The 121206-nt window shown below is 37.7% G+C and overlaps 1 protein-coding gene and 1 pseudogene across 1 annotated transcript; both read right to left on the bottom strand.

Annotated features, from left to right (window-relative positions):
• Positions 1-30581: 30581 nt before the first annotated feature.
• MIGA1 (mitoguardin 1) lies at positions 30582-118395 on the bottom strand. Its single transcript, XM_065881516.1, has 16 exons — positions 118153-118395; positions 115223-115336; positions 91944-92121; positions 90351-90487; positions 88431-88557; positions 85105-85238; positions 84250-84373; positions 55963-56063; positions 42795-42913; positions 42466-42538; positions 41339-41425; positions 39824-39922; positions 36730-36864; positions 35579-35632; positions 32539-32655; positions 30582-30800 (listed from the first exon to the last, which is right to left on the bottom strand). Exons 2-16 carry the CDS (start codon positions 115319-115321, stop codon positions 30582-30584), a joined length of 1803 nt encoding a protein of 600 aa, XP_065737588.1. The 5' UTR covers positions 115322-115336; positions 118153-118395.
• On the bottom strand, positions 109359-109791 carry LOC136131202 (2-iminobutanoate/2-iminopropanoate deaminase pseudogene; annotated as a pseudogene).
• Positions 118396-121206: the final 2811 nt, after the last annotated feature.

The raw sequence follows: 121206 nt of genomic DNA, 5'->3' as shown, positions 1-121206 counted from the left end.
TTTTTTTTTTTTTTTGCGGTACACGGGCCTCTCACTGTTGTGGCCTCTCCCGTTGCAGAGCACAGGCTCCGGACGCACAGGCTCAGCTGCCATGGCTCACGGGCCCAGCTGCTCCGCGGCATGTGGGATCTTCCTGGACTGGGGCACAAACCCACGTCCCCTGCATCGGCAGGCAGACTCTCAACACCTGCGCCACCAGGGAAGCCCTGATTTTTAACTATAGATTTTTCTTAGATGCCCTATTTCAGATGCAGTTCTTTTCTATTCCTATTGTGGTGGAGTAATTTCAGGAACGGATGTTGTATTTAATTTAATGCCTTTTCTATATCTATGAAGTAATCATATGATTTTAATTTTCATTATGGTGAATTCCATTAATTTTCAAATGTTAAATAGACTTCATTTTTTAATGTGTTTATTTATTATTATTGTTGCTATTTTATTTATTAATTTGGTTGCGCCCAATTATATATATTAATTAAATTAATTAATTATATATTAATTAATTTATCTTAGTTGCAGCAGGCGTGCTCCTTAGTTGAGGCTCTCAGGTTCCTTACTTGCGGCCGGTGGGCTACTTAGTTGCAGCTTGCAGGCTCCTCAGTTGCGGCTCGCCAGCTCCTTAACTGTGGCACGTGAACTCTTAGTTGCAGCAGGCATGTGGGATCTAGTTCCCCAACCAGGGATCGAACCTGGGTCCCTTGCATTGGGAGTGCAGAGTCTTAACCACTGCACCACCAGGGAAGTCCCTTAAATAGACTTTATATTCCTAGGGTAAATTTCATTTAGTCATGATGCATTATTCTTTCAACATACTGATAATTCAATTTGATAAAATTTTGTTAAGCACTTGTGCATCCATGTTTATAAGGCATATTAGTCTGCAGTTTTATTTTCTTGTAATGTCTGCTTTTGTTAACAGAGTAATACTGTTCTCATAGAATGAGTTGGGAAGTATTTCCTCTTCTTTAGTTTTCTGTAAGAGTTCATGCAGGCTTGGTATTATTTTTTCCTTAAATGTTTGCAAGAACTTCCCAGTGAAGCCATCTAGGGCCAAAGTTTTCTTTGTAGGAGGAGACAATATGATAGGAGTGGGTTGGACAAGATTCCATGTAATTATTAACAAATCCTAACTTTGGTTGTTTAGTGGGTCTGTGGGTGCTTATTACATTATTAACAATAATTACCTAATAAAAGGAGGTCATGCATGAATGAGAGTATCATTAACCAAGGTTTGAGTAATCTATGTGCCTGAGATAAAAATAACAAGCAGTTCTAGTTCTGTTGTCTTACCTGAGCCACTGTACCATATCTAGAGTTACCTATAAGATATTTCTTCTTGTATAACTAATAAAACCTAGCCTTCATTCTCATAGCTTCTCAAGCTTTCATTCTTCTTCTGTATCTCCTAAATTTTAATAGATTGTCATGATTTGTGAATGTTATTTTCAAATTTGCTGTTATATATTACTTGACTATTTTCACTGCCCCCATACTAATACAAGCCTTCATCACCTCACACTTTGATTACTACAATTTGATAATCAGACCTAGATCTAAATTCCAACTCTGCTGCTTCCTAGTTAGGATTAGATATCTCAAGAATAATACCTACCATTAGTGGGTATCAATAAGTTTGATGAATTTCATTACTCAGTCTCCCTCACCACAATTTACCCTTTTCAGTAAAAACCAACATTTCCCCTGCTAGTGAGCATATTAACATATTATTTGTGCAACTTAAAAGAGTAATACCACAGGGTATGATGAAAATTTGATCATCTCACATGGGATTATAGGGACTGATAATTTTAGCTGAATTAATTGGCCAGAGGGAATTTCAGGAAGCCTTTTTTTCCTGGTGAAATAAAAGAAAATTGTGTGGCTTGGTGACAGTGAAGAATTAGCCTGTCAAGAGTAATCCTGGAGAATACATGGATCAGCTAGCCCTCATCATCTAATTTTTTAAAAATCTTCAAATTATATCTTGACTTATTTATAGATTCAGAATAAAATGAGATTGATTTTTTAAAATTTAGTATGAGCAAAACCACTTAAAATGGTTTTTTAAATGTTATTTCAGGGACTTCCCTGGTGGTCCAGAGGCTAAGACTCTGCACTCCCAATGCAGGGGGCCTCGGTTTGATCCCTGGTCAGGGAACTAGATCCCACATGCCCGCAACTAAGAGTTTGCATGCCGCAACTAAAGATCCCGCAACCCACAACTAAAAAAGATCCCGCATACCGCAAGGAAGATCCTGCACGTGGCAACGAATATCCCATGTGCCGCAACTAAGACCTGGCACAGCCAAGTAAATAAATATTTTTGAAAAAAATTTTTTAAATGTCATTTCAGTATTCTGAGCTCTCTTTTTGAAAGTCTGTGAAAATTTGAATAGTACTAACTTTAACGTTTTTGGTTAAAGTACAAGCAAGTTATTCTTTGCCAAGAGTTCGCTCTGTTCTGCATTTTGAGGATAAAAAAATTGTAGCAAAATAAGTTTATTAGCTTTTTGCATCATAGGACTGTCTTTTAAGGTGTAGATTGAAAACCCATAGGACCCATATCTCTTGCATAGTTCTATGTTGAAGAAGAAAATTCAAAATCAACAGATAAATATTTGTAGGATTTATAAATAATTTTTAAAAGGCATGACTGCCTGGTAGAACAACAGCGTGTTTCCATTGCTAACTCAGTTGTCCTTCTGTGCTAAACCAGGTTAAAGGTATAAATTTGACTACATTTGGTTTATTAACTTCACAGGAAAGAACTCTGTGCCACAGTCATTGATGTATTGCCTTAACTAAACCCACTATCTCACTAATAATTCCTTTGATCACAATATGAATAATTTATGATAATAATCCTAGCTAGTATTTATTGAGCCTTTACTATGTGCTAGGTAATGTGCCAACTGGTTAATAAGCATTATTTCATTTATTTCCCACAATAACCCTTTAAAGTAAATACTATCATAAAACCCTCTCTCAAAAACCTTTCCAAGCTCAGTAATTTAAAATTTCTTAAAATATTAATATGAGAACAATGTCTCGGAGTTTATGTAATAGGATTTGAAGTCTTATGGAAATTGATACAAAAAACTGAGTCTCTGAAAAGTCAAGTAACTTGTCAAAGACCACACAACTAATGAGTGGTGGACATAGGATAGAAACAGGCAGTGTGACTACTGAGTCTGCATTCTTCCCCACTGTATTATGCTGATGCCAAGAAAGCAGCACAATTGTTTTGTATGGGAATACCAGCCAGCTTATAAGCTTTTACCTTCTTATGTAATCTACATAGCCTTTAATCCAATTATCTGAGAACCACAATTCCGAGCAGTAGAAACATGTTGGAAGCTAAAAAGACATTACTAACAGTATTCTCTACATTTAGTGAATTCGTAATATTTAGCTGGCAACTGGCAGCAGACCATGGTGCTGGGTAAGTGAGAAGCAGGTATTTTGCCTTATGTGAGCAGCACAGAGTTTTTATTTAAGTAGTTTATTTCCTTTTAAAGTGATACATGCTAGCAGTTATTCTCTTAGAATTACTTGGAGTTAAGCCAAACACACAGTGAGGTTATTAAAGGATTCCCAGGTATTGAATGAAATGCTGCTCTCTCAGCTGGTTGTGGTTTAGAATTCATTTAGTAAACTCATTCATGTATGATAAAGTTAGGGACTGTTTGGTCTCTGATTTTTAAAGTGCCTAAGTCAGCAACATGCAAGCAGCACTCCTATTGCTGTAACTAATGACAGTGAAGAATCCAGTAACAATATTCACATGTATGTGATTCTCTTGATTAAGAAACACAATGATATATCTCATCATTCTGCTAAACTGCCGAGAGCACAAAAGGCTTCTGAATCGCTAATGTAACAGAACATTATTTAACAATGTACTCCTAGGGTAACCAAATTCACTTTTATTTGTTTAGTGACTGTGAGAATTTTGGTTTTATGAAGGCTTTTTAAAGTATTAATTGACTTCAACGAAGTCATGACAAAGACTCTGTGAAACGTTTAAAAACTAGTTGAATGTCACACATTTTAGTGACTCTCAACACTAAACCATAAACCCATAGAAGAAATTCCTGTGAAAGGGAGTCACAGACGGTGAACTTTAGTCAAGGAATGGAGCCATAATGCACTCTAAACTGCAGCTGGAAATGTTTCCGTTTCCTTAAATCCTCTCCTTTCTGCCTCCTAGTACCCTCTCTCCATCCTAACTCCACAATGTCCTAAATACTCATGCCCTTCCTGCCAGAAGGGCACCATCACCCTGCCCAAACTACCTCCTTCTCTTCTAGCAGCCAACTAGGGACCATGCCGTGGACTAAGCTGCTCAATATGTATCAATAAATGATCATAATTACAGGTGGTGGAATGTGTATTATGAAATTAAAATTTCAGAACAAATGACATGTACAGGTTTGATCTTGTCATAACTTTTCATGACTTCTCTCATACAAAAATGTACAAACCTGTGTATTTTTAAATTTGATAAAAGATTCACACAAATATAATTTGAAATCTTCCAAAATATTCTCCTAGAACTTTTGCTGCTTAAGGACCTTTGTAGAATTTAGAATTATAAATATATCCTGATACTTTCTCAGTTAATTGTTGACGTTTCTAACACAATAGGACAATGATGGTAGGAATTCCCTGGCTGTCCAGTGGTTAGAACTCGGCGCTTTCACTGACCTGAGCTCGGGTTCGATCCCTGGTCAGGGAACTAAGATCCCGTAAGCCGTGCAGCATGGCCAAAACAAAAACAAAAACAAAAGACAATGACTATGGAAGAAGTACTGGAGTTAGAGCCAGAAAACTTGGATGAGGTCATTTATTAGATGTATGGTCCTGGGCAAGCCAGTTAACTTCTGTGAACTTCAGTTTTACATGTAAATTAGGCATAATAATACTTTTCTCATATTGTCAAATAAAATGGACAGTTCCTGCCTTCTGAACCTCTTTGCTACATCTGACACTCTCAGTCACTCCTTCATTCTTTTTTTTAAACCAAATTTATTTATTTATTTATTTATGTCTGTGTTGGGTCTTCATTGCTGCGCACAGGCTTTCCCTAGTTGTGGCGAGCGGGGGCTACTTTTCGTTGTGGTGCGCGGGCTTCTCACTGCGGTGGCTTCTCTTGTTGCGGAGCACGGGTTCTAGGTGAGCAGGCTTCAGTAGTTGTGGCTGGCGGGCTCAGCAGTTGTGGCTCGCGGGCTCTACACCGCTCAGTAGTTGTGGCGCACATGAGTTGCTCCGTGGCATGTGGGATCTTCCCGGACCAGGGCTCAAACCCATGTCCCCTGCATTGGCAGGCGGATTCTTAACCATTGCACCACCAGGGAAGCCCCATTCTATTTCTTAAATATTTATTTATCTTCTTTTGGCTGCGTCAGGTCTTAGTTGCGGTATGCGGGGTCTTCGTTGCAGCGTGTGGGATCTTTCGTTGCGATGCAGGCTGTTTGTTGTGGTGAACAGGTTTTTCTCTCTCTAGTTGTGGTGCGTGGGCTCCGGAGCGCATGGGCTATGTAGTTTGTGGCACGTGGGCTCTCTCACTGAGGTGTGCAAGCTCAGTAGTTGTGGCATGCGGGCTTAGTTGCCCCGTGGCATGCGGGATCTTAGTTCCCCGACCAGGGGTCAGGGATCGAACCCACGTCCCCCTGCATTGGAAGGCGGATTCTGTACCACTGGACCACCAGGGAAGTCCCACTCCTTCATTCTTGAAATCTGTCTCATGAGCCTTCACTTGGCTCATGACACCATTTCTCTCCCTGTTCATGTCTCTGACCATTCCTTCTCTGCTCCTCTGAGGGCTTCTTTGCCTCTCTACACTTCGTCAGTGTTGTCTGCCCAGTCGTTTCAGTCTTTGCCCTTTTCTTCTGACTCTACACTTTTTCTTCAGTGAGTTAATACACTTTCGTCGTTTAAATTACCTCTCTGGTCTCATCTCTCTCCATACCTCCCTCCATCACCCATACTGAAATACTGGCACACCTGAGCCCTCACACAGCTAGCTCCCCCAGCTTGATGTTCTACTCATTCTCTTAGCTAACTCCTACTCATCCTTTAGTTCTTAGATAAACTGTCACTTTTCTCCAGGAAGCCTTCCTTGCCTCCACGAGACTGGGTTAGGTGCTTTTCCTGTGTGTGTTTCTGTAGCACCCCCATGCTTACCCTAACTGTGGCATTTACCACAATGTATGGTAATAAAGGACTTTCTTGACCACCTCCTCTACCAGAAAGTAAGCTTTCTTAGAGTAGAGACTGTATTTTATACACCACTGTATCCATAGTATTTAGCATGTGCCTGGTACATCGAAGACATATATAATAATTGTTTACTGAATAAGTAAATCCTGCCAACTTCAAGAGGAAGCACTTTATAAACAGTTAAGGATTGTTGGGATATAATGTATGACTCTATGATTATCATTATGCCGGACTATAATATAAATAGAACACACCGTTCATTACAAAAATATTTATTAAGCATCTATTATGTGCCAGGCATTCTGCCAGACATTGAGAAATGCAGCACTGAATAGACAGGTGCTCTCCCTATTCTCACGTTATTAACAGTCTCTTGGCCAAAACTCTGAACAAAAGCCTTGGAACAGGATTTTTAATGGTTCAGTCTGCCTTGCTATCTGTAGACACCGGTATGGTTCTAACATCAACCGTACTTGATACAGAATTGAAAACCAGCACACACCATACCCCAAACTTCCCATTAGATGCCTAAGGTCAATGACTTCCATTCTCAGTCTACATTCTGCAATACTCTTAATTCCACCCAGACTTTCATCTGTACATCTGGTAGACTTTATGCTCCTTTCCCACAATACAGAGGATTGGTTCCTTTCTAGTGCCTAGCTCCATGCTTGTTAAATAATAAATTATAATTTTAAATAAATCCCAAAAGCCATCATGGAAAGGTTTTCAATATCCATGTAGTAATCATCAAAACCAGGAACTCTAAAAGATTCCATTCCTCTGACTCAACTTTTATTCCCTTAATAAACTGTCAATACTACATTTTAAAATATGCTATCGAACACTTAACAAAAGATTTTCAAATTAATGTTTTGGAAACAGATTCTCAAGTTCCAAATACCCATTCAATCTTTGATCATTTTATCAACTCCTCCCACTTTCATGCTTTTTACATATATTATTAGTCAACATTTCACCTACTAGTCTATAAACTCATGTGGAATTTGCTGCTTTATTTAGCACAGAGGTCCCAGGCCCTCCTTCAATTTCACATAATAATCCTTACTAGAAATACTCATATATATTTACTATTCATATGGATCATTATTTTGATTAATAAACTTACAAAATGAGAAGCTATAAAATTCAAAGTATTCACTTTAATAGTTTTCTCTCCTTCAGAATGCTGATAAACATTTCTGAATTATTAAAACTTTTCAATAGGTACCAGAATCCAATGTGGTGAGTACATAAAGTTACCTCAGTTGCTATAGGAAAGCTTTTTTAATGCAGTCTCTTCAAAGTTCTTAACTGGTACATATTATCAGAATAATGATTTTTTTATACTTCTTTATTGGAGCATAATTACTTTACAATGTTGTGTTAGCTTCTGCTGTACAAGAGTGAATCAGCTATACATATACATATATCCCCTCCCTCTTGGACTTCCCTCCCACCCTCCCTACCCCACCCCTCTAGGTCATCACAAAGCACCAGCTGATCTCCCTGTGCTATGTGGCTGCTTCCCACTAGCTACCTATTTTACATTTGGTAGTGTATATTTGTCAGTGCTACTCTCTCACTTCGTCCCAGCCTCCTCTTTCCCCACTGTGTCCTCAAGTCCGTTCTCTATGTCTGTGTCTTTATTCCTGCCCTGCCACTAGGTCCATCAGTACCATTTTTCTAGATACCATGCATATGTGTTAGCATACGGTATTTGTTTTTCTGACTTACTTCACTCTGTATGACAGACTCTAGGTCCATCCAACTCACTACAAATAACTCAATTTCCTTCCTTTTTATGGCTAATATTCCATTGTATATATGTGCCACATCTTCTTTATCCATTCATCTGTCGATGGACATTTAGGTTGCTTCCACATCCTGGCTATTGTAAATAGCGCTGCAATGAACACTGTGGTACTTGTATCTTTTTGAATTATGGTTTTCTCAGGGTATATGCCCAGTAGTGGGATTGCTGGGTCGTATGGTAGTTCTATTTTTAGTTTCTTAAGGAACCTCCATACTGTTCTCCACAGTGGCTGTATCAATTTACATTCCCACCAGCAGTGCAGGAGGATTCCCTTTTCTCCACACCCTCTCCAGCATTTATTGTTTCTAGATTTTTTGGTTATGGCCATTCTGACTGGCGTGAGGTGATACCTCATTGTGGTTTTGATTTGCATTTCTCTAATGATTAGTGATGCTGAGCATCTTTTCATGTGTTTGTTGGCAATCTGTATATCTTCTTTGGAGAAATGTCTATTAGGTCTTCTGCCCATTTTTGGATGGGGTTGTTTGTTTTTTTGATATTGAGCTGCATGTATATTTTGGAGATTAATCCTTTGTCAGTTGCTTCATTTGCAAATCAGAATAATGATTTTAAGTACACATTACATATTAGTAAAATGAGGTTTTCTTTTTCTTTCTTTTTTTTTTTTTTTCTTTTTTTTTTGCCTCACCACGTGGCATGGGGGATCTTAGCTCCCCAACACCAGGGATCGAAGCTGCAACCCTGCAGTGGAAGTGTGGAGTCTTAACCACTGGACTGCCAGGGAAGTCCCTAAAATGAGGTTTTAAAAGTTCGAGAGTAACTTCTAGCCATGATTCTTTTGATTTCTAATAAGGTAACAGCTTGCCATTCTTTCTACCTTCATCAACTCGGCTACTGCCTTCTCTACTGCTCTGTGCTCCTTAACTCTGGTCTATCACTCAGCTCTGAGAATATAAAATGCACAGGGCATCATGCACCAGAACCGAAATTCTTACCTGGGCTTGTTAGGCCCTTTTGCAGGTTCCCTTAGCCTCTCTGATTTACCTTGTCTTCTTCCATTCCTTCAACCTCCCACCTCGACAAATACATTCAATGCCCGTTTCCATCTCCAAGACAATTCTTAAGCCACTTCTTTCCCAATGAAGTATTTTTCCAAACTAACAATAAATAGAAATGGTGATTTTCTGCACTTCAACCTAAGCATGGATTTTTTTTCCTTCAGTCTCTGACATCTCAAAATGTGTTTAGATTTTCTAGATATATTAGATTTTCTAGTTGCTAGATGTATCTGGCATAAATTTAAATATTTTATATTAAACATCTTAGATGTATCAGTCTAATCTATCTTCTTTAATTTTTTATTATTTCACACATATATAAAATTAGAGCAACTCATATCATAGACCCCCATACACCCACCACAAAGCTTCAACAATTATCAGCTTTTTCCATTGTCTTCAACAATGCAAAGTCTGTTTCTTACAGGCTGCCCAATGCCTGTTTCAGCACAGCGCACAGCACTTTACAGACGCTTTAAGCCCTACTGCAATGGCACCCACCACATTCTAGGCACTGCGCAGGACCTCCTCCTAGCCCTCAGAATTATGCCCAGGATCAAACCCCGTAACTCTCGCCTTTTATTCTCTCTTGGGAAGACTTTAAAGTAACCACTCAAAGAAAATTGGCAAGTTCTCATTTGGTGAAGTCATTAATGAAATGAAGTTACATATATCAATAAAATGTAAGAATTTTTTTCTAGGGGCAGGACAGGAATAAAGACGCAGATGTAGAGAATGGACTTGAGGACATGGGGAGGGGGAAGGGTAAGCTGGGACAAAGTGAGAGAGTGGCATGGACATATATACACTACCAAATGTAAAACAGAGAGCTAGTGGGAAGCAGCCGCATAGCACAGGGAGATCAGCTTGGTGCTCTGTGACCACCTAGAGGGGTGGGATAGGGAGGGTTGGAGGGAGGGAGACGCAAGAGGGAGGGGATGTGGGGATATATGTATACGTACAGCTGATTCACTTTGTTATACAGCAGAAACTAACACATCATTGTAAAGCAATTATACTCCAATAAAGATGTTAAAAAAAAAAGTAGGAATTTTTTTAAAGTTACAGTACATTAGAGGAAAGATCTGGTGTCTCTATACTATTAAGGAGAAGGGTGGAAAATAACAACTGAATCCCTATTATGTACCATATACTAGGTGGTTTGAATGTTATTTCTTAAAGTCAGAGGTGATGAGTATGATAGAATTAAGAATAAATGGGAAATGAAGAAATTTGCTAAAATGAATAAATATGTATTTATTAATTAATTCAAGAAACATTTATTAAACATCTTTCTACAATGTGCTAGACAGTATAAGGCACTACATATACAAAGATGAATATAGAATAAAATACGTCTTTTCATGGAGCTCATAGACCACATGGGATGAAAGATAATTACCAAGAAAGTATAAAAAGGCATAATGTCTGAGCCTATTATTTATTATTATTATTATTTTTTTTTTTTTTGCGGTACGCGGGCCTGTCACTGCCGCGGCCTCTCCTGTCGCGGAGCACAGGCTCCGGACGCGCAGGCCCGGCGGCCACAGCTCACGGGTCCAGCCGCTCGGCGGCACGCAGGTCCTCCCGGACCGGGTCACGAACCTGCGTCCCCCGCATCGGCAGGCGGACCCCCAACCACTGCGCCACCAGGGAAGCCCCCTGAGCCTATTACTGAGGAGCCCAGAAAGCTTTTGTTTATATAGATTATATCTATAGATATATAATGTATTGAACATAAAACAGAATTTCCAAATATATACCTATTAAGTCATTTGAAATAACAAGCCCATTATACATAAACACATTTTATGAAAAAAACTACTTTCCAAAATAAAAGTAATTAGAAAAGTGACATTGTTTTACATTTTTGCATATCTCTTTAATATCTGGCTTAATAAAAGACAGGTATATTCTCATATCTGTTTCTGCATTCAAACTATCGTGATACATTGTTTTGACTGAAGTATATAAAGAAAACATGGCCTCATACAGATATGTTGTTAGAAAAGGAAGGACCTCATGGGTCCTTGAAGGGTCTTGGGGACTCCCAAGGATTCTAAAACCACATTTTGAGATTTCCTGAATTATAGGAAAGAACATTCTATCAAATCATGTCAGTTCTAATTCTAAAAATAAAGTAGTAGACTGAGCACTCCCTTACTGTATTTTAGAACACCAAATGAGGCTTAGTTTAACAACTTAATTCCTATACTCAGTAACATAAATGCCAAAGGATTTATATCTGGAATCTCACACACTTATCTTAATCTAGTATTAAGTAACTTTTCTTCTGTTTGGGCAGGCAGATGTAATGTCTTTAGCCACCTTAAGGGGGCAGCAGCAACACAACAATTAGGCCTCACTGTACTTTTCTAAGTGTCTAAGATGTCAAGCAAGCTAGTTGAATTGTTATCAAGAATAAGACAAAACACTGACCAAAGGATAAGGTTGAACATGTGGTTCATCAACAAAAGCTTGGTCATAATAAAAGTATGATGAAGGGATTTAATAATGCCATTCCAGCATATTAAGCATTCAATGTCTTCTTAAATGAAGACAAGTAGCCATCATAGGTTTCAGAGGGAATACTGCAATATTACTATAGCCTGTCCATGATTTATCAAGAATGCATTTTTTTTCAAACTTGACAGATTAGGTCTGTATTTACAAACACAGTATTTTTGTGAGGAGAATCTACTGTGTACCAGACATTATGCCTGGTGATGGTATACAAAATGTAGGTGACAGCCTTTGAAATCAATTAGCTTTGTTAGGAAAAAGAGATGGGACCACAACTAATTATAAAACAAAGTAATAAGTGCTATAACAGAGGATATACTGGGTTACAGAAATATGGAAAAGTCATGGAAAGACTATGGTGGGTTAAGGAGGGGGCTGGGGTGAGGGCAGATGACACAGAGAGAGATGGTGACATTTGATTTAGACCCTAAAGGATAAGTAGGATTTCGCAATGTAGAAAAGTAAGGGCATCCAGGCAAAAGAAGCAACACGAACAAAAACACCAAGGCCTGATAGCCCAGTACAAATTGGGGGAGCTATAAATTGTCCAGAGAATCTATGGTAAAACTGGAGAGACAGACTGGGCACAGAATAGGAAGATTCCTAAATGCCATATTTAGAAACAGTTTAGACTTGATCCTATAGTCAATGGGGAGCCAGCAAAGGATTTTTTTAAAGTAGAAATGTGACTTAATAAGATACGTATTCTAGAAAGAAAAAAGAAAGACGCAGTGTAGAAAACTGGAATAAAATGGGGAAAGACTACAGGGAGGACAAGTAGAATGATCTTGTCAACAGAAGATAAGGGCCTGAATTAAGATAGCAGCATTAGGAATGAAACGTTGGAAAAGACATTTTAGAAGTATAATTGACATGACATGGTGACCCATTCATTCATTTATTTAACAAGTGTTTATTAAGCTCCTACTACATGCCAGGAACTATCCTAGGCTGTGGAGAGATGAAAGTGAACAAAAAGACAAAGTCCCTTCTTCCAGGGAAGGGGGTTGTACTGGGGGCATTACTGCAAGAATTTTAACCAATTAGATTTGGAGGGTAGAGGTGAGGAGAGGAATACTGTCAAGAATTAGTTCAGGGACTTCCCTTGTGGTCTGGTGTTAAGGAGTCCGCCTTACAGTGCAGGGGACACGGATCCAATCCCTGGTCAGGGAATCGAGATCTCACATGCTGCGGAGCAACTAAGCCTGCGCGCCACAACTCCTGAGCTCGTGTGCCTCAGCTAGAGCCTGAGTGCTGCAAACTACAGAGCCCACGTGCTCTGGAGCCCACACTGCAACCAGAGAGAGAAAACCCACACACCACAACTAGAGAGAAGCCCGTGAGCCGCAAGGAAGATCCGCGTGCCATAGCTGGGACCCGATGCAGCAAAACAAATAAATAAATATTAAATCTTAAAAAAAATAAAAGAATTAGTTCAAGTTTCTTAGTTTGAGTGAACGGGTGGACAGGGTTACCATTAAAAGCATGTTTAAGGGATAAAAAATTAAGTTCAGTTTTGAACAGGTTTTACTACCGTCAGAATTACATTTGGGGTCTGGTTATACATGTACTAAGAACTATGGACTTTTAGAGCTCATTCGCTAAAGACCTTAAAGATCACTTAGTCCAACCCGTTCATTTACCATATGAAAAAATGGGAGGCTCAAAAAGATTCAGTGACCAATCCAAGGCTGAAAACTATTCAGCAGCAGAAGAAGGAACTAGACTCCAAGTTTCTTGACTTCTAGTCAACTACTCTTTCACTCCATCATTCTCCATTTTTACCTAAAAGTACACGAAATATATATATATGAATTGTATATATGTATACATACACAATATACTAATATTGGTATCAGCTGGCATAGCAATAATGAGATAACCTTCAGAAAGTCTTTGAAAATGACTTAATGGCCTGATAAAATATGTTTCAAAAATAGTGTATACTTTTGAGCTGTTATAGTTTCCAGGTTGAATATTAAGGTATAAAGCTCAAGCTGTGAAACAATATGTAAGTCTCACAGCGGAATATAATAGTAAGTGTAACAGACGGTCTTAAAATACGCATGCTAATGTTCCTGTTCTAGAATTTCATCGGACCTATGTTTGACCTCTAAATTTTCTAAATTTAATTACTTTACTTGACTTTTTTTGATATGCAATTAAAGTATTTCAAGATAGCAAATAATGCAGGAATCAAGAAAAGAATTTTAAATCGTAGCTGGCTATCATTTACAATAACTATTTCATTGTGTTAATGTATTATCTCTTTTCTCAAGGAGAACAGAACTGTCAAGAAAGTGACAGCTTTAAATCTGCATTTCATTAAACTCAAGTAAATTCTTTGTCTCAGCTTTTAAAAAGGTTTTAGACAGAACGCTTACCTATACACTAGAAGTAAATGTTAAAACCTACCTCTTTACAGTCTTTGGAACAAACAAAATTATTTTGAGCTTCATAAAATGTGAGCCTAAATTTTTTTTTAACTTATTTTAATTTATTTATTATTTTTGCCTGTGCTGGGTCTTCATTGCTGCACGTATGCTCTTTCTCTAGTTGCGGCAAGTGGGGGCTACTCTTGGTTGCAGTGCGCAGGCCTCTCATTGCAGTGGCTTCTCTTGTTGTGGAGCACGGGCTCTAGAGCACGTGGGTGGGCTTCAGTAGATGCGGCGCTTGGGCTCAGTAGTTGTGGCTCGTGTGCTCTAGAGTGCAGGCTCAGTAGTTGTGGCACATAGGCTTAGTTGCTCCGCGGCATGTGGGATCTTCCCGGACCAGGGCTCGAACCCGTGTCCCCTGCATTGGCAGGCGGATTCTTAACCACTGCACCAGCAGGGAAGCCCCTAAATTTTTATCATTTTGCACTTGTACAAGAAATATAAACTTAAATATTATGTAACCTTATTACATTTAATGAAGGTTGTAACCTTATACTCTAAAAATTATATTACAAAACATCATGAACCTCATCACAGCTCAAAAATATGAAACTAGATCCTATTTTACCTATTTAAAATAGTGAGTTCTTTTCTCCTACCAATATAGAATTCCTCATTTATAACCAAGAATCTTATTTTCAACCTGTCTTGACACGCTTCTGTATTAATATATAATACTTTGCACTCATATGACTGTGTGTAACGTTTTTAAAAGAGCATTCACCATACTGTGAGTCCCTGAAAGGTAAGAACTGTGTTCTAGTTGGTTCTTTATCTTTTGCGTCTCATATAACAACTAGGACACAGTACAAACTCGATTCATATTTGAGCTAGTGAACAAATAACAAAGAGGAGGAAAACTGTCTGATCCAAAATCAGCCCAAATGAAACTTATGAATGATATCTCTAAAAGGAGGGCTGATAATGAGGATGCACAAATGAATGAACAACAAACAAATAAATAAAATTATAGAAAGGAAAATAAAATGGAGTGAGTTTACTTATTAACCTAGATATCATGAAAAACCAGAAATTGGGCTTTCAGGATGTTGGCTTCCCAAGCAATTTCCAGAGGAGACTGGGCCTTCTCATCCCCTCTTCAAGTGGAAGATGGCCTTTCAATGAAGGACACAGCTGGGAATGGGAAGACCCAGGCCGCTGGCCCCAAACAAGTGGGTGGGACAGTGAGGTGGAAGAATAGTAGTTACCATCACTTGATGACCAATGTCTAAGGGTCGCAAAAACTCTCCTAAACACTTAAGATGGGGAAGGAGGAGGATTATTTAAGAGTTCCTAGGAAAGATTTCTTTCCCAGAGATATCTCCCCTATGCTTTCTAAAGCCCCACCAGTTAAAATATTTTTAGTTCTCAATACATGGTTCCTTTCAGCTCAATGGACACTAGCAATTAGTGTCAATGAAAGTTAACCTCTCCTTCCCATTCCCATGATCAGATTATTTAAGAGAAGGATTGCTAACCAAAATGTATCTTCAACATTTAACGTCCAGGTTCCTAATGCCAAGTCCAGCAGACTGCCCATCATATCATGGCTTCAGACTTGCCCTAATATTGATACTTAGATCGGGGGCCTGCATATTCAAGTGTCTATAGTCAGGTAATGTAAGTTCATGTTATGTAGTATAATTGACAGGTAATATAAATGAGTGATGACTAATTGTCAAACAGTAAGGGATGGTGGAGACTATGTCAAAAGAAGAGTGTGTACCCTATCTGAGGAGGGAGCCACTACTTAGTTCCAGCATATTCTTGCTATGCAGAAATGTGGACCCAGTTTTGCCAAGATCTTCCAATTTTTCAAGAGAGGCTGAAAATCCATATTTTAATATAAAATGTACTATTTTTAAGCATGTCTATGGCTGAAAGTGGCTTTTTGGCTCCCAATTTGTGGCCCTTGATCTAAATGAACAAGCATCATTGAGAAAATGCAAAGAGACAAAGGGGAGGCCTATTTTGGCCAGAAAGAGGGAGGCAGAATCAAAGGGGAGAAAAGGGCAGGAAAGAGGCACAGAAAGGAAGGTGGAAGTCAAATTTCACCAACCTCAAAACCTGGCCTAGGGACCCCAAACTATCTGTCTTCTAATCTGAGAACAAAAAGGAGGAGCTGAAGAAAGAAAAAAAAAAAAAAGAGGGGAAGGGAGAAAAAGAACCAACTCTTGAACACTTACTAGATGGCAGATGCTGTATCAGATGCTTTCACATATGCACTTTCATTGAGATATGGCAATGAGAGAAAAAACATCCTATGCATGGGGAAAAGAGGGAACTATATCAAAATACTAACCATTTATGTGTCAGATGATGAGAGCCCCCTTTCCAGTTCCCCACAATTTTAACCATAAATATAATATGGTTATATTAACTTTATAATAAAAAACAAATTTGATTGAAAGTTAAATAAATAAGTTGGATTTCTGGGTAAAAATCCACCCATCCTAAAGTGTAGAAAGTATACTACCATTAAGTCAAGCCAAACTATGCACTGAGCATTTAAATAGAAAAGAAAATATAACAACTCTAAGTGTATATAGATATGTAATCTTGCAATTATAAAACCAGAAGAAAGAGAACATGAAAGAAACTATACAGGTGATGTAGACCACAGACAGATTAAATAAGAACAGAGATATGTGAAATTGTTAAGAATGCTGTAGGTCATTCTCCTTAATTATAAAGTTGACTACTAAGATGTTTTGTGTGTGTGGCCTACAAACATACAATGTACTAAGTCCTCTCTTCTATAAAATCTTTCAGACATCTGCCCATCTGTTACATACTTTTCTACATTTACTACATTGTTTTCTTTCCTTTAGGCATGTATTTTTATTTAAACAATACTTTTATTTGCCTTTAGGGTGTTTCAAAGGTAACAGTAGGTTTTCTTTTTTTTTCCTAAATGAAGTAGTATCTCATTTCAGGCCACTTGGGTTCTAAGCAATCAAAATTCCCAATTAATCTCTTCCAAATATACATATCCAGTTTTCATTCTGTTCACAAATGAAACCCTAACCCAAATACCTCAAATGTAATTTCAGGGGAAAAATACTGTTCAGAAACCTAGATAATGCATTCCTTCGCTGATGCTAAATATAGTCATCTCAAGATGACATACATTTTGACAATGATCAGTCTTACATATCAAATTTTCAAAAATAGCACAGATTCCATTTTCAATGAGTAGGAAAAATTGCTATTCACTACATTTCAGCTTAAAATGGATTTAAAAGTGTGACTCTTTCATGAAAATGGAAATTACATCAATACTGTATCAATGTAAACTGGATTTAAAAGAATTTTGTTGTGGTTTTTGCTTAGGGCTCTTTAAGGGAGTCGTGGCAGACAAAATACAGAATTGCCCACATTTTTCTTTCAAGTATTCCCATCTAGAATATAAAATATCTTCAAAAATAGGGGGCTAATAGCTGTGAGAAAGAATCTGACTTAACTACATTAAGTAATCAAAGTTCATTTATACTAAATATACCTCCTCAAAAAAAAACCTGTCCCTCAGTTTGGTTGATAATGCACTTTTCCACCCTACCGGGCTTCAAAACTCAAAAGAATTTCAGAGACTTACGTGTATTCTGAGTTTTCTTGGGGCAACACTTTAACCTGTAAAAGGACTGGCGGAGAATAATGTGGTTCACTCAATGACGGGTGACTAAGATGGTATAAATACCTAAGTTTATATAATCATGCTACCCAACACATAGTTATGTTGTGACTCGAAGACCAATGGGCCCATACATGAATTCATTAACAAAATTAAGCTGGTGAATGATGATCCTGTTGCTTTGCTCATGGAACTAATTTCTTTCTTATTATGGCTTAACTTCTTTACCTGCCTCCAGCCCAAGGACAGACATTTTGTTAGGGCATATCCTTATGCTATTTTTATCTTCTTCTCATTCTATCCTCCCTCTCTGTCTCTCTCTCCCACTCTCTCTTCACCCCACCCGCCCTTCCAACCTCTTCGTTCGCATTATGGACCTTAAATTAAATAAATATGAAATGAAGATCTTGAAGCCATTGCGATAATCAACTAACCTCTCAACCAGGTTATTTTCTTTATAAACGCCATTAATAATAATTTTTTAGCATTTGTAGAGCTTTGCAGAGTTTACAAACAGTTGGAACGGCTCGGCGTTTTCAAAAAGCATACAGAGAAGGGAGGTCTCGAGAGGTGACTACATCATTCACTCCAACTTCCAGCTCTAGTTGCACAACTCCCAACATCCGACATAGGTTAGAATCACTAAAAACTAGTCTGGAGGGAGGGGGCAGATGATGGGCTGTTAAATCACATTTCAGTCCCCAGCCTCCACAGGGGCCGATCAGGAATGACTGCTCTTAAAAACAACAGGCACTGCCGGCGGAGACGGAGACCGCGCCGGGGGCACGTGGTGGGGGACGACACGGCACTTTACCTGCTGGGACCCCTGGGACAGAGCAAGAGGACCGGTACCCGCTCCACCGCCGTAGGGCTCACTACCTGCAGGACCGAGAAAGCTCCCGAAACTGCACAGACAGGGCGCAAGCCGAGCTGAAGCTGCGGAGCCGGGCAAGGAAATCGTGGCCAGGAGCCCGAGGCCGGTGACCACGGAAGGACAGCCAGGCCGACCCCGGTCCGCCCTCCGCCAAGCCCGCGGAAGCGGCTCCGAGGGCCGTTTCGCTCGCGCCGGCGGACCAGCGCGTCGCCACAGCTGGATGGAGCCGGGCCAGGAGCCGGGGCGCGCGTCCCCGCCGCCCCGGGGGAGCCAACGGCTCCGTCTCGGCCGCCCCCTCCCCACGTTCCCCCGACTCCTCTCACCCGCCTCGAGCCGGCGACACGCGAAGGTCCGGGGTGCGCGCTGGCAGGCTCTGGGCGCCGGGGTGTGGTCAGGGGTCCTGGCGCTCCGGCCGCCGCCGCTCCAGCCGCTACGAGCCCTCTGGCCGCCGCCGGCTCCAGCAGCAAGTTTCCATAAAAGTCCTGGTGTGCAGCCTGTTCCCGCATTCCAGGCGGGCCCAACGCCGGCTGCAGCTGTTCCAAAACACGAGGCCAGTTCCCCCAACCCCCCGCCTCCGCCGTGTGGCCCGGAGAGGGGTGGAGAGTCCAGGAGGAAGGCGGGTGAGGGGGGCGGTGGCTGCCAACTTTCCGCCGGGACCTGCGGGTCGCCCGGCTCTAGGTCCCTGCGCTGACCCCCTCCCCGCGGGTCCCTCTCCACCTCGCGGCGGGGTCCGGGGAAGGCAGGCTGCCTCCCTTGTGGGAAACGGGTGCTACCGGAATGGTGTTCTGAAACAGGCGGCGGCTGCCTCGCCGCGACCCGCAGCCGCTTTGCGCTGGGCCCGCTTCTCAGCTGCCCTACCGGTCCTGGTGTCTAAGAAGCCGAAGCACTGCCTTATCTTCTTCATCCAGAGCGTCGACCCTTGGCCAACCTTCCTTTTACTGTTGAGAACATAGGGCAGCAGACCGGGGACCACTTCATTTGTCTGTTGCTCTCCTTTTCTTGGTTCTGGTCTTCAACTCCAAAGAGAATGGCTGATAGAGAAAAGTGGAAGAAAGAGGGGGGAGGGGGCGGGGAGGAGGAGGCATAAAAATAAATAATATTTATATAATCTTCCAATTTTCCTTAATTGAAGGCAAATCATCTCTGGTCTTTCTAAACCTACATTAATGCATCTTGCGAATATTAGCACCACAGAACTTTTCAATCTGGACCACCAGACTGCCAATTAAATCCATCAGACAACCTACATTAAAACCTGAAATACTAATCCAGCGGTGACATTTTCCTCGTGGGGAGACCTTCAGTTCTGCACTGCATGCATAAACTGAATATAAATTTAATGAATGAGTGAATGAATTAACAAAATCGAACTAGCATCCACACAGATAAGCCAGGGACAACTACCTCCAATTTCCAGCCCTGGGCACAGTGGTGCTCAGGTTATATTTTCAGGGATTCTGAAAAGGCCTTCTCGTCTTAACTAAAACTTTCCTTCTCCATCCCATCCCCGTACGCTTTTTACTCGGGATGGAAATTCTTTTAAGAGGTATAAACCATTCATTCTTCAATTAGAGAAAAGTTCTAGATTGGTAATTAAGACAGCTATTTAAACTTACTCTAATACAGGTTAGCGTGGCCTGGATGATCTAGCTTGTTCCCTTGCACCCGTCAATACCATCACCCTAACCTCTTCAGTTCATGGAATTTTTCGTGGTCATTCTGGCTGCAGGGCCTTTGCATAAGCTGTTCCCTCTGCATGAAATTCTCTTTCCCTGGACTCTTCACCTACCTAACTTCAACATATGCTTTTGCTGTCTGCTTATATGTTGCTCTCTCAGAGAAGCCTTCCTTTTACCCCAATCTTTATCAGTCCCCCCATTATAAATTCTCACTCCACCCTTTTCTTTCTTACACTTACCAATTTATAATTAACACATTTATATTTATGACTTAAAGGAGTAGAAACTGTCTTAACTGATCCACTCAGATTCACCAGATACAATAAAGCTCTTTATTCTTCCTATAAACTCTGCTAGCTACCCACAGCATGCAAGGCCTACCTCTTCTCCCCTCAATTCATCATTCATTCATTCAACAAATATTCAGTTCTAGATACTTAGGATACAGCAGTCACAAAACAAATAAAAAGCCCTGCCATCATGGGACATACATTTTAGTGGAAGAGGGCAGCCGGTAAGCAAATAAACAACAAAGTGATATGCATTAGAGATAAACCAGAGCAGAAAAGTAGGGAATGATGGGAACGGAGTGGGAGAAAAATGGTCCAGAAGGAGGTGCAAAAGCCCCAGGAGGGATCCTATCTGACATGTTCTAGGAAGAGGAAGAAGGCTTCTGTGGGTGAAGCTGAGTAGGCAAAGGGTGAAATAATACTGAGTGGAGTGGGGCAGGAGACAGACTGTGAGAAACCTTTTTTACCTTGTAAGGACTTTGGCTTTTACTCGAGTAAGATGGGTGGCCACTGGTGGATTGTGAACAAAGCAGTGACATAATATGACATATTTTTAACATGTTCACTCTGGCCAATGTGCTGCAAACACACTAAATGAAGCAGGGAGACCAATTAGGAGGCTTCCAAAATAATCAGGATGAAAGGTAATGGGAGTTTGGACCAAGATGATAGTTCTGTAGGTAGTGAGAAATGCTTGGCGTATTTTTTTTCTTAGTACTTTTTAAAAAGTGGAACTGGTGTATAAGAATGCGAGAGATTTCTGTGCATTAATTTTGTATCCTGCTACTTTACCAAATTCATTGATTAGCTCTAGTAGTTTTCTGGTAGCATCTTTAGGATTCTCTATGTATAGCATGATGTCATCTGCAAACAGTGAAAGCTTTACTTTTCTTCTTTTCCGATTTGGATTCCTTTTATTTCTTTTTCTTCTCTGATTGCTGTAGCTAAAACTTCCAAAACTGTGTTCAATAAGAGTGGTGAGAGTGGGCAACCTTGTCTTGTTCCTGATCTTAGTGGAAATGGTTTCAGTTTTTCACCATTGAGGACGATGTTGGCTGTGGGTTTGTCATATATGGCCTTTATTATGTTGAGGAAAGTTCCCTCTATGCCTACTTTCTGCAGGTTTTATTTATTTATTTATTTTTTGGTACATGGGCCTCTCACTGCCATAACCTCTCCCACTGTGGAGCACAGGTTCCGGACGGCAGGCTCAGCGGCCATGGCTCACGGGCCCAGCTGCTCCGCAGCATGCAGGATCCTCCCGGACCGGGGCACGAACCTGTGTCCCCTGCATCGGCAGGCGGACCCTCAACCACCAGGGAAGCCCTCTGCAGGGTTTTTATCATAAATGGGTATTGAATTTTGTCAAAAGCTTTCTCTGCATCTACTGAGATGATCATATGGTTTTTCTCCTTCAATTTGTTAATATGGTGTATCACATTGATTGATTTCCGTATATTGAAGAATCCTTGCATTCCTGGAATAAACCCCATTTGATAATGGTGTATGATCCTTTTAATGTGCTGTTGGATTCTGTTTGCTAGCATTTTGTTGAGGAGTTTTGCATCTATGTTCATCAGTGACATTGGCCTGTAGTTTTCTTTCTTTGTGACATCTTTGTCTGGTTTTGGTATCAGGGTGATGGTGGCCTTGTAGAATGAGTTTGGGAGTGTTCCTCCCTCTGCTATATTTTGGAAGAGTTTGAGAAGGATAGGTGTTAGCTCTTCTCTAAATGTTTGATAGAATTCGCCTGTGAAGCCATCTGGTTTTGTTTGCTGGAAGAGTTTTAATCACAGTTTCAATTTCAGTGCTTGTGATTGGTCTGTTCATATTTTCTATTTCTTCCTGGTTCAGTCTCGGCAAGTTGTGCATTTCTAAGAATTTGTCCATTTCTTCCAGGTTGTCCATTTTATTGCCATAGAGCTGCTTGTAGTAGTCTCTCATGGCGTTCGTATACACTAGTGATGAAAAATCTGAAAGTGAAATTAAAAAAACACTCCCATTTACCACTGCAACAAAAAGAATAAAATATCTGGGAATAAACCTATCTAAGGAGACAAAAGACCGGTATGCAGAAAATTGTATGACATTGATGAAAGAAATTATAAAGATGATACAGATAGATGGAGAGATATACCATGTTCTTGGATTGGAAGAATCAACATAGTGAAAATGACTCTACTACCCAAAGCAATCTACAGATTCAATGCAATCCCTATCAAACTACCACTGGCATTTTTCACAGAACTAGAACAAAAAATTTCACAATTTGTATGGAAACACAAAATACCCCCAAATAGCCAAAGCAATCTTGAGAACGAAAAATGGAGCTGGAGGAATCAGGCTCCCTGACTTCAGACTATACTACAAAGCTACAGTAATCAAGACAGTATGGTACTGGCACAAAAACAGAAATATAGATCAATGGAACAGGATAGAAAGCCCAGAGATAAACCCATGCACATATGGTCACCTTATCTTTGATAAAGGAGGCAAGAATATACAGTGGAGAAAAGATAGCCTCTTCAATAAGTGGTGCTGGGAAAACCGGACAGGTACATGTAAAAGTATGAAATTAGAACACTCCCTAACACCATACACAAAAATAAACTCAAAATGGATTAAAGACCTCAATGTAAGGCCAGACACTATCAAACTCTTAGAGGAAAACATAGGCAGAACACTCTATGACATAAATCACAGCAAAATCATAGCAAGATCCTTTTTGACCCACCTCCTAGAGAAATGGAAATAAAAACAAAAATAAACAAATGGGACCTACTGAAACTTCAAAGCTTTTGCACAGCAAAGGAAACCATAAACAAGATCAAAAGACAACCCTCAGAATGGGAGAAAATATTTGCAAATGAAGCAACTGACAAAGGATTAATCTCCAAAATTTACAAGCAGCTCACGCAGCTCAATAACAAAAAAACAAACCCAATCCAAAAATGGGCAGAAGACCTAAATAGACATTTCTCCAAAGATGATACACAGATTGCCAACAAACACATGAAAGAATGCTCAACATCATTAATCATTAGAGAAATGCAAATCAAAACTACAATGAGATATCATCTCACACCGGTCCGAATGGCCATCATCAAAAAATCTACAAACAATAAATGCTGGAGAGGGTGTGGAGAAAAGGGAACACTTCTGCACTGCTGGTGGGAATGTAAATTGATACAGCCACTATGGAGAACACTATGGAGGTTCCTTAAAAAACTACAGATAGAACTACCATATGACCCAGCAATCCCATTACTGGGCATATACCCTGAGAAAACCATAATTCTAAAAGAGTCATGTACCAAAATGTTCATTGCAGCTCTATTTACAACAGCCAGGACATGGAAGCAACCTAAGTGTCTACCAACAGATAAATGGATAAAGAAGATGTGGCACATATATACAATGGAGTATTACTCAGCCATAAAAAGAAACGAAATTGAGTTATTTGTAGTGAGGTGGATGGCCCTAGAGTCTGTCATACAAAGTGAAGTAAGAAAGAGCAAAACAAATGCCGTATGCTAACACATATACACGGAATCTAAGAAAAAAAAAAGTCATGAAGAACCTAGGGGTAAGACAGGAATAAAGACACAGACCTACTAGAGAATGGACTTGAGGATATGGGGAAGGGGAAGGGTAAGCTGTGACAAAGTGAGAGAGTGGCATGGACATATATACACTACCAAACGTAAAATAGATAGCTAGTGGGAAGCAGCCGCATAGCACAGGGAGATCAGCTTGGTGCTTTGTGACCACCTAGAGGGGTGGGATAGGCAGGGTGGGAGGGAGGGAGACGAAGAGAGAAGAGATATGGGAACATGTGTATATGTATAACTGATTCACTTTGTTATAAAGCAGAAACTAACACACCATTGTAAAGCAATTTTACTCCAATAAAGATGTTAAAAAAAAAGTGGAACTGGTAGGATTTTGGTAACAGATTTAGTGTGAGATGTGAGGAAAAGAAGTTTTGGGCCTGAGGAACTGGAAAAATGTTTTCATTTACTGGGATGAGAAAGATGGGGAGGAGGTTTAGGCTGGTGTGGTCAGGAGATCCGTTTTGGACATGCTAAGTTTGAGAAGACGATTAGAAATCCAAGATTTGTCTATCTGTGTAAACATTCCTTGTATATTTATCATGAATCGATTAGATTTGTTCTCACTCTTGATTACATCAGTTGCATGTTACTGAAATTACACAAACATTACAAAAAGGAAGAAATACCAAAGCAAAACTAAACAGTTAATAGTTTTTATAAAAGCTAAGTCGAATGCTTTGAAGACGTAATAAAAGCAAATAGCTTATAAACATTACCATCAAGCTAGGTGTGGGGAAGACAAATGTAAGATTGGGTAGAAAATTATGAAAACCTAGGGGGATTTGGGACTCATTGCTTTTCATGTAACTTTTTCTCCTTTAAATAAGGGAAACTGGAAAACCCAGATGACGATTTTGAGGTATAGTTTCTACAACAAAGACATCTCAGAATACCCAGTAGATCCATACTCCCAGTAAAGGCCTTCACCCTCCCTCAAAAGATTGGTCCAAGAATGTGCACATATTCATTTAAAATTAAAATGTCTACATTATCTATATACAATTTATTATGATTCCCTGGTGTGATATCCAGTCACCAAGATAACCCCAAACGATCCCGCCTCCTAGTCTTTCCACCCTTGTGTAATCTCCTCCCACACTGTGTCAGGGTTGGTCTGTGTGACTAATAGAATATGGCACAAGTGATGGTATGTCCTGTTCAAGTCTAGGTTATAAAAGATACTGTGTCTTTTGCCTTGACATCTCTTGGATTACTCACTCTGGGGAAAGCCAGCTGCTGTATTTTAAAGATACTCAGGCAGCTCTGTTAAGAGGCCCACGTGGCAAGGACCTAAAGCCCCCTGACAACAGCCATGCGAGTGAGCAAATCTTGGAAGCAAATCTTCTAGCCCTAGTCAAACCCTCAGATGACTGCAGTCTCAGGACAGACCCTAAAACCCTGTACCACTAGAACCAGCCGTTCCTAAATTCCCAACCCTCAGAAACTATGGGAGATAATGTTCGTTGTTTAAAGCTGCTAAATTTGGGGATTTTTTTTACGCAGCAATAGATAACAAATGCACCCACTTTAACCTACTTTTAAAAAAATTATCCATCTGCTACCACATTAAGCACTCAGTCCTTTTTAAAGTCCCTGGGCCTATTCTCTCACAGTGTTATTAAATAAAAGAATTAGCAAAATTCTAGAAGTCACATATTTCAGGTGCTTTCAAATGTCGAAGTTCTTCTCTATATTTAAGTATTATGGTATTATTTCAGATAGCAAATTACAAAAGTTCTGTAATCTCCTATATATAAGTATACTTTGTGAAAGCCTTTTGTGACACACATAAGAGACAGTTAAAAGCAAAATGTTGAGGTGGTATCTGATATACCAGTTGCCTTGCTGAGGCTTTTAAGTACAGAATAAAAAGCATCATAGAAGGAAGGTTTCTTTTTTTTTTTTTTTTTCCTGTACTGGAATTCAGTCCTTTCCTGCCCAAACGATAAAGGTTACTTAGGGGTTTTTCACTGTTCAAAGGTAGAAAAAAAACAAAAAAAGAACCTCATCAGACAAAAGAGCTGAGCAGCCTGATCAAAGATGTCAGTAGCATGAGGAGAGAAAGAGATTAAAGGAGAAGTGGCAGGTTAAAGTATTACAGAATACAGAGTGTAGGAAGAAACACTACATAAAAAATAGAAGTCAAAAGCAAGAACAGTAGGAAAGACAGCTGGATAAACCAAGTGAGTTTATAACGATTTCCAGCAAAGCCCTACAAAGAGTGTAACAATAGGACACTGAGACTCTTGTAGAGGAGTATTTTAGACAAACATAAAAATTCGGAGTGACATGTTTAAAGGGCAAAATATTAAGTTCATGTAGCAGGGTCAACGAGGACGGCATGAGACAACAGGAGGATGGCAGATGACAAAGAAAACAGAAGATGAGACTGAGACATGGATCAGGTTTCCCATTCCATCTCCAACCCTATATCCTTGCTAGGAAAAAATTTCACCCATATTTGTATGGTTCGTTTATTAAGTAATATACTTAAGTTTATGTTTAGTTTAACAGTCTAAAAGTATAACTATACACATTTATCTATACTGTACAGGTTTATTCTAAAATAAACCTCTTCATTAAAAAGTCCCAAATCGAGAATACTGTTTTTATAACGAGGTAAACCCTTCTCACCATCCGGTATCTTCAGTGGTGCCCAGGCAGCATCCCTCTCCTTGACTAAATGTACCTGAACCAAGAAGTGGTGGGCAAGGGGCATGTCTGAATAGGGAAGGATGCACGTACATCAATAAGATAAATTTATATTGTGTTTGATGGCAATTTTAACCAAAACACTTTAAATTATTAATAAAAAACCACAAGTACTTTGCCTTTATTGATCACAAAACTGTTTTCTCTCCCAGTTAGTGCATAAAGAAAACATGCTTTTACACTTGATTTCAGTATTTCTGCAGCGTTCTGTATTCTCCATGCCTGTATATGTGGTCTTATGGAGACTGAAAGCTCCCATAAGGTAGGTAGGGTTTGCTGAGACAAGCGTGACCTTGCAAATATATATAAGCATTGTATAAAATATTCAATACATCAGCAAGATGTACCATCACTTTTTTATTTGGCAGAAGTAGAAATACAGCCATGTTACAGTGCTTATTTTGGCTAAAGAGCCAGTGCTATTTTTTTCTGCTACTGTAGTGTTTCACTTTTACATAAATTAATAAGTGCAGTCCTTACATATAGGAAATAGACACATTTACTGATATCAGCCAAGTAAAGCTAATACACGGTTGTTCTCAAACTAAGCAAAACAATAACATAATATAATCATTAGGAACAAAAAAAGGATGCCCTTATTTCCATTAATCACAGACTATACAAATTCTTAAGTCTCACATACAGAGGTATTTCTAAATTTGATTAATCCAAGCAAAAAAATATATATTTTTTAATTCAGCCTAATTCTTACAACCACTTTGAAATATATATTCCAAATAATTTCCTAATATGTGTTCATATTAAAATAAAAGCAAATTATGTTATGAACATAATTTAAACTTTCTAATTAGGAAAGGTCACAGAGAAGTATGTTAAATGTTACTTTGGCATTCCTATCTCACAGGTTTAAAGGAAAGATAAACTAAAGAATTCTTTTGTAATGCAAATAATCACTCCCTAGATAATCATTTAAGTGGAAAATATTACATCTTAAGGCAAGAAAAAGTTTGTAAATATTTTTTATGAAGTCAGTTAATTCAACAAATTAATAGAATCACAATAAATATATACAAATAAAAAAATTTTTTATGAGAAGGAAAAAGTTCTTTGGAGCTGACTATAACACTATGAAAAACTTGCCTTCTTTTTAAAAAGAATTTCATTTTGACATTTAATAAACATATCACAATCCTGCAAGAATAAATAACTAGACTTTTAGTTGAACAAAGATGTAGGGAAACCAAAATAGAAAAAAAAATCATCAAATATAAATCACCTGAACACTTATCTTTTTTCTTCCAGAAAACAGGAGGAAAAAAAATCCATTTTCTCATGATTAATTCAAGGTCCTCTTATAATTCACATAGGCAAGTAGATGGTAGAACTCACGGTGGCAAAGGCAATATTCTGATAATACTACCATGAAGAAGTGTTAAATAGGGTTTTATCCTAAAAGGCTCTGGACTAATTTACTTACTTTTATTTTTTAAAACTGCTTTTAACCCAATTTCAAGGCAAACTGAAATTGGAACATATGCCTCAAGTACTCTTCAGTGGTCAGAAACATTTTTAAGAGCTGTTTCTTTAGAAAGGTCAAGTTTCTTCCCTTATAATAGAGAGGGTTTTTTCTATACCTATTACCTTGAAAGTCTATTTGGTCATTCTTGTCTCTTAAGTCAAAGGCCACATAGAAAGCCTCTTACTAAGGTAGTAGCTTCTGAAATGACCAGAAACTAACCAACCTCAAGCACTGAATTTGAGGTTGATATGCTCTTAAATATGGGCAATTTCTTTTTTTTTTTAAGGTGAAGTGTAAAAGCAAAAACACCTTCTGGAAAGCCATTCATCTTACCTGATGAAATAAATTTCCCAGAGTTGATTCATGTACTAGCAGCATTATTAAATAGTGCAATTCTTCAAAACAGATTTCAAACAATATCCTCCTCAAATAAAAAAGTAATTAAGTTTACTTATAGCTTTGTTTATAAAACCACAGCTTAAAACATTCAGCCCCCTAAACAGGAAAATTAACATAAGCAATAACTATCTTGCTTATACAATGATGGGAATAGGTGTGTGCACACGTGTGTACGTGTGTGAATCATTCAAGGCCGGTGGTACCTCAACAAGAAACCAAAATACAGGATACAAATTAAAAAGTAAAATATTACATAATGCAATTTTTAGCTTTGATACCTCTAAAGATACTCCTCCATCAACAGTAAGAATTATGAACAGCCAAGTGTTAAATTAAGAATATATGTAATATGTGTAAGAAAAGTCAAGGAACTATATACTCAAAAAATATTAGAGCAATATTTCATATTGTTTAATGTTGTAACCTATACCTTATGGAACACAGTACATGCAAACAGCATAAAGGTTCTGAATGTCCTATTTTGTAACTAATATTACATAAATTTGGCACATATATAAACTCAAAACCTTAAAAGATTATGCTTCTTTCCCCACTTTTCATTTTCTGTTCATTCATCGGAAACTAGGCACTTTAAAAATGCATTTAAAAAAATATATTTTAGATCCTTCTGGATAACTCACTCCTAAAATGAATAAAGCCCACTTTAGGAGCAAAATCAACAAATCCAATCTATTGTTTTATTCAGACAGCCACTCTAAATAAGTGGCATATGATTTATACACAAAATTAATACAACTCTGAAAGTATCTAATATACTCTGAAGAACCTTATTCATATGAACAACCCACTTGTTCATACATCTATCATAAAGGACAGGAAACATACTTCCATACCATTAAAAAATATTTTGTTCTATATTCGGGGGAAAAACCTTCAAGAACTCCCTAAGATTCAAAGTATCAATGAATAACTTAAAAATATGGTTATAATATGACAAATTCTCAGTGTGCTAAGTTCTCTGTAGAAACAACTAAAAGCCAGTTTTGCATAAGGAGAAAGAAGAAATGATTTTACTGTATCAAGATTAATACCCTAGGATGTTGGGAGATGGTCTCAAAACTACATGGAAAAATTTTAATTGCCTGTCATAGTTAATAAGTGTTATATTTTTAATCAATATTCATTCAAGGGAAATGTTCTAATCTATACCAAGATAAAAGAAATTTCTTCAGTCTCTCTATTGTAACATAGGACCAACTGTAATATATTTTGGAAACTTCAGTAAATCTAATATAAACTTGTAAACTTCTCGGTGGCAATTCGTTTAAACGTTCTGTAACGATACTCGGCTATTACAATTTCTTTGATTCAAATACTTAAGCAAATGCACAAGCAATAACGTAAGCAGTACGTATTAAACACCACTACTGCCTAAATTTGATTAAACAACAAATAACTTTACAATTAAAAATACATTTTCAGGCAAAGTTAACTTTGTTGACACTAGGAGTAATATATTCTTGCATGTGTGGGCCATAAAAGTCTTGGCTAAAGTATATATATTCCAGGTGCAAAGCATAAAAACAAAGCTTCTGAGAATGAAACTGGACATTTCAGACAGCTTCAAGACAACAAGTCAATTAACTCCCAAGTACTGGTTTCAATTCAAGCAGTATTTCTGTAAAATATACATTTCACAAAGATTATTACCTAAAGATTAAAAAAAAAAGCACTTTGGATACACTACATGGGGATTCAATGACAGAACTTCTGTGTAAGTACAGTACAATCACTCATTCTTTACTAGGTTTTTTTTCCCTCCCTGAGTCCACATCCACCAATTCTGTGTAATATATGTTACAAAATCAATAGTTACCTTAAAATATTTCATAGCACACTGAAATTGTCTGATTTTTATGGTACTTATTGTACTTTGGCTTCTAATAGGCCACTGGGCATAACATGACTATGACTACTTATACAGCTACTTGTATGCCTCAGTGCGTCGGCTCCAAGATAGGCCATTAAAAGTTCAGTGCGGCGAATAAGCAACTGCATGAGGTCTTCAGCCAAAGTCTCTATACTGGAGTAGCGCACCTTCTCAAAATCAAAAATGTCTTTGAGAAAGAAAAGAACTTGATTCTGGAAAATGAACACAAAACAAATTGGCACTTATTAGACCAAAATTATATTAAAACTAAATAGTTACTAATATTGTAACAAACAATGAATTAGGGGTCAGTTCCACTACTAATTTCAAATCTCAATAGAAAAGGAACCTTGAACAAGTGATTAAACCTTTTTGGGGAGTCTCATTTTCTTTTTCTGTAAAATAAGGGATAATTACTACCTGTCATTTTTACTACTCAGGGCTGATGTAATGATTAAAAAAAAAAATCTCGGGAGGGTGGGAGGGAGATGCAAGAGGGAGGAGATATGGGGACATATGTTTATGTATAGCTGATGCACTTTGTTACACAGCACAAACTAACATACCATTGTAAAGCAATTATACTCCAATAAAGACGTTAAAAAAAAAATCTCTGGGAAATGCTGGTAAATACTAAAGCACTGTATAAACCTAAGGGGCTACTATTAGTCCTTTCCCAATAATTGAAGTTTTCATTGTTACCTATGGGCACTGGTACTACTTTAAGACAGGAAAGTAAACTATTTCCAATAATTATAACTTATAAATTTCAAATGTACCAAAAATGACTTGACATGTGACAAATAAAAGTAATTTCAGGTCTCAAATCAGTGGAAGATCGTGAAGAATATTTCACTTCAGTAACTTAATACTTATGCTGAAACCCATTTTAAGCAACTTGTATACTACTAAGTCAGTCTCGGGTTCTTATGCCAAGATGGAAAACAAAGTAATTCCAAAGAACAAAAAAACAGGAATATTTAACTTCTCTCCTACAGAAATCAACTGTTAAGAAGTACTAAGAAGGCACAGTTCATAGATTTCATTGGATTTTATATCTGGAAGGGTCGCTGGCAATCAACCTGTATGGACCCCTCATTTTATGAAGAGGAGGAGGACAAAGCATGATTTGCCCACAATCAGAGTGCTCATTAATGGCATACTTAATTCCCAGTCCAAACTTTTCCCTCTAAACACATACCTTACACTTGAGAGGTCAAGTAAATTAATCAAAAATTGAGTTTTCAATGACAGGAAAAAAAAAAAATGTCCTAAACCATTTACATAAATGTTACATTAACGGCACATAAACAAAATAATTTAATTTTTTAAGTTAAGGGTATAGAGTAACATCCAAAGTTTCAAACATCAAAAACTTTCAAATTCATACTTGATTATGTTTACTTTTATTTGCTCCTTGAAACTCAGCCTAAATTCAGGACTATTAAATAGTGAGACTTTTCTTGGCACTGTGCCAGGCAGAAATTTCTGCAACAAGCTGCAACTTGTGTTTTGGTAAATTTAAACTGCTGACTTTGGAATACAATTTTAAATTCCCACCTTATTTCTCACAGCTGGGATTTTATCATTCATATTACCTTTAACTAGAACTATTTCTAAATTGCCACATGTGCAATAAAGACAGATATTATTTGTTTTACAAATTTCAGAAGTGTCCAGGCATGCAGAACTGTCTATAGCAATTTGTTTAACATTGTAACACACATGAGAACATGTATACATTACAGAAGGAACTGATAAGGTGAATGGACTCGTTGAATCTTCTCCAGGATAAAACACCAAATCTATATAATACTATTTCACTGGCATGGGTGACTTTTATAATCTTACATTTAAATAATATTCTTCTACAAAACCAAAACCAAACAGAATAAAACTTTATCTGTTTTTCACTTTAGAAAAAAGAAATGATTCAATGACTGAACATACCTTAAAGAAGCAACATAAGTCATAGAGAGAATTTCTAGGACCCAAAAAACCCCAGGCTAGGACAGGGCTGATGTGCTCACAAATGGCATAAAAATGGGCAAAAAATCCATCTGGGATCTGTTACGAAGTAAAGGAGAATCAAGTTATTTTTACCTTCTTGCATTTGCTTGCTATCCATCATATGACCAGCTCTTTTTGAGGACAGACCAAGGGTCAATGATAAGCTAGCCTAATAAGACAGTTAATACACTTAACAAGTAACTGTTAGAGTCACAGAATGCTTTAAGTAGATTTCATATCCTAGCCAACAGGCTCACTTTGCTGAAAACATTATTTCTTAAAGGCATTTTTACCTCATAAAAAAGCAATCACAGTGCTGTAACCAAGCAATAACAAGAATGCTACAATGTTCCTTAGCACTATAATTTTTAGGATGAATGAGACCAACATGGTTTTAGCTAGTTCAGTAGAATTTAAGAAATTCTACTCAATCACTTAATTAGATTATCTGAAAAAGACTAAAATGAATTTTTAATTGATTAAGCACAAAAATATGCTTACTAGAATTCTAACTTTTAGTTAAGGAACCAGATATTATTGAAGCATTTAATTAGGCAATGCACCTTCTTGTGAAATAGTAATACATACAGTTGTGATTTAGGAAACTCTCTACGTTTATTAATAACTTTCTAAATTTCCTTTGTTAAATAACATCCTGTGAGATTTTGTCATACCATCTACTGGGGATAAGTATGCCTTAAGATCCTGTCTCTTGGAGGAGTTATCTTCTATTTTACAGGCTCCAAGACATCTTTTAAACCTCAAATTCAAAATATATTATAACAGCAGTTACTATTTAATGAGTACCCACCATATACCAGATAATATGCTAGGTTCTATTTAATTTAATAAAACGTTCCTGAAAAATTAGGTCATGTTAATATCATTTTAACATGTAAAAAGTGAGACTTCAGAGGGGTTAAAAAACCTATCCTGGGCTTCCCTGGTGGCGCAGTGGTTGAGAGTCCGCCTAACGATGCAGGGGACATGGGTTTGTGCCCCGGTCTGGGAGGATCCCACATGCCGTGGAGCAGCTGGGCCCGTGAGCCATGGCCGCTGGGCCTGCGCGTCCGGAGCCTGTGCTCCGTAACGGAAGAGGCCACAACAGTGAGAGGCCCGCGTACCGCAAAAAAAAAAAAAAAAAAAAAAAAAAACCTATCCTAACTCACATACAGCTAGTTAGTAAAGGCCAAAAAGTTATCACGGATACACGGACTGTAGTCTAAGAGATGTTCTGCATATATTAAAATTCTAAATCCCATACTTATATTAACTATATATATTAACTATAATAGGAATTCAGACAGGTATGAAGTTAGCATAGGCCGAAGTAGAAGAGTCATGCTTCACCAAGGAATAACGTGAACTGAAACAGTAGGTAAAATTTATTTAAGTAGACAGGATAGAGTACGACATTCCAGGATAGGAAATAGTTCCCCAAGACGTAAGATATGTAGCTATCTATGGATACAGGAAGAATATTAGTCCAAGGCATGAGATTTATACTAAGAAGTAAGAAATTAGGTTAGGTATAATGATAATAATATTACTATCATTATTATTATGGAAACCACTACTTATTAAACTCTTTTTTATATTTACTCTTAATTTTATGTTTTATCTCATTTCATCTTTACAGCAGCTCTATGAGGCAGGTATTAACTTCATTTTGCAAACAGGAAAACTGAAGGTCAGCTGACAGTAACTTGCCTATGATCATAATAGCTAGTGCGAAAATCAAACCTAAGTCTACAAGTCTGTTCCCCAGCCCTAAACCAGTGGTTCTCAGACGTTAGAGTTTCTAATCATTTGGGGAGCTTGCTAAAAACACAGGGCCTTTAGAATCATTTTTTATACAATTTTTAAAGGTTACATTCCATTTACAGTTATAACAAAATATTGGCTATATTCCCCATGTTGTACAATACAACCCTGTACAACATCTTTGAAACAAGAATTATGCAAATATATGGTTTCCAGAATTATTTTTAACAAGCACCTTCTGCAGATGCTGTGAGAACTACGCTCCAGAAACACTGCACTTGGCAATACTATCTCAAAGGTATAAGGCTCAGACTTAGAAATATGGACATGACAAAATACTGTAGGTCAGTGGACAAATGATAATAAAATAATAATAACCTACAGGTGCATAATGCACTGTGTCAAGCACTGTTCTAAGACACTACATTAATCCTCAAAAAACCCCATGAGGTGGAAACTATGCTCTTCTTTAGAGATGAGAAAACTAAGGCATAGAGAGGTCAAGACTTGCCTGAGGTCATAGCTGGTAGGCGGCATCTGAATTCAGGCAGCCTCACCCCAGAGTCCATCCTCCTTTACCACAGGAGTGTATGTGAGAGCAGTGTGTGGTGGGTGAGGTAGCCTAGAGGGTGCGGAGCGTGCGAGCAGGATATGACTTTGAGATGTTTTTTGGTAGGTGCTCTCAGTTGAATAAACCAGCTAATCAATCATCATTTCTCAACTGGATTACATGAAGTGGAATCCACTATGCTAAACAATTTTTTTTCTTTTTTTTTTTTTTTTTTTTGTGGTACGCGGGCCTCTCACTGTTGTGGCCTCTCCCGTTTCGGAGCACAGGCTCTGGACGCACAGGCTCAGCAGCCATGTCTCACGGGACCAGCCGCTCCGCGGCATGTGGGATCTTCCCGGACCGGGGCACGAACCCGTGTCCCCTGCATCGGCAGGCGGACTCTCAACCACTGCGCCACCAGGGAAGCCCTAAACAATTTTTTGAATCTTAAAATATCATTAAGTGAAAAAACAAACAAAAAAAGTCTATTAGCGCTGTTTGCAACTTTAAAAACAGAGAAGCCAACCCAGTGCCAAAAGATCACTCATCTAGCTTGAGGGACAGTGCTTATGAGCTGCCATCCCCCGCTGAACACTGACTCACAAGTTTCTTTGACAGGAGCTTCAAATTACTTTACAGAGAACTCCAAGACATAATGAATTTTACCTTCATCTGTTGCCTTTTCTGTTTCAACACTGACCAACAACTTGAAGCCACAGCCTAAACATATACAGAGGAAAAAAAGCAAGATTTAAATTTATAACTATATAAACTTTCCATTTAGAAAAGAGTGACTTTAATTAGAAATTCAAAGTTTAAAGATCTAAAATGTTTAAAACATTAACTAAAAAGAAATAGTCCATGCTCCTTCTATTGTTTGTAAATATCAATGAAAAGATGTTTATAAATTTTAAAATTAAATACAAAGCCACCAGAAGAGAAAGGGTGGACTCCGGTGACAAGGAACTTGGTAATTATAGTTCAAGTAATATTTTTTTCTTCAAGAATAGTAGTGCTGGAAATAGCTGTGAGTTGAACCAACATTCTTATTCAAATAAAGAACTAAGAAACATAACCATAATGACAGGGACAAAAACACCCAAGTGGATCCTGAAGGAATCTGACCCTACTCTGGCATGACCCCACTTCGATCAACGTCACTGTCCCAAATCAGTTACAGAAATGGAGACATGTATCTTTTATGGTTAAAACATACTTTGAAGGAAAAGTATTATAATATATATATATTTTTTCCTCCAAAAATATATATATCGTCTTTTCACTGAAATTGCTATATTTGTTTAGTCATACAGCCATTTCAGTTACAGATAATTTTTTGTTAGGCCTGAACTAGTTTGAAACCCAAGTGTTTTTTGAGATCTGAAGAAATACTGGGTCCTCCAGGTCAAGGCAGGGACTGACAGAAGAGCCAAAAGGAAAATTTCATCTTCAGATGTTATATATCATACACATCTGATCCCAATATCAAAGGATGAGCTCAGTTTCCATAACAGTTGTTCTACAGGCAGACACATATATATAAATCTTATTCATCTTCCTATTTTTTTAAAAAAATATATTTATTTATTTGGCTGCACTGGGTCTTAGTTGCAGCACGTGGGATCTTTTAGTTGCGGCGTGCGAACTCTTAGTTGCAGCATGCAGGATCTAGTTCCCTGACCAGGGATCGAACCTGGGCCCCCTGCGTTGGGAGTGCATTGTCTTAACTGTTGATCCACCAGGGAAGTCCCCATCTTCCCAATTCTGACTAATTTTCATCAAATTTAAATGGTTGAGAAAGGTAAACCACCACTTACGGTTTCTTTGAAGGAGGAGTTTAGCCAGCGATTATTTACTACGTTCTGTATGGATGTGGGTGGGTTTTCTAAATCTTCAAAGGAATCCATTAATATAAAATCCAAAACAACATCATAAAAATTTAGATTTTTCACCTGCATTAAATTATAAGTTAAAACAGAAATTATTACTACATAGAGCTGAAATGAAGTCTGAGCCAGGGCTTCATACTGATACATTACAACAGCAGTACATTTTTAGCTGAATCAGATTATATCTCTGACAGAAACAGAGGAAGAAGACAGACAACTATGAGAACAACTCACCACCAGAAATTATAATTCACATGACAGCTGTTCCCTCCTAGATCCTATCAGGTGAAATTAATCTCTCCCTCCACTCTATTCTAGGAGTTCTTTGTTCATGCTTTTATTGGGTTGGCCAGAAAGTTTGTTTGGGTTTTTCCATAAGATGTTAAGGAAAAACCCGAACGAACTTTTTGGCCCACCGAATATTATGGTATCCACAATGCTCATTCTGTTCCGTCATTTAGTTACTGGTATATCTGCCTGTCTTCCCCACCACATCATGAACCTCTCGCTCTTTCATTCATTCATGCAAATTGTATTGTACTACATGCTGTACCAGGTGCTGAGACTTCTACAGTAAGCAAACTATATGCTTAGAGGTTAGTGGGGAAAACAGCAATAAATAATTCCACAAATACACAATTAAAACTGTGATAAGCACAGTAAAGGAAAAAGTACACGGTACTATGAAAGCTTATGGTGGAGCTTCTAATCTAGACTGGATGTCAGTGAGGGCTTTTTTCAAGGAGTGAGGCAAGCCAAGTACATGAAATACCTTGTCAAAGACTTGAAGGTAAGAAAAAGCACAGTGATGTGGAGCCAAAGAGTATCACTGAAAGTGTGCCGCAGCTCTCTACAGCACGGGGGCGAGTGCCTAGAGACAGGAGGAAGGGCCAGCTCCTGCAGAGTTTATGGCCCAGGTTAATGACTTTGGATTTTATCCTCACAGTATTTTGGGGGGTAGTGGTGGAGGGGAGATGGATGATCAGATCTTCTTTTTTAATCTTCGGTAACTCATGAATCTATTTCATTTTTTTTCCAGTTTCAGTGAGACATAATTGACATACAGCACTGTAAAAGTTTAAGGTGTACAGTATAATGATTTGACTCACATACATCATGAAATGATTACCACAGTAAGTTTAGTGAACACCATCATCTCATACAGATACAACACGAAAGAATTAGGAAAAAAAACTGTTTTACTTGTGATGAAAACTCAGGATTTACTCTCTTAATGACTTTCATATTTATACAGCAGTGTTCATTATCTCTAGTGTGTTGTACATTACATCTGTAGTACTTATTTATCTTATAAGTGGAAGTTTGTACTTTTTGACCACCTTCATCCAATTCCCCTTCCCCTGACCCCCTGCCTCTGGTAGCCACAAATCTGATCTCCTTTTCTATGATTATGTTTGTTTGTTTGTTTTTGAAGTATAATTGACCTATACTATGTTAGTTCCTGGTATACAACACAGTGATTCAATGTTTCCATACATTCCAAAATCATCAACATGATAAGTCTAGTCTAGATATTACATAGTTATTGACTATATTCCCCACACAGTACATTTCATACCTGTGACTCACTTATTTTATACCTGAAAGTTTGTACCTCTTAAATCTCCCTCACCTATTTCTTCTCCTCCCTCCATCCCCCTCCCATCTGGCAATTACGTGTCTGTATCTATGACTCTATTTCTGTTAAGTTTGTTCATTTGTTTTGTTTTTTAGATTCCACATGTGAGTGAAATCATACAGTATTTGTCTTTCTCTGCCTGACTTATTTCACTCAGCATAATACCCTCTAGGTCCATCCATGTTGCCACAAATGACAAGATTTCATTTTGTTTTTATGGCTGAGTAATATTCAGATTTGTATTGTTCAAGACCGTTTTGGCAGAAATGTGGAGAGCAGAACAGAGAGGAGGAAGAGTGAACGCAAGGAGGGGAGGAGCAGGCAAGAAATTCGGGAATGCAAAACGCTGGGGTAGCCCAGGGAAAAACAACAGTTACTCAGACTACCACGGGGCCGGCAGCAACAGAGAAAAGTTGCAGAAACTGAAAGATATATAGGAGTTAAATTGACAAAACTTAGAGATGAATATGATAAAGTAGGCGAGGACCAGTGACGTGTAAAGGATGAGTCCCAGGTTTCGGGCCTGCGCAACTGAACGGATGCCAATTCCTTCACTGAGTGAGGGAACACCAGAGAAGGAAAGATCGTGCCTCCGTGTTTCTGCACCTACTGTCTTCTCTGCCTAGAAAGCCTTTCAGTCCCTTGCAAACTCATTCTTTTAGCTTCCATAACAACAAAATATTCCAGGCTCATCATGTGCTTTCTCTAACCCAGTGTAGAAATCAGCCATTTTTCCAAGAAGTCCTAGTTCCTTTTAGTGGAGAGTGGTACTTAGAAGTTAAAATCTGTGTGCTAGAAATAATTTCTTTTGAGGTGTTTCTGCTCCCAGACCCTCTCAGTGAATAGAGCTAGGAAGCTTATGTGTGTTTATGTATATGCAAACCTTTCTATTTATTTCCCTATCTACCTATCTATATTGTAAACTATGAATTCACACTGACAGCTCCAATTCCAATCCTAGCTTCTTTATACCTCCCTTCTCTGACAGTGAGCTATCTGGCTCTGATCATTCTTAATATACTTAATTGTTTGTTTGATCCTGTGTATGCAGCCAATTCCCTGGCCCCACTGAGCTGCCACCGTCCTACCTGAAACAATCCTTGCACAGGCTACCATTACCACCCTGCTGGGCCTGCTCACTGACTTCTGGATGGAAGAGAGGGAGAGAAGGAATGAAGGGCTTCCTAAAAAAATAGTATTTTCATCTGCTGCCTCAATGTATAAAGACTATGGTTGCTCTTGTTTCTGACTCTGTCATAGCCACCGTCACACAATTGGTTTTACTGTCATTTAACAAGGACAAGGAAACAGTGGCCTCAAATTATGTAAATATTCTGAGTAAATAACTAAGGGGGACAACTATTATAAAAAATTTGAACTTACTCCTCTAGCAGCAAGTTCCATTTCAGTACTATCCCAGTGATCAGTCTGCTCTAAAAAATAGATCATTTCATCAAAAACATCTTCAAACTTCTTCGGATTCTGTAGAAGAAAACACACTTTAATCCTAAGCCCGACTTTATAACAAGGCTCAAGCCTACAAAGTAAATAAGTTACTCTTCAAGTAAGTTTGTTAGATCTTCATTCTATTAGGTAACTGAATTAAAACGCACTTTCAAGGGATGCCATATTCATTTGATTTAATATTTTGTTAGTCCAACATTTTGCGGAAGCCAAGACTAAGAATGTAAGTAAAATGTCATATGCAAACTGCTTACTACTCAAATATGTGTGCTTATTTAGGTCAGTCCTTAAGATGAAAACTCAGTTACAGCAGATACTACACGATGCTTTTGATGCAGTTCTATTCCTTTTGGAGGAACTCTAGTTCAAATCAGTAGGTTTATCTGCCTTGGGAAGGCCAAGAAAGCAACATAAGATTTACACTGGGTTTATTGTCTTTCTAGTGGTAGCAATTTGATAGGCAGAACAAGCTACTGTGTTGTTTTAATTTTAATTTCTTTGACTATAATGCTATGGAACTTTTTCATATAATCATTAAACATTCTGTTTCTTGTTAAAAAAAAAAAGATTTACATTGGGAATTGCAAGTAGTTAATATCACCTTAAATTTATGTTGTATTTTTTAAAAATTTGCTTTCCCATTTATCCTTTATTTAATCATCGTAAGAACTCTCTGAAATAGGGTACTATAAATAAAATTCTATTCTACAAATGAGGGAACTGAGGTTCAAAGGGACTGGGTCTGAAAACCAGGTGTTCAAAGGGCTCAGAGAAAGTCTGGTTTTTGTTTCTTCCCTCATCATCTGGACACAACCTGCATAAAGGAAAGTGGTTCCTCACAGTCTTCATAAAGTTCTTGCCATTGCTTCTGCCTCTGTCAGTCCCATGAAGATGAGTAAGAGGCAGCTCAATTTGTATTTCCAGATTTCTGAGATCTATACTACTTCCTGGAACCTTCTTACTGAACAGGATTGAGGGACGTAAGAGAAGAGGTATTAGAAATAACAATAGTGGTGGCTGTAGTAGCAGATCTAACGATAATTCTTACCATGACATTCACAAGTTTTATGGCAAATTGAGAATAATTTATCAACTTGATCAAAACAGTGTGAACTTTATACAAAGAAAATAAATGAACCCAAGTAGAAATCAATGCTCTTTGGGCTATTTATTTACTTATTTTTTTGGCCATGCCACGCGGCATGAGGGATCTTAGTTCCCCAACCAGGGATCAAACCCATGCCCCCTGCAGTGGAAGCGTGGATTCTTCACCACTGGACTGCCAGAGAAGTCCCTGGGTTATTTATTTTCAATATGTGAACCTTTGTTACTATCTACAAAAACATTTTCTTCTATTAAAAATTTAATGCATCTTAATCTTCAGCTCAACTGAAATAACAACAATAAAAAAACCTGCCAACAAAACAAGTTTACCTTTCGTGCTTTTACAATTAACGCTGATAAAATTTTCCTCCCACTTTCAGCAAGGAATATCCTGTTGGCTGTTTCCGAAAGAATTACCTGAAAAATATCCATCCCCAAACAAAGAAAAAAGAGACCTATAATTAATTTGAATGGACATTTGACTTTATAGCATACCTATGCATAAATAACCCAAATACAGTCAATACATGGCATGTGACTCTATTTCAGCAGGCAGACCACAGAAAAGGTCCTAAGTTACTAAAATATAAATAGCTCTTGAGGGCTTCCGTGGTGGCGCAGTGGTTAAGAATCTGCCTGCCAATGCAGGGGACACGCGTTTGAGCCCTGGTCCGGGAAGATCCCACATGCCGCAGAGCAACTAGGCCCAAGCGCCACAGCTTACTGAGCCTGCACTCTAGAGCCCACGAGCCACAACTACAGAAGCAGCCCATACTCCGCAACAAGAGAAGCCACTGCAGTGAGAAGCCTGCGCACCGCAAAGAAGAGTAGCCCTTACTTGCCGCAACTAGAGAAAGCCCGTGCACGGCAACGAAGACCCAACGCAACCAAAAATAAATAAAACAAATAAAATTGTTTTAAAAAAGAAAAATACTTAAAAAATAGCTCTTGAACATATAATAAAAAAGATTAAAGGGAGATAAATATGAATTTAAATTCTGTTCAATTTCATATTAGAAAATCCAAAAAAAATATTATACAACTCCAAAACACAGAAAAATAAAGATAGTTTTGTTGTTAAATGACCTTATTTCATTTTAGGAAATCGATGATTTCACATCTGATTCAAATAAAAATATTCTAGAACACATGCTAATTGACAGTAAGAAAAAGGATCTATATTTTAAGCAGCAATTTATACACATACATCTTTAGCATCAAAATATTCTATTTTGACAAAATGTGGTAGACCCAGAAAGTTATAGCAGAGGATGACAAATGAAGACAAATGAAGGGAAACAGCAGGCAGGAAAAATAAACTTAGCAGACTTTTTATTTGCCAATAGGAATAAGGATAATAAAGAGCACAGGGCTGTCCTGTTTATATGCAGCTGGACTCTATGGCATGAGGGTGGGGATGAGTGGCTGGGTGAAGTCACTTACTGTTAAAAAAATACCTGAAAAGCCTGTCGAATACAGTGAAGTTTGGCAAGAAAATCACTGTCTCCTAGGCACTCCAACATTTCAGTTCTAAGTAATAAACAGGGGAGACAACTGTTAAAGTGCATTTAAGATCAAGCCTACTACAAATGTGGACTCGAACAAGGCTTAACCTTGGGACCTTAATAAAAAAACACATGTCTTTTCAGTACTGACAAAACATGTAAAAATAATTTTTTTTGAGCCTAAAAACATATTTTCCCCTATTCTAATAAATATTTTTAACAAATATCAGACAAACATAGCAATAGCATCTTAATATTTTTTATAAACATAAGCATGATACCTAAGCACTCTTGAGTAAATTTTTCCTTCTTCAACTAAATGCATGGCCTCTTCGTAAAAAGGGCAGTGGCAAAGAGACTCCAGACTGTAGATATGCTGTACTTCTTTGTGTTCTGCAAGCTAAGAATACAGTGGGTTAAAACAGACTACACTGATACGAGAAGAAAAACTATAAAAAATAGAAAATAGGATCTTGCTAATATTAAAATATACTCAATTTTATTAAAATGTGAAAATAATTCAGTAAGATTTTATAGCTAGTAAGATCTGAATTCATTTTATTTCAAAATTCAGTTGTAAAAAGAGTAAAACTTTATAACAAGCTTATAGTTAATTTTGAATACAGCTACAGTTTACCAACAAGAAAAACTGATGATGAAGCATTGAAAAAAAAAGAAGAGAATTTTATGATCCAAAGAATGCTTAAAAGTATTATAACTCATGATTGTAAATGAAGTAAAGTTGTCTACAAAAACACTGTAATAATCTCAATTTGGCTAATTCTAGGGAATTTTTTTTTATATGTAGCTTCGACTAACCTTTGTATAACTGAAGAATAGTCATGTACCTATGGCTAGCATAAAAACTCTACAAATGAAATTCCAGCATTCTGATAGTTCATTAAAAAAGAACAAATTTGTTGTACAGCAGAAACTAACACACATTGTAAAGCAATTATACTCCAATAAAGATGTGAAAAAGAAGAAAATGATGACAAAAAAGAAAAAACACTGCAAACACAATAGAGTTGCCAGCTAACAGGAAAACTCTGGAGTGATTTTATTTTTCAAAACCAGGTGATCCATTTAAATGGGACGCTGTAGAGGTTTTTTGTTTGCTTTTAATAACAGCTTTACTGAGAGATAATTCACATACCATAAAATTCACCCATTTAAGTGTACAATTCAGTGGCTTTTTAGTATATTCACGGGGTTGTACAATCAGCACCACTTTCCAATTTCAGAATATTTTTACTATGCCAACAAGAAACCCTCTGCCCATCAGCAGTCGCTCCCTATGTCCCTTTCTCTCTAGGTCCAGGGAACCAATAATCTTTCAGTGTCTATGGAATTTCCCACTCTGGAAACTTCACATAAATTGAATCAAGTAATACGCAGCATTTTGTGTTTGGCTTTTTTCACATAGCATAATGTTTCCAAGGTTCGTCTGTAACACAGCATATATCAGTATTTTATTCTTTTTTATGGCTGAATTGTAGGGATACACCACATTTTGTTTATCCTTTCCTCAACTGATAGACTTGTGGGTTGTTCCCACTTTTTGATAATCATGAATAAGAAAGACTGCTTTGAACATTTATGTACAAGTCTTTTATATTTTCAATTCCCTTGAGTATATACCTAAAAATGGAAGTGTCAGATGGTAACTCTATGTTTAACTTTTTGAGGAAACTGTTTTGCAAAGTGGCTGCACCATTTTCCATTCCCACTAGCAATGTATGATGATTTAAATCTTTTCACACCTCTGCCAACAATTGTTATTGGCCATCTTTTTTTATTATAGCCACCCTAGTGGGCGTGAAGTGGTTTAAATTTCTCTAATGACTAATGATGTGGAACATCTTTTATCTCCTTATTGGCCCTTGTATATCTTCTTTGGAAAAATGTCTGTTCAAATCCTAGGCCCATTTTTAAATTGGGTTATTTGTCTATTTATTTTTGGGTTGTAATGGTTCTTTATATATTCTGGATATAAGACCTTTATCAGATACATGATTTTCAAATATTTTCTCCCGTTCTACTGTCTTTTCACTTTCTTGGTGTCCTTTTTTTTTTTTTTTTTTTTTTTTTTTTTCTGTACGCGGGCCTCTCACTGTTGTGGCCTCTCCCGTTGTGGAGCAACAGGCTCCGGACGCGCAGGCTCAGCGGCCATGGCTCACGGGCCCAGCCGCTCCACGGCATGTGGGATCTTCCTGGACTGGGGCACGAACCTGTGTCCCCTGCATCGGCAGGCGGACTCTCAACCACTGCGCCACCAGGGAAGCCCCTCTTGGTGTCCTTTAAAGCACAAAAGTTTCTACTTTTGATAAATGCCAATTAATTGTTTGTTTTCTTTTGTCCGCCTTAACTTTTTCTTTTGTACAGAGCATCAAGGCTGGCCAGAGGTGAGAGGTTAGGGACTTCTAAGGTCTTTCCTGGACACATGCATAGCCCTGCACACGCTTATGGCCTTCTAGATTCTCAGAAATACACTGGAGCTTTTCAAAGCTCCCTATAAACATCTCATTGCCCAATTTTTCCTTTTAAAAATTGGGCAATGAGGCAGCTCCAGTGTTAAACAATTACCATTGATATTTTTCAACAAAGGCTCTAGGGATAGAAATTTTGCACAGAGCAAGCTCAAGGTCAGGTCAAATAAAGACAAGTCCTGAGAATGGAGCTTTGCAAGGAGCTGCCATACAAGCCAAATAGTGATGATTCTCTAGTGATGGGACTTTTGGGAAGCTCCGAAGCCATTAAGTTTCTTCCAGTGGCTGCTGAGCCCCTGATTTTCACAGTTACCATAGACAGTTATAAACCTGTTGGTTTTCAAGACTACTGTGGAGAGAGGGCTAGAAATAGAACAAGTTAAAAATTTACAAAGTTTACTGTTCTCATGGAGGTTCACCTATTTTCCTTGAATAAATCCTCCTTGAATTTTTACAAATGTTTAATTTTCAGAGTTCTGAATATTTTGATTTTTGACAACTTTTGCCAGTGCTTTCATTGCTTTTGTGGAGGAGATCTTTGGAAGTTTTTACTCTACTATTCCAGAAGTGTTTCTCCATGCTGTAGTTCTGGCACTTCATGTGCACCCATGCTGGGCTAAATGCTTTAACTTGATTATCTCATTTCTTTACAACCACTCATAAAGTAGGTACTATTACTATCCACCTTTTATAGGTAAAGAAACAGAGATTTAGATTAGCAGGGACTTGCCCCAAGGCCCACTACTAAAGAACTTAAAACCAGGCATTCATTCCAGAGATTATATGGACTTTTAAATATCAAACTATACGTACTCTCCTATCAGCCTTAACCAAAAATCCAAAGGAGAATAAGTTTACACATCAGCATTATTTAGGACAGTATATATATGTCTATTGGTCCAGAGGCAAAAAAAACAAAAAGTAAACAAAATGACAATACCTGCCATTATATATACTGTCTGCTTTAAGTAATATTTCCTGCATGTTTTAAGGAAGATATATTACGCTAAAGGCAAAGTGTATTTGAGGTTAAAAAAAAAAGCTAACAGTTTAAAAAATTAGAGTGGAAATTCTTTAGATATTAAATAATTTTAAGTTTTGTACCACTGTCAAAACAAATAGGATCTATGTACACCTACCAGCAGAGAAAAATTCTAAGGAGGAAACTGGGGCTCCAATTAAACTCTCTACATAAAATAATTTATACTAATAAGAAGTGAACAAATCCAACAATGAGGGATTCCAGGATCAAGTCTTGATTTTTTAGTCTATCTTGTTTATTTGTTGGTTTGGCTGAGGTGATCATTTAAGTCTCTTAAAATAAGCCTGCAGCTGTGAAAATACATCATATTTAAGATTTGACACTGGCTAACATTATCATGAATTCTTCATAAGAGACAATGACAACTCAGAAACATTAACTTAAATAATGTCTTAAGGACTTCCCTGGTGACGCAGTGGGTAAGAATCCGCCTGCCAATGCAGGAGGCACGGGTTCGATCCCTGTTCCAGGAAGATCCCACATGCTGCGGAGCAACTAAGTCCATGCGCCACAACTACTGAGCCTGCGCTCTGGAGCCCGCAAGCCACAACCACTGAGCCCATGTGCTGCAACTACTGAAGCCCGCGCGCCTAGAGCCCGTGCTCCACAACAAGAGAAGCCACCGCAATGAGAAGCCTGCACACCACAACAAAGAGTAGCCCCGCTCCCCACAACTAAAGAAAGCCCGCGCACAGCAGCAAGACCCAACGCAGCCAAAAAAGTAAAAATAAAATTAAATCTTTAAAAAAAAAAGTCTTAAATTTTTTAAAGCAAAAAGCAAATCACTAAGATGATGGCTTAAATTCTCATTTTAGCATGTATCTTACAGGAAGAATTTTTTTGACAAAATTCCCCAAAACTTTTTAGAAGGTTTCAGAAAAAGATTAACATTTTACTAGAGCTGTTACTTCAGAAGCAGTCAGAAACACAGTTTAATCTCTGCATAACATGCAATTTACCATGAAAAAGGGTTCTTTTTCTTTGCTGGCTGAAACTTGAAATGTGCTTTATTTCTAAATTATTTAACATCCCAAATTACTTCCCCCTTGCCCTCCATGAGATGTCTTATCTTCTTTGACAAGCAATGACTTTGCTGAATGTGAAGTAGTATTTTTTAAAGCCTTAATATTTTTAAAAGCCTCTGAACAACCATGAAAGAAATGTCCAGAGTTCCAAAACTATTATAAGCTGGGGCATAAAATAGGCTAAGTTCAATTTTAATACAGACTATTTTTTATATTTACATTTTCCTTTCAAAATAATCACGTAAAATTACAAATAGAACTTATAGTTAAAGAAAGCGGGCTGATTGTATCTCCTATGTCACTAATAGAAAAGAAATAAAAAAGGAAATAAACCCACAATAACCACCTTCTAAAACAGCCCTCATGATGATTCTCTCTTCCTGGTACTTCATACCTCGTCCCATGTTGAAGAGGGCTGACCTGTGTAACCAATAACATATAGAAATAATGGAGTGTGATTTCTGAGGCTAGATTATAACAGTCACTGCTTCTGTCTCACTCTCTCTTGGGGAAGCCAGGTACCACGTTGTGAACAGGCTCCGGCAGTCTTATTGAAAAGTCCATAAAACCGTAAAAACTTAGGTTTTCTACCAACAGGGAGCACCAATATGCCATTCATGTAAGTGATCTTGGGGCAGATTCTCCAGCTCCAGTTAACCTTCAGATGACTGTAGCCCCAGCCAACATACTTGACTACAACTTCACAAAAGACCTCAAGCCAGCACCATTTCCAAATTCTTGACCCTCAGAACAATGAGATAACAAATATTTGCTATTGTTCTTATTATTGTATGGGAAATAACTGGGGGAGTGGGCAGGCATCCAGTCTCAGAATTTCTGGAATCACTTCTTCGTGCTGGCAACCTCGTGCTGGCAATGCTCGAACCTTGAGCATTTTGAACTCGCAGTCTTGATCAGGGGCCAGCCTCCCCCACTGTGACAATGTCACCAATCTGGATGCCCCGAAGCAGGGGGACAGGTCCATGGACATATTCTTATGTATTTTTGGATGCAGTGGAGGTAGTCTCAGCGGACAACAATAGTCCTCTGCATCTTCATCTTGGTCACCACACCAGACAGGATCTGCCCTCAGATGGAGACATTACCAGTAAAGGGACATTTCTTGTCAATGTAGGTGCCCTCAATGGCCTTCCAGGTGCTTTGAAGCCCAGGCCAATGTTCTTGTATTGTGGGAGCTTCTCCTCGACAGTTTCTCCAAGCAGGACCCTCTTTTTATTTTGAAAGATGGTACCTGCTGCCTTTGGTAGGGACGCTCAGTCCAGGAGTCACTCCTTATCTAATATATGCGGCTTCACAATTAAATACCAAAACGACGGGCTCCTTGGATTAGCCCTAGGATTTAGTTCTCACAGGACTAACCCTAAGGCCCAAGAGCTCCAGAAAACCACCCCATAAGACTTGGATTTTAAGAAGGTGACTCCTAAAATGCTTGTGCCTCTATTAAACTCCAAGCGTGGAACCCCCAGGACTTAGAAGGCTCTAATCTAGATTAACACAAAGACACATGCCCTCTACTTGATTTAATCCCTAGGAAATTGAGGACTCTGGCAATTAACTCCCAAACTGGGGCATGTGGTCCCACTCTTTAGCACACACTTCTGAGACCCAGGACAGGACCTACAGCCTTGGCACCAGCCCCCAGCCCACACCTGAATTCTACTGGTTTTAGGACAATAAGTTGTGGGTAATTTATTACATAGCAACAGATAACTAATATAACAGTGGAAATAATACTAAGAGCAAAAGGAAGACACACAGATTTCCAAACACTGGAAAGCAAATGGAAGTGTGTGGACAGATGAAAGAGATGAGGAAGCCATAGTCCAGAATAAGTTCAAGAGGGGATACAGTCAAAGAGGAGACATTTGCTAAGCAGAGCCTCAAAGAGAACCAGGCTCACAGTGAGCAGGTATGAGGGCAAGACTGAAGAAGAGGGATTGAAAATAGTAGTTTAAATGAAAGTCTGTCCAAACAACTGTAGTTGTCCTATATCTTATTATACTCTCTGCCCCAGAAAAAAAGAATTTGCAACCAGAGAACATTTCTCTTTAAAAATTACTTGAGGGCTTCCCTGGTGGCGCAGTGGTTGAGAGTCTGCCTGCCGATGCAGGGGACACGGGTTCGTGCCCTGGTCCGGGAAGATCCCACGTGCCGCGGAGCGGCTGGGCCCGTGAGCCATGGCCGCTGAGCCTGCGCGTCCAGAGCCTGTGCTCCGCAGCGGGAGAGGCCACAACAGTGAGAGGCCCGCGTACCGCAAAAAAAAAAAAAAAAAAAAGAAAAAACAAATTACTTGAATGGGGGCCTCCCTGGTGGCGCAGTGATTAAGCACCTGCCTGCCAACGCAGGGGACACGGGTTCGGGAAGATCCCACATGCCGCGGAGCAACTAAGCCCGTGCGCCACAACTTCTGAGCCTGTGCTCTAGTGCCCGCAAGCTACAACTACTGAGCCCAAGTGCCACAACTACTGGAGCCCACATGCCTAGAGCCCATGCTCTGCAACAAGAGAAGCCACCGCAGTGAGAAGCCTGTGCACCGGAACGAAGAGTAGCCCCCGCTCGCTGCAACTAGAGAAAGCCCTCGCGTAGCAACGAAGACCCAACGCAGCCAAAAATAAATAAATAATATAAACTTAATAAAAAAAAAAATTACTTGAACGGAAATTCCCTGGCAGTCCAGCGGTTAGGACTCCATGCTTTCACTGCCAAGGGCCTGGCTTCAATACCTGGTCAGGGAACTAAGATCTCACAAGCTGCGTGGTGCAGCCAAAAAACAAACAAAAATTACTTGAACTACCTGGGGAAAGTAAGTCTGCTAGGGTGAGTGATGGATCCCCCAGAGTAAGGCCCTCTTCATTCTGCATCCAGGTGTGCCCTATTAGGCTCTTTACAGACCATTCATCCTAAAGAAAAGCCTGCCAATCAGCAACCTCAAAGAAGTCAACTGAGGCCAGTTATCCTTCCTGCTCACCTATTCAAGGAAGAAACAAACAGAAAACAATGCTCTAAACCTCCACAATCTACCTAAGGAAATCAGTCCAGTCACCAGCTAAGCTTTCACATTTAAAAGGAAAACCATTGGCACAAGAATGAAAGCCCAAAATAAAAGAGACAAATTGACCCCAGAGGAAGTAAGATAATTCTGGATTGCTATAAACAAGTGCTATCAAGTCAGAGAGGTACAGCAAAAGCTTTCCAAGCTTCCTTTTAGACTATGAGTATAGGTATCTGAATTATAAGAAATAAAATTTTTTCTTCTCTTTAAAGAGCACCCTAAAATTTATATATTAAACATGCACACAGTGCAGAGTGGTAATTCTAAGAAAAACTAAAGTTACAGCTAAAAACGCTCTCTCTGCAATATTAGTTTCTACCTATCAAATGACAATCTCTTTAACAGATGGGAGAGTTAGGAGAGTACTCAATGCAGTGGTACTCTAACATTAAAAAGACTTTTTGGAACTTGAAAATTAAGCTAAGTGAAAGAACATCAAACACAAAAGATCATATATTGCGTGATTCTATTTGTATGAAATGCCCAGGATAGGCAAATTCATAGAAACAGAAGGTATAGGAGTAAGTGCCAAGGGCGATTAGGCAGAGAAAAGGGAGAGAAAAGGGAGCGATGACCAATAGGGAGGAGTTTCTTTTGGGGGTGATAAAAATGTTCTAGAATTAGAAAGTTTGCACACTTCTGAATATACTAAAAAACACTGAATTGTATACTTTAAAACAGTGAATTTTATAGTATGTGAATTATATCTCAATAAAGCTCTTATTTTAAAGAAAGACTTTTCAGAGAAAAAAGGCTCTGGTTCCAAACCAATGTTTGGCAAAGCTTATACAGGAAAATTTTTTTAATTACTTTCACAAATGACTAACCAACCTTAGAGAAAAGCCTATGCCAGGACTTGTTTTAATCTAAATAGGTGAAAACTCTTTCTGATAATTCTGAATAAAGCTTTCAAATGATCACAAACTGTGTAACTTCATAAGGAGTTCTGGTCTTATTTTCTTAATAACTTTCTTCATTAAGCAGTTTTTCTTAAGTGCTTGGCATATAGTAAATGCTATTAAAAATAATTTAACAAACATTTCTTAGTACGCAATTTATCTTGGAACATTCACATTCTGAGATCATGCATTTATACCCTAGAAGCATTCCTAGGAGGTTTCTCAAATAGTGAGCCCTTCTTGTGGTATTCATGCATTTTGTTTTCCATAAGATTTTTTTTAGTTTACCAAAGCTTTGTAACTTAAACCACAAATTTAAAGTGAGTACAATGAATACTTGGCAAATTTTTTTTTTTTTTCTTTTTTTTTTTGTGGTACGCGGGCCTCTCACTGTTGTGGCCTCTCCCATTGTGGAGCACAGGCTCTGGACGCACAGGCTCAGCGGCCATGGCTCACGGGCCCAGCCGCTCTGCGGCATGTGGGATCTTCCCAGACCGGGGCACGAACCTGTGTCCCCTGCATCGGCAGGCAGACTCTCAACCACTGCGCCATCAGGGAAGCCCGGCAAAGTATTTTTTAAGGTTGCATATTATAAAGAAACTTTAGAGCAATTTGCTCTAAAGGTATATTGTTCTTCACAGTGGAAAAAATGCAAAGTGACTTGCAATTCTCTTTACAAACCATTTAGGACATAAGTGTCTACAGCAAGAAAGATAAAAAGCATTTGACAAAATAAAACATCCTTTTATGATAAAAATTCTCAACAAATTGGCATAGAAGGAATGCACCTCAACATAATAAAGGCCACATATGACAAGCCCACAGCTAACATCATATTCAACATTGAAAGGTCGAAAACTCTTTCTCTAAGATCAGGAACAAGACAAGGGTGCCCACTCTCACCAATCCTATTTAACATAGCACTGTTAAGTTCTAGCCAGAGCAATTAGGCAAGAGACACAAAGAAAAGACATTCAAATCAGAAAGAAGTAAAACTGCCTCTGTCTCTACATGATATGATCTTATACACAGAAAAATCCTAAAGACTCCACCAAAAAACTATTAGAATAAACAAATACAGTAAAGTTGCAGGATACAAAAATCAATATACAAAAATCAGTTCCATTTCTATGCCCTAAAACAAACTATCAAAAAGAGAAATTAAGAAAAGTCCCATTTACAATAGCATGAAAAAGAGTAAAACACTTAGGAATAAATTTAACCGAGGAAATGAAAAATCTGTAGAGTGAAAACTATAATATTTTGATGAAGAAACTGAAGAAGACATGAATAAATGAAAAGACACTCATGTTCATGGATCAGAAGAATTAATATTGTTAAAATGTCCATACTACCTAGAGCCATTAGAGATTCATTGCAATCCCTATCAAAATTCCAATGGAATTTTCCACAGAAACAGAAAAAAAAATCCTAAAATTTGTGTGGAAACACAAAAGACCCCAACTAGCCAGAGCAATCCCAGGAAAGAACAAAACTGGAGGTATTCTACTTCCTGATTTCATACAATAATACAAAGCTGAAGTAATCACACAGTATCATACTAGTACAAAAACAGACACAGACCAATGGAACAGAACCAAGAGCCCAGAAATAACCCTTGCATATAAAGTCAACCAATATTTGACAAAAGGGCCAAGAATATTCAGTGGGGAAAGGACTCTTCAATAAATGGTAGTGGGAAAACTGGATAACCACATGCAGAAAGACACTGGAACCCTATTTTACACCACTCACAAAAATTAACTCAAAATGAATTAAAGACATAAACATAAGACCTGAAACCATAAAACTCCTAAAAGAAAAATATAGGGAGAAAAAGCTCCTTGACATTTGTCCTGACAACAATTTTTTTGATATGACACCCAAAGCACAAGCAACAAGGTAAAAATAAACAAGCGGGACTGAATTAAACTAAAAAGCTTCTGTACAGAAAAAGAAACAATCGACAAAATGAAAAGGCAACCTACGGAATGGGAAAAAATATTTGCAAACCATCTATCTGATAAGGGGTTAATATTCAGAGGGCCTGAATAGACATTTTTCCAAAGAAGACACAAATGGCCAACAGGTACATTAAAAGGTGTTAAACATCACTAATCATTAGGGAAATGCAAGTCAAAACTATAATGAAACATCACCTCAAACAGAATAGCTATCAGCAAAAAGACAAGAGATAACAAATGCTGGCGAGGATGTGGAGAAAAGGAAACCCTGGTGCATGGTTAGTAGAAATGTAAACTGGTACAGCTACTATGGAAAACAATATGGATGTTCCTGAAAAAATGAAAAATATAATTCAGCAATCCTACTTCTTTTCTATAATTCAGGGCTTCCCTGGTGGTGTAGTGGTTAAGAATCTACCTGCCAATGCAGGTGACATTGGGTTTGAGCCCTGGTCCGGGAAGATCCCACATGCCGCAGAGCAACTAAGCCTGTGCGCCACAACTACTGAGCCTGCGCTCTAGAGCCCACGAGCCACAACTACTGAGCCTGCATGCCACGACTACTAAAGCCCGTGCGCCTAGAGCCTGTGCTCTGCAAAAAGAGAAGCCACTGCAATGAGAAGCCCAAGCACCACAACAAAGAGTAGCCCCCACTTGCTGCAACCACAGAAAAGCCCGCATGCAGCAATGAAGACCCAACGCAGCCAAAAATAAAATTAAACAAAATAAAAAAATTTTTAAATATATATGTATATAATTCAGCAATCCTACTGTTTTTCGGGTATATATTTAAAAAAAAATGAAATCACTATATTGAGATATCTGCATTCCCATGTTCATTGCAGCACTATTCACAATAGGCAAGAAATGGAAACAAGTCAAATATCCATCAGTGGATGAATGGATAGAGAAGATGTGGTATACATATATTTATATATATTCAATGGAATATTATTCATCCATGAGAAAGAAAGAAATCCTGCCATTAACAATATGTATGGGGCAGGGCCTTGAAGGCATTATGTTACGTGAAGTCAGACAGAGAAAGACAAATACAGTTCACCCTTCAACAATGTGCTGGTTAGGGGCGCTGACCCCCCATGTGGTTGAAAATAGTCATCCCATGGTTTCCTCAAAGGACTGGTTCCAGGACCTGCCTCGGACACCAAAATCCTCAGATGCTCAAGTCCTACTGTTGGCCCTTAGTATTCGCAGTTTCACATCCTCGGATTCAACCAACTGCAGATAATGTAGTATGTATTTATTGAAAAAAATCCACATATAAATGCACCTACACAGTTCAAACCTATGCAGTTCCAGGGTAAACTGTACTGTATGGTATCACGTACATGTGGGATCTAAAAAAGCCAAACCCATAAAAACAGAGATTTAGAATGGTGAGTGCCAGGAACTGGGGGTGGGAAAAATGGGGAGATGCTGGTCGAAGGGTACAAATGTCCAGTCAGAAGATGAGTAAGTTCTGAGGATCTAATGTACAGCATAGTGACCCCAGTTAACAATACTACATTACATGCTTGAAAGTTGCTAAGAGAGTAGATCTTAAATGTTCCCACCACAAAGAAAAAAAGGTAATCATGTGAGGTGCTGGAGGTGTTAACTAACCTTACTGTGTTCATTATTCCACAATATATGTGTATCAGATCATCACTTTGTACAGCTTAAACTTACACAAAGTTATATGTCAACTATATCTCAATAAAGCTAGAAAAAACAGAAAGATAACCCTGTCTATATAGAATAGTAAAAAGAAGAGGAAATAGCTTCTTCATAAAACAAGTAAAAAAAAAGAAAACAAGTAGATATGTTCTGTGTGTTGCAAACTTACAAGTATAAAAATATAAGGAAAAGGATGAACAATTCAGGAGATGATACTGTGAGCAATAGCTAAAATATACATATACAGAAAAATCTTGAGACAATGAAAGATTATGGTCAGTACAGCTTTAAAAAAGGCAGAATCAAGGTTTAGGGTACAGGGTATTGGAACACCTAAAGCTTTCCACACTAGAGCTTGAATTCACACATCAATTACAGATGTGTGATACTATCGATATGAAAAAGGACAGCATTAGTATCCAAAATCTACCATAAAAATGAAAGAATTCTAAGACAAAATTGGCCATATGTGATTTTTTAAAGCTGTTTCAAGTAGAAAAAGATGACCACTTTGCAATCTTCTCTTTGGATAAAAAATTTAAATCTCAGTGGAAAACAAATTACCCATAAATCTGTAATTCAGTGATCACCACTCCTTACACATTAGTGTATTTATATCTAGTCTTCTTTTCCTCAGCCTAAATACTTACATAATATACCACATACATGTTTTTCTTTATTACAAAATTACAAGCATACTCTCTATATAAAACCTACATACTACTCTTTTCGCTTAACATATGTTCCCATGTCATTAAAAATTATTGAAACATGTTTATGGCAATATAATACTTCAAATTATGGATGTTCCATAATTTGGTATTAGACTGTTTTCAGTTTTTCATTATTATTAAAAATGCTACAGTGAATATTTTTATATATAAATCTTTGAATCCGATCATTTCCTTGGAAAAAATATCTAGAGGCATGATCTGTCAGCTAAAGAATCTGAATATGTTTAAGACACTTGATATAAGGTTAATTGCTTTCCATTGACACTTATATGCCTCACCCATAATCCACAGTGTATTAAAGTGCTTATCTAAAGTTTGTGTTTACATGTCCACCTCTCTAAAGAGACTCTAAGCTCCTGTGGGAACTTATATTCATGGTATATTCATCTTTGTATCCTGGTATCTTATCATCTTTGTATCTCTGTATCTATCTACAGAGTTGATACTCAATAAGTGGCTACTGAACTGAATTACAGCACAATGGCAAAACTGTATTCTCCACCTAAAAAGAATAAGAAATCCTCATTAGGAACATACATGTCCTACCTCTGCTGCTGAAGCAAAAGAATCGGTTGATGTGACACTCAAGGTGTCTCTCAGGCCAAAGTCATCCATATTCCCCTTCATGGTGATATCTGTATCTTTGTCTTAAAAGAAAAGGTGAAAAGTTCAGAAATTGACATTCCTTGTCATTGCCATATTTCATATTCTATGGTTGGTTTTTCTTTTTCTTTTTTCGTTTGAACATTAGTCTTTATTTAGAATTCTGGAATCTAAAAGGAAAACAATACAAATCAATGGGATATAATCTGACAAGACTCTCAAAGTGCTTCAAACTGATTCTGAACACTGCCAAGAAGAGGAGAAAGTACTATAAAGAAGACATGTTTATTTTTTAAAAATATTAAACTATTTCAGATTTTAAAAGCTTTTGAGTAAATAATAACTTAAACTGGTATATAATAACTGGAGTTGGATTATCTACCAGCTATCAGCATATACCACAGATAGCCTGAAACAGAGCAATTTAAGTTGCAAGTGGCCTTGCCCAAATCGGGATAACTGGTAGGTTCATTCAAATTAAATGAATTATTTGCATAAAATGTTGTCTGGCCAGTCACTTGTGATAAACTGACCAATTAAAATAATTCAGGAAGATACCTTCAGTCTCTAAGGTCTACTTTAAAACAATGAAAGGCCCAAAATGATCTGGTTTAGGTCCCTCATGTTTATTCTGCTTACTTGAGGATCAAATATAACTGCCCCAATGATTTTATTTTTATTTATTTATTTTTTGGCCACACTGTGGCGGCTTGTGGTTCTTAGTTCCCCAACCAGGGACTGCAACTGGGCCCCTGGCAGTGAGGGCACAGAGTCCTAACCACTGGACTGCCAGGGAATTCCTCCCCAATGATTTAAAGTGTTGAAAAATTTTAAAGGCATTTGTAAATGGCTAATATGACCATACCAAGACAGACTACCTATTACCAATACAAAGCATTCTGAACGTCGATGTCAATATCTTCACATACTATCATCTAACTGTTAACATTACATTTTCATTGGTACAGCTACTATGAAGAACAGTATGGAGGTTCCTTAAAAAACTAAAAATAGAGCTACCATATGATCTTGCAATCCATTCCTGGGCATATATATGGAGAAAAACATGGTCCGAAAGGATACATGCACCCCAATGTTCATTGTAACACAGTTTACAATAGCCAAGACATGGAAGCAACCTAAATATCCATCAACAGAGGAATGGATAAAGAAGATGTGGTACATATATACAACAGAATCTTATTCAGCCATAAAAAGGAACGAAATAATGCCATTTGCAGCAACATGGATGGACCTAGAGACTGTCATACTAAGTGAAGTAACTCAGGGAAAGAGAAATATCTTAATGATATGGCTTATATGTGGAATCTAAAATGAAATGATACAAATGAACTTATTTACAAAACAGAAACAGACTCACAGACTTAGAGAAGGAACTTATGGTTACCAGGGAGGAAGGGTGGGGGGAAGGATAGTTAGGGAGTTTGGGATTGACATGTACACACTGCTGTAGTTAAAATGGATAACCAACAAGGACCTACTGATTGGCACAGGGAACTCTGCTCAATATTATGTAACAACCTAAATGGGAAAAGAATTTGAAAAAGAAGAGATACATATATATATACATATATAACCGAATCACTTTTCTGTTTATAGTTTTTTAACTATCACAATATTGTTAATCAACTATACTCCAATATAAAATAAAAAGTTTAAAAAAATTACATTTTCAAACAAATTCAGTACTCACTTATAGATGTGACTACATTGTAGCAAGCAACTGATACTCTTCAAATTCTATCACAAGTATGAAAAAAGCAAAGAACAAAATATACACAGATTTTTATTTTGATTTTCAATCTGCTAACTTTGTCAGATACTTAATCTTGTTTGAAAATAAATCGGAAATCTCTTTGGCTTTCATTAATCCAAGTTTCTATTACATCATTTTTTCCCAAAATAAAGTTCATTACCTTTACCATAAATGTTCCAAATCCTGTTTACAACCCCCAAGTACCAGAAAACAGACCTTTTGTGATGATCTACAGGAAGTGTAAAGTTTTAAAAAATCCAAACCATCAATTTAGTTGAAACTCAAAAGTTTTGCCATTTGTATTCCAATCTCTAAGCCAAGCAGAAGAGCGAATTGGGACAAGGTTTATTCCTATTAAGTATCAAAAATAACCATACTCATAGCATATTTTTTTCTACTTTATATTTGGTGGGACCATAGTTGACATTTTAACCATTTATCTTCCAAATTTAAGTTATAATTGTTTTCAAATGAAGCTTACATCAATCCTTTTAAAATACCTAACTTGTCAGTTCAAAATCCTACTACTAAATGACTATTAACTGAACAAAATCTGAGGTTAAATTTTTCTATTTTCAAAAATAAAAGTTCTTTTAGGAATTTAAAATTTTTTCATCAAACTTGAGAACAAAACAACATAATCGTTTTACACTTATAAACAGCTATAAAACTGGTATTTTGGGGCACTCAGGTATCCAGAAAAATTCCCAGTATTCTCTTTTCAGTGCATATATGACCTTTGAAAATACATACACAAACTCTGAGGAATCAATTATTTACAAAATTAAATCAGCATTCATAACTTTCAAACCTTTATCTTCTTAATTATTTTCCATCGTTGGTATTAATTCTGCAAAAAAAAAAAAATCACACTACAACCTTCATTATGCCAAAGCACGTTTAAAGTGGGATTAAGTTACAAGCCAACTAAGTTAAATCTTGGTTCCATATGCCTTTTGCTATTTTCGGAGTAGAACACAGACATTTATCTTATGTCACTTTACCTTTCAGACATTACCCAGGAGCTGTTAAAAGTCTGTTTTACTTCACTCAACAGTAACCAGCCATTCAATGTCATCCAGATCAGCTACCGTGGTTGTATTTTATTTTTTTTAAATCTAACAAAGAAAAGTGGCTCCGAGGAACTGGAAAGTCTTACTCATTAAACCCAACTTCATAAACCACAGACCATATCTCTCATTTCAGTAATTGTTATGATTCCTGGAATGACAGCTTAATAATTTTGAAGAGAAATAATACATCTGTTTTTTAGATAAGCCAATAAAAAGTATAAAGAAAGAATATTGGGCAATATTTAACTGCTTTTGTGCAGTTTTAAAATTTACAATACTTAAATTTTAATTTTTTTTTTTTTAAGTTTTAGCTGCATTGCGTCTTTGTTGCTGTGCGCGGGTTCTCCCTAGTTGCAGTGAGCAGGGGGCTACTCTTCGTTGCAGTGTGTGAACTTCTCATTGTGGTGGCTTCTCCTGTTGCGGAGCACAGGATCTAGGAACACGGGCTTTAGTAGCTGTGGCACACAGGCTCAGTAGTTGTGCCTTGCGGACTCTAGAGCACAGGCTCAGTAATTGTGGCAAATGGGCTTAGTTGCTCCGAGGCATGTGGGATCTTCCCGGACCAGGGCTTGAACCTGTGTCCCCTGCATTGGCAGGTGGATCCTTAACTACTGTGCCACCAGGGAAGCCCTGCCAAATATATTCTTTACTCAAGTTTTCGGTTTCTCTTGAATCTTCTCCAACATATAAATTTCTCTCCTTCTGTTCCCTTGCCCCATGCTACCCAGGAACACATACTGTTTTATAATATGCAGCTCAAGTACTATCTAAACCCTGCACGCATTCTCCTCCAAAAACTACCTAATTTGTTGCTTTTATGTAACGCAGTACAGAAGAGATGTTAAAACCATGGGTTCTGGAGCCAGACAGCTTAGATTCAAAGTCTGACTCTGCTACTTTTTAGCTGTGTAACCTTGGGTAAGTTTCTTATCTTCTCCATTCCTCAGTGTTCTCAACTGTAAAATCGGAATAAAATCTACCACACAGGGCTGTGTGAGGATTAAACAAGTTAATATAGTCGGCCCTCCATAACTACAGGTTCCACATCAGAGGAGCCAACCAACCACAGATGGAGGGAAAAAATCCAGAATATTCCAAAAAGCAAAGCTTGAATGTGCTGTGTGCCAAGAACTATTACATAGCACTTACACTGTATTTGCAACTATTTACATAATATTTACATTGTACTAGGTATTATACGTAATCTAGAGATGATTTAAAGTATATGGGAGGATGTGCATAGGTTATATGCAAATACTACAACATTTTATATAAGGGACTTGAGCATCCACGGATTTTGGTATCCATGGGGAGCAGGGATGACTGTATATGTAAAGTAAGCACTGGATAAATGTTAGCTATTCATATTATTATGCAAAAGATAAGGACATACCATTTAATACACTCTCTGAATCTTTATTTAATTACTGCCTGAATATGCAACCTGTCTGTCCAGCTGGACTGAAACAACTTGAGTGGATGAACTTTCTCTTTTTTTCTCTTTCCTTTTTCTTTCATTTTTTCTTTTTTCTGATGGTTCCTACAGTTCTCAGTACAGCATTGAACACATTGCAAACTTAATTATTTGTTCACATAAACTAAATAAAACTTGTTATTATAGACTGACCATTCTCAACACATGAAAAATCCCTATTTTAAAACCTCTCATGTATTTCCCCTGGGTTATTTTGCTTGTTCTATGATGTTAACTTGTTTTAAGAGCACTGTTAAAATTCTTATGTTTCTAAAATCCAACCCTAAATTAATTAAACTTATGATACTATAAACATGAAATATGCAGCTTAAGCCCCTTAAGGACTCATCATTAACCTCAGAAGTGCCTAAAAGAAAGCTTTCCACATAATTGGACGATAAATATAAAAAAAATGCTCCATGTGTTGCCTCACTGGCTCTCAGTGGGGCAGCTTTTTTTTTTTCTAACCTTCTTAAATAGTAAATCTAACATTTTTAAGAACATTTTTTACATGTCTCAATCATCCAGAACTTTTAAAACATTCATGCATAGACATAAACTATGTTCTTTGGAAGAACACTGAAAGTATACTGCTTACTTTTAACTAAATAGTCATATATTTTAGGCTGAAAATCTGACTGGATTCAAGTCTTCCTCCTTCTTTAACAATCTCATAATTCACATAATACTTAAGTTTTTTCCAAAGCAGAATTTGCTTGAAAGTTATACAAAGAAAAAGAAAAAACGAGAGGACACTTCAGCTCTGAAACTTGGAACCTCAAGCCTGGATCTATTTCTTTAAACCAAACCAAGTGGGTTTTATGCATGTCTCACTTTTGCCATGCCCAGGCATATTCTATTTTCTGTCACTTAGAAGGCATCAGGTCTATTTTAACTTCAGCAGGTTCTAGTGGAGATTCCAAAGATGCCACTCTTCTTTTCAAATCCAAGCTGTCCACTGTGGATTTTATAACACCAACAAGAAGAGGAAGCCTGCCAAATGTCTCAATGTCATCTGACTTCTATGTCAGCAGCTATTCTCCAGATGATTTTTAGCAGTTTAAATATGACGTGGAACCTTATCTTTCTTATGGTTTTAATAAAAATGGAAAAGGTCCTGCTGCTGACAAGTTATTTTCCAGAATCTGCTATAACCTGTTAAAATAATTAAGAAATCTAGAAAATTACTGCTGTTCTTTCTTTATCCTGTATGACTATGTGCTCCTTCCACACTGTGGATAATTTTTTACTCTCATTTATTTTAATACTACAGAAAAGTTTGAGAGAAAAAAACAAACTGGAATACAAAAACCAAAAACAACATAGGGGAGGGGGAACTGGATGAAGGTAGTCAAAGGTACAAACTTCCAGGTATGTAATGTAAAACATAATAAATATAATTTACACTATTTGATGTTATATATGAAAGTTGTTAGGAGAGTGAATCCCGGGACTTCCCTGGTGGTCCAGCGGTAAAGAATCCGCCTTAAAATGCAGGGCACACGGGTTCAATCCCTGGTCAGGGAACTAAGATCCCACATACTGCGGGACAACTAAGCCCATGCCACAACTACTGAGCTTGCGTGCCTCACCTAGAGAGCCTGCATGCTGCACACCACAGAGCTAAGGCATTCTCAACTCTACATGCCACAACTACAGACCCCACGTGCTCTGGACCCCGCGCACCACAACTAGACACAGAAAAACCCACACACCACAACAAGAGAGAAGCCCGTGCACTGCAACGAAAGATCCCGCATGCCTCAACAAAGATCCTGCGTGCTGCAACTGAGACGTGACGCAGCCAAAAAATAAATAAATAATAAATCAATCTAAAAAAGAGAGAGTAAATCCTAACAGTTCACATCACAATAAAAATTTTCCCCCTGTTTCTTCTTTTTGTATTGCCTATTTCACCATTTTATTTTTTTATGTATTTTTTTTACATCAGGTTCTTATTAGTTATCTATTTTATACATATTAGTGTATATATGTCAATCCCAATCTCCCAAGTCATCCCACCACCACCACCCCCATCCCCACTCCCCCCCTTGGTGTCCATATGTTTGTTCTCTACATCTGTGTCTCTATTTCTGCCTTGCAAACTGGTTCATCTCTACCATTTTTTAGATTCCACATATATATGTTAATATATGATATTTGTTTTTCTCTTTCTGACTTACTACACTCTGTATGACAGACTGTAGGTCCATCCGCGTCTCTACAAACAATCCAATTTTGTTCCTTTTTATGGCTGAGTAATATTCCATTATATATATGTACCACATCTTCTTTATCCATTTGTCTGTCGATGGGAATTTAGGTTGCTCCCATGATCTGGCTATTGTAAACAGTGCTGCATTGAACATTGGGGTGCATGTGTCTTTTTGAATTATGGTTTTCTCTTGGTATATGCCCAGTAGTGGGATTGCTGGGGCACACAGTAGTTCTAATTTTAGTTTTTTAATGAAACTCCATACTGTTCTCCAGAGTACCAATTTACATTCCCACCAACACTGCAAGAGGGTTCCCTTTTCTCCACACCCTCTCCAGCATTTGTTTGTAGATTTTCTGATGATGCCCATTCTAACAGGTGTGAGGTGATACCTCATCGTAGTTTTGATTTGCATAATAATTAGTGATGTTCAGGAGTTTTTCACATGCCTCTTGGCCATCTGTATGTCTTCTTTGAAGAAATGTCTATTTAGGTCTTCTGCCCATTTTCTGATTGGCTTCTTTGTTTTTTTAATATTGAGCTGCATGAGCTGTTTATATATTTTGAAGATTAATCCTTTGTCTGTTGATTTGTTTGCAAATATTTTCTCCCATTCTGAGGGTTGTCTTCTCATCTTGTTTATGGTTTCCTTTGCTGTGCAAAAGCTTTTAAGTTTCATTAGGTCCCATTTGTTTATTTTTGTTTTTATTTCCATTACTCGAGGAGGTGGGTCATAAAAGATCTTGCTGTGATTTATGTCAAAGAGTGTTCTTTCTATGTTTTCCTCTAAGAGTTTTATAGCGTCTGCTCTTGCATTTGGGTCTTTAATCCATTTTGAGTTTATTTTTGTGTATGGTGTTAGGAAGTGTTCTAGTTTCATTCTTCTACATGTAACTGTCCAGTTTTCCCAGCACCACTTATTGAAGAGATTGTCTTTTCTCCATTGTATACCCCTGCCTCCTTTGTCATAGATTAGTTGACCATAGGTGCGTGGGTTTATCTCTGGGCTTTCTATCCTGTTTCACTGATCTATAGTTCTGTTTTTCTGCCAGTACCATATTGTCTTAATTACTGTAGTTTTGTAGTACAGTCTTAAGTCAGGGAGTCTGATTCCTCCAGCTCCATTTTTTTTCCTCAAGATTGCTTTGGCTATTCAGGGTCTTTTGTGTCTCCATACAAATTTTAAGATTTCTTTGTTCTAGTTCTGTAAAAAATGCCACTGGTAATTTGATAGGGATTGCATTGAATCTGTATATTGCTTTGGGTAGAATAGTCATTTTCACAATATTGATTCTTCCAATCCAAGAACATGGTATATCTCTCCATCTGTTTGTGTCAGCTTTGATTTCTTTCATCAGTGTCTTACACTTTTCTGAGTACAGGTCTTTTACCTCCTTAGGTAGGTTTATTCCTAGGTATTTTATTCTTTGCTTTGCAACGGTGAATGGGATTGTTTCCTTAATTTCTCTTTCTGATTTTTTGTTGTTACTGTATAGGAATGCAAGAGATTTCTGTGCATTAATTTTGTATCCTGCAACTTTACCAAATTCATTGATTAGCTGTAGTAGTTTTCTCACGGCATCTTTACGATTATCCATATATAGTATCATGTCATCTCCAAACAGTGATAGTTTTACTTCTTCTTTTCCAATTTGTATTCCTTTTATTTCTTTTTCTTCTCTGATTGCCATGGCTAGGACTTCCAAAACTATGTTGAATAACAGTGGAGAGAGTGGACATTCTTCTCTTGTTCCTGATCTTAGAGGAAATGCTTCCACTTTTTCACCATTGAGAATGATGTTTGTTGTGGGTTTGTAATATATGGCCTTTATTATGTTGAGGTAGGTTCCCTTTATGCCCACTTTCTGGAGAGTTTTTATCATAAATGGGTGTTGAATTTTGTCAAAAGCTTTTTCTGCATCTGTTGAGATGATCATATGGTTTTTATTCTTTGTTAGTATGGTGTATCACACTGATTGATTTGTGTATATTGAAGAATCCTTGCATCCCTGGGATAAATCCCACTTGATCATGGTATATGATCCTTTTAATGTGTTGTTGCATTCCATTTGCTACTATTTTGTCGAGGATTTTTGCATCTATATTCATCAGTGGCATTGGTCTGTAATTTTCTTTTTTTGTAGTATTTTTGTCTGGTTTTGGTATCAGGGTGATGGTAGCCTCGTAGAATGAGTTTGGGAGTGTTTCTTCCTCTGCAGTTTTTTGGAAGAGTTTGAGAAGGATGGGTGTTAGCTCATCTCTATGATAGAGCTCACCTGTGAAGCCACGTGGTTCTGGATTTTTGTGTGTTAGAAGATTTTTAATCACAGTTTCAATCTCATTACTTGTGACTGGTCTGTTAATATTTTCTATTTCTTCCTAGTTCAGTCTTGGAAGGTTATACCTTTCTAAAAATTTGTCCATTTCTTCCAGGTTGTCCATTTTATTGGCATAGAGTTGCTTTTAGTAGTCTCTTATGATGCTTTGTATTTCTGTGGTGTCCGTTTTAACTTCTCCTTTTTCATTTCTAATTTTATTGATTTGAGCCCTCTCCCTCTTTTTCTTCATGAGGATGGCTAAAGGATTATCAGTTTTGTTCACCTTCTCAGAGAACCAGCCTTTAGTTATACTGATCTTTCCTACTGTTTTCTTTGTTTCTATTTCATTTATTTCTGCTCTAATTTTTATCATTTCTTTCCTTCTACTAACTTTAGGTTTTGTTTGTTCTTCTTTCTTTAGATCCTTTAGGTGTAAGTTTAGATTGTTTATTTTTCTTGTTTCTTGAGGTAGGACTGTATTGCTATAAACTTCCCTGTTAAAACTGCTTTTGCTGCATCCCATAGGTTTTGGATGGTCGTGTTTTTGTTGTCATTTGTCTCTAGGTGTCTTTTGATTTCCTCTTTGATTTCTTCAGTGATCTCTTGGTTATCTAGTAATATATTGTTTAGCCTCCATGTGTTTGTTTTTTTTTATGTTTATTTTCCTGTAATTATTTCTAATCTCATAGCGTTGTGGTTGGAAAAGATGCTTGATATGATTTCAATTTTCTTAACTTTACCAAGGCTTGATTTGTGACCCAAGATGTGATCTATCCTGGAGAATGTTCCATGTGCACTTAAGAAGAAAGTGTATTCTGTTGTTTTTGGATGGAATGTCCTATAAATATCAATTAAGTCCATCTTGTTGAATGTATCATTTACAGCTTGTGTTTTCTTATTTATTTTCATTTTGGATGATCTGTCCATTGGTGAAAGTGGGGTGTTGAAGTCCACTACTGTTAGTGTGTTACTGTCGATTTCCCCTTTTATGGCTGTTAGCATTAGCCTTATGTATTGAGGTGCTCTTATGTTGGGTGCATAAATATTTACAATTGTTATATCTTCTTCTTGGATTGATCCCTTGATCATTATGTAGTGTCCTTCACTGTCTCCTGTAATAGTCTTTATTTTAAAGTTTATTTTGTCTGATATGAGAATTGCTACTCCAGCTTTCTTTTGATTTCCATTTGCATGGAACAACTTTTTCCATCCCCTCACTTTCAGTCTGCATGTGCCTCTAGGTCTGAAGTGGGTCTCTTGTAGGCAGCATATATATGGGTCTTGTTTTTGTATCCATTCAGCGAGCTTGTGTCTTTTGGTTGGAGCATTTAATCCATTCAAGTTTAAGGTAATTTTTGATATGTATGTTCCTATTACCATTTTCTTAATGTAATGGGTTTGTCTTTGTCGGTCCTTTTCTGCTCTTGTGTTTCCCACTTAAGAGAAGTTCCTTTAGCATTTATGGTAGAGCTGGTTTGGTGGTGCTGAATTATTTTAGCTTTTGCTTGTCTGTAAAGCTTTTGATTTCTCCATCAAAACTCAATGAGATCTTTGCCGTGTAATCTTGGTTGTAGGTTCTTCCCTTTCATCACTTTAAATATATCATGGCACTCCCTTCTGGCTTGTAGCGTTTCACCTGATATCAGCTGTTAACCTTATGGGAGTTCCCTTGTGTGTTATTTGGCATTTTTCCCTTGTTGCTTTTAATACTTTGTCTTTAATTTCTTTTTTAAAAATAAATTTATTTATTTATTTTTGGCTGCATTGGGTCTTCATTGCTGCATGCCGGCTTTCTCTAGTTGCGGCGAGTGGGGGCTACTCTTCCTTGCAGTGCGCAGGCTTCTCACTGCGGTGGCTTCTCTTGTTGCAGAGCACAGGCTGTAGGTGTGCAGGCTTCAGTAGTTGTGGTGCGCAGGCTTAGTTGCTCCGCGGCATGTGGGATCTTCCTAGACCAGGGCTTGAATCCATGTCCCCTGCATTGACAGACGGATTCTTAACCACTGCGCCACCAGGGAACTTCCTTGTCTTTAATTTTTGTCAATTTGATTACTGTGTGTCCCGTGTGTTTTTCCTTGAGTTTATCCTGCCTGGGACACTCTGTGCTTCCTAGACTTGGGTGGCTATTTCCTTTCCCATGTTAAGGAAGTTTTCAACTATAATCTCTTCAAATATTTTCTCAGGTCCTTCCTCTCTCTTTTCTCCTTCTGGGACCCCTATAATGCGAATGTTGGTGTGTTGAATGTCGTCCCAGAGGTCTCTTAGGCTGTGCTTCTTTTCATTCTTTTTTCTTTATTCTGTTCCACAGCAGTGAATTCCACCATTCTGTCTTCCAAGTCATTTATCCATTCTTCTGCCTCAGTTATTCTGCTATTGATTCCTTCTAGTGTATTTTTCATTTCAGTTATTGCATTGTTGATCTCTGTTTGTTCTTTAATTCTTCTAGGTCTTTGTTAAACATTTACTGCATCTTCTCGATCTTTGCCTCCATTCTTTTTCTGAGGTCCTGGATCATCTTCACTATCGTTATTCTGAATTCTTTTTCTGGAAGGTTGCCTATCTCCACTTCATTTAGTTGTTTTTCTGGGGTTTTATATTGTTCCTTCATCTGGTACATAGTCTCTGCCTTTTCATTTTGTCTTTCTGTGAATGGGGTTTTAATTCCACAGGCTGCAGAATTGTAGTTCTTCTTGCTTTTGCTGTCTGTCCTCTGGTTGATGAGGCTAAGAGGCTTGTGCAAGCTTCCTGATGGGAGGGACTGGTGGTGGGTAGAGCTGGATGTTGCTCTCATGGACAGAGCTCAGTAAAACTTTAATCTGCTTGTCTGCTGATGGGTGGGGCTGAGTTCCTTCCCTGTTGGTTGTTTAGCCTGAGGCGACCCAGCACTGGAGCCTACAGACCCTTTGGTGGGGCTTATGGCACAGTCTGGGAGGGCTCACACCAAGAAGTACTTCCCAGAACTTCTGCTGTCAGTGTCCTTGTCCCCACGGTGAGCCACCACCACCCTGTCTCTGCAGGAGACCCTCCAACACTAGCAGGTAGGTCTGGGTCAGTCTCCTATGGGGTCACTCCTCCTTTCCCTGGGTCCTGATCGCACGCTACTTTGTGTGTGCCCTTCAAGAGTGGAGTCTCTGTTTCCCCCAGACCTGTCGAAGCCCTGCAATCTAATCCCGCTAGCCTTCAAAGTCTGATTCTCTGGGAACCCCTCCTCCTGTTGCTGGATCCCCAGGTTCAGAAGCCTGACATGGGGCTCAGAACCTTCATTCCAGTGGGTGGACTTCTGTGGTATAAGTGTTCTCCAGTTTGTGAGTCACCCAACCAGCAGTTATGGGATTTGATTTTATTGTGATTGTGCCCCTCCTTCCATCTCATTGTGGTTTCTCCTTTGTCTGTGGATGTGGGGTGTCTTTTTTGCTGAGTTCCAGTGTGCTCCCGTTGATGACTGTTCAGCAGTTAGCTGTGATTCCAGTGCTCTTGCAAGAGGGAGTGAGTGCACGTCCTTCTACTTGCCATCTTGACCCTGCACATCCTTCTACTTGCCATCTTGAACCAATCTCCTTTCCCTATTTCTTTAATTGTGTATCTATATGAGACGATGGATGTTCACTAAACTTGTTGTGGTAATCATTTCATGACGTATGTAAGTCAATCATTATGCTATACACCATAAACTTACACAGTGCTACATGTCAAAGATAAAACTGGAATCAAGAAACCCATAATTTCAGAAAGTGAAAGAATTGAGTGAGCTAACAGATGACATTTTCTTGATTTTTCCCTCTATGTACCTTAATATTGAAAAGAGCAGCAATGAAATCCACTGGAGCAAAAAAAAGGCTATCTGACCAATTCTTGATGTGGTATAACTTACACAATTTTGCCTATGTGAAACAGTACATGCACAAAACAGCCTGATACTATGTCCCTACTCAAAACAATAGTTCCACAACAGTTGTCGGTGGCTTTCCCTGTGTATCAAAACTTCTTATATGCCATGATTGGCCAACATAACTGTGATTCCTAACTGGGAAATACAGCTGCCAATGCAAAACAAGTAATAGAAGGAAAGAGAAAGGAGTAACAGCACTTTATACCTTTTTTAGGAGAAGAAAGAAGTAACTGGATTACCCAAAGGGCAAAAAGTAATTAAGGGTAGGTCTGCAGTTATGGAGACTTTAATGGGGACATTAGAACCACCAGTCACTGTGTACATTACACAAAGGTTCCTGGCTGATGGGACAAGTAGGGGCAGAACTCCAACCCACATCTTAGGCCTACATCTTCCTGGAAGAAGTTGAACCTTTTTCTTATCACAAACGTGCTCTTCCCAAGAGGTTACATGGGCCTTTATCTAAATCAAACAAAGGCCTTGGATGGGCTAGTGCAGGTCCTGTACTTAGAAATCCAAGTGGATAAGATATAACTTGAATACAAAAAAGGCAAAGGCAAGAAGCAGGAATTTCCCTTGTGCGTGGCACCCCAGCAATTTTCATTATACTGCTTTCATCTCTGAACCGATTTTGACTTGCATATATAACACCACTTACACTTCATTTTGTAGTTTTGTTTAACACTTTGAAATTAAGATTATGAGCCTTAATGCGTGAGAGAAAATTACAGGGCAAATTTCTCATATGTTCTGCAATTTGCAGTCTGCATATTTAGAGGTCTGAGTATACAAGTTAGGCCTGTAATTCACGTCACTCCCTAAAAATAAACCCTCAGGGAGTTTATCCTCTGACCACAGTGATCCTGCAGGAAAGGAAAGGACAAGGTCATAGAGTGTCAACTCTGGGCTGTCTGACATTTGACATAAGATGATAGGGTGAGGTTATTTCCTCTTGCTGCTGGGCTCTTTCAATATCGCTAAATGTTCTATCTGGATGCTTAACAAAAGAGAAGAAAAACGTCTCTCTAGCGGTCGGGAGGTCCCACTTTACAGCTTTTCCTGTTCTCTGCCAGAGAATTTGTGCAGTCAGTACTAGGCTGGAAAAATCTCTCATTTCCCCTGAAATCCTATGCATAAGTGAGCAGACAGAAAGATGGACAAAATATTTAAACTGTCAGTCAATGTTTCCACAATCCCCTGCAAACAAGTAAATTTGATTAAGACTTCTTATAATTCTCAGTGGCTCCCTGTTGCCTAAAGGTATAAAACAAAGACCTTCAAGATTTATCTCCTGCCCACCTTTTTAGATTCATTTCCCACCACTCTCCTACATATACTGTGTTCCCAAACATATCAATCAACTTATAGTTCCCTGAACAGGCTCCACTCTACACCTTGATCCATGTTATTCCCTCCACTGGGAATGCTCTTTTCTCACGTTCCTGGTGGACTGTCTTTCTTCAAGTGTCACTCTTTTCTTTGTGTGACACCTCCACAGCACCTTCTAAAACACATTATTACAGCACTTACTTCACTGTGCTATAAAATTTTTTAATGCCTATCTCTAAAACTAGATTCTGGGTTGCCTAAAAGCAAGAGTGAAATCTTCATTCTTCTCTCTCCAGTGGCTTATACCGTGTTTGACATATACCAGGAAAGCAAATGTTTGCTAAATAAATATTCCAGACCTAAGATTCTGTGTTCATTCTGTTCAAAAAATAGATTATAAAGAGGCCTAAACACATATCTGAAATATGCAAAACGATGCTGTTAAGCTACAAAAATTCCTGGTTTGTTTTTAAGGGCTAAATTTGTCTGTACACATCATTATAAAAGAATTTCAAAGTCCTTTGCTTCAGCCAAAAAAACAACATTTATCAAACTTATGGCTTCAGAGTTGCCTGCTAACATGGTTATTGCAAACACATACTATTCTTTACAGAATATGTAAGCATACAACAACATGGATGCAACTAGAGGTTATCACACTAAGTGAAGCAAGTCAGAAAGAGAAAGACAAATATCATATGATATCACTTATATGTGGAATCTAAAATATGACACAAATGAACCTATCTATGAAACAGAAACAGAATCACAGACACAGAGAACAGACTGGTGGTTGCCAAGGGGGCAGGGGGTGGGAGAGGGATGGATTGGGAGTTTGGGATTAGCAGATGTAAACTGGTATATATAGAATGGATAAACAGGTCCTACTGTATAGCACAGGGAACTATATTCAATATCCTATGATAAACCATAATGGAAAAGAATATGGAAAAGAATCTATCTATCTATCTATCTATCTATCTATCTATCTATATATATATATGTATAACTGAGTCACTTTGCTGTACAGAAGTAATAACACAACATTGTAAATCAACTATACTTCAATTTTAAAAAAGAGAGAAAATATAAGCATACAAACTACAAAGCCCAATTAATTTTAAAAGAAATCTAAAGTATAGATTAAACTTTATCTGTTGTAAACCATATCAACTAAATAATATGCCCAAGAAATTGTAAGCAAGCTTCATTTGGCATTAATCAAGTTTACTTTTACACTGGTATTAAATTCAGCAATCTGGTCCTGCCCTAATAATCTAACCAAAGTAAGTAAAAAATAATCTTAATTCCTGAATGCACTGTTACAGAAATAAACTACCGAACTACGTAATGATGTATACTCTGCATGATATGATGATAAGAAAAGTCTCCTAAAATATAACACCATTCCTTGGTGTTAGTTGTTGTGACCAAATAAAGTCTGATTTTTTCCAAAATAACTCAAATAACATAAATTTCTGTTTAATATGAAATATATATATACTTTTATTGTGTAATATTTGATATGTACAAAAACTATATATAGGGGCTTCCCTGGTGGTGCAGTGGTTGGGTCTGCCTGCCGATGCAGGGGACACAGGTTCATGCCCCGGTCCGGGAGGATCCCACATGCCGCGGAGCGGCTGGGCCCGTGAGCCATGGCCGTTGAGCCTGTATGTCCAGGGCCTGTGCTCCGCTACGGGAGAGGCCACAACAGTGAGAGGCCCACGCACCACAAAAAAAAAAAAAAAAAAAAAAAAAACTATATATAGTATAGGTGCGTATTTTTAATCAAAATACTAAAACAAACATTTGTGAATATACTACCCACTTACAGCCACTTTTCTTTTCTTTTTCTTTTTCTGGCTGCACCATGTACCTTGCTTCCCGATCAGGTATCAAACCCAGGCCCCAGCAGTGGAAGCACAGAGTCCTAATCACTGGACCACCAGGGAATTCCCTACAGCCACTTTTCAACATTTACAAAATTATTTACTTATTAAGGAAAAAATAATATAATCATGTAGAAGACACTACTGTAAATATCATCTCCTTACCTGATATTCATGAATCTCCAAATGAATTTCATAGATATTCAGCAAAAACAGCAGCAGATAACCAAAGATAACCACATGTCCCAAACCCTTATCTTAGGCTCTTAAACAGACTGAGGGCACTTCAGTTGGGAAGTATGGGAAAGAATGGAGGTGGGAACAAAAAGTTAAAAGAAGGATCTTCTGCTTTGTAGAGGGAGCTTAAGGTCTGAGTTTTACAAAATAGCTCAGTATTGAGGTTTATACTAATCTATATGGTATTCTAACTGCTTCCTAAAAGTCTTAATTGGCCAATCAGACTACAAATAACCTGAAAACAGGCATTGTAGTCCTTATTTCATCTGCACGTCATCACACATAAGGCATACAATAAACAATTAAATATTTGCAAGGTGACTTTTAAGCTTTAATTCGCCTTAGCAGTATTCACAAGTCCCTACATCAACACTCTTGTACCTAACTGGGAGCCTACAGCAATAGGGGCACAGTCTTTGATTCTGTGTAGTGGGCCAGCTAACTCATGGTCCTCCTTTCTACACAGCTCTCTTCAGAGGCAAAAAGACTCTAAGAATCTATCCAGAGCAGTAAGATGGGGGAAAAAAGAGAAGGAAAGAAAAGAACGCATAAAGGTCGGAAAAAACCATAAGGGTTGGAAAGAAAGAAAGAAAAATAAACAGGTTATCATTCATAGATACGTGGTCTAGATAAAAATTCCAAAAAGAACCTATGACAGGGACTTCTCTGGTGGTCCAGTGGGTAAGACTCCAAGCTCCCAATGCAGGGACCCCAGGTTCAATCCCTGGTTGGGGACTAGATCCCGTATGCATGTCGCAACTGAGAGTCCGCATGCTGCAACGAAGAAGTCCACATGCTGCAACTAATAAGTCCACATGCCACAACTAAGAGTCTGCATGCTGCAATTAAGAAGTCCGCAGGCCACAACTAAAGATCCCATGTACGGCAACGAAGATCCCACGTGCCGCAACTAAGACCTGGCACAACCAAATCAGTCAATCAATCAATCAATATTATTAAAAAAAGAACCTATGACAAATTACTGGTGGCAGAACTAAGAGTTAATAAGCATTGTTGATAATATTCAAATGCAAATATCAACAACATTTTAGATACCAGCAATAAAAAATTAGAAAATAAATTTAGAAAAGATACCATGTACAATGACAACAAAACTATACGGGACTTAGGAATGAAGATATGTAAGACCTCTATGGAGAAAACTATAAATAACTATAAAAGACATAAAAAACTTAAGTAAATGAAGAGCCATATGATGTTTGTAGATGGAAACATTAATATTATGAAGATATAAATTCTCCCATAAGCTGACCTAAAAATGCAAAGCAATAATCAAAATCCCAAGAGGGGCTTTCATGAAACTTGACAAACTGTCCTAAACTTCACATGGAAAAGCAAAGGGCTAAAAATAGCCAAAGGAATCACAGTGGGGACTTCCCCGGTGGTGCAGTGGTTAAGAATCCACCTGCCAATGCAGAAGACACCGGTTCAATCCCTGGTCCCGGAAGATCCCACATGAGGCAGAGCAACTAAGCCCATGCACCACAACTATAGAGCCTGCACTCTAGAGCCCACGAGCCACAACTACTGAGCCCATGTGCTGCAACTACTGAAGCTCATGCGCCTAAAGCCCATGCTCCGCAACAAGAGAAGCCACCTCAATGAGAAGCCCACATACTGCAACAGACCCAATGCAGCCAAAAATAAATTAATTAAAATTAAAGAACTTAAAAAAAAAGAACACAGTGAATGGACTCACCCCGTCAGGTGTCAAGACTCATTATAAAATTTTATAAAGCTACAGTAATTAAGACACTAGAAACCAATGCAGAAACAGACAAACAGAGCAAAACAGAGAGTCCAGAAAAGACATACATATAAGACAACTTGACATATGACAGGGGGCATTTCAAATCAGTAAGAACAGGATACATCATTCAGTGAATGGTATTGAGGCAACTAGTTATCCAAATGTCTTTTTTTTGTTAAAAAAAAAGAGTAATAATATACATTTAAAAAATCAGCTCCTGACTGCTTCCACAAAAGGCAGAAACAAATGATTCAAAGCATGTTGAATTATACAAAGGAAGAGCATCAGCAAAGAAATGGCAAAAGAAAAACACTGAAAATTTACTAAAAACCTGGAGTTGATTATAAAACTAAAATCTTAGAGAAGAATTTCAGTTTTGGAAGAGACCTAGTCTGGCTAGAATATATGTGAAACAGTAAAACAAATAGGTCAGAAAAGTGGTCTGAGAACCTGGGAGTGACAAGATGAGAGCTCTGCATCACGAAGATAACTCCAGAAACAAGGTACAGATTTACCAGTGGGGAGAGAGACTGGAGGTAGGAACCTTATTAGGAGATTATTAAATCCCAGCAAAATACAATGAGGGTGCAGAGAAATGGGAACAAACGACAGCTATATTATGGAGGCAGAATTACTGGATGTGCTGGCAAGAAGTACATCCACTATCATTTTTTGTTTTCCTCCTACGCATATGGCAAGACCAAGGATCAAGTAAAGTCAAAAATCTTAGCTATATCTGAAATAAATACTTCCACAAAGTATTTGTCCTTCAGATGGCAGTTTTCTTTTCTAATTCAGAGAAAAAGTAGATTTATAAAGAGCATCTTTTTTTACTTTCCCAAATAACTGTGAACATGGCTTAAATACCTTGTTTCAGGAAATGCAAACTTATGTTACTACTAAAATATGAGAAAAATTAATTTCCAGAGACAAATAAATGCTGTCTGGAGCATAACTGAACAATATCACTGTAAAACAAGTTATGAACATGTGATAGCATCTACCTGTAACCACGTGTTTTTTTAAAATAAGAGCCTATTCAAAAACATTTATTCAGAGAACTAATTACAAAGAAATAAAATTTCCATCAGTATCAGAAAGAACACACACTTTGAAAAGATACCACATGTAACATAAAAGTCCAGAGTACTGGAAATGAGTTCATTTCTGCCACAACCAACAACATGACTGAACTGAAAGTGCAATAATTACAAGAACAACCAGGACACAAAATTCATATTTTAAGATTAATCTTCTAACAGGTTAAGAAAGAGTCAAATGTGGGCTTCCCTGGTGGCGCAGTGGTTGGGAGTCCACCTGCCAATGCGGGGGACACGGGTTCGAGCCCTGGTCCGGGAAGATCCCACATGCCACGGAGCAACAAACCCGTGAGCCACAACTACTGAGCCTGCAATCTAGAGCCCGTGAGCCACAACTACTGAGGCCATGTGCCACAGCTACTGAAGCCTGCACACCTAGAGCCAAAAATAAATAAATAAATTTTAAAAAAGAAAGAGTCAAATGTATAAATTGGACAGGAATACATACAGGGATGATAAGTCAATGGCATTTAATCTTATTGCCTGTTTCATAGCGCAAATATGATCAAATACTGGAAATTTCATAGGAGTCAAACTAAAAGAACTTCAAAGAAAATGATAAGTACACAATTCAGGAGAGTGTCTGCCACTTGAGTGGACAGAGTGATATGAGTGGGAGATCGGTTAGGTGGATTCTGTGGTGATAAACCATGTTTTTTGTTTTTGTTTCGATACGCGGGCCTCTCACTGTTGTGGCCTCTCCTGTTGCAGAGCACAGGCTCTGGACGTGCAGGCTCAGCGGCCATGGCTCACAGGCCCAGCCGCTCCATGGGATGTGGGATCTTCCCGGACCGGGGCACGAACCCGTGTCCCCTGCATCGGCAGGCGAACTCTCAACCACTGCGCCACCAGGGAAGCCCAACCATGTATTTTTTAAACAATCATAGAACAGGCCTCATAAAAATGCCAGAATATATAGGAATGGATAACAAGTGTTTACCATGTACCTATGCTAAAATACGATATACATGTTATCTCATTTCATCTTCACAATTCTATGAAGCTGATCCTAATATAGTCCTCCGGCTTACAGATGAAGAATATGAGTCTAAGAAAGGTCAAGGTTTCCTTAGGTTTCATAGCTAGTAAAAGTGGTAGAGCCAGTATCTGAACCCATGTTTGTTTAACTCCAAAGCCCATGTTCTTAACCACTAAGCTATACTGTTTACAACTGAAAACACAGTGCAGTCTTTTGGTTGAATCTTCAAAAATTATCAGTACAATAACAAAATTATCATTTAACAATTATAATTTAACAACTATCTGAAAAACAGAAACTACAAATAAATGTAACACTTCTACATGCTGTTAGCTAGAAGAAATTGCACACAAATGGAACTGTACAGTAATATTATTTCAAGTCTCTGTGCATACCCTCCTGACTCTGTCTCACTCTGAGTTACAGTAGCAGGTGTATACGAAACACGCCAGAAAAAGAGTGGTGACCTAAATTTAACTCCCAGTGCTACGAACAGCACAGAAGGGCAGTTATGAGTCATAGGCATCCCACATGCAGATAAAATGTGCTGCCCTCTAGTGACTTCAACACCTTGCATTTAACAATAAGTGGTCTCTTGTAAGTGAAGGGAAATGACTGGTTTTTTTAAATTAGAGAACTAAAATCTTTATTTTATTTAATAATCAGAAGAACAGAGCAAATAACTTTTGTTTAAGCCAGAAGTAAACTTTTTGGTGTGTAAGAGCAAATACAGAACTATACCCAATAATGATTCATTAATTCAAAATAATCAGTACAGAACATGACAAAAGTGAATTAGAGAATACAGGGTGGTTACATTTTATACAAGGAATTCATGCCTTAAAACGTAATTCAAACCCTGCCTAATTCAAAGCTACTTTGCTATAGGAATAAATGTAAAGAAATGCTGACATACAACTATTGTACTATATTCCTTTTCTCAAGCATAGTTTCAAAGCACAATAAATGACTATAATACGGTCTGTTTTTAAGAATGTTTTAAAAACACTAAGTATTGGTAGTAAAGTTTTTTGTATCACTATCACTTCCTTCCCAGATATCAAAAATATTTCCTATTTCAACACAGATGATAACTTGGCTTAGGGGTGAATTAGAGTTGTGATTTTAGAGCCATGTTGCCAGAGGTTTTTTTCATTTTTTAAATAAAAGGGCTCCTGCTTCAATTCCGCTCTTTTATTTTCTTAGCATTAGTTCCAATATTTCCAGGATGCTCTGTACTAAATTAACAGCATGAGTGTCAGCAGTTATTTGAGCTTCTTTATCACATTTAATTTAATGACCACTTGGATGATTATATTATAGAATATAAAAAACATTCTAAAGTTAACAATAAAAGTAAAATTAACAGCACAATTATCACCAAAACCATTTACATAAGTTCCCATGCATGTAACCAATAGTATAGTTCACTGGATATTGACATAGGATACTCAGTATTTCTGGTTACCAGCTGAAGTGGCACCACCTTGGGTAAACAAAATTTGTAATTCACCATGTCCATGAGCTTTGAAACTAAGAGATTCTTAATGAATTAAAAAAAATTTTTTTTGACACTTGCATTATTTAAAATTTTTAGTATGAAGTGCTATTTTGCACTTTTTCAAATCACAAAAAATTACTTACTTAAAATTAGCTTAATAGAATCACACTGTATTTTTAACAGCTTTATTGAAGTATAATTTACAAACCATAAAACTTCCCCATTTTAAGTGTACAATTCAATGAATTTTAGTAAATGTATAGAGTTGTGCAACTATCACCGCAATCCAGTGTTAGAATCATACATTTTTAAAACTCTGTTATTAACTTCACCTACCTAAACTAACCAAATAACTCACAATACTGACAAGTCAAAAGTATTTTTGGATCTGCTAAAGAGGATCAATATAATTTACTTTCAACAAATACACTGTTATCAAAAAAGAAAAACTCTAAGACGATTTTAAACATACTAAAAGAATCACGCTGAGGAGGATTTAAACTGTCCTCCTATAGTCCACAATGTTAACTTGGCAAACTACTTACTACTTACTATAAACAGTACAAATGAATGTAAAATTAAGTAGAGCCCCCGTTTATATTTTGAATTCCAAAATTAGAGAAATAAGTTTTGCTGAGGCTCTTATAGTCAATAAAACCTGACACATGTGCCTTTCAAAACTAAAATGATTTATTTATTTGCAAGTGAGTGTAAAACCAGCCATGAATATTTGATGGCAAATACCTATCTACAAAACAGCTCAGCAATGACAATATTTACAAATAATGTGAATTGATATTCTTTTTCAAAAAAATTTCATATAATATTTTCTTAAATTAACTAGTTAAGTACATAAATACACACATATTTTGGCATAATACATAATAAAGTATCCCATGATCTCTTTATGATCAAGATGAAAAAAATATGAAAGTAGAAACAGTTGAATTTATAGCTTATTGCACAAGTTGCTAAGGCTACTTGAAAGTCATGCCTCAGATCTTTGACTCTGGCTCTGTCCACTTTAAAATATGGTATTGTGATAAAATAAGTAATATATATTTATCATGGTTCCTGGCACAGAGCTTCTAAAACTCTTGAAATTTCCTGAGCGATGGGGGTGAGAGGAGTATCTTCTGCTATTCATAATAAGCCCCTTTCAACTATACCTGAGTTTATGTTGATGAGGTGACTCTTGGAGGATGGGGGATGGTTGCCAAGGGAACAAGCCCTCTGATGAGAAAGTTGGAACTTTCAACTCCAACCCTGACCCCTGAAGGGAGAGAGGCTGGGGATTAAGTTAATCACCAATAGCCAAAGATTTAATCAGTCATGCCTACATAATGGAATCTCCATAAGAACACCAAACTGTAGGGTTTAGAGAGCTCCAGGTTGGTGAACACATCCCGGTGCAGGGAGAATGTTGTGTCTGGACGGGGTATGAAAGTTCTACACCCATTCCCCATACCATGCCCTATACACCTCTTCCATTTGACTGTTGCCAAGTTATATCTTTCATAATAAACCAGTAATAGTAAGAAAAGTGTTTCCCGGAATTCTGTGAGCCGTTCTAGTAAATTATGAAGCCCAAGGAGGGAGTGGTGGGAACCTCTGATTTACAGACAGTTGGTCAGAAGCATGCGAGGCCTGGATTTGTGACTGGCATATGAGGGGGGCAGCCTTGTGAGATGAGCCCTTTACCTGTGGAATCTGTGCTAACTCTGGGTAATTAGTGCTCAAATTGAATTAAATTGCAGGACACCCAGTTGGTATCCAAAGAGAACCGGAGAATTGCTTGGTGTGGAAAATCCACTCATTTGTTGTCAGAAATTGTAAGTAGAGGGAAATAAGTTTTCCTTTAAGCATTTTTTGTTAATGGTTTCAATGAGAGTATTGATGAACAAATAGACCAAACTGAACAAACTAGAAAGTGATAGAAAGCTAAAAGGGATGTCAAATCAAAATCTAAGCACAAGCATCTACTTCTCCAGACTTCCCTGGTGGTCCAGGGGTTAAGACTCCACGTTCTTAACTCAATGCAGGGGGCCCAGGTTCGACCCCTGGTTGGGGAACTAAGATCCCACATACCGCAACTAAGCCCATGCACCACAACTATTGAGCCCGCACACTGCAACTAGAGAAATCCTCACACTGCAATTAGAGAAGCCTGTGTGCCGCAATGAAGACCCAGCACAGGCAAAATTAATTAATTAATTAATTAAATTAAAAAAAAAAAAGCGTCTACTTCTCCTTCCTAAAGGCCCATTAAAAATGACAGGAAGAGGGAATTCCCTGGCAGTCCAGTGGTTAGGACTCCGCACTTTCACTGCCGAGGGCATGGGTTCAATCAAGCCACGTGGAGTGGCCCCCCCCAAAAAAAAAAAATGACAGGAAGAAAATAACTGCCTCACTGGAACACATGGAAAAGGTATCACCAGACCAGAAATTTTATTTTATTTTATTATTTTTTTTTTGTGGTACGCGGGCCTCTCACTGTTGTGGCCTCTCCTGTTGCGGAGCACAGGCTCCGGACGCGCAGTCTCAGCGGCCATGGCTCACGGGCCCAGTCGCTCCGCGGCACATGGGATCTTCTCGGACCGGGACACGAACCCGCGTCCCCTGCATCGGCAGGCAGACTCCCAACCACTGCGCCACCAGGGAAGCCCCAGACCAGAAATTTTAAAGAATACCTTGAAATTGGCCAAGGTAGGACCAGGTAGGTCCTATCAAATCACAGCCTAATATCCTAGAGGTAAAAACGATTGTCTTCCTCAGAGAGTTCCAAACTCCAACCTCATAAATACTGTTACCCTGTTCCCTAGACTTTTTATTTGTTAATATAATTTAATTCTCATAATTACTTTGTTAAATAGGTACTACATGCCCATTTTTCAGATGAAGAAGCTGAGGCTTAGACAAGTTACATAATCATACAGCTAATAAATGGTGAAGACAGAATTTGAACCCAGTTAGTCTGAATCTTGAGTTTGTATTTTTAGCTATTATGCAGATATAGGCCAAAAGGTAATCCACTAGAATAACTCATTAAAGTGCTACACTAAATTCAGCTGGCACAGTTGGGCCCTCTCCCCCTATTCCCTCAGGTAAATACAGCAGTTCACGTCTTCAGTTCCTGGATTAAACCTTGATAACTCCCTTCTATAAAACGCGTGAGAGACTTCCCTGGTGGTCCAGTGGTTAAGAATCTGCCTTCCAATGCAGGGGACGCAGGTTTGATCCCTGGTTGGGGAACTAAGATCACACATGCCATGGGGCAACTAAGCCTGTGCACTCTAGAGCCCGCACGCCACAACTAGAGAGCCCATGTGCTGCAGATACGGATCCCGCGCTCTGAAGGCCACGCGCCGCAACAAAAGATCCCACATGCTGCAACGAAGATCCCACATGCTGCAACTAAGACCCGACGCAGCCAAATAAATAAATATTTTTAAAAAATAAAATGCGCGAAGTCTGTCTAGACTGCATAGAGGGCCTGAGAGAGGAGGAAAGATGCATGAGTTCATTGCAGATCCCCAGATAGATGTGGAGGAAGAAAAAATTTAAAGGAAAGGAAGATCCACACTAAATAAATGATACCACCACCAGAAATAAGGTTCCTTACTTCAGCAGCTGTGGGGATTCCAGACTACCTGCTCCAAGACATTTCTTACAGGGAACTTTGCCACAAAGAGTTCACAGCCAATCCTCCCATTCAAAGAACATGTCTGTCTTCTAAGTGGTGAGGCAATACAGCATGGTGGTTTATGGACTCCAAAGCCAGCCGCCTGGGCCCAAATCTAAGTTCTGTCACTTAATAGCTATGTAACTCTGGGGAAGTGATTTAATACCTCTGTACCTCTCTCCCTGTCTGAAAAATGAGGATAACTATACTTACCTCATAAAAGTTGTAAGGATTAAGTGACATAATTTTTACTTAGAATTGTGCCTGACTCAGAGAAGAAACTATGGGCCTTACTTAACAAAGGCCCTGGAACATGGTGACATGCAAACAATGGTAGCTGTCAAATATTAAGTCCAGGGGGAAAGGCGATAAATTAGATGACTTCTAAAAAATCTTCCAACCTTGAAAACCTATCAAGTCCTTAGGAGAAAAAAAATTTGATTTTATCAAATAAGACAAAGCAAATTTCAAAACAATAAAGTATTCACTTAAGTCAGATCAATAAGGGGTGATTTAAATTCACCCCTGAGCCTCTGAAGGCATTTGTTAACCTCTCTTTATTTATGACTACTAATTGTAAGTTGCCTCTCATTAATATACATTAAATGTGTAAAATGAATTTGGATTTAGAGAATGAGGAGAGTTAACTGACTTCTAAGCAATTTTGATTAATATCAAATCACAGATATAACAGAACTACTTCCCTTCTAGAGTCCTGGCCATAGATTCAGCTCTTTGAATCCAGAAGTTCCAAAATGGAAACTTGCGATATAGAAGAACATCCAAATAATTCCCAAGAAGGAACAAAATATAACAGCTTCATGTCAACTGGAATCTCCAGGGCAATAACAGGCCAAGGTACTGCTAGGCTGCAGGGAAAAGCCAGCCAGCCTAGTAGCCACTGACAGCTCAGGTTAAGACATGGGTGGGGTCAGGAATTTATTACAAACCTAAGCTAACCAAATGGATAGATTGATTATGAGTCCCGCTCTAGAAATCCTACCCATTTAGAGTTCCAAATTAACAACAATTTCCTCAGAAACAACTTGAAGGCCCCAGAAATTAAGCCATTTTCCCAGGGGTCTTCTTGTCCAGATGCAATGTAAACCCAAAGCAGACCCTCTGGGCAATACCCAAAGAACCTTTATTACCTAATAAACTGAAGAAATCAGAGATGGATTCCACCAACTTCTATGGACAGTAGAAAAAAGAAACTTTGGGCATGCCAAACAGAACGAAATCTGAGATGCATATTAGAAGACTAACAAGTACAAGAACTACACATCTACATGATCCTTATCATGAGGCTAGACAGAAACTGCAAGCAGAAGATTACAACAGTGAGGGCAAAGCCTCCATTCCTAGAATAAAAGAATAAAAGTCTCAGGCCCTCTTCCTCTTCCTTCCTTATATTTATAATTTTTTCCTACTTCTTTTTCTCTGTGGCTTTCCTTGCTACTTAACCACTTTGCTATCTCTTCTAGTTGTTCCATTCCCATTTTTACATTTGACTTCTTTTAAAAATGCTTCGGTGGCGGGGAGGAATTAGGAGATTGGGATTGACACATACACACTATTGATACTATGTATAAAATAGATAAGTAATGAGAACATACTGTATAGCACAGGGAACTCTACTTAATGCACTGGGGTGACCTAAAGGGAAAGGAAATCCAAAACAGAGGGGATATATGTATAGCCGATTCATTTTTGCTGTACAGTAGAAACTAACATTGTAAAGCAACTATACTCCAGTAAAAATTCATTTACAAAAATGCTTCTCTCTGTTCTTTTTCCTACTTACTATCATAAATGCCATTCTAATAAGTTATAAAAGAAATTGTGTAAAAAAATATGTAAATAGAAACCTTTGACAAATTCTATTTGTTGACATGAATACTGTCTACTTTTCTTCTGGCCTGAATCTCCATGTCAAAATATTATACCTATGCCAAAAGCAGAGAAACTTTTAAAAAACTATTCATTCAAGTCTAATGAATAATTTTTGGTGACAGTAACAGGATGAAAAAGCAAAGACCAAAATTAATGCAGAGGTTTCACATAACCCTCACTGTAACATACAGACAGATATTCATAATTCTAATACAAGTGAAATCTTTTACCTAAATTCAAAATATATAAATATGTAAACATCTCAAAATGCAGCCACTTTCAGTACTTCATGTTCAGAAATAAATGTGGAAAAACTTAACAAGCCTTAACAATTTTTCTTTATTAGAAAACAAAAATCCCCCTCAAATAAAAAAATTTAAATTACTTTTAACAAAAAAAATATATAATGTAATTTTATTTTATTTCATTCTTTGGATGATGTACTGAAGTCAAGGAAGCTCTTTTTTGGCCGCGCTGGGCAGCTTCCAGGATCTCAGTTCACCAACCAGCCCAGGCCATCACAGTGAAAGCCCAGGATCCTAACCACTAAGCCACCAGGGAACTCCCGGAAGCAAATTTAATCATTCTTTCCTTGGAAGACTTCACTTAAGAAGTCTTTTCAAAGTTCTTTTTTCTTTAAAGTAGGAAACAAAGGTAATGGTATATATTGACATATGTGTTGACTACTTACATCAAAATGTAGCCTGCAACTGAAATTGCGTCAAGAAATAGAGTGACTTAAAATACTTTAAATGTAAGTCATGAGCTACATGCCTGTTTCTGAGGTAGTGTGTCTCTGTCCCATTTTTATATTATTATTTTTTTCCTCCCTCTAACACTTTAACTGGGATTCTTTCACTTAGAATGTAATTTTAAAATAACGTTACAATCCTATCTATAGTAAGTACTTGAATTTATGTCAATAAGTTCACTTGAAAAGTTAAACTGAAAGAAAAAACCAATAAATATGATAGTACTCTTTTTCTCTTGGCTATTTTCTAAAAAGTATGTAACCATATTAATATACTTAAGCCAATGATTCCAAGAATAGAAAAGAATAAAATCACACATTTCATAAAAACCATATAAAATAACCACCTTACCCATATCATTAGCAAGGGAATTAGGATCAGATGCCCCTAGAGTAGCTTCAAACTCCTCTTGGAGACGATATGCTCTTTGCAGCAGAGCTTCAAGTTTATGGATAAATTCAGTACTAATAATATCCTATAAGGAGAGAAAAAGTACACACAGCAAATATTAGATTTTAATGTTAAAATTCTAAACACTTTCCACTTTTAAATGAAAGGCAGAAAAGTGAGGGATATAAAAAAAATACTGTTGGGTGGTGAGAATACTGTGATAGAAGTCAGGAGGCCAGGGTTCTAGCTGTGCCTCAGATAAAATCATCTCCATTTCATAATCTGTAAAATTAAGGAGTTGGACTAGATCTCAAAGTAAGGTTCTCAAAGTAAGGTCCCTGAACCAGCAGCATCAGTATTACCTGGGAACTTGTTAGAATTGCAAATTAGAAATGAATTAGAAACCCTAAAGGTGGGACCCCCAAATCTATTTTTCAGCAAGCCTTTCAGAGGCTTGTGATGCATGCTCAAATTTGAGAATCACTAACCTAGATGAGTCTAGCTCTAACTCTGTGTGATTTTTATGTATATAATGGCACTTAATTAAACCCAAAGCACAAAACAGACTTTTAAAAATCATATTTGCTTAATTCTTTATTTTCTTGAAAAATCAGGAAACAATGATAAATTGCAAATTTGGGGTTTAACAACTAACCGAACAGGAAAAGCCCAGTAAGAAATATCCCCACACAATCTCAAGGAAGAAAAAAAAAAGTTCTATTAAATGCCACAGAAATCAAATACACTGAATCAACATTAAAAATAGTTCAACTGTTCCAATATTATGAAGACCACTCCCAAATAAATCATCCTTACATCTATACTTTCTTCTGCAATGGCATCTCCCGCACCCAATTTAATGGAACTACAGGCTTCGTCTTCAGCCTGTCTATTTCGAAAGGTTAGAGCTTGTTCCCATCGACGCAATGCCTCTTCAAACAATTCCATACCTAAAAATTGAGAACAGAACAATTTTATTTTATTTTTTTTCTGGCCGTGCCACATGGCTTGCAGGCTTCTAGTTCCCCAACCAGGGACTGAACCCAGGCCCCCGCAGTGAAAGTGCTGAGTCCTAACCACTGGACTGCCTGCGATCTCCCAAGAACAGAGCAATTTTATTAATTTTTAAAAGTTTTTAAGTTTATTTGGTTGCATTGGGTCTTTGCTGCTGCACGCAGGCTTTCTCTAGTTGCATCAAGCGGGGACTACTCTTTGCTGCGGTGCACAGGCTTCTCATTACAGTGCTTCCTCTTGCTGCAGAGCTCGGGCTTTAGGCACGCTGGCTTCAGTAGTTGTGGCTTGTGGGCTCTCGAGCGCAGGCTCAGTAGTTGTGGTACATGGGCTTAGTTGCTCCGCAGCATGTGGGATCTTCCCAGACCAGGGATTGAACACCCACGACCCCTGTATTGGCAGGCAGATTCTTAACCACTGCGCCACCAGGGAAGTCCCAAGAACAGAACAATTTTAAATAAGTGAAATCAATACCAAAATCATTTTCAGTCTAAAGTGTTTTTCACACAGCACCAATGGCACAGTGTGACTGTAATTTTGGCACTAAAGAATAAAATTTATGCTCACATTATTTCTTAGCAGAATCTTAATATCCCAATACATTCCAGGTCTCCAGATGTAGTCAACCAACAATAAGAGAGAAATGACTAATATGTTTTCCCTTTTTAAAATATGTAACTCAAAGGTATATGGTGCTTGGAAATTTTCTAAAAAAATATCATGAATTCATCAAAAGTCCTAACAATAATGGCTAATTTTTACAGTCACATAACTATCTTTCAAAATATCCCCCTAAATGAAATAGAAAACTGATGGGCAAATAGAAGAAACTAGTTGATAAGAAACTATCAGGTTTACAAGAGGTTCTCAGAAGGAGAGAGTAAAGCTAAGAAGAAAGATAACAGCACAGAGGTCCAGAATAAAGTCTTTTCTATCCTTTTTCCACCAAAAGGTATCTTAGACCACCTTGACACCAACTTGCTGATTTGGATGGATAAAGTGCTAGGCCAGAGTTAAAAATATACAAGAAAAACCAATAAAGGGTTACAATCTGAGTAGGAATTTCATATCCCTCCTTATAGAAAGCTTTTGTAGGAAAATACGTGAATATGTGCCTCTTTTTCTCCAAATTAAAAAAAAAAAAGGCTTACCAAAATAATTATGCACTTCAGGCCACAACAGTGAGAGGCCCGTGTACCGCAAAAACAAAAAATAATAATAATAATAATTATGCACTTCAAACAAAACCAAAATATTTCAAAACCTCAATTTTTCTAGACATATAAAAGTAAAAGATCTTTAAAAGCTGCTTAAGAATCTGACCAAGTCATTCTGAAGATGTTTTTAAGATATGGTAGCTAGAGAATACCTGTCCTCGAAAATCATTTCTTCAGTTATCTGGAGAACCTACAACTCTAAACAAATAAGATGTTCTTTAAATGAAATGTAGGCCTTAAATTGTTTAATTTTCTGTAGCAAAGAATCATTGTCTGGATCTTCCTTCTAAAAAATTTACTCACTTAAAAGACTTCCTTTTTCCAAGCTATACAATTCTAATTCCTTCATCCTCCTCTCACTCCATCCACTCTCTATCCTTCTGATTATTTTGGCTAAATATAAGGAAGAATTATCTAACAGCAGAGTTGTCCAAAGATAAAAGTTACCTCTCAGGAAGTACTGTGTCTCACTTGACTGCAGAACGTGGCCCAAACTGTCACACATCAGCAGTTTTGTAACAGGAATTCAAACATGTTACCAATATATTTTTTATGTCATCAACACTGTGAAGGGAACTGAAACAATAGGTGGGAATTGAAACAATATCTCCTACCGATCCTAATTCTATCACACTGAGACTCCCTGCAGCTTCCCTAGTTTTACTCTATTTCTCTTCAATTCTAACTCTCAATATTCCTACAGAAGTGTTGAGTGTAGGTTTACTAGGCATAGTTAATCTAGAAACATAGTGAGCTTAATTCTCAGAAGACCTGGAAAAGGTGGCAGAAGAACTACTCCTATATCTCTCCCCCCGTGCAGTATTACCTACTGTGACATCACGGCGGATGATATAGTCTTTTTGCTTTTTTAACATCTTTATTGGAGTATAATTACTTTACAGATGATATAGTCTTTAACTATTCTAGAGTGTGGGAATGCACGCAGGCACACAGTCCTTCTGCCAACTCACCATCCCCTTACTACTCACTGGCCAAGGCCACATCAAGATTTTTTTGGTTTTGTTTTTTAGTTAGTATGCATTTCCCTTAAAAGGAATATAGCCTGAAATAGAGTACAGAAGAACAGGGGAATGGATTTGAAAATGCACTTGAATCTGATTTGGTGTTAAGGTCTCTGCTTCTCTTCCTGGGCTCCAGTGAGACGTTCTAGACATGCTCATGTTTAAGCTGTAAACACATGCCTCTTTCTATCTAAAATCCTTTCTAGATATAGGAAGAATACAAATGATATCTAGATAAAAGACTACATAAAGTGGATTTTGATAGATTCATTAGATAAAAGTCAACAGATTAGGTTAGGTAAGTGTAATAGATTGAATAATAACCACCCAAAGATATCAGGCCCTAGTCTCTGGAACTTGTAAACGTTACCATATAAGAAAAAAGTGTCTTTGCAGATGTGATTAAATTAAGAATCTTAACATGGGGAGATTATCCTAAATTATCTGGTGGGCTCTAGATCCAATCCTTACAAAAGAGAGGCAGTGGGAGATTTGATACACACAGTGAAGAGGAAGGCAGAGATTAGAGTCATGTGGCCACAAGCCTGAAGCCACCAGAAGCTGGAAGAGGCACGGAATGAATTCTCTTCCAGGCCTCCAAGGGGAGCATGGCCCAAATGCCACCTTGATTTCAGCCCAGTGATAATGATTTCAGACTTCAGGCCTCCAGAACTCTGAAAGAATATATTTCTATTGTTTTAAACCACCAAGTTTGAGGTAATTTTAACAGTAGCCTCAGGAAGCTAACACAACGTGTTATGTTATATAGACCAGAGTCAACAGATGAGAACATTTTAGAATTATAGTTGCTTCCCTTAGAACAATTCATCATTCTTCTGTTTCACATTAAATGTGAGTACAGTATCTTAAAACTTCATTATGTTATTCCTACCCATCAAGTATAGGTTCTCAGGAGTGGTCACAGGAATATTAACAAGTTTAATATCATCTTCATCTGCTTTGTCCCAGGAATTAGAATTGCCACAAGCACAGCTATGACAAGAATTGACACTCTGGACCTAAAATTAAAATGGACAGAAGTTACTTCAAAATCTCTTTTGTAATAGTATTTTGCGATCTTTTTTTATATTTATAAATTATTTATGTAAATCCTAATCCTGGTATAACAACCCATGGAATTTCTACCTGAAGAAATAAATCTGATTATATTCAGTCAAACTTAAGAGTCATAAGGCCCTAAGTATTCTGAACCCTTGTTTGCTCAAAAATATACAACTAGAACAATATTCGAACATAAATCAGATATTTCCATCAAAAATCAAGCAGTTATTTTTATAGTTTACTGTCATTAAGTATTTACTTATAAATTTTATCCACACCTACTTTGATTTGAGGTAGCTAGCTTATTTTCCTTTTACAATGCTGATTCTCTACTATGTAATAATGAAAATCGAAAAGCCTCTGTCATCTTCCCTTCCCTAGCAAGGTCCGCTGAGCCAATCATTTCAGTCACCTCTATGCAAATGACTCCCAAATCTTGAACTTCAATTCTGTCCTCTTTTAAGAAATCTAAGCCCACACTTCCACCTGCCTATTTGGTGACTCCACTTGGCTCTTCTGCTGGCATCTCAAAATGACTATATCAAAAAAGAGCTCTGCATCTTCCCACAACAAAAACTCTTCCTCCTCCCAAGTTCACTCACAGTACTTTTATCTCCATAATTCCTCAAACAACTTCTCTTCCCACACCCCTCATATCCAGTTACCAAGTTTTGTGGACCCTGTTCCCTCCTCTTCCACTCCTGTTGTCATGACCCTTACTGAGGCACTCATTAAGAGGCAGAAATCTGGGTTCACAGCCCTGGCAGTGGAATGACTAGGTCAGCTAAGGCACATATAGTAAAGTGATTCTAAAGACTTCTTACTTATACTATTACCATAAAACTCCTTTTCTCTAGTCAAGAACAGCTTCAACTTTCAGTTGAGAAAATTCAACACAGAGGTACCCCAGATTATAGAATGGGCATATACTTCATTATCCAGCTCAGTTTCACAAACGAATTGAGAGTCTGCATGCCTTTGATCTAGATGTTCCTACCACAGAATAGCCTTTAAAAATTTGCTATATTTTTAGGCATTTAAGAATGGGGCAGCTGTATATTCCAACAAAATACAGAAGCAAGGTATGGAACAGATTATGGTATTCTATAAAGTATTTTTTTATTTTTTAAACTTTTTTATGAATATACATGATGGTAGGAGGCATATTCTCCCTGGAAGTATACACATAAGAAATTGTCAGTGTCCGTCTCTAAGGAGGGGAATTGAGAGGATCAGGAGCACATTTTCACTGTTTGCTTTTTGCCTCTTCTTTACTTAGTAGGAAGTGTGGATCCTACTTAACTTTTAAAACTACATTAGATTTAAACAAATATTAACTTCATTTTTCACCTGTCAATCAATACTATATTAATGCTGTCAAGAAAGAGGTGAAGAACTCCACACTTGGCAGGTTCATCAAGTGATTTTTGTGACCTAGTACCATGTTTGCTGCATCTTCTAGCTTTCTGCAGAGTATCTAGCTTTGAAGCAATACTTCCATACCAACATCATCCTCAGAGGACTCCATGGGACCACATCACTTAACTCAAAAAAACCTGGAACCAAGCTGGCTGAATATTTAGCAAAAGGATAATTTTACTTGCCTGAAGAAAACAGGATCAACCAGATTTCTTAAGCTTCTTTCCATACTAAGAGCTATCTATAACTGTATGACATTTAAACCAATAGATAACAATAGATATATAAATAGTTAAAAGAAAAAACTAATAAAAATTTTTTCATTACTTACAGAGGCCAAACTCTGTGCAGAACCTGAGTATTTACTGAAGAGTCCTCCATTAGCATAATTATAAGACTGAGATCCTTTGTCTTTGGCAGAACTTAAAGATAGTGTCAAATTCTGTCTGCTACTGGAACAACTTGAACCTACCAAACAAACATATTAATATTAAAAGTATCAATAACTCCAATGATAAATTTCAGGTAAAATTTCAAAGTTTATATATTCATTCAGAGGGCTCATTTTAAAACACATTTCCCTCAATTGTGTAAATTATTAAATGTATACCATTATTAAAATCTACATCTCTATGTAATATTTTTAATACTGCTAAAATCTGCTTCTGAAATGAAAATTAAAACATTCATCAATTACTCAAGGTGGTATTTGAATGGTCTACTGTAATCAGCATAAAAATACTGGCAACTATGAACCTTCAGATTATAAATTAAACAAAATATAAGCACTTCTTTCCTGAATTACCTCTAAACTTTATCCTTATCACATTATATTGTAATCAGTCTTTTTATACGTCTGTCTCCCCTAACCATCTACCCATTAATCTAGGGCAGACACTGTGCCTTAGTTTATCTTAATGCAGCAGTTAAGACACTCCTCAATTCAAATCCTTGCACTTATTAGTTATATGAACTTGAGCAAGTCACTCAACTTTTCCATATCTCAATTTTCTTTAGGTATAAAATGGGAACAACAAATAGGATTATAGTCCTAATTCATAGGATTGTTATAAAGGTTAAATTAACACAGTGAATATATAAAATGTAGCACTGCACCCGAGGTCTAAGAAAACATCAGTAAGTGAGAGGCATCATTATTGTAATGTTCACTACACTTGGCACAAAATAGTCGTTCATTAATTATTTGTTGGGCCAACAAATCACAAAATCATATGATAAATCAAATAATAAATTTAAAATAATTTAAAATTCAAAAATAAATCCAGCATGCTGAAGAAATTATTTCTATTGATACAATTTGATAATATGTATCAGACCTCTAACAAAAACTACAGATGCTTTAAAGGCCAGCAATTCTACTTCTAGAACTTTATAAACTTAGGAAATAAACCAGACAAGTATATGCAAAGCAAGAAAAACAACGTAAAGAGAACAACAGGGAACTGATTAAATAATTAGAGTACATTTGTACACTAAATACATATTAAAAATGATAGCACAGAGATATATTTATTGACATTTAAAGACATTCTTATATAATGTTAAATATTTTAAAGGCAGGTTACAAAAGGTATGAATTTTACTTAAAATGCATAAACTATTTACTTGTATATAATATAAAATTTTATGTCTCAATATGACATTTAAGTGCAAATATAAATGGATAGATATATACCAAAGTATTAGCAGTATTTATTTCTGGGTAGCAGAATTTCAAGTGATTTTAATTTTTTCTGTTTGCTTGTCTGTATTTTCTAACCTTTCTAAAATTAATCTGTATTACTTGTGAGTTAAATATTAAGCAAGGAAATTCTGGAAATTAAAACACTGAAATCACTACACTCCAGTAATGATTTACACATAAAATTTCCTTTGCAGACTTAATTCAGCTATTTCTACATACCTTTGTCTGATGCTGCTCTTTTAGTGTATTCAAGTATGAGATGCTCTGGTTCCCATGGTAATATTTTTCCTTTCTTCTTTCCACGTCTTCTTTTAAAGTGACGGGCCAGAAAAATTACAGATACAACACTCACTGCAGTTACCACAAATAACTTTTTAGCTACTGGCGAAAATCTGATCTGGAAAAGATGCAATTAGATTGAAAAAAAGTCTTATTTGTTTGTTTAAAATTGACATAAGGACTAAAATTATTCCTAAGCTAATCTAGTTCTAAACACTACCAAGATAATATTATTTTACTCTTTCAATGACAACTAGCCCAATTTGAATTTTAAAGACAAATCCAAAAAATGTAGTAATTTATTATCCACTGCTCTGCAGTTCTCAGATAAATAATAATGCCCAAAAAGTTACCAGGAGCACAAAATAATTCAATCCCATTAATATCTGTTGAACAACTAATGATTAATTCATGCAACTCAATCTTCTATCTGAATCACAGCAAGATTTTTAATTGCAGGAATGATTAAATCAGACTTTTAAAATGAACCAATTTTTTTAAAGCTATCTGGAAATGTGGGCAAACATAAATTAACTCAATTTATAAATATCATTTAAATAAGCCCTTTTATTCATGAATTAATCGACATATATTTACTCAGCATCTTACAATATACCAGGACTGTGCTATGAAAATGGAAATGAAAATCTTAGTATAATTCTATTCAATAAGCATATGTCTTTCATTTATCAAGAAGCACCAGGTATAAAGAGGATACAGATCTTGCTTCCCTAAAGAGTGTACTAATAGTAAAGACAAATATACAAATAATGTATTACAAATAATTACAGTATAGTGTGATAAATACAGTAATGTAAGTATGTACTAAGTACTAACATAAGAGCAAGAGGTAATTAACTTTGTCTTGAGGGACAAACACTATTAATCACCTAAAATGCAAAAGAACTTTGAAATAAAGCTATAGGCTTGGGGATGTAGAAAGCTAGAAAGAGTGTCACTTCCAACCTTCCAAAAACAAAAAAGTCAAATGACAAATTCTCAATTTTTTTGAACCCATCAGAATGCAGAAGATGGAGGGTAATCAACTGGCCCCAAAACTAAGAAGACACAGGTTTTCACCCGGAGAGATAAGACATGAACACTGACATGCAGGAAGAAGGCATATCAGGATATCAGTAAGAAGAGTTCAGCTAGCATGGTTGGTAAGTTGGTGGAGACTGAGAGTGTACTGGTGAAAGACGGTGAATCACCCTTCCCAGGGGGGCAGGTGTGGTGCAAATATAAGGGTAATTCACACTTTTTGGACGTTTTTATCTTCATGAATCCCACCAAGCACACACAGAAAAGACGGCAAGAGTCCTAAGAAAGTCTTCCTAATGGTGAACTGCGGAAGGGAAACAGGAATTTTTGTTGAGGGACATGAACTGCATCAGTATCCTTCTCTTTTGTCCCCCAAAAGGAACAAAAGCCTTAAACTGTGGGATGCAGTTTTAACTTTAGAGGGAAATTTATACCATTAAATGTTTATATTAAGAAAAAAAGAAAGGTGTTGAATCCATAATCTGAGCTTTGACCTTAGAAAAAGAAAACCAAATCCAATCTAAAGCAAGCAGAAAATTAGGAAGTAATGAAGATGACACAGAAATCAATGAAATGGAAAACCAACTCAATAAAATCCAGAGTTGTTTGGCTTTTTAATTCTTTATTGTTTCGGCTGCGCTGAACAGCTTGCAGAATCTTAAGTTCCCTGACCAGGGATCAAACCCAGGCCCTGGACAGTGAAAGTTCAGAGTCCCAACCACGGGACCGCCAGGGAATTCCTGGTTTTGTTTTGTTTAATTTATTTATTTATTCTTGGCTGTGTTGGGTCTTCGTTGCTGTGCACGGGCTTTCTCTAGTTGCGGCGAGCTGGGGCTACTCTGCCTTGCGGTGCGCGAGCTTCTCATTGCAGTGGCTTCTCTTGTTGTTGAGCATGGGCTCTAGGCACACGGGCTTCAGCAGTTGTGGCATGTGGGCTCAACAGTTGTGGCTGGCGGGCTCTAGAGCACAGGCTCAGTAGTTGTGGCGCAAGGGCTTAGTTGCTCTGCGGCATGTGGGACCTTCCCAGACCAGGGCTTGAACCCGTGTCCCCTGCATTGGCAGGCGGATTTTTAACCACTGTGCCAACAGGGAAGCCCCTAGGTTTTTTTTTAAATAAATAAAACTGATAAATCTCTAGTCAGTCTGATCAAAAAGAAAGGGAGAAAGAAAAGATACATATTACCAAAATCAGAAATGAAAGAAGGGCCACCACTACAGACCTCACAGATATGAAAAGGATAAAAAAAAAATGATTACTATGAACATCTCTATGCCCATAAATTCAACAACTTAGATAAAACGGACTAATTCCTTAAAAGAGAGAACCCATCAAATTTACTCAGGAAGGTGCTTCCCTGGTGGCACAGTGGTAGGAATCTGCCTGCCAATGCAGGGGACAAGGGTTCAATCCCTGCTCCGGGAAGATCCCATATGCTGCGGAGCAACTAAGCCCATGCCACAACTACTGAGCCTGTGCTCTAGAGCCCGCGAGCCACAACTACTGAGCCCGTGTGCCACAACTACTGAAGCCCATGCGCCTAGAGCCTGTGCTCTGCAACAAGGGAAGTCACCGCAATGAGAAGCCCGTGCACCGCAACGAAGAGTAGCCCCCACTCGCCACAACTAGAGAAAACCTGCGCGCAGCAACGAAGACCCAACACAGCCAAAAATAAATAAATTTGGAAAAAAAAATTTACTCAAGAAGAAATAGATAGCATGAATATTTACATACCTACTAAAGAAGCTGAATATGTAGTTAAAATCTTCTAACAAAGCAAATTATAAGCCAAATTCTACCAAATATTCAAGGAAGAAATATCAAATCCTACAGAGGGAACACTTCCCAATCTTTTTACAAACCCAGCATTACTATTAACATCAAAACCAAAGACATTACAAAAACAAAAACAAACCTACAGACCAACATTGATAGATGCAGAAATCCTTCATAAAATATTAACAAATCAAATCCAGCAATATATAAAAAGAATAATATATATGACAAAATGGTGCCTATCCTAGGAATTCAAATCTGGTTCAACATTCAAAAACTAATTAATATACTTCAACATAATAACAAACTAAGGAAGAAAAGCCATAATATAATCTCAATATATTAAAAAAGAAGTATCAATATGAACTCATGTTTTGCTTTTTCTTTTTAATATACACAGATAGACAAATTCAGAAATACAGTTGTGTATAAATACACTGATCAGTATTCATTCACACACATCCTAGTTCTGTCTCCTAAGAGGGACTAGAAATAGCAACATTCCAGTAGCAACGCACACACCTTGCATCCAGATCTAAGTTTCTAATTGCCAGAGACTAAAGAGAACTAAATATGGAGACTAAAGAGAGCCAAAGCTCCCCGGAAAAGTGGGTAATTCCAGGACTGAGGCAGAGAAAATACAAAATGAACCTGGAGAGGGGAAAAAAAAAAAGAAGAGGGCATGTCAGGCACGTCAAAAGACACAGGAGGGCTTCTCTGGTGGCGCAGTGGTTGAGAGTCCGCCTGCCGATGCAGGGGACACGGGTTCGTGCCCCGGTCCGGGAAGATCCCACATGCCGCAGAGCAGCTGGGCCAGTGAGCCATGGCCGCCAAGCCTGCACGTCTGGAGGCTGTGCTCCGCAATGGGAGAGGCCACAACAGTGAGAGGCCCACGTACCGCAAAAAAAAAAAAAAAGACACAGGAGCCAACCTGAAAGAGCTTCCAAAGCCAAATATGGAACAATTTGAGCAACAAAATAAATAATAGTATTAGATTACAAACCAAAGAACAAAATAAATACCCAAATTGATATAAATCAATAATTGAATAAATTAATAAAAAAGGAAGAAGGGACAACTCTCCCTTACAGGATAATTTAAAATAATGAGTGTAGAAGGAATGAAGGAAATAGAAAATCACCAATAAACGCTATGGTAATAACTGCTTACGGGCAAGATTCACTACTAAGTGCTAAAATTAGGGGACAGGGACTTCCCTGGTAGCGCAGTATTTAAGAATCTGCCTGCCAATGCAGGGGACAAGGGTTCAATCCCCAGTCCAGAAAGATCCCTGGACATGCCACGAAGCAACTAAGCCCGTGCGCCACAACTACTGAGCCTGCATGCAACAAGTACTGAGGTGCACATGCCACAACTACTGAAGCCCACGGGCCTAGAGCCCGAGCTCTGAAACAAGAGAAGCCACCGCAATGAGAAGTCTGTGCACCGCAGTGAAGAGTAGCCCCTGCTTGCCGCAACTAGAGAAAGCCCGCACACAGCCAACAAAGACCCAACGCAGCCAGAAATAAACAAACAAACAAATAAATAAATAAAATTTATTAAAAATAAATAAATAAATAAAATTGGGGACAAAAGTTTAAGGAGAAACAATATATTTGTATAGTCTCAAAGCACCCACCTCCAAGTTTATTTACAAAGAGAAAAAACAGCATAAAAACTTTAATCAAGTGATCAAGGTTAACATCACCTGTAAAAGACATATACACATCATCCTGTATCCCCTGATATAATGCACCGTGGTTTTGTGTCAAAAATGAATAATCTCAATGCAATCCTGAGCAAACATCAGACAAATTCAACTGAGGGACAGTCTATAAAATGCCTAATTTGTACTCTTCAAAAATGTCAAGCATAAAAGGCAAGGAAAGATTGAAGGACCTGTCACAGGTTGAAGAAGACTAAGGAGACTTAACAACTAAAAGCAATGTGGAAAAAGCAATGAAATTTAAGTAATTACATAAAAGAAAAAAAATTGGGTTGGCCAAAAAGTTAGTTCTGTTTCCCCACAAGATTGCTCTAGTAGCACCTATCCCTTTAACTTCATGTGAAACAATTTTGTTAGACTGAATTGTGACAGCTGCCAATCAACGTTATACCACACAGGAAATAGCCGACATACTCAAAATATCCAAATCAAATGCTGAAAATCATTTGCACCAGCTTGGTTATGTTAATCACTTTGATGTTTGGGTTCCACATAAGTTAAGCAGAAAAAAACCTTCTTGACTGCATTTCTGCATGCAAATCTCTACTTAAACATAACAAAAACGTTCCGTTTTTAAAACAAATTGTGATGGGTGATGAAAACTGGACACTGTACAATAACGTGGAATGGAAGAGATCATGGGGCAAGAGAAGTAAAACACCACCAATCACACCAAAGGCCGGTCTTCATCCAAAGAAGGTGATGCTGTGTATATGGTGGGATTGGAAGGGGGTTCTCTATTATGAGCTCCTTCCGGAAAACCAAACGATTAATTCCAACAAGTACTGCTCCCAGTTAGACCAACTGAAAGCAGCACTCAACGAAAAGCATCCAGAATTAGTCAACAGAAAACACAAAATCTTCCATCAGGATAACGCAAGACCGCATGCTTCTTTCATGACCAGGCAAAAGGTGTTACAGCTTGGGGGGAAGTTCTGATTCATCCACTGTATTCACCAGACATTGCACCTTCAGATTTCCATTTATTTTGGTCTTTACAAAATTCTCTAATGAAAAAATTTCACTTCCCTGGAAGACTGTAAAAGGCACCTCGAACAGTTCTTTGCTCAAAAAGACAAAAAAAAGTTTTGGGAAGATGGAATCATGAAGTTGCCTGAAAAATGGCAGAAGGTAGTGGAACAAAACAGTGAGTATGTTGTTCAATAAAGTTCGTGGTGAAAATGAAAAATGTGTCTTTTATCTTTACTTAAAAACCAAAGGAACTTTTTGGCCAACCCAATAAATAAAGTCTACAGTTTTTAGTTAAGAATATTATGCCAATGTTAATTTCTTAGTTTTAGTAATTATACTAGAGTTATGATAGATGTATACATCAAGGAAAATTGGGTGAAAAGTATATGGAAATTCTCTGTACAATCTTTACAACTTTGATAAGTAAAATTCTTTCTAAAATAAAAGAGATAAAGCTCTGACAGACCTTGTTAAGAGGATGAAAAAACATGCTACAGACTGGGAGAAAATATTGGTATTTGTAAACCACCTATCTCACAAAGGACTTGTTTACAGAATCCATAAAGAACTCTTGAAATTCCACAGTAAGAAAACAATCCAATTAGAAAACAGGTGAAGGACATGAAGAGACATTTCATTTCACAGAAGATGATACACGGATGGCATAGACATAGACACATAGACACACACACACACACACACACACACACACACACACACAAAACGATGTTCAACATAATCAATAGAGAAATGTTAATTAAATCTACTGTGACATATGACACACCTATTAGAATAGCTAAAAAAAATTATTTTAGTGACAATATCAAATGCTGGTGAGGATATGAAGACTACTTCTCATATATAGTTGTTGGAAATTTAAAATGGGACAACCATTCTGGAAAATAATTTGGCAATTTCTTTAAAAACTAAACATCCACTTACCATATGACCCAGTAATCACATTCCTGAGCATATATCCCAGAAAAATAAAAACTTATGCCCACACCAAACCTGTACACAAATGTTCACAGCAGCTTTATTTATAATAATCAAAACTGGAAACAGCCAAAATGTCCCTCAATAAATGAATGTTAACAAACTGGTACATCCATATACAGACTACGGAATACCACAATAAAAAGGAACAAATTATTGAACCTCTCTGTACTATTTTTGCAACCTCCTGTGAATCTATAAGTACTTAAAGTTTTTAGAAAATAAAGCTGTATCAACACAGCTGCTAATCCCAGTTAATTCAAACCAATGAAATTTTGGTTGGAAGAATTTTATGATTGGGTTGTTTTCCTTTGCACAACTATTCAATTAAACTTAACTGGGAATTCCCTGGCAGTCCAGTGGTTAAGACTCTGTGACTTCACTGCCGAGGGCCTGGGTTCGATCCCTGGTTGGGGAACTAAGATCCCACAGGCCGTGAGGTGCAGCCAAAAAATAATAAATAAATAAAAATCTTTAAAGAACTGAATTGACCCATGGTGCACAGTTTGCTGTCTTTAAATATCATTTTACACTAAAGGGTTTCTTGGAGAAGTGGCTGATTCCAGATATGGGGCATGAAAAGTATGAGAGGAGCCTGTAACATCTTCTCATACCAGATAGCAAGGAGGCTGTCAACAGAGTTGTATCTAAAGCACAAACAGGCCAACTTGAATAGGCTCTCACTGGCCAAAATGAGTTCATTTGAGCATAAATAAGGATAAATAAAGTAATGGTTTAATATATCATATATAATTAAATCTGTGAAATCAAAATGATCTTTTTTTAAACCCTCCTTGATCAGCTCTGACGAATACTAAAGAACCATCTCATTATTTTACAGTCTGGTCAATAAAAAGGAAAGAAGCAATTATTCTGCCATTTCTATGCAAACTGCACCAAGGTACCCAAGTAGTGACAGAAAGTTTCTCTTCATTGATATATTTTAGCTAATAAATTAAGAAGGAAATATAGAATGATGTCACCATTTTACAACCTCTTGAATTAGCAGATCCAATAATAATTATCAAAGACTGCCAACATCACAAAAAGACTCAACCAGATATTATGTACTTCTCTAACTTAGCTTTAGCAACAAACTGAATCTAATTGATACTCCAATCTAACTCAATTCATAGAAAAATACAGTGGAGAGAATATAATCAGGATTATCCTGTCACAATAAAGAACATGGTTTCTTCCACAGAGAAAATAAAAGCAAAGCAAAAAAAAACCAAACAAACGGTATGGGGGAAACTACAGATTAAAAGAGATCTAAGAGTGGACAGATACCTCAATTCCATCACACAAAACAAAAACAAACAAAAAATACTCATAGGACAACAGGAGAAATTAAACACTGACTGGATACTAATAATATTAAGGAATTACTATCGTATGGAAGGATGTAATGTTATTGTGGTGGCTCTACTTTTAAGAGGTGAGATATAAAATGAAACAGTTACAGATGAAATAATATGATGTATTGATTTGCCTCAAAAGAATCCAGTGAGGGATGGAGGAGGAAACGGATACGAAAACAGAGGAAACAAGACAGCCCATGCAAACTCTACCCAATACTCTGTAATGACTTGTATAGAAAAGAATCTAAAGAAGAGTGGACATATGTATAGGTATAACTGATTCACTTGGCTGTATACCTGAAACTAATGCAACATTGTAAATCAACTATACTCCAATAAAAATTTAAAAAAAGAAAAAAAGAAAAATAAGATTGCCCATGCATTGCTATCTGTTGAGGCTGAGTGTCAGGTATATGGGGGTTCATTAAACTATTCAATTTTGTATATGCTTAAAATTTTCTATAATAAAACTATTTGTAAAAATAAAAATTGAATTAACATAAACTTTAAACTATAATGTAACAGGAGAATAAAAACAATTATTCATTACCATTTAAAAACCACATGATCATCTGTGTAGAAAAACCCTATGAAACTTACAAAAAGCTACCAGAACTAATAACTGAGTTTAATTTAGCTATAAAATATAATACCAATATACAAAGCCTATTTTCATATACTAGTAATAAATAACTGGAAATTGAAATTTTAAAAATACCATTTACAGTAGCATCATAAAATATGAAATACTTAAGGATAAATCCGACAAAAGATGTGAAAGGCATGTATCCTGAAAACTAGCAAACACTGCTGAGGTTCAAGAAAGAAAACCTAAATATGTGGAAAGACATAACACATTTACAGGTTGAAATACTCAAAGATGTCAACTGTCCCCAAATTGATCTATAGATTCAATACAATCCCAGTGACAATCCTAGCAAGATTTTTTTTTTTTTTGGTAAAAATTGATACTTGATTTTTAAATTTCATATAGAGGGAACTCCCTGGTTGTCCAATGGTTAGGACTCCGTGCTTTCACTGCTGAGGGCACAGGCACAATCCCTGGTCAGGGAACTAAGATCCTACAAGACACACAGTGCAGCCAAAAAAATAAAATTCATATGGAAATGAAAAGGATCAAGAATAGTCCAAACAATTTTGAAAAAGAAAAACAAAGTAGGAAGACTAACCTTACTTGATTTTGAGGCTTACTATAAAGCTACAATAAACAAAACACTGCCGTGTTGACACGAAGAGACAAACAGATCAATGCAACAAGAGAGAGAGTACAGAAATAGACCCACACATATACAGAAGACTGATTTTTGGCAAAGGTACAAAAACGCAGTCCAGTGGAAAAAGAGCAGTCTTTTCAACAACTAGTGCCAGGGTGGGAGGGAGGCTCAAGAGGGAGGGGATGTGGGGATGTATGTATACGTATAGCTGATTCACTTTGTTATACAGCAGAAACTAACACAACAATGTAAAGCAATTATACTCAAATAAAGATATTTAAAAAAATAAAAACTAGTGCTAGAAAAAACTGAGTATCCATATGCAATAAAATGGAATTTCAATCTGTTTCACACCATACACAACAAATAACTAATGGATCACAGACTTAAACACAAAACCTAAAACTATAAAGGTTCCAGAAAAAGCATAGGAGAAAATCTTTGTGATCTCTGATTAGACAACTATTTCTTTGAGAAGACACCAAAAACCTGACTCAGTTTTTTTAAAAAGTTGATAAATTGGACTTCAGAATTTAAAACTTCTGCTCTTTAAAAGGCACTGTTATGTGTTGGAAGATTTTTATCACAGTCTCAATTTCAGTGCTTGTGATTGGTCTCTTCATATTTTCTATTTCTTCAGTCTTGGGAGGTTGTGCATTTCTAAGAATTTGTCCATTTCTTCCAGGTTGTCCATTTTATTGGCATAGAGTTCCTTGTAGTAATCTCTCATGATCTTTTGTATTTCTGCAGTGTCAGTGGTTACTTCTCCTTTTTCATTTCTAATTCTATTGATTTGAGTCTTCTCCCTTTTTTTCTTGATGAGTCTGGCTAATGGTTTATCAATTTTGTTTATCTTCTCAAAGAACCAGCTTTTAGTTTTATTGATCTTTGCTATCATTTCCTTCATTTCTTTTCCATTTACTTCTGATCTGATCTTTATGATTTCTTTCCTTCTGCTAATTTTTGGGGTGCTTTTATTCTTCTTTCTCTAATTGCTTTAGGTGCAAGGTTAGGTTGTTTCTTTGAGATGTTTCCTGTTTCCTAAGGTAGGATTGTATTGCTATAAACGTCCCTCGTAGAACTGCTTTTCCTGCATCCCATAGGTTTTGGGTCGTCGTGTCTCCATTGTCATTTGTTTCTAGGTATTTTTTGATTCCCTCTTTGATTTCTTCAGTGATAACTTCGTTATTAGGTAGTGTATTGTTTAGCCTCCATGTGTTTGTATTTTTTACAGACCTTTTCCTGTAACTGATATCTAGTCTCATAGCACTGTGGTCAGAAAAGATACTTGATACAATTTCAATTTTCTAAAATTAACCGAGGCTTGGCTTCACAGGTGAATTCTATCAAACATTTAGAGAAGAGATAACACCTATCCTTCTCAAACTCTTCCAAAATATAGCAGAGGGAGGAATACTCCCAAACTCATTCTATGAGGCCAGCATCACCCTGATACCAAAACCAGACAAAGATGTCACAAAGAAAGAAAACTAAAGGGCAATATCACTGATGAACACAGATGCAAAAATCCTCAACAAAATACTAGCAAACAGAATCCAACAGCACATTAAAAGGATCATACACCATGATCAAGTGGGGCTTATTCCAGGAATGCAAGGATTCTTCAATATACACAAATCAATCAACGTGATATACCACATCAACAAATTGAAGGAGAAAAACCATATGATCATCTCAATAGATGCAGAGAAAGCTTTCGACAAAATTCAATACCCATTTATGATAAAAACCCTGCAGAAAGTAGGCAAGGGGGAACTTTCCTCAACATAATAAAGGTCATATATGACAACCCCACAGCCAACATCGTCCTCAATGGTGAAAAACTGAAACCATTTCCACTAAGATCAGGAACAAGACAAGGTTGCCCACGCTCACCACTCTTATTCAACATGGTTTTGGAAATTTTAGCCACAGCAATCAGAGAAGAAAAAGAAATAAAAGGAATCTAAATCAGAAAAGAAGTAAAGCTGTCACTGTTTGCAGAGGACATGATACTATACATAGGGAATCCCAAAGATGCTACCAGAAAACTACTAGAGCTAATCAATGAATTTGGTAAAGTAGCAGGATACAAAATTAATGCACAGAAATCTCTAGCATTCCATACACTAATGATTAAAAATATGAAAATGAAATTAAGAAAACACTCCCATTTACCACTGCAAGAAAAAGAACAAAATACCTAGGAATAAACCTACCCAGAGAGAAAAAAGACCTGTATGCAGAAAACTAAAAGACATTGCTGAAAGAAACTAAAGATGGTAGAAACAGATGGAGAGATATACCATGTTCTTGCATTGGAAGAATCAACATTGTGAAAACGACTCTACTACCCAAAGCAATCTACAGATTCAATGCAATCCCTATCAAACTACCACTGGCATTTTTCACAGAACTAGAACAAAAAATTTCACAAACTGTATGGAAACACAAAATACCCCAAATAGCCAAAGCAATCTTGAGAATGCAAAGTGAAGCTGGAGGAATCAGGCTCCCTGACTTCAGACTATACTACAAAGCTACAGTAATCAAGACAGTATGGTACTGGCACAAAAACAGAAATATAGATAAATGGAACAGGATAGAAAGCCCAGAGATAAACCCATGCACATATGGGCACCTTATTTTTGATAAAGGAGGCAAGAATATACAGTGGAGAAAAGACAGCCTCTTCAATAAGTGGTGCTGGAAAAACTGGACAGGTACATGTAAAAGTATGAGATTAGACCACTCCCTAACACCATACACAAAAATAAGCTCAAAATGGATTAAAGATCTAAATGTAAGGCCAGAAACTATCAAACTCGTAGAGGAAAACACAGGCAGACATAAATCACATAAATCACAGCAAGATCCTTTTTGACCCACCTCCTAGAGAAATGGAAATAAAAACAAAAATAAATGGGACCTAATGAAACTTAAAAGCTTTTGCACAGCAAAGAAAACCATAAATAACACGATAAGACAACTTTCAGAATAGGAGAGAATATTTGCAAATGAAGCAACTGACAAAAGATTAATCTCCAAAATTTACAAGCAGCTCATGCAGCTCAATAACAAAAAAACAAACAACCTAATCCAAAAATGGGCAGAAGACCTAAATAGACATTTCTCCAAAGAAGATATACAGAATGCCAACAAACACATGAAAGAATGCTCAACATCATTAATCATTAGAGAAATGCAAATCAAAACTACAATGAGATATCATCTCACACCAGTCCAAATGGCCATTATCAAAAAATCTAGAAACAATAAATGCTGGAGACGGTGTGGAGAAAAGGGAACCCTCTTGCACTGTTGGTGGGAATGTAAATTGATACAGCCACTATGGAAAACAGTATGGAGGTTCCTTAAAAAACTACAAATAGAACTACCATACGACCCAGCAATCCCACTACTGGGCATATATCCTGAGAAAACCATAATTCAAAAAGAGTCATGTACCAAAATGTTCATTGCAGCTCTATTTACTATAGCCAGGAGATGGAAGCAACCTACATGTCCATCATTGGATGAATGGATAAAGAAGATGTGGCACATATATACAATGGAATATTATTCAGCCATAAAAAGAAATGAAACTGAGTTATCTGTAGTGAGGTGGATGGACCTAGAGTCTAGGTGGATGTCATACAGAGTGAAGTAAGTCAGAAAGAGAAAAACAAATACCGTATGCTAACACATATATATGGAATCTAAGGAAAAAAAAAAAAGGTCATGAAGAACCTAGGGGTAAGACGGAAATAAAGGCACAGACCTACTAGAGAATGGACTTGAGGATATGGGGAGGGGGAAGGGTAAGCTGTGACAAAGTGAGACTGGCATGGACATATATACACTAACAAACATAAAATAGCTAGCTAGTGGGAAGCGGCCGCATGGCACAGGGAGATCAGCTCGGTCCTTTGTGACTACCTAGAGAGGTGGGATAGGAAGGGTGGGAGGGAGGGAGACGCAAGAGGGAAGAGATATGGGAACATATGTATATGTATAACTGACTTACTCTGTTAAAAAGCAGAAGCTAACACACCATAGTAAAGCAATTATACTCCAATAAAGATGTTAAAAAAAAACAAACAAAACAAAACAAATAAAAGGCACTGTTAAGAGAATGAAAAGACAATCCACGAATTAGGAGAAAATTGCTGCCAATCATCTATCTAACAAAGGAATTGTATCTAGGGTATATAAAGAATTCTCCAAACATAATAAGAAAACAAAAATCCCAATTTAAAAATGAGCAAAGTATGGAGACATATGTATATGTATAGCTGATTCAATTTGTTATAAAGCAGAAACGAACACACCATTATAAAGCAATTATACTCCAATAAAGATGTTAAAAATAAATAAATTTTTAAAAATGGGCAAAAGCTTTGAACAGACACATCAACAAAGAAAATAAACAGATAGCAAATAAGCACATGAAAGCACATTCAACACTACTGGTCATTAGGGAAATGCAAATTAAAACCACAGTGAGATTCCACTACACACCTATTTTAGAATGGCAAAAATTAAAAAGACTGTCCATACCAATGGTATAACCACTTTGGAAGAAGTCTGGCATTTTCTTAAAAAATTAAACATATACCTACTTATGAGTCAGTCATTCCTCTCCTAAGTATTCACCCAAGGAAGTGAAACCATATGTTCATATAAAGACTAGTACAGAAATGTTCTTAGCAGCTTTATGTATAAGTTTTTTTTAAAAAAAAGAAAAAACAGGACACCCAAAAGTCCATCGCAGGTGAATAGCTGAACAAACTGTGGTATATCCATACAATGGAATATTGTTCAGTAATAAAAAAAGAACTGACTACTGATACATGCAACATGCATATATTTCAAAATAATTAGGTTGGGCTGCCCTGGTGGTGCAGTGGTTGAGAGTCTGCCTGCCGATGCAGGGGACACGGGTTTGTGCCCCAGTCAGGGAAGATCCCACATGCCGCGGAGCGGCTGGGCCCGTGAGCCATGGTCGCTGAGCCTGCGCGTCCAGAGCCTGTGCCGCGCAACGGGAGAGGCCACAGCAGTGAGAGGCCCGCGTACCACAAAAAAAATAAAATAAAATAAAATTAGGTTGAGTCAAAAAAAGCCAGACAAAAGGAAGTACATACTGTATGATTCCATTTATACAAAATTCTAGAAAATGCAAACTAATCTATAGTGACAAAAAGCAGATCAGTGCTTGCCTGGAAAAGTGGGGGAGGGGAGTTGGACAGGAAGATGCAAAGGCAGAGATTACAAAAGGGAATGATAGACTTTTAGAGATCATAGGTATGTTTATTACCCTGACTGTGGCAAGGATTTCACAGGCATATACACATATATGTTAAAACTTAAATTGTATTCTTTAAACACGTATAGTTTAATGTGTGTCAATTTTACCTCAATAAAGCTGTTTTTGAAAAATAACATCTTCGGGACTTCCCTGGTGGTGCAGTGGTTAAGAACCCACCTGCCAATGCAAGGGACACGGGTTCAAGCCCTGGTCCGGGAAGATCCCACATGCCATGGAGCAACTAAGCCCGTTCACCACAACTACTGAGCCTGCGCTCTAAAACCCGCAAGCCACAACTACTGAAGCCCACGTGCCACAACTACTGAAGCCCATGCACCTAGAGCCTGTGCTCCGCAACAAGAGGAGCCACTGCAATGAGAAGCTCGTGCGCCGCAACAAGGAGTAGCCCTCACTCACCACAACTAGAGAAAGCCCACACACAGCAACAAAGACCCAATGCAGCCAAAAATAAATAATAAATAAAATTTTAAAACTAAATAAATAAAAAAATAACATCTTGGTTCTACACATAAATCCAAAATAATTGCTCATTTTTTGGTATACCAGAAATTATTTACTTCCACTTGCCATTATTATTTGGCCTCAGTGACTGTAATCTAACAAAAATTTAAAACTATTCTTACTCTACTTTTCTTTCAAATCCATTTAATTTCTTCCAAAACTATCATGGAAAATTGGAACATTCCAATGTTGCCTCAGATTTTTTCCTTTTGCAAACTGTAAGAATTATTCTCTTCAGTAATGTATCCATAAAGGAATTGCCAAATATTTGTTTCTTTCCATTTCTATGTTTTTCCCTCTGGAACCATAGCTCCAGTGTTCACTGCAACCAAATGAGATTCAGGGGAAAAAAACAAAACAAAACAGTTCCTGGAATTTGGATGTTAAACAACCAATAATAAAATAAATTCTAAAAAATAGCACTATTATTAAGAACACCTTTTCATTATATTTTATGAACTGCCTTAACTTCATTACCCCCAAAAAATGTTTCTTAGATCAAATATAAAAATTAGTATTTACTGAATAAGCAAACGTAAGATAACAAAATCAAGACCTCAACTAAAGAAAATAATCTATTGGGAGTTCTCTGGTGGACTAGTGGTTAGGATGCGGCACTTTCACTGCTGTGGCCTGGTTTCAATCCCTCCTCAGGGAACTGAGATCCCATAAGCCATGTGGTGCAGCCAAAAAAAAGAAAAAATAAAGGAAAGAAAGAAAATAATCCATTAACACAGGCCCAGCCATAACTAAGTGATCACATGTTCTTAAATTGTCAGTTCTGCTATATCTTAGGGCACTGAAGTTAGAGAACTATTAGGAGACATAAATACAAAATTAAAACCACTGTCAGAAATATAACATGCTTTTTTTAATATGAATTCAAATACAATATAAATCAATTCACTTTTATTAAGATCCAAGTTCTGCGTATATGTTAAATATTATTTTTACATAAAAGACCCATTACAACTTACAGTCCTAATCTCATGAAAAAAGAAACCTTTCCATGACAAAAATAAGGTAAATTTCCCAGGAAAAGATTTTTATCACAGGTAATCTAGATGACACAAGGTTTGAAAGTCTCTATTACTCCTGCCTATCACTTCTCAGTTTGTTACTTCTTTCTTCCCTAGAGGAAAGTCAATTACTTCCTATTATCATTGCCTGGAACACTGAAAATACTGCATCTCTGAATCCCAAATTCTGAGGGGCTTTTCGAGGTGATACAGTTCCTTACCCCCAGACAAAATGGAAACCAGACATGTGTCCTATTCATTCAACATGAACTGAGTACCAACTTATGGGCCAAACACTGAGAATACAAAGAAAGGAATAAGACACTGTTCCTGGTGCTCAGATTTCACAATCCTCCCCACTCCATAACCCGATGCCATTGTTTAATGTTCTTGTCAAGTTTCCCCCGTCATCTAATGTTCTCTGGAGACAGAATAGCTATTTAGTCACACACAAGTCTCCTGCTCCAATAACCTATTTCCCTTTATTCAGCATGAAGTTCTAACTAGAACTAAGTTGATCTATTCCACTAACACAGTACTTAACACTCCTTTTTTTTTTTTTGGCAGGGGGACTCTTAAGAGCGTTACTGAAGTTCTAAGCTCAATAACGCCAGGGATTATATCTAGATCTTGTTCACCACTTTATATCAACTGAAACAGAGTAGATACTCAATAAACATAGTTTGAATGAATCTCTCTGGTAACTTGAACACACATGTCATATGCTAACTGTGACCTTTGGACAAATGAGAATAATACCATCTTCCTCACAGGGTTGTTGTGAAAGGAGATAACATACGTAAAGTTATATCGGACACATAGTACACATTCCAAAAATATGCGCTCTTATTATTTTAATTTAAAAAAATTTTTTAAACAACTTATTTTGATATTATTTTATTTAGTTTTTTAAATCTGCATGCTATTTTATTTCCATTAGAAAAATATTATCTATATAAAATTTGGTCCAGTTTCTTCTCCTTTACCTCTAACATTCAAACTTAAATAATTTTACTCAAGTAAAAGCAGAATCATGTAGCTGACATGAAAACTGAATATTTCACATCATTAAATTAATAGTTGAACTGAATTAGGTGTGCTCTGTATTATTTCTCAGAAATAGTAACTCATCTTTCCTACATGTTATTTCCCTTTACTTTTATTTTTCTGAGTAACTATGTAATGTGTGTCTCTTTCCCCACATCCAGTAATATGAGTGTTATAGAAGTGGAATTTATAACTTCAGTAACTAGATTCATCATTAATCTTCAACTCATGTTCAATTCCCCTTATTATATGGTATTTCCATAATAACTTCAGATATTTCAGTCAACCTTACACTTTCCAACAAAGACTGTAAAAATTAAGACATTAATTTAAAAACATTATTAAAATTCCAGACTAAGTAACACTGGGCCCACTTAGAGTGATGCTGTCACAAGGTCCTTGGACAGCTACTGCTTCAATCTCAACACGGCCTCCTTTGGGCAAAGCAGCAACCTGGTAAGCAGCTCTTGCAGGAAAACTACTCTGGAAATATTGTTTGTAGATGTCACTGACAGTATTGAAGTCATTTATGTCAGCCAGCAAAACAGTTGTTTTTACCACATTCGTGAAGTCATAGCCTGCTGCTTTCAGAATTTCACCCATGTTTGGAAGAGCTGGTTTAGCCTCTTCTGCCACCCCTCCTGGCACAAGATGTCCACTTGCAGGATCCATGCCTAGCTGTCCTGAAATGTAAATGGTCCTGTCGACTAACACAGCCTGACTGTAGGGACCAATGGCCGCTGGGGCTTTCGCGGTGCTTGATCACCTTTCTGATCAAAGACGACATGTTTATTAATCCTTTTCCCTTGCCACCCCTCAGAGACAACTACCCTGTACACTGCTCCTACTTGCATCTCACGGGTCTCTGAAATAAGTTTAAATTTACAGAAAAGTTGCAAAGATAATAGAGAAAGTTCCCATATCACTCAGTTTTTCTCTGATAGTAACATCCTACATAACCATAGTACTCTTGTCAAAACCGAGAAATTAACATTAGTACAGTATTAACTAAACTATATGTTCTGATTTTACCAGTTTTCCCACTAATGTTCTTTTTCTATTCTAAGGCCAACTCAAGATACCACACTACATTTAGAGAGATTTTTATTTTTTAAGTGCTTAGTTAATTCTTAGTCTTTTCCATATAACACTCTGAATTTGGAGAATCAACAAAACTATTTAAAGCTACAGAACTGTCTGAACAAGAACTCTGAGCTTTTCCTTGGTCTTTTCTTGGTCCTTTGAGGTTACTCAAACTATAGCTTACTCTCTTAGTACAGGGCCAACAACTTTTTTGGTAAAGGCCAGGTAAATTATTTTAGGCTTGTGGAACATACGGTCTCTATTGCAACCACTGAACACTGCTGTTGTAGCACAAAATCAGTTACAGATAATACATTAACAAATGAGCATGGCTGTGCTCCAATAAAACTTTACTTGTAAAAACAGGCAGCGGCCAGGATTTGGCCCATAGCCTGTAGGTTGCTGACCCACCTTAGTGCATTTCATAACATGGAAAGAGTTTTGGATGCTCAATGCTATGACTGAGAGTAGAGGATGTATCCTTAAGTTTACTTGCAATGATTCCTTATATTATTTTTTTAAAAAATATTCCATGGAAGAATGTGGACAATAGTCCTGGCCTCAGAAAATTATTCTTAGGATTGAAAAGCAGGTTGTATAGTAGAATCAGTGTGGACAAAACACACAAAAATAATTGGCAAAAATCCCAAAGCTTTGGGGAGTGCAAAACAATACTATCCTTATGGAAGGAAATTTAACAACATCCATCAAAATTTAAATATATTTACTCTTTGACCCAGAAATCCAAAGTCTAAAAGTTTATCCTATACCTGTACCTATGTGAATTGAAGTATATCAAGCTTATTCATTATAGCATTGCTTGTAATGAACAAGATCAGAAGCAAGCCAAATGTCCATATACAGAAACATCATGTAGCTGTAGGAATAAAAACAAAAACAAAAAACTACATACATTAATATGGAAAAATCTCCAGGAAATGTTTTAAGTATAAAAAAAGCAAGAACATAAGTAGTATGATACCTTCTATAAGAAAGAGAAAATAAGAATATATAATTGGGACTTCCCTGGTGGCGCAGTGGTTAAGAATCCGCCTGCCAATGCAGGGGACACGGGTTCGAGCCCTGGTCTGGGAAGATCCCACATGTTGTGGAGCAACTAAGCCCATGCGCCACAACTACAGAGCCTGCACTCTAGAGCCCATGAGCCACAATTACTGAGCCCGCACTCCTAGGGCCTGTGCTCTGCAACAAGAGAAGCCCATGCACAACGAAGAGTAGCCCCTGCTTGCTGCAACTGGAGAATGTCTGCGCACAGCAATGAAGACCCAACACAGCCATAAATAAATAAATATTTTTTAAAAAACAGAATATAGGACTTCCCTGGTGGTCCAGTGGTTAAGAATCCACCTTCCAATGCAGGGCACCCGGGTTTGATCCCTGGTTGGGGACCTAAGATCCCACGTGCCATGGGGCAACTAAGCCTGCGTGCCACAACTGCTGAGCCCGCATGCTCTGGAGCCCACACGCCACAACTAGAGAGAAGCCCACACGCCACAACTAAGACCCAACACAGCCGAAGAAAAGAAGGAAAGAAGGGAGGGAGGGAGGGAGGGAGGGAGGAAGGGAGGAAGGGAGGGAGGGAGGGAGGGAGGGAGGGAGGGAGGGAGGGAGGGAGGGAGGAAGGAAGGAAGGAAAATATAATTGCTTTTGCTGATATCTGAATAAAGAAGCCTTGAAAGATATTCAAGTAATCTAAACGGTTACCTATAGAAGTGGATAGGAATTGAGAGAAAACATCTCCATGTATGTACGTGTGTATATGTGTGTGTGTAGTTTTGTTTTTTGAACCATGTAAATGTATTAGCTATTCAAATAATAAATTTTAAAGAATAATATTACTTTAGAATCATTGTAAGGATTAAAGAGTTTGTAAATGTAACCAATATAAAATCTCTAACACAGTGTTTTACACACAGTGGGTGCTGCTATGTCCTGTTGCTGGTCTTTTTAAATGTCATCCACATGGTGTGATAACATAAACGAATAAAAGAATAAATACCAAACACTGAGACTCAATATTTTCATCTCTAGGAATCTACCTTAATAAAAATCTAAAAATTGGACAAAGATTTAAATATAAATAATGAACTGCTGAAACAACCCAAAAACTCAAAAATAGAGAAATATTCAATAAACTATAGTACACCTATACTTATAAAGCATTTTTAATGACAGAGAAAATGCTCAAAATATACAACTTTATAATCTCAAATTAGGGGGACAGAGTGGTGGGGTGGGGAGTGAGGGATTGGGAAGCAGAGAGATATATGCAGAAATAAAAGACCTAAGTAAAGTACAGCCAATAAACTTTTATAGAGGGGTTGTTGGCAATTTTTATTTTCTCTTTAATTCTTTTCTGTATTTTTCAAATTTTCTTTTAATCATGTAATCCTAAAAAGGAAAAGAAAGAAAGAGAGAGAAAATGGATTTCGGGATCAAAGAAATGCAAGTTCAAATCCCATATACTATATGCAATTTTAGACAAGTTAATTAAGCTGTTAAAAAGCTGCCAGATTTGTAAAATGGAGATGATACAGAAATTCCAGGGTTATTTTAAGGATTAGAGATATCATATGTAAAAATGACCTAACTAATGTCTTAAACATAGTGAATACTAACTAGTATTATTCTCATACATCTTATCTGTGTAACATCCTCGCCTATATAAAATTATACTAGGGGACTTCCCCAGCAGTCCAGTGGTTAAGACTCCACACTTCCACAGAACGGGGCGTGGATCCAATCCGCTGGGATCTAAGATGGGGGAACTAAGGTGGGGGAAGTGGTTGGGAAACTAAGATCCCACATGCTGTGTGGCATGGTGAAAAAAAGAAAGAGAGAGAAAAATAAAATAAAATTATACTATATTTTATCAATCTAAGGTACTATTCCTTTTAAGATGCAAGGAAGTTTTAGAAATGTTGAAATGTGAAAAATGATCATCTTAGATTTGATGAAATTCAATGTTTAAGTTTAGTGAAATAAATGCTACTTTCCATACGTATCTTTTTATTTACTACAATGGAGTGTAAACTGCATTAGAAGCATATATTAAAAATAACAGGAGGGATTTCCCTGGTGGCACAGTGGTTAAGAATCCACCTACCAATGCAGGGGACACGAGTTCGAGCCCTGATCCAGGAAGATCCCACATGCCACGGAGCAACTAAGCCCATGCGCCACAACTACTGAGCCTGCACTCCGGAGCCTGCGAGACACAACTACTAAATCCCATGCACCTAGAGCCCGTGCTCCGCAACAAGAGAAGCCACTGCAATGAGAAGCCCACGCACCGCAACAAAGAGTAGCCCCTGCTCGCAGCAACCAGAGAAAGCCTGTGTGCAGCAACAAAGACCCAAAGCAGCCAAAAAAATAAATAAATAAATTTTATTTTAAAAAAATATTAAAAAATGGGCTTCCTGCGTGGCGCAGTGGTTGAGAGTCTGCCTGCCGATGCAGGCGACGCGGGTTCGTGCCCTGGTCCGGGAAGATCCCACATGCCGCGGAGCAGCTGGGCCCGTGAGCCATGGCCGCTGAGCCTGCACAACTGGAGCCTGTGCTCCGCAGCGGGAGAGGCCACAGTAGTGAGAGGCCCGCGTACGGCAATAAAAAAAAAAAATACGTACATATATATATATAAGGATTGGGAATTCCCTGGCGGTCCAGTGCTTAGGACTCAGTGCTTTCACTGCTGGGGCCTGAGTTCAATCCCTGGTCAGGGAACTAGGATCCTGCAGGCCATGCAGCTTCTATGTTTCTATATAAGATACACGAATGGATAGTAAGCACGTGAAAAGATGCTCAACATGACTAATTAGGGAAATGCAAATCAAAACCACGATGAGATACCAACTCACTACCATGAGTGGCTACTATTAAAAAAACAGAAAACAAGTGTTGGCAAGGATGTAAAGAAATTGGAACCCTTGTGCGGTGCTGGTAGAAATAAAAAATGGTGCAACTACTATTATAAACAGTATGGCAATTCCTCAAAAAATTAAAAATAGAATTACCATATGATGCAGAAATTTCACTTCTGGGTATATACCCAAAATAACTGAAAGCAGGAATCTGAACAGATACTTGTACAGTCATGTTCACAGCAGCATTATTCACAAAAGCCAAAAGGTAGGAGCAACCCAAGTTCCAGCAATGAATGAATGAATAAACAAAATGTGGTATATTCATAAAATCAAATGTTATCCAACTTGGGGAAAAAGAGGGAATTCTGACACATGCTACAACATGGATGAACCTTGAAAACATTTTGCTAAGTGAAGTAAGCCAGTCACAAAAAGGCAAATACTATGTAACTCCACTTATGAGGTACCTAGAGTAGTCAAATCAAATCCATAGAGACAGAATAGAGAATGGTGGTTGCCAGTAGCAGGTGGGAGCGGGAATAAAGCATTGCTGTTTAGTGGCTCCAGAGTTCCAGTTTTGCAAGATGAAAAGAGTTCTCAAGATTGGTTGCACAATAGTGTCAACGTATCTAATGCTACTGAACTGCACATTTAAAAATGGTTAAAATGGTAAATTTTTTTTTTTTTGCGGTACGCGGGCCTCTCACTGTTGTGGCCTCTCCCGTTGCGGAGCACAGGCTCTGGACGCGCAGGCTCAGCGGCCACGGCTCACGGGCCCAGCCGCTCCGCGGCACGTGGGATCTTCCCGGACTGGGGCACAAACCCGTGTCCCCTGCGTCGGCAGGCGGACTCTCAAACACTGCGCCACCAGGGAAGCCCTAAAATGGTAAATTTTATGTTACATATATTTTACCACAATAAAATAAAGTTAAAATTAAAGGACTGTAATAGTGAGAACAAGCCTATCTGAATAACATAATTCTCTGAAAATAACTATAATAGACTGTAAATTCACTTAAGGTAGGAAGATTTTTTTTAAAGTAATACAATCTCCTTTTAAGAGTTATGAATATGATAACAAAAAAAAAACGTGAAATAAATAAAAACCAAGTAAGTTTTAAACTTCTTTAATAAACACTTTGAAGCATTTAAAACCCCAAATGAAATGTAAATACTGTAAACACAATACGCTCTGAGTAACAGACTTATTATTCAACTTCGTATTTCATTTTTTTTTTTTTTTTTTTTTACCTGGCAGAGAGAATAGTACCAAGACAGAGGAAGATCAAACACTCTTAGTGCTGCTGTCCTCAGGGAAAACTGTGATTCACTTACTGTTTCTTCTGACATGACTCCTCTTCTAATCTTCAATAAATGAAACAAAAAATATATTAGCCACAAAGATTTCTGGTTATTTTACAAATGAAAGATACAAATTGAAATTTTAACTCTTTTTAAACAGCTTTCTTTTTTGCACTTAATTAAACAGCTGTCTTTTTTGCACACTAACCTGAAGAAAATAACATTCTGAGCCAAATTTACTTGAGCTAAAAGTTTATTAATCACCAAAGTAACCAAAAAGAAAATGAGTTAGATTTCAATTTTGAGTTCAAGTAGTAAATTTTCCTTAGAAAACTGCAGGTTCTAGATTCTCTCTTTTCTGGTTAAATAAATGTTTCAGCTGTTAAATAGTAATTTAAAATATTTTTCTTCCCACTTATTTCCTTCCAATAACAGCATTGGGTTGGGGCAGGTACTGAAAGAAATCTGATTGGAATCTTGACTCTAGGGGCTAAAAATGAACCTCAGGGCTCACTGAACTTCAGAACTCATGCATTTATTCTCCTACTGTCCCGTTTTAGAAAAATTTTTATTTTATATTGGAATATAGTTGATCCTACTATCCCATTTTAAAGCTCTTGAAAGAAATGACATACATGCTACGAAATTTTAATATTGTTTGAATGCCTATTTCTATTGAAACCAAAGAAAGAAACATCAGTTGTCCACAGAGAAGGCAGTCATCACTGAGAGAGGCCCTTAAAGGTAGCACAACACTGACAGAAACATGATGGTTCAGGGTCTGGGTCTATGCTTTGTAGAGCCAGAAACTCAGTTTTATCAGTGTACCCAGCTGGATACACACTAAACAAATTCACAGAGTATTAATATAAATTAGTTTACAAATTTGCTTATTTATAATAAGGAAGTACACTATCTAGTGAAAGAATACCTTTATATGCTATCGAAACATACCCTTTCTGAAATAAGACATTGCAGGGAGTTGAATTAAGTATAAAAGGCTGTGTGGTGAGCACAAAATTAATGGACCCTAAGGAATATTTCATACAAGCTGGGAAAGAGCCTGAGAACTGTTTCTGGTGTACAAGAGTAGGCTTCCAGACTAGCCAGAATGTTTAGGCCTACCGAATTCAATACTTCTTTCCCTTGCAGAGTGCTGTACAAACTACCAAAGAGAAAACAGAAACTACCAACAATCCCTCTATAAAAACTTATTTGCTATACTTTAAGTCCTTTATTTCTGCATATATCTCTGCTCTCTTTTTCTAAACTCTAGTAGACTAATCCCTTCCGTTAATAAGCCCCGTTTTTTTTGTTTTTTTTTTTCGGACAACTATCAAAACTACTGATTAAGAGCTTCCCTGGTGGCGCAGTGGTTGAGAGTTCGCCTGCCGATGCAGGGGACGCAAGTTCGTGCCCCGCTCCGGGAAGATCCCATGTGCCGCGGAGCGGCTGGGCCCGTGAGCCATGGCCGCTGGGCCTGCGCGTCCGGAGCCTGTGCTCCGCAACGGGAGAGGCCACAGCAGTGAGAGGCCCGCGTACCAGAAAAAAAAAAAACAACAAAAACAAAAAACTACTGATTAAGTAGTAGTTTCCTTTCACATCAAGCACAGTAATACTTCTTAAGGTGGGTTACTGCTACTGACCATTTACCTTTTCCCTGTTAGGGACACTCAAGGAGTATAAACTTAATTCCCCCTCACTCATATTCTAATTAGAATATTTCAGCTCAGTGTAATTAGTTCTAATTGAAGTACATTTATTCTAACCAACAAACTGTGATAGAGACATATTATTCAGAAATACAAAGGAAATCATGAAGAAACAGTTAAACAAGTGAAAAATAGACTTCTGAGGAATGAGACTAGTGATGTTGGGAGGCTGGGCAGGGAACCACTGTTTTTCATGATAAGTGCTTCTGTAATATTTGATTGTTTAAGTGCCTACATGTACTTCTTTTTTCAAATGTTACACAAAAAAAAGGAGGGGAAGCACATTTATCCCCCCCTCAAAAAAAAAAACCCCAAAAAACCTGACAATTTCTTTTAGAGAAACATTTTTGGTAACAAAATAGATTCTGGATCATTAAAGCTATCTGTCCTATTGAATTAAAAATTAAAAAAAAAAAAAAGATACTGAGAGTAATTCACCCAAAGTGATTTTCTCCGTAACAGAGTTCCAGATTTTTAAGCAGAGGAGAAAGAAAATAAAGCAATCACTTCAATTTGCTGCAGGGGTTTTCTTAAAAGAATTCTGACAAATTTCTATTTTTGCATTCTAACCACCTCATTCCCTTTCATTTAAAATCACTGAGGAAGTGATTCCAAACTTAATCATTAATAACTGAATAGCTTTTAAAAACTGGTCAGTTCAGTTGCTTTCATAAATATTCATTTTAAAAAACATGAAGGCAGTTTCATGATTATTCGAATTTCGAGAGGGGGGGTCTAAAACATCACTAAAAATATTATACTCTGTAATATTACTCGCTTCTCTCCATTCTAACCACGAGAGAGTTAAAAATAAGTGTCATAAATAGAATTTGTTTCTTAAACACCCTAAAATTGGACTTTATAATCCAAGCAAGAATGAAAGTCTGAAATATCCACAAAATTTTGATAATCTATACAACCGAAATCTGAGAAGATCCTTGAAATACAGCAAAAAATGCTTACTTGCAATAATGATAAAAAATAAAGGTCTGTGCATGAGCAAGACCTTTTGGAGTCCTCCCTCCAGAAAATAAAAGTTGAACAACTTTATTTACAGAAGGCCTCTAACGCCACAAACCTCCCGATGCTAAATTATTCTCGGAAAGCATCTTCAAGGAAAGCGTAATCTTCCACATCCAAAAACCACTCCCTGCTCAAACCACTGACATTCTTGCAGGAACTTGTACCACACTAGCTGCCCCTCCCTCAGGCCTCCCTCACCCCCACCGCGCTCTCCTCTGAGGGCTTCCTTTTCCTTTACCAAGAGGACCGGGAAAGGGGCTCCCTCTCGGTTCAGCCGCCCCGACCGACCCTCGCTCCGGCTCCAAGCGGTCGCCAGCCCACCCTGATTCAGCGGTCCCGGGCGGGCCTCCCTCCGGCTTTCTGTTCTTCCACCCGCACTCGGAGTCCAGAGGTCGCAGGCTGGCGCTCTTGCCTGCCCAGCAGCCTCTATCCCTTGTCCGCTGCGACCCCACCCGACCCTCCGCCCGCCTGCTCCATCCCCGTACCTGGCGCTCCAGGGTAAGTGTAGCCTGCCCACGCCTACTTCCCCGCCGCAGCGAGCCGCAGGCCGACCCCGGGGGCGAAGTCCTTCCGGGGTCAGGAGTGGGAAGGTGGAGAAAAAGTCGCGGGGACCTCCTAGCCTTTCTGCGTGAGGGGCTACGTGTGAAGCAGCTCCCGCCATTTTTGTTGAGGGTAGAGGCTCTCGCCCTGCCAGATAGATGTAAAATATAGAATGGAAGAATTGCATCCTCTTACAGTGCTGTCAAGAGCTAGCATCCTAGTTCGTAACCATTTGAGGGCTCTAGGACCATACTATGAATCTGGTGAAAACTATGGGGCCTTTTCCCCATATGTCATTTAAATACAGTGTTAAAAAATACACTCACATACTATTAAAAGAAAAAATAGTGTGTGTGTGTGTGTGTGTGTGTGTGTGTGTGTATATATATATATATATATATATATATATATATGAGGTTAGATGCCCAAAACCAATCCACAGGTCCCAGATTAAGAACTAATATAGACGCTCAGCCCCCAAACAAATTAATGTTGAGGTATTCCAATCCTGTAGTAATGATGAAGTTGTTATTGATTTCAATTCCTCTTTAGCTTTTCTCCACATTTCCTACTGAATTAGGCTACCAAATAATATGTGAATATGGTCAGCTCTGAGGGGTTAGGCAATGTATTCACAGCTCCGAGGTTCTGTCTAATACACAGTAAACTAATAGGGTGGGAGGGAGAACAACAGAAAACAACATGCTGTTTCTATGTGCAGTCCTGAGCCAAAACATTCCATCAGAACTGCAGATTTTAAAATTCCAATTTCTGAGCATATTTGTGGTGAAAAGCCAAAATAATTTTGTAAGAATTGCTAAAACATGAGAGCACATGCTACTATTCCTATCTAAGAATCAAGAATGAACAGTCTTTTCTGGTACTGTTCGAAATTCCCATTTAGTGAAATGGAAAATAGGGAGAATGATAATGCCAGTGTCTGATGTTACCGGATGAACAATAGCTAAAAATACACAGACTGAGTTGTGTGTGAAAGTATTGTGCACTTGTGAACAGTGCTCTTGACACTTGAAGAACCTGGAATTTATAAGGCTATGTTTGTTTATTCCTCCATCGCCTGTCTGTGCCTCCTCCCTATTTCCCACAACTTCCAAACGTTCAGCCTAATGGGAAGAACAGTAATAATGATGACTCCCACTTAAAGCAACTTTCCTATGAACACTCTCTCCTTTAATTCCACAATAACCATTATGAGAAAGATATTATTACACACTGGGTATGGATTTTACTCTTTAACAGGAGAATAAGAACTATCAGATTTTATTTATTTTGGTAAATCAGTGTAATTTGCTCCAAGCCTCCCTTCTCCTGGGTTACCAGAATATTCAATCTTAGTCATTATTGAATATATCAGGTAGGATGCTGTTAGCCAGAAGCAAAAGAAAACTGAACAAATAGTAGCTTAAACCATAGGACAGGGTGATCCATGTGGATGTTAGCAACAGATGGACACAGTCTTATATTTGAACATTGATATCTTTGATATCTTCTGCTATCCTGGCCCAGGAAAAAAAATGGCACTTGGATTAATTCTAAAGGTCTGATCCTCCCCCAGATAACCAAAGTCATCATGTAGTGCTCACCAAACCAGGAAGTGGAATTCATGAAATAATATTAGTTGTTGTTATTGTTCAAATACTGAGGTACTTGCTACATCAACCATTAGTGAATTTGGGTATCCTGTCTGCATAGTATTGAACAATACTGTGGAGTCAGATTGCCACGGTTTGAATTCTTTCTCTGCCACTTACTAGGTGCATGGTCTTAGGCAAGGTACTAACCCTCATTATGCCTCAGTTTCCTCATTGGGATGTTGAGAAGAGAAATGTAATAATACTTGTAAAGCACTAAGAATCTTATATAGGTATTTTTCTAGGATTAAAAAAATTTTATTGGATTATAGTTGATTTACAATGTTGTGTTACTTTCTGCTGTACAGCAAAGTGAGTCAGTTATACATATACATATATCCTCTTTTTTTAAATAAATTTATTTGTTTATTTATGGCTGCGTTGGGTCTTCCTTGCTGTGTGTGGGCTTTCTCTAGTTGCGGCGAGCGGGGGCTACCCTTTGTTGCGGTGTGTGGGCTTATTGCGGTGGCTTCTCTTGTTGTGGAGCATGGGCTCTAGGCACGCAGGCTTCAGTAGTTGTGGCACACAGGCTTAGTTGCTCCATGGCATGTGGGATCTTCCTGGACCAGGGCTCGAACCCGTGTCCCATGCATCGGCAGGCAGATTCTTAACAACGGTGCCACCAGGGAAGTCCCATAGTTATCTATTTTATATGGTGGTGTGTATGTCGATCCCAATCTCCCATTCATCCCTCCCCACCTAAGATTCTTATATAAGTTTTTAACTTGGGTTACTTGTACTTCTGTGGAATCCAAGGATAAAACTCTTATTTCCATATAATTGGTTTCCTTGGTAATCCTACATATTTTATTTTATATGCATAGAAACATTACTTTGAGAAAGGGGTCCATAGGATTTACCAGAATGTCAATGGAATCCATTGACATCAAAATCCAATGACATCAAAAAATGGTTAAGAACTTAGAACATTCCCTGGCACATATTTCTAAGATATATGGCATATCAAGTGGGACTTTTCCATGTCTTTCAGCAGAAGCTCCAAAGC

The sequence above is a fragment of the Phocoena phocoena genome, chromosome 1 (assembly GCF_963924675.1).
Source record: "Phocoena phocoena chromosome 1, mPhoPho1.1, whole genome shotgun sequence".
NCBI classification, from domain to species: Eukaryota; Metazoa; Chordata; class Mammalia; order Artiodactyla; family Phocoenidae; genus Phocoena; species Phocoena phocoena.
The sequence above is the reverse complement of the archived record's forward strand: the minus strand, read 5'-3'. Positions and strand labels throughout refer to the sequence as shown.

Excerpts from the sequence above, each read along its gene's own strand:
- MIGA1 (XM_065881516.1), bottom strand. The coding sequence starts at position 115,321 with ATGTCAGAAGAAACAGTAAGTGAATCACAGTTTTCCCTGAGGACAGCA. Across the intron at positions 56,064-84,249 it reads TTCCCTTGCTAATGATATGG|ACAAAGATACAGATATCACC; the intron begins GTAAGGTGGTTA and ends TTTTCTTTTAAG. Across the intron at positions 30,801-32,538 it reads ACTTATGTTGCTTCTTTAAG|AATCAAGTTCTTTTCTTTCT; the intron begins GTATGTTCAGTC and ends TTCATTTTCCAG.